Here is a 144,179-nt window from a genome sequence, read left to right as displayed (position 1 = left end):
TTTGTATTTGTTACTTATTATTATCTTTTATAAATTATGCATGGTTAAAATAGAATCTCTCTGGGTACTTGTCACGTTGATATTTGTCAACGTAATTGGGTTAACTCGTTCCACTTGAGATTAATTAAGTTTATTGTTTTTCTTTTCGGACATTTTGGATCAGCTCTTTGGACGAATAAGGCATGTCCTAATTCGCTCCACTTTTAACATTGATTGGCAAGCCTAAAGACCAAAAACATGTAGTCTGCGTTGTAAATACGTTTGTAGATTAGTGTAGTTGTAGTGCTACATGTGTAGATGTATTTATATGTAGTTTTTGTTATTGTGCTCTGTTGATATTGACCACATTATGTAATTGTTTTCGTTTGTCCTGAAGAAGGGACGGGTCGTCCCGAAAATTTGACAATCTCGTTGTTCGTGTCGTTGGTCATTTTAGTGCTTTGTATAATTTTTTGTATTTGACCTTGTATCCATGTTGTGGATCCGACACTTTGAGGTATCGGGTGTTGTTGGAACTTTAGTGCTTTTATTATATTTTTAATGTGATATAAAAAATGCTTGATGTTACATGTATAGTGAATTAACATGTCATTCCCAGTCAACAACTCTCGATCGGAAGCGGAATACGAAATAAAATTTCTTATATCCGGTTGCAAAGTGAAACTGCTTCATTGAATTATATACTAATTGCACATTACACCTTAGAGAACTGTTCCTTTTAATAAAGAAAGTCACAAAATAGATACGAAATGAGTGTACCTTACTGATTACTATTACCGAAATTTCATCGGTGAAAATATCGAAATGGCGTGCTTCACTGCGATTGTTGACGGTAAAGTCCACATTTTCTACGCGAGTGTTTTGATATTTGCTTATGAATTTTTTAACGCATATATGACATATCTCTGCTAGGAATAATGGAAACTGTCTCACCTATGTATGTAAAGACATATTCTATTGATTTTTATTTTTAAAAATGTAGAACACTTCTATCAAATGTGTATGAAAACGCTTAGACCCCAGATGTCAGAATTTCCTTTTCCTAGACATCAATATGTCAAATTCATAATCCTTTTCGAATAGTATGTACCACATATTGTACCAATTTGAATCCCCTATTACAATGGGATTTAGTTGCACTGTTGTGTTTGAGTGGATGAATGTGTAATTTTAAATTTGCATCAGTCTCTCATAGATATGCTTCATGATTCCTTTTTCACAAATTTGCATTCCAATGTATCTTTGAATATTATTAATTCTAACATACATACCAGTCCCAAACATTGCTATATCAAATACAGATGTCACTTTCCTCTAATAACCCTCAGCAGGGCCCCTGCTGACCGTGTCAGTTTTCTAGTTCATCATTTAGGATATGCAGGACTCTGAGTACGTGATTGCAATATATCATGTCAGAGTCAGAGGCTGTCTTCGCTTTATACTAGCTATGACATCATAGCCTACTAAACTACGTTACGTCTCGTTGCAGGCATTGGCTATTTTTAATGTCACAATCAATAAGGCGAATTAGAATATTGTTGAAATGTAATTGTTTGGATTTTTTTTATTTTCCTGTGATTTTGATGTGTTCAGAATGAATTTGATTTGTTTAGTCCTTTGGAATGATCAGCTATTGATAAGGCTTGAAGGTATCTTTGAAGTGTGAATGATGTTAAAATTAGTAACATAGTAGTGAGAGTACACATAGTTCAATGTCGTCCCAGTTCAACACTTCATATTCCCAAATCAAACGGCCTCTCACCTCTGGTCGGCGCGGGTTCGAATCCCGCTCGCACCGTTAAGTGCGAAAATTTCCCCAGTTTACTTGCGGAAGGTCGGTGGTCTCTTCCCAGGTATTTTGTATCTGGGGTCTCTCTTCCACCAATAAAAGCTGGGCGCCACCAGATAACTGAAAAACTGTTGAGTTTGGCGGAAAACAGCTAAAAACAATCAAACAAACATATTCCCAAGTACATAAGAATATTTTAGTTAATGTGTTTAAAAAATCGACACCTTTACCCTCATACAACTTGACAAATATGTCAAAACAAGAATGAAAACGAGGACAGGTATTTAGTCAATTCTTTCATGTATTATAATACTCGCGCTTTCTAAAAAGGGTTAGAGTCTAATCGTTGTTATCCATGTCCGTCCGTCCGTCCGTTACACTCTCTTGTCAATGAAACTCCTCTTACATTTCAAGAGGTAGCAAATTATTTTTGTATAGGATTGGACAGACTTAATAGATGCGCAACAAAGTTTTAGAATTTCCATTTAGATTCAGGGGTTCATATAGGGTCATAAAGGGACAGATTCCTATGAATGTTTGCTAATGAAACTCCTTCTACAGTTACGGATGTAGGATTATATCTTTGTAACTTTGAATGTCTGTAAATGTGCAATATGGTTTCGTGTCCTGCGATTGAACTGTATGTTCACATTATGAACAACGAGATTCAAAAACTCTATAACATCGCACACACAAAATTTTACACAAATATGACTACGGAGCGCCAAATTAATTCAACTGATGCCCGAGATAATTCTTTTAGAAAAAGGAACCATCTAATTATAAAAATCTTCAATTCCACATATCTATAATTGAATTATTGATAACTTTAATTGAATTGTTGCCCTTTTTTAAAGAAAACAAATTGGTGTGTAATCAATACCCCTCCTTCCTGCTCATTTTCACGATGTCTCGTACGTAGACAATTTGACCTGTCATCAAACATCAAGTGAGAAACGAAGTTTGTTTTTAGATTACCAAAAGAAAATACGCAATGTGTCCTAAAAATGAAATAAAACAGATTTATTTACGAAATGGTATGTGTTCAAACTGGTCTAAAATGATTTGAGTTTCCGTGGTTTAGTTGTTGCTGTTACTTAAATTAATTAGATATATCTCCAATTACATTAAAGAGGTCATCAAATCATTTATACCGAGCTCTACATTAATTTTCGCGAGCAATATTTCCATACAAATATTGTCACTCCACGCACTCACGCACTCCTAGTCGTATTCTATGAGGTGCATGTAAGCTCACGGTTATACTACTAAGTACATTCAGATGTCACACCACACAATATCACGTACATGAATCGGCAAAAATCTTTTCAACTACCCTCTAGCTGCCCTGAGTGCATAAGAAAAACTACGGTAGATATAACACTTCTTTCTTAAAGGGACTGATTCACGATTTTCCCCAAAATTTTGTTTTTCACTTTTGATTTTCAGAATTTACTTGTCTAATGTGTTTAAAAGATTTCACACAAAAATTAAGGTTATACATTATCACAGAAGCTCATTTTAGAGAGTTCATTTTTTTGTTTTGTAAACAAAGATTGCGGTATGTTTTTGTTTACGAAATTTTCAAAAGAAAGGGTTATCGATCTAAGTTTATTATATCTTTCACAGTTCAAGCATTCTTCAGGTAAAATGTGTCATCTAAAAGTTAAAATTTGTGACTGTGCAAAATTTAGATGCTTTATGTTACAAAATTAACATTTCACTGGTGTGTTTGTATACATGAAAAGACTCGAGTCTTTGTTTACATAACACAGATTTAAGGCTAAAATATTGCTTTTATTTTTGCATTCAGAAGGTCAGAATGTTGGCTGTCAACATTAAATGAGGTATATTCTTAATGTTTCACATAAAAAATAAAAAATATTTTGTTCAAAAATCGTGAAGCAGTCCCTTTAAATAAGGAAAGTAATCTTTCATTGGAGACGAACAAATTTGCAATATTTGGGTATATAACAGTCGACCAAATGGCTTTCATTCTGTATGCCTTGGTAAATTTTATATTTAATTTTCAATAGTCATTGATTTTTTCTCTCTTGTATTATCTAGCACTATTTGTACTGAATGTACGTAATAGCCAAGTGCTAAACACATTATCTCAGGGCACCACTCCAGGAGCTATTTATAGCGTGACTGAAAGGAAATGGAACGCTAAAGGAACAGTTGTCATATTGCGTAATGTACTTTATCTGCAAGACTGTCATTTTCAAAATAGCAACTTGATAAAATTTCTGAGGTTCAATAAGTATGAATGGGACATTTAGGAGACATTTCGTCATCTAATTCACAACCCAGCCTAGCTTAAAACACAGTCGACTTTTTTTTAATTATTCAAACACAATACACGAGACATTTTGGTCTTCTTGTGTATCTTTTATAGCGTATTCGTGAAGGTCATATAGCTATACACCATGATATCCACGAAGCTTTTCTATCATGTACATGTACCTTCATATAAAAATATTCATGAAGTTTGTCATAGAACTAAACATCATACTATCTACGAAGCCTCTCTGTCCTATAACTACACACAATAATATATTTAAAGCTTCTCTGTCCTATAGCTACACACAACGATACACTTAAAGCTTCCCTGTCCTATAGCTACACACAATGATATACTTAAAGCTTTCCTGTCCTATAGCTACACACAATGGTATACTTAAAGCTTTACTGTCCTATAGCTAAAACAAAGATATACCTAAAGATTTCCTGTCCTATAGCTACCCACAATGATATACTTAAAGCTTCCCTGTCCTATAGCTACACACAATGATATACTTAAAGCTTCTCTGTCCTACAGCTAAAACAAAGATATACTTAAAGCTTTCCTGTCCTATAGCTACACACAATGATATACTTAAATCTTCCCTGTCCTATAGCTACACACAATGATATACTTAAAGCTTTCCTGTCCTATAGCTACATTTAATGACATACTTAAAGCTTCCCTGTCCTATAGCTACACACAATGATATACTTAAAGCTTCCCTGTCCTATAGCTACACACAATGATATACTTGAAGCTTTCCTGTGCTATAGCTACACACAATGATATACTTAAAGCTTTCCTGTCCTATAGCTAAAACAAAGATATACCTAAAGATTTCCTGTCCTATAGCTACCCACAATGATATACTTAAAGCTTCCCTGTCATATAGCTACACACAATGATATACTTAAAGCTTCTCCTGTCCTATAGCTACACACAATGATATACTTAAAGCTTTCCTGTCCTATAGCTACATTTAATGACATACTTAAAGCTTCCCTGTCCTATAGCTACACACAATGATATACTTAAAGCTTCCCTGTCCTATAGCTACACACAATGATATACTTAAATCTTTCATGTCCTATAGCTACACACAATGATATACTTAAAGCTTCCCTGTCATATAGCTACATTTAATGATATATATACTTAAAGCTGACTGGGAGTGGTGGCGTGCTCCTGTAATCTAGCTACTTGGAGGTCAAAGTTGGTTATTTTTCAAAATGTGTGCATCTGCGAAAAATGGTCCATTAACACTAATGATATAACCATCAGTGCTAGTAATCATCATAGGTTTTAGAAGTGGACAATCTTTGTGAAAGGCGAAGATAACGAATAGTGATCAATCTTATAACTCTTAAAAGGAATACAAAATAGAGTTTGGAAAATACGGACCCCTGGATATACCAGAGGTGGGATCAGGTGCCTAGGAGGAGTAGGCATCCCTGTCGACCGGTCACACCCGCAGTGAGCTCTTTATCTTGATCAAGTATATAGAGTAATCCGTAATCAAATCAGCGTGCCAAGAACGGCCTAACAATCGGTATGAAATACTTCAAACAGCTTTTGACCCAATGATAGGTTGTATTGGCAAACCAGATCGTTATAACGACCATAGAATGTGCGAAATGCTGACTTTAAACGAGACTGTTGAAACCTCTGTAACATCAACTTGTTTGTCAGTAGCCTGCCTCGTTGCAGTTGAGAGATATAAACACCATATGCAGGTAATAATGGAATATTGCTACATATATATGGGAAGTTGACGCTGGAGAAGCTGAAATCATCCCGTTTGTCACAAGGTGGAGTTGTTAGTTTGCCGTTAATATTTATTTTCAATAAGATATACAAGTACGAAGCAGATGTGGAGGATCTTGTGGTGTCTTATATTTCGAGTTCACAGGGATATATCGAATTGACATATGAATGAAAAGGAATGTTGCTAATAGATGAAGATAACGAACAGTGACTAATCTCATAACTCCAATAACAATACAAAATAAAGAGTTAGGCAAACATGTACCCCTGGATATCAGCATCCCCTGTCGACCGGTCATACCCGCTGTGAGCGAAATGCTGACTTTAAACGAGACTGTTCCTTGTCAGAATTTCGCACATTCTATAGTCGTTATAACGATCTAGTTTGCCAATACCTGTCATTGGGTCAAATTCTGTCTGACGTGTTTCATACCGATTGTTAGGCCGTTCTTAGCAGACTGATTTTGATTACGAATAACTCCGTTTACCTGATAAAAATGTATAGGGCCTACGGCTGGTGTGACCGGTCGACAGTTGATGCTACACTAGGCACCATATCCCACTTCTGGTATATCCAGGAGTCCGTGTTTGCCCAACTCTTCATTTTGTATTGCTTAGGAGTTTTGAGATTGATCACTTGTTCGTTATCTTCGCCTTACATATCCAACAAAATATCTTCAATTCAAATCTTTGTTTACATGTTGAATGCATCAGTGGAATGTCATCGAAAACAAAATCACATGGTCTTTAGACACACGTGCATTCAAGAGAGCGTTGTTAACCGACGTGTCATGCCGTTTCTGAAATCACTGTCATGTAAACACAAGACATGAATAACAAATTCATCTAATCCTTAGACTTACTAAATTATTAAAATGATAATAACTATTGTTAATGAATGTTGAAAACATATGCATTAATGTATGTATTTGTGGTCCAGTTTGATGTAGGAGATTCTATAAGATAAAAACGATAGTTATGGTGTACCGGGGTGTATTGTCATTATTTTAAAATGATACATGTATGTTCGTCTCAAATGGATATACCAACAACAAAAAATTGTATAAGTAATAACCAACCATTCGGGTTACATAGATTTGATAACGTGATAGTCCCACTTCATATCCCAATTGCAGTTTTAAAAGTTGTTATATTTTGCTTGCATTTCATTTCTAAAATCACAAAACAAAGCACACAAATTATTCCTGTTTATTGATGGACACTGTACATGTTAGTTTATTCTTTGTACAGGGTACTTTGTGGCGGTCTAGCGTGTTCATTACAGTTGGAAGCGGTACAACAAAAAACACATTCCAGCCGCATGTTGTCATGGATGTTCTCATCAAAGACGGAACACAGCAAATTATTCCGGGTGCCCTCGTAATACTGACTGTGGCATTCTTGTTTAGCGCCACACCTGCTGGTAAAAGCAAACGTTCATATAGTCAACGTTTATCAAAAGCGTTTTGCTAGTATGTTTACTTGACAATAGTGCAATAGGATGTATTTTCAAAGTAAACAAAGATTAAAAAGCTTATACTATGCATGTATATATTCCAAAGCTGTGTATTTTTCAGAGTTCTAATGTCTCTTTACTATATATTAACTGTACTGGCCTTTTCGTGATGTGCGTCACGCCCCACTGAGAGCTGCTGTAGTGATTCAAGCAATAGGGAGTATTTCCGGAACAAGTTGACAAGGTTCCAGCGTCATGGCAGTCATCACAAGTATAACACTCCGCTGAGAAAAAGAACACTCAATGAAAGGGAATGAATTTCAAAATGGAGTTAATTTCTTATATAATATCTTATACGATAATCACAGATCACAATTAATCCGAAAAGATAATTAAAAACCTTTATCTTCTCAATGAAAAAACATTCCTTACTTATGGGAAATACAGCAACGCAATAAAGAATGCCTTTTTGTGTATGAAGTCATTACTCCGCCTTACGACACGGTGATTGATTGTATAGTGTTTAACCAATCTAATTAAAATTAATTTTAATAAGATTGATTGTTTAACGTCCCTCTCGACACTGTGTACGTAATATCCAGATCTATTGAAAAGGAAAGCTTTTTTTATGTGGTGTTCTTGATGTCGATAAGCGAAGAAATAAAAAAACAAATTTACTGGATTTTAGAGGAGAATGGGTTATTGGGTTGGGTGGAATCACGGTTGGGTTGAAGGGTGTGTTCGGAGAGGCAACGGTGTCCTGATTACACAATTCTCCAGTACAGCAGGAGGAACACATGAAGTCGGCGAAGTACGTGTGGGCGGAGCTATATATATCACAGTAGACGGAGGAATCATCCCGCGGTATCCAGTAGCACTGGGAGGCGGTGGCACAGCTACACGAAAAAGAAAATTGTTATACTAATATAGGAAAAGGCTTTGAATGTTTAAGACGATACAAATAGGAATTTCCAATTTTTAAAGAAACAATATTTAGATCGTTATCAAAACACATTTTTCCTTTAATACACTATATACCCTTTGGAGACTTCAATTTTTCCACTGGCGTAATTTGTTAAGTTGTTTAAACAATATGGCGCCTCATCCGGGCAACCAATGACAGTCTGAATGTTTGAATCTTTGTTGCTGCTATAACATCCTACATGGAGAAGAAGGAAAATAGATGAAAAAGTCATGCTTGCATACACAAATTTGACTTTTCAACAACTGGAAAAACTTGAAAAACGATTTTTACTATTATTCACTGACCATGATCAACATCAATAAGCAGGAAAGAAAACATCAAAAGGAAATATAGAACATGTTTTGTTTTTGTAATATAATTTAAAGTAGAAAAATAAGAAGATCTGGATATGTTGAACAATCAGTTTGCGAGTGGTCCAGGTTGTAGGTTTACGACGAACTTGTTTCATGACTGAATCACAATATTAAAGATATCATCCAGATGTAATTTATCATCCTTTGTGAGTTTGTTATAGTGATCTTTAACCATTTGATCTCACAAACAGAAAATTCACTGCTAGATAGTATTTAAGAATTCCACAATATTTTTTTTATCATAAACACACAATGACCAGGCTATTTTCATCTAAAACACAATGCAGATCTTCCGTCGGGCATGGAAACTATTCATGATGTTTCGTTCTTAAAGTCGAGACATCCCAAAACCATTTCTTACCACATGTGTTCTATTTACCTTCACCTTTGACCCCTAAAACAAAAGAGTTCATCCTCAAGTAATTTAATTTCTTCAAGGGCATCTTTATCATTAAACAATCTCCTCGAAAGCTATTACAGATTTCTTGCCATGTATTAACCGGTTACAATGACCTATATACCAGGGTCATTCTTGAGTCATGGAGACTCCTCATTTGAAAATTAACGAACTATGATCCCCAGCAAGGTACGGTAACTCGCGTTGCATGTGTGAAAAGCTGACTTCAGGATTCTGTTTCAGCTGGAAAAAGAAAAGAGGTTCTGGTTTATTTACAGATACTTTTCAGGGGAAGCCAGAGATTACGAGCGACACTCATGGCTGATGTCTCCAACTTCTTGGAAGACAGTTAACAGTTGATACTGAAGTTTATATCAAATGTTTTTCATACATTATCTTTGTTATTACTGGATACAAATTTGTTTTTTATTTTTACAATCATTTCAGCCTAAAATTTTCATTATGCAGCAAACAAGTCAACATACACTGTATGGAATATAAACTAATGAAACCTGGAGATTCACTGTTTCGGTAATGATAAATAATCTCATAAGGTCATCTGGATACAATGGTATGTAATGTTTAATCTTATCATAATAACATATACTACAGAAAAACTGCACAATAAAAGGAAATGCATTTTCATTTTTTGTCGACCCTCAGACATCAATTTGAGACATCATCCGGAAATTATTCTTAATAACGCATGATCTGGTGACCTTCAACTTTGACTTAAATGATATTCGGATCACCATCTAAGTCGTGGATACTTTCATGACTGAAGCTCAAATTGTATTTCTCTTATTAATTCGATATTTCATATGATGGACGGACAGACCCATATCTTCGTCATTCGGTAAAGCACGGGTCCGTAAGCTGGCCCTGACAACAATGCTTAATTGAATACACGAATTACCTTAGGGAGAGGAGAGGACCCACTTCTTCGAGGTAGAACTATTAAGGGATTGTATTGCACTCAAGCTTATTATCTCATTTCATTGTAATAATACAATTAAATATTACCAAAGATTGCTTTGATACGGCATACTAAATTTTCCAAAAGTGCTGCCACAATTTTAACCTTAGTCTTTTAATTACTAAAATTTAAATTGAACTCGCGATCGCCTAATCTGTCGCCAACCAAGGGTGTGACCGATCGACAGGGGTTGCTTACTCCTCCTAGGCACCTGATTCCACCTTTGGTATATCCAGGGGTCCGTGTTTGCCCAACTCTCTATTTTGTATTGCTTATGGGAGTTATGAGATTGATCACTGTTCCTTATCTTCACCTTTCATAGAGAATACTGAGATGTGAAAAATACCTTAAACAACAACTTAACAAAACGAAAAAATGAGATGAAAATAATGAGATTTGTAACTTCACTAAACAAATTACCAAACAAACATGACAAAGTAAACAAAAGTTTCTCAAGAGCTTGAATCCCTCAGCTGATATAAATGAATAGACAAATTTTAAGTGGTAATTTTGAAGACCTCCAGAGATTTTTAGAATGATAATTCATTTATTTATTAGATAGGACAAACACTTTTTAATTACACATTTGATATAGGATAGCAAGTTTTATTTTGTATTTTTAGAAGATAGGACATAGGGATTTTTAAAAATGGAAATATGGAATGCACCGGTCCCCCCAACCCCAAATAAATATTGACCGGTCCCAACCCCCAATAAATATTGACCGGTCCCTGAAGAAGAATGGAGGAATGAAGAATTGATGAATACAATTCCTATTTGTCGGGAACCTTATCTAAGCGGAGACAGAAATGGAATATAGAATATGGAAAACAGTTTTATTTCCGTCTCTAAAGAAAAATAAAGATTTCGCATATAATCACTGTTGAATTCATTGTACATCAACAATACTACTTATATTAGTTTATAAGTTTAGGCATATTATTAAAAGTACGCCATTGTTTTGACCTCGGCCTTGTTATCAGTCTAAAGAGGTATCGGATCTTCGCCCTCCAGCCTTGTGCCGATACTTCCAACTTGCGCTGATACCTGAACCGAGACCAAAACAACAATGTGACATTCTACTAGTATGTTCCACATGGATACTCATGATCGTAGCCAAAACGCTATGCAAAGGGAACTTCAAATAGCTTTGCCCGTGGACTCAGTGAAAGTTCAAGTAGACCCGAGGACCCACTGTCTTTTTTAATTTGATAAATTGTTAACTTGAATGATATCAAGAATTACATTTGTTCTATCATTTTGAAAATCTAAGACCCCATTGTGGAGCCAATCCTGGTTCCAGGGCAATATTTCTAAATGAATTTGAACCTGCATATGTCACTATGACATCGCATGGCTTTAAATTTTCTAAAGAAAACATTTTGAAAGATGTGTATCATTATTCAATACAGTGACATTCTATTGAGTTTCGATGGACAGGGGAAGATTGATCGATAACGAATTTACTCTTCAACAATAGAGATGTACTTGCTGTTAGCTGGGGGCTCCGTGGATGTTGTTGGTAATGTTGTAGTAGTAGTCGAAGTTGTGGTCGCAGTTGTCGGTTGTGTTGTGATAGCCGTAGGAGTGCGTTGGGTCGAGACACGTGATGGTGGTGTATTTGCTGCATGGTTTAATGTAGGTATATGTTGAGTAGAAGTTGTGCCCATGAAAGTTGTAACCTGTGGAACTTGTGTTGTAGTTTGTGTGTTTGGAAGGGTAGGAGTATGCTGCACATACGTTGATCCGGGAGGATTAGTTAGAGTAACCAAAGTTTTCGAAGGTGCGGGTTTTTGTGTTGTTTTGGGATTTGTTATGGGGATAAAATGAATTCTTGTTGTTGTTGCGGTAGTGGGAAGTGTAACGAAAGTTTGTGACGAAGTTGTCGTTTTCTGTGTCGTTGATGACGGTGTTTTTGTCGTTGTGGTTGCTGCTGTCGTGGTGGATGGTGTTGTCTGTCGGGTTGTGTGAGCATTTGTAGGGAATGAAGACGTCTGATCTTCAAGTATAATACTAAGCATGACAATTTTATCAATCTTTGATAGGATAACTAAGACATCAATTATGGACTGCTCTTGAAACGAAACTATGACGATATATATACCAATCACATGTAGAATTTCTTAGAATCTGACATACACTGAATAAAGTTATGGTTGCTTTACAATAATCATGTTGATCGTTAAATCATTTGTATCAAAACAAGCTGAAACAAGAAAGTGGCACATCACATCCATGAATTGGTTACAAATTGGTTTATCAGTTCGACAGACTGTTGCAATTTGTGTCTTGATTATTCACTTTCCACCATGTTTGGGATGGCCTCAGAATGTGACCTTAATGATCGGATGATTGGATTAGTTTTGTGTTCCTCATAGCCTTTTAAGGCACTTTCTGATCAAGATCAAGTCACCGGCGATAGTATTTTGAAATCATGACTAGGCTATAACTTTGCTTTTTTTTTTTGCTTCGAGTGACTTCAAAACTCATTGCCCATGACTCTTGGGTGTATCATGACTTAAAATTAAGTTCATGTCACCAAAATCAATGTCACTTGGCAATTTTGAAACCATGTCTCGGATATAGCTTTAATTCCCTTGCTTGGAGTAACTTCAAACTCTTGCATGCTATTGTCCATGACCTAACGGTTCATGTGTATGACATATTGTCATTACCTTGATTCCAAATTAAGTCATGGAAAATGAGATGCCATTGGGTTAAATACTGTCTGACGTGTTTTACACTTATTGTTAGGTCGTTCTTTACACACTGATTTTGACTACAAAATACACCTTTTACCTCATCAAGATACAGGGCACACGGCGGGTGTGACTGGTCGACAGGGGTTGCTTACTTTTCCTAGGCATCTGATCCCACTTATGCTATATCCGGGGGTCCGTGTTTGCCCAACTCTTGATTTCGTATTATTTGTGGGCGTTACGAGATTGATCACTGTTCGTTGTCTTCGTCTTTTCATGTTGATATCATGTACATGTATTGACTATTAACACGAATGCTAGGTAGAAGGCAACCATTACTATGTTGTTCATAACATCAAAATGAATCATAATCTTGATTCATTATCAATGAACCAGTAAAGATAACCAACTTTGTTCAATCTCATAAATCTTACAAAATTCAGAGAAAGGAAAACACGAACTCCTGTACATACCAGAAGTGGGATGCGGTAAAACACGAACTCCTGTACATACCAGAAGTGGGATGCGGTAAAACACGAACTCCTGTACATACCAGAAGTGGGATGCGGTAAAACACGAACTCCTGTACATACCAGAAGTGGGATGCGGTAAAACACGAACTCCTGTACATACCAGAAGTGGGATGCGGTGCCTTGGAATTGTAAATATTACCCGTTAACCAGTCACATCCGCCGTAAGTCCTATATACTGATCAGGTAAACGGAGTAATTCGTAGCCAAAATCAGTATGTAGAGAACATTCCAACAATTAGTTTGAAACACGTCAGACAAAAATCGACCCAGTGATAGGTTGCATGGGCAAATTAGATCCCTATAACGACTATAGAATTTGCAAAATGTTGACTTCAGAGAATACTGTTGAAACTCCTGAAACATCAACTCTTTTGTCAGCCTGTCTCGAATTGAAAATTGATAGGCAGAACAAGTTCTTGCGTATCGAACCAGTTAAGAGACAAACACCACATGCAGGTGATAATGGAATATTCCTACACAAATATGAGAAGTTGACGATGGAGAAACTGAAGTCATCTCATTTCTTATGAAGTTGTGTGAGGGTGACTTATGACCGAGTTGTAATGAATTACAACACTACTTTATTTAATTGTCAGTATCACACTAATATATGTGTATATGTTAACTACTTCAGTACTTTTATTGTCAGAGACATGTCTTACAAATCTCCCCGAACAGGTGATCTGAATTAAAATCATAAATAAATCTTGCTCAGCATGGCAAAATGACATTGCATATCAATGACAAAGTTATTGCATATATATAACATTATTCTTTGATATTGTTCTCAGGTGTGCAGTATATATCACTTACCTGTGCCGCCACGAGGTAAAACGTATGTTGTAAGTCACCAAATGACATTATCAGAGACACAATCCGCAGATCTACATTTGGGTTTGGATTTGGAACTTGTATGTACATATATCATTTGTTTTGTAGTGCCTTAATTGATTATGCAACATGGAAAGCGTCTAGAATAATACAACAAACGAAGAAAACCATGGAAAATATATGATAGTTAAGTTGATAAAACAACGGCGCATTCTAACATATCTCAGATTATTAAATGATCGAATAATTTCGGGCTTTTCGATTGGCTGATTGGATTTCGACCATCACAGGCTCTTCAAACCACCGTGGGTAACGGATGATAATTCTTCCGAATCACACCGCCAGTTCCTTAAACTTAGATTTTCTAACAAAGGAATAGATGCTGTCATCTTAAGTAACATTCTTGGTCATAAAAAAAAGTTCAGTCTTGTATTCCAGCATATTTCAAGTTCGCATCCTATATTTCCTACAAATATTACATCCAATCTTTAATTACAAACTTTACAGTGCCTAGGTATTGATAATCTCATACAAAACCCTCCGACCTACATGTCCGTCTTCTTCATCTTCTCTCAACTATAATCCAGCTAGACATGTTGTTACTGGTGATATCGATATAGTAGAAAATGGCGACCTGCTGTCAATCATTTTAAACGGTCTGAAATTCAAAGAACCTCGATTTTTCAATTGGTGACAGAACTTCATCTCTATTATGAATTCTTTCGAAGATTGTGCCAGACGATGGGTTAAATATGAAAAGGAAGAAATGACATTCTGTCAGAATGGATTAAAAGTGTTAGAGGGATATTAAAATCTTACCTTCTATGTTTGCTAAACCAGAAGTGATGAAAGAATTAGGTTGCATAAGGAATATATATTGGTTCCAGCGGACAAATCTTGTGACAACATTGTCTTTGTTTGTAAAGATTATTAATACAACTATATTTTAAACTAGCTTCAAGTTTCCTTTAAATTTTTTTCTTCAAAATCATTTAATAACACAATGGCGAATGAATATGAGTTACCATACCTATACTGGATTTCAAAACTTCACAAAAACTCTTGCAGAGATACATTACAGGATTCAGTAAATGTTCTACCAAGCTCCTATCTTTACTACTCGGTGAAATATAATCTGCTGTGAAGGAGAAACTTGGATGTATTGTGTCACAGCATATGCGAGAAGGGGCATAATGCAAATGTGGATACCCAAAACTTTCAAAGACATTTTAGTAAATTCAAGATCACAAAATTTTTCCAGAGTCAACAAAATCAAAACGTACAACTTTCCAACATTTTACACCACCGTTCCTTATGATAAATTAAGGACTAAGTATTCCAACATCATAGCCAGCTTCTTCCATAAAACCCCAAAAGATCAGTCATTCAAAAACTTACTTTCTTATATACAGCTCTGATTCTACGCACAAGTATTCTGAAGACATAAAAAAGATGCTGGGATTCCTCATTGACAATATATACGTATTCTTAGTAATCAGGTAGTGTATATGTCTTTCAACTGATTTGATACGCAAGATAATATTCTGCGTATGATCAATATTTAAACTGAAACAGGCTACTGACAAATAAGTTGATGTTACAGGGGTTTCAAAATTGTCGTTTACAATCAACATTTCGCAAAATTCATGGTCGTTATAATGACTAAAATTTGCATGATACATCTTGTCATTACGTCGAATGCTTACTGACTTGTTTTCATACCAATTATTAGGCTTTCTTTGCATACTATTTTCGTTTGCCTGATCAAGATATGGTACTCACGGTGGGTATAACTGGTCAACAGGGGATACTTACTCCTCCTAGGCACCTTATCCCACCTCTGGTGTGTCCAGGGGTCAGTGTTTGCCCCATCTCAATTTTGCATTCTTTGTAGCCAGTTCGAGGTTTTGAATTATTCAAGCATATGGCAAAATAATTATTGACATTTTCTCAGACAATACGATGCTTTAGCTATCCCATTGGGTACAATACTCGCCCTTCGGGGGTTTAGTGAATATTGCACTTTAATTAAGGGTAGATAAAGCATCGTATTAACCTAAGAAATAACAAAAATTGTATATTTTGTATATCATAACGTGATGGTTTTGAGAGACAGCAATATCGTTTCCAGGTTTACACCACAACACCTACCTCCATCGGAACCAGGTAAAATATTTATGTTGAAGCAAATTAATATTTTCCTTTTGATTTCGTGAATTTTTTTTTAGTAATTCATGTATACAGTATATGGAATTTAAGTGTCCGGGTTGATGACTTAACTTGGAAGTGTCTGGAATGACAAATCACATCGAGACAAAGCATGAGAAATTTTTAACGATATCGATTTCATAAACAGGAATTTGAATCTATATCATGTTCTACAAGACACACATGCAGTTTGATATCTGAGATTAATTTGATATTTTTCTATTGTTGTCATACTTAATTTATTTTACTGCAGTAGCACTATTCTGATATTGATCTGTTTCCCTACAGATCATGTTTGGTCTTGTATTTCAGTAGACACATGTAACGGGATAACTGCTGATGATTTCAATTGACTTACCGACACATTACATGTCCAAGTAAAATTATATTCAGTGTATTTTTAGCATGTATTTTAAGCTACTGACGAACACATTGATGTTACAGGGGTTTCAACAATTTCGTTTAAAGTCAGCATATCGCAAATTCTGTTGTCGTTATAACGATCTAGTTTGCCAATACAACCTGTAGTTGGGTCAAATGCTATCTGACGTGTTGCCAATTGATAGGTCGTTCTTTACACGCTGATTTAACTACGAATTACTCCATTTACTTATCAAGACTCCATTTACTTGATCAAGATATAGGGCTCACGGCGGGTGTGACCGGTCGACAGGGGATGCTTACTCCTCCTAGGCACTTGATCCCACCTCTGGTATATCCAAGGGTCCATGTTTACCCAATTCTTAATTTTTTATTCCTTACAGGGGTTATGAGATTGATCACTGATCGTTATCTTCACCTTTTCATACAAATTGCAATTTACCTACCCCAAAATACGTTGCAATAATCTGTTTTGCAACAATGTTTTTTCATTGCTAATTCATCTCGTTTGCCAAAGACCAGCGTAGACTGACTCCTTAGAATCTCACAGACCTGTGAAAGAGTAGTTTATACAGAATTGTTACGCGCTCTTACACTTTTCAATTATCTAAAAAAGATTATACATGAATACAAATGAAAACGTAAATTTGGCACCCAAAAATTATCAAATGATGAAAATAATTACATATTTAGTTAAGAGGGAGAAATTACAAGTACAATTCCAATCTTAAGTATTGAAAGTCCTACTGTAAACTGCATAGAGCCCGAGATAATTTTGTTTAAGCTAACCCCTATTCCTACATTGTTTTTCTGAAACAAAGCTCATGAATATTTTATCAAGTAACGTGTGAATAAAAAAGAAAATTTTTGTGTCGATAAATCATGAATGATTTTTATCAAAGTATCCCTTCCTGATACAGTGATTGTTATACCTCTTGGTTGACACAGCTCAGGTGTATTCTTTTTTGGTAGGTGTTGGTGTCGAGAAATTGGTAGAACATGCATTCCTGCAGGTAGACAATATTCCGTATAAAACTAGGGTATCTATGCTCTGCCAATGCTGTGTTTTAATTGAATGTGTAAGGTTTGGTGATATAGCTATTAGAATGAGTAGAAACCAACCTTCCTACCTGCTGCGGATTGCACAGGACAGCGTGTTGGCACTGAGTTGGGTATTTCTCGTACTCGGAACAGCTCATGCAAGCTGTTCTGTTATTCAAACCTACCGATAGAAATGATCTGTATTACAATGAATCAAATTATTATTATGCGTTCATTTCACATACTCATATGATTATATTTATTCTTATACAAAGTGTCTCTTTCCTTTTGACCCGAAATGAAAACCAATCATTTTAACTTTTTTTTATTTATTGAAAAGTGTCTTGCAATATCTTTGCTATGTAAGATTAATTGATTGTATATTGTTTAACGTTCCTTTCGAGAATTTTTCACTCATATAGATACGTCACCATTGCCGGTGAAAGATCCGGTATTCATTTGTATACAAATTGTTATAAATAGACGAAAACATTAATATTATTGGATTTTATTGAAAAATACAACTATTGGCTTAACTCGTATTCATAGTCACAAACCAACACTCGCTGCAAAGGTCTTGCTTATGAAAGCAAATTGGGGTATATATTGTATCAAGGGTCCACTGCAAGAAATGCATGTTTTATGACTCTTACCCTGTAACCCGTTACAACCATCTCTACTGCAGCATTTCTGTTCTATGACGACACTTCCGGGGGGAAGGTCCGCAGACTGGTCGATCTGTTGAGAGCCAAGGGTTGAACAGTCCTGTGAAATAAACGACAATCTAATAGTCTCAGAATTCACCACAGGCATCGCTGTATTCAGCAAGGATCCAAAATAGTAACGTTTTTATTCAAAATTGTAAGTATACCATGAAAATTAAGCAACTTGAAAATGATATTTGGATGATTTATTAAATATTCACAGATCAGCTCTATTTCTCTCAATGTGATGGATTGCAACTGCAATCAATGCACAGTCATACGTGGAGTGTTGCATTTCAACAATTAATTATAGAACAATTTAAAACTATGAAACTACAGTGCTCACCGTATCAGGCATACATCCGGTGTACAATAGTGCTTGTCCGTTTATGGTATATGTGGTCATAAAACAGAACTGTAACAGTTATAAGTTTATTTTTTATTATGCAAAAGAATGCTTTGTAATCCTTTGATAATTCTTTCCGGAAAGATTCGGCATATACTTTGTTCCGAGAAAGGATTGGACACGCAAATATTAGAAAAAGAAAGGATGACGTACCTACCTCTCCTGGCTCACAAAGCTGGAAGTTGTGGCACTGTTGTTTGTTTGTATGTCCGTGACAGTGGGAACACAACATTCGGCCTAATTCGAAACGATTAAGTCAAAGTCTGAAATTTCTTTTTAAATAATTTCTCAAAATAAGATACTTCATTTCCATGGGATAGGTATTAAGAATACTTAGCAGCGATCGTTTTTGTTTGAGAGCTATTTGTGCATACATGGAAAAAAAAGATGTTTACCATTATAAAGTCCGTAAACTGTCGATATGAATACCAGCACTGTAAAAGATACTCTTTAAATTGAGTGGTTACAAATCAGTCAGTAAATTATCATTTTCTCCAAATTATTCCGGTATTTTGTTTAAAAATATTCCTGAAAATTTGATGCATGGTAAAGTAATAAATCTAAAAGTACAAACCAAGACACACAAGATTATGAACTGTCATCGTAGGTTTGGTTGTACAGACGAAAGCAGGAGATAAGGGTTGACCTTAATGTTGCCGACAGAAGAAATTATCGAATGAAAATCGCAAAGCATTAATTTATTAATATAACTATAGAGTGTATATCTTTAAGATTTTGAAATTATTTTGCTCTAGGAATACTTGATTTTGACGTTTCGAAACATTTAAATTATTAAGCATAAAACAGAGATATAAGTCGTGCACAATGTACATGAGTATTGTTCTCATTGAACTATAGTACTCATGTCGCGGATTTCATTTCTAAAAATAGGTGTAGGCTGGAAAGTAGAACTATTGTGGGAAAAGAGCAGCAATTCAATGCAAATTTTTGGGCCGGGTTGTTTTCACTGACCTCAAGCTCTGGAACAAAGATCCAGAAAATAAATTCTCTAAATATATGTAAAATGAAAGCTAAACAATTTGAAAATACTCTATAATACATTAAATATGCCTACAATTAGGAAAGGGCTTCAACTTAGGGATTTATACATTTAAAAGTTTGCATTGCTGTAATCATGAAAATAATTAAATGTTGGCTTGGCGTATTATAAACATGTCATGGAGTTGGGTTTTGTGCTAACTCAAACCCATGAAAGTTCAAAGATTACCGGATTACTACCTAAGATAACAAAACACTGAATTAAAAAAAAAAATAATTATAGATGCTTACAAGATAAGCGAAAAACGTGGAAAAACTTCCAGAGAAGACTTTAACCTATATTTTGAATTATCGATTTAAAATCAAACAGGTTACACTAATTACTGTTAAGAAAAATGAAACAATTTCAGAATAGCAGTTATCAATAACCTTAATAATTCATACATATATAAATCGATTTTGTTTCTTTTAAAAAACTGTAACAGTTCCTCGTTTTCCTCTTGGTTGGGTATAGACCTTGGTATATTTTTGTCTTTCTTTATGGTAGAGCACCCAGATTGACACAAATACAAGTCATATTAAGTTTCATTCGACGTGAACACTACAAACACACCACGTGGACACTACAAACACACCACGTGGACACTACAAACATACCACGTGGACACTACAAACACACCACGTGAACACCACAAACATAACACGTGGACACTACAAACACACCACGTGAACACCACAAACATACCACGTGGACACTACAAACACACCACGTGAACACCACAAACATACCACGTGGACACTACAAACACACCACGTGAACACTACAAAAAGTGTTCGTCATACGACTGTTAGTCACCATCATACATGCACTCTTGTTCTTCCCAGGTACATATATACAAATATTACAAACCTTTTTAAGGTGGTTTATTACACTAAAACTCGTTTAAGCACCTCGTATGAAGCATGATTTCACCATCGAAAAAGTAATACAAGCTCTTAATTATTTCATATAATTTTTTGGTATTACGTGAATTTCTGGATTAAGTTTTTTTTTTTGGGGGGGGGGGGGGTCTTCAATATATGCTTAAACCATTGAAACACACTGGCAAACGCATAGCTGGTTGAACATATACTTTTAATAAAGTAAATAAGGACAGAAGTACAGTGTGCATACATTACTACCTTGAAATTGGTGTAACCGTCCCGTATCATTGGAAAAAACCCAAGGTGGTTGTGTAGGTTCACTAGTTTATTTGATTCCATCCAGTTTCTGGAGGATGGCTGTAATTGAACGACTCAAAACTATGTTGTAAAACTAAATTTTCTTAAGTTGCATTTTATACTCTGTTTTCCCCTATAATAGCTCTAGCAAGTTTATCGTTATTTCGGATTTCAAACATTTCGGTTGAGCATCACTGAAGAGACATTAATTGTCGAAATGCGCATCTGGTGCATCAAAATTGGTACCGTATAAGTTTTACATATGCAATTTTCAAATCATTGTCCGGGTAGGTTGATTGATTGATTGAATATTGTTTTACGTCCCTCTCGAGAATATTTCACTCATATGGAGACGTCACCACTGCCAATGAAGGGCTGCAAAATTTAGGCCTATACTCGGCGCTTATGGCCATTAAGCAGGGAGGGATCTTTATCGTGCCACACCTGCTGTGACACGGGACCTCGGTTTTTGCGGTCTCATCCGAAGGACCGCCCCATTTAGTCGCCTCTTACGACAAGCAAGGGGTTACTGAGGACCTGTTCTAACCCGGATCCCCATGGGTAGGAGTATCGGATGTTACTTTGGGTTTGGCACAGATCATGCCTATATAGCACCAAAACCGGTAATACTACTCACATGTAATGTAACTCACAATTACTAACCAATCACACCTCTCGAAACTAGCACAGCCAAACAAAAGCTAAACTGACCTTTTGCACTCTTCTCTATTCCAATCAGCATTCATGCTGTTGAATATGAATGAAATGTCCCACGATTCAATTTGAGAAATATAATAATGAAATTAGATTAAACATGAAATAATTCATTCTGTGACATTTTATAATACTTTCTAAAAATACATGGACAGGGTACGCTTACCAATGGTGTCGAAGATCACAAGATGTGTCATTCCACCTTAAATAGTCGCACAAGGGAGTTGCTAAACAGGTAAATTATTGAAGCACAGTTGCAAAGAAATAACCGGGACCTTCAAAATGATAAAGTCGTAAAAATAACGTTTGTTTCAAAGTAATTCTGGAAATAATCTCATTCCTGGTATGATTCCCAGATGTCAGTCAGAATTGCATTGTAAGGCATTCAAACTAAGAGAAGATAATGCCCTGGGCTTTTAAAGTACTGGACTTATCAATAAATTATGAACGTGTGTTTATGCTGTCGACTATTTCAGGCATCTTCAGTATGTGCGAGTATTGTTACTACCATTATAGTTGTAACTCTTAATTGGTTCATTCTACAGCTTCATGGACTTTTTATTCCATAAAGGGAACACATGTTTGAAATTACGATTGTACAGCTAAATATTCCCCCCACCCCCTAAAATTGAAATAAACATATGCACGATTCAAACTGAAAAAAAGTAGTGTATGCATTACAACCAGCTACGAATTTTAAGGAGGTATACCAAATCGTTTTAATGGTTTCCTTTCAAACATGAATGAATATCTAAATATCTGTACATTCCTTTCCTTGATTGCTCAGTCGGTTAACGTGTCCATTGCTGATCTGTAGATTGTAGGCTCTAGTCCAGCAGAGGTTTTAAATTTATTTGTCAGCTACCTTCTAAAACTACATGTTTTATGAATAAAGTGATTTTGAAAGTTTTCAATTTCAAAATATTATTGAACATATCTTCTAGGTTAGAATAGGTCCTCAGTATCCCTTCTTTGTCGTTAGAGGCGACTAAATGGGGCGGTCCTTCGGATGAGACCGCAAAAACCGAGACCCCTTGTTACAGCAGGTGTGGCATGATAAAGATCCTCTCTCCTCAAAGCCGTAAGCGTCGAGCATAGGCCTAAATTTTGCAGCCCTTCACCGGCAATGGCGACATCTCCATATGAGTAAAATTCTCGAGAGACGTTAAACAATACACAACCAATTAATCAATATACATCCTTAATCAAATTGGCCTTTACCAACGCCAAACAGTGTTTATCCGTGCTATCCTATTTATTTCACTTCGTGTCAATCGATCGATGTAGCTCAGTGGTAGAACGTTCGTAACCGGAAGGTCGTGAGTTCGAGACCCGCTCTTACTTAGCAGCGTCAAACCTAAGACGTTAAAATAGGTAGTGATTGCTCTTTCGCCAAACGCTCGGCATTTTGAAGCGAGAATCACGGGTCTTTCGGATATTACCTAAAAACGGAGGTCCCATGTCACGGCGTTGGCCCTGAGCGCTATAGGTCAATTTGTGGTACTTCATCTACAGCTGGTGACGTCTCATTATGAGTGAAAAATTCTCACAATCAATCAATCAATAATCAACAAAATGAAAATTTATAAACATGAGTTGGATATAAAGGTTTTAGTTGATTGTTCCATCATCCCAGTAAGTTGTGTCAGTAGATATGTTAAACATCTGAGTGGGTCCATTGAGATTTGTGTAAAGGATTGCTTAATTAGATCAATGTTATTGCGGAGTCTGGACTTGTATCCTACATCTGTATGCAATGTCACAGAAAATTACTATCAGTCATAGAGCTGATTATATTGGGTTTTGTTTCAGTCTGCATACAACTTCGATATTCATAGCAACGACAGCTATCTGAAATTCACAAGTGTCTAGGTATATTGAAGGATGGGGATTTTATTAATTCACCATCCTAAGAAAATAAAACTTTCATTAGTTTGAGCATAAAAAGATGGAAAAGTGTGATTTTTAGATATCGATCAACTGGTTTTAACTTTTAAACAGGTTTTAACTTTTAAATAATGTTGAATTCTACTTACCCGATTAAAATAAGAAATGGCGTATTTGAAGTATATAAACCGTGAATACAAATCGTTAATGCCGGTCAGTGCTATGTTTAGACATTTATATCGTGAATATAAATAATTCTCGGCAGACACCATGCTTGACAATTTTTAAAATCGTGAATATGAATCGTTAATGCCGACTGATGCAATGTTTAGATATTTATATCATGAATAAACAAGATTTTATTCAACAAATAATTGAATGGAATTAGGCAACAGACATATCCTATAAATACCCTCTCCTTACAATGTCAAGGCAATGTTATAAATGATAATATCATAAAGTATTGATGCGGAAGTACTTTTTGAATAATCGGAATCGGTAAGTCCTTTCGGTTCTCTGGAGTGTTTGAGACAAGACTTCCTGTGTTTTATCCCGTATTGTTCTCCAAGTCTTTTGTCACGTGACAAAAGGGTATATAAGCGGAGACAAACACGCTGAGAAGAGATTCTTGGAGTTGAAGTCGACCAGAGAGGAAGGTAGAAACACAAGGTAATTGGTTAAGCTAGGTCTTACGTGCCTGAATAAGGCTTTCGAGACCTGTTAATAAAGCTTGTATTGTGTCTGGTTGGCTTGGGGAGATTAATAAGATTTTATTAGTGGACACTGCGCTTCCGCAGTGTTAGTAAACAGACAAGTTTGATAGGAAGCGCTTGCGCTCTAGAGAAAAGAAAGAATAAATGTAAATATTATTGATTTAAATTTGTGATTGGGAAAATTTATTAATTCTTGATTGCTCAAGTAGAGCAGCCGAATCAAAAAGAACTCAAAAACGTTACATAAAATTTGGTGGCAGCGGTGGGATTCGGCGAATTAATATTTGATTGAAATTTTGAATTTTTTTTAATATTCATTTGTTATGGATAGATTAATAGATGAGGAAATTTCTTATCTTGAAAGGAGTTGCGAACAACTGCGCTTACAAATAGAAAAACAGTCAACTCCTGTTACGAATAATAGAGTGCGCGATTCGGGTATTGAGACAATGGCAAGCGCAAGCGCCGAGTACGACCATTCGCGATCGCCAGCTGCTGAGGATACGGTAGTTTTGCTAGGCACGAGGCAGTCTGATAGTCCAGCGTTTAATATGAATGATGATGGAGTAACTCAGAGGAAAGCGGGAGCGCAAAACAAGTATAAAACTCCAATGTCTTCGTTAAATGCGCAATTTTCAGAAACTGCTTTAAAGCATTATGCACAGTCACCGATGCCGATGGATCTTACAACCGCGGATGCGCTGCATCAAGCAACAGCGGATGCGCGGCATCAAACACCGGCGGATGCGCTGTATCAAACACCACCGCGTGCGCACAGTCGACATGAAAATTCCGACAGGAATAAGGTAATCACGGGGATAGATAGCGCATTTCCTCGACAGATAGGAAACATCGTGGTTAAAGAAAAGGAAGAAAAAGATAAGACTACAGCCAGGTGTAACATTAAGCCTGCAACTTTTGATGGGACTCATTCTTGGCTAGATTATAAATCCCATTTTGATGCGTGCGCTGCTATCAATAATTGGAATTCTAAGGGAAAGGGGTTGTACTTAGCAGTGTCATTGCGCGGAGCTGCACAAGGGATATTAGAAAACGTTTCGTCAGAAACAGGACAACAATATGACCTGTTAGTGAAAGCGCTTGAAGAGAGATTTGCCCCACCTAATCAAACTGAGTTGTACCGTGCTCAGCTAAACGAAAGGCGTCAACGGGCATCAGAAACATTATCTGAGCTAAGCCAAGCTGTGCGTAGATTAACTTATTTAGCATATCCATCTGCACCAGCAGAAGTAAGAGAAACTCTGGGTAAGGAGGCTTTTATTGATGGATTGATAGATTCTGATATGAGACTGCGCATAAAACAGAGTCGACCACAGAATCTTAATGAGGCTATACGCTTAGCAGTAGAACTTGATGCCTACTACAAAACAGAAAAAAGGAGCCACATGCGCGCATTCGATACTCACGGACAGGCGCCAACTCCAGCTGCAAATTCTGTAGAATTAAAAGCGATGATGCAGGAAATGCAGAGTAAAATAGATAATTTGGAGAGACAGGTTAAGACAAATGCAAGATTTAGCAGAAACCCTTTTCAGAAAGAGCGCAAATGTAACAGTGTTACTACTGCTCGGAAGAAGGACACATACGGAAGAATTGCCCAAAGTTGAAGAGCAGAGACAAAGAAAAGGATAGACGGAGCCATGTAGAAAAGTCAGATGGTGGAAGAGCATGTCAGGTTCGCAGCAGACGTAAAAGAAGGAGAAAACCTATAAAAGATGGCAATGTTGGTGCAAGCAGTTTATGTGAGGAGGCAGGTATCTTTATTCAGGGAAATGTGAATGGGAGTAGCACAAAACTCTTGATTGACACTGGAGCATCCCTTACTCTTATTTCAAAGAGATTGTATGATAGATTGCAGGAGAAAAGGCCTGAGCTGAAGGAGAGTGCACAGCGAATATTCAATGCTAGTGGTTCTGTTCTGTCCCACTATGGCAAAGGAGCATTTTCTTTAAAGATTGGTAAGTCAGATAGATTTAATGATGCGGTTGTTGCAGATATTTCTGTAGACGGAATTATTGGACTTGATTTTCTCAAGAAATACAATGGGGTGATAGATCTTCAAGAGAGCTCACTGCGAATGGATAATGAAAAATGCGCATTTTCCTGGGAAGGTACATTAGGTTGTTACAGAGTCACTGCAGCAAGTGAGATTTGCATTCCACCAAGAAGTGAATTAATTATTTCTGCCAAGGTTACAGGGAATAATACCTATGGAGGAGCAGGTTACTTAGTGGAACCAGAACGTAAATTTATTGAGACAGGGCGTGCACTGGTAGGACGTACTCTCGTTAAAGGTAGCGATAAGATACCAGTTTGTCTAATGATGTACAACAGATTTTTCGAGGAACTCTGATTGGAAAAATGACAGCAGTTGAGGAGAAGCCAAAATCGACACCTTATCATCAGGAGGTAACTAAAGACCTACGAAGTGATCTGAAAGATTTGTTAGACAGATGTAGGGACAACCTTCTTCCCGATCAAGTGACGAAAGTTGGGGACTTTCTACGTAAAAATCAGTTTTTGTTTGCAACATCTAATTATGATTTAGGGCAGACAAATGTGGTGCGCCATAAGATGCACACGAATCAGGTAAAACAACCTATTAAGCAAGGTCCTAGGCGAATTCCGATTCATTTATCTCCAGAGGTAGAGGCACAAGTAAAGGAAATGCTCAAAAAGGGTGTGATAGAACCTTCAAACAGCCCTTGGGCATCGCCAGTAGTTCTTGTACGCAAGAAAGACGGCACAATGCGCTTTTGTGTAGACTATCGTCGACTAAATGAGGTGATCACAAAGGACGCTTATCCTCTTCCGAAAATTGATGAGGCCTTTGACCATTTGTCAGGACACAAGATGCTTTCTACGCTTGATCTTAACAGTGGTTACTGGCAGGTTAGTATTGAAGAGAACGATATGCCCAAAACTGCATTTGTAACGCGACAAGGGTTGTACCAATTCAAGGTAATGCCTTTTGGCTTATGCTGTGCGCCTGCGACGTTTGAGAGACTTATGGAAACTGTGCCTGCAGGACTCCAGTGGGATAAATGTTTAGTATACCTTGATGACATTATCGTTGTGGGAAAATCATTTGAAAATATGCTTAAAAACCTACATGTTTTTCAGAGATTGCATCAGGCCGGCCTAAAATTAAAGGCCAATAAATGTAATTTATTTGCTACCAAGGTATCCTATCTGGGACATATCATTTCCAAAGATGGTATTGCGACCGACCCAGGGAAAGTAAAAGCTGTAGCTGAGTGGCCAGTTCCAAGTACATGTACTGTGACTGAAATAAGATCTTTTCTAGGTCTTTGCAGTTATTACCGGCGTTTCATTAAGAATTTTGCCTCAATTGCCAAACCACTGCATCGACTTACAGAAAAAGGAAGAAAGTTTTTATGGAGTGAAGAGGCACAAGAAGCGTTCGAAGTGCTGCGCAATAAATTGACAACTGCGCCAGTATTAGCCCTACCCGATATTACAACGCAATTTATTTTGGATACCGACGCTAGCAACGAAGCGATTGGTGCGGTATTATCTGAAAATATTGACGGTAAAGAACGTGTTATAGCATATGCTAGCCGTACATTGTCCAAGTATGAGAGGAGGTATTGTGTGACACGGAAAGAACTTTTGGCCGTTGTCCATTTTATTAAGCATTACCGTCACTATCTTTATGGTAAACATTTTCTTCTTAGAACGGACCATGGGTTATTAAGATGGCTGTTAAGGTTAAAAAATCCAGAGGGCCAGTTGGCTAGGTGGCTAGAAGTAATCAGTACCTACGATATGAAAATAGAACACAGACCCGGTAAAAGGCATGGTAATGCGGATGCTTTGAGCAGAATACCATGCGCTCAGTGCGGTCTTGATCCTTCATGGGAAGATGAGCCGAAAGTTGAATCAGCGGTCAGAACTTTGCAGCCGTCGGAGATAGAAAGTGACAACATGGATTACAGTCTTCAAGAGGCTCAAGAGCAAAGTAGACACATTAAACTTGTAAAAACATGGGTTGAGGAAGGAAAGCGACCAAGTTTTAGCCACATTTCTATGAATGGGTACGTAGTGAAGTCTTTGTGGAATCAGTTTCCTAGACTTACTATAGCGAACGGACTGCTAATGCGCAAGTGGTCTCTGCTCCCTTCCAACAAAGAAGCACATCAAGCTATCATACCTGACCAAGAACGAAGACGCGTCCTAGAAATGTTTCATGATAATCGGACATCAGGACACTTGGGAATAAACAAAACTATAGCTAAAATACGACAAAGATATTATTGGCCTGGACTTCAGAAAGATGTTTACCAGTATGTTATAGGTTGTGACAAATGTACGAGGCGTAAACATCCGAATCCTAAACAAAGGGCCCCGATGCAGATAACTGGATCAGGTATGCCAATGGAAAGGATTGCAACAGATATACTTTGTGAGCTACCTGAAACTGATAGAGGAAATCGCCATATCTTGGTGGTGTCAGACTATTTCACCAAGTGGACAGAGGCATTTGCGCTGCCGAATATGGAGGCCGATACGATTGGTCGAACTATGGTAGAACAGGTATTTGTCAGATTTGGTATTCCCTTCACTATTCATTCGGACCAAGGTCGGCAATATGAGAGCAAGCTCTTTTTGGAGATGTGTAGGCTACTTGGAATTAAAAAGACCCGTACAACATCCTATCACCCGAAATTAGACGGAATGGTAGAGTATTTTAACCGCACATTGCTCTCTATGCTAAGCACTTACGTACAGGATAGCCAGCATGACTGGGATTTGCATCTTCTCTATATACTTATGGCATACCGTTCTACTGCACATGACACTACCAATTTCTCGCCAAACATGCTGATGTTGGGACGTGAAGCGACTACACCATTAGATTTGCCTCCAGATATTAAAAATATTCCAACAAGTCAGTGGGTTTGGGTATTACGTGAAAGATTAGTCAACACATAAATTGGTCAGGGAAAACATGCAAGGCGAAATGCAGCGCCAGAAAAAATACCATGATACCAAACTAGCATGGTCATCATTTAAACCCGGAGAAAGAGTTTATGTATTTTTCCCTACAAGAAAGAGTGGTTGTTCTCCGAAGTTAACATCGTTTTGGAGAGGACCTTTCTTAGTTGAAGACAAATTGTCTGATGTTTTATATAAGGTTGCATGCGGAACAAAAAGTAAAAGCACAATTATTCATTGTGATCGCATGCGGAAGTGTAAATCACAGACGCTTCAAAGAGAAAATTATATCGGTAATTTAGAAGGTTGAAACAATGCGCAAGATGATATTCAAGAAAGTCTTGTAGAAGAAAATGAACAGTATGATATCAGTGAAAAGTCAAGCAATTGTGTTTTAGATAGGCCCAGGCGCACTAGAAATGCACCTGCGTGGCATGATGACTTTATTGTTGAATACAAATTATAAGCTGTCAACACCATCACAGTTTAGTGTAGAGCATAGGTTCATTATTTTGTTTGGTTTATCATAATCGTTTGTACTCAGAATTTTTTTTTAAAATTTTTTGCAGATCATGGCAAACACCAAGACCACTAAAAGAAAAGAGGGCCACCTTTGCCCTATGTGTTCTCAGAGAATCAGTGAAGAATCAGAATGGGGAAAACATGTGCTCGAGTGTGGGAGAAAACGCAGGCAGAAACGGTTTGAATGCAGTCATTGTGACTATGCTACAAATAAGAAGAGCGACATGGACAGACATTGTAGAACGCGCCATGGTGGATTCGCTAAAGTTGACAGCGAGAGTGAGGACAACTGGGAGCAGTTGGATCCCGGGAATCTATCAGATGTTGTTGGTGATGCACGTTCGCCTGGAACATCCCCTCCTTCTTCAAAAGTGACGCAGAGGAAACCAACGAAACCGGCTCCCATATACACTCCAAGAGTCAGGAAGTTGTTAATCAAATGTTCTGTAATTCCTGTTGCCCCTGCTAAATTTCAGCACCCCATGACGACTCTGAAAGAACATACATCTCCTTCATCGACTAAATCAGCGGCTACGTCGACTGATGACCAGGATTGTAGTGTTCAGGCTTCCCTCCATTCAGTTGGAGTGGACAAATACACCCAGACTCTTCCCTTAGAACAAGTAACACAGGCCACTCAGACAGAAGTTTCTAAGAGGAGGCGCTTGGATCGGGTGCAGGAAACTTATCAAAAGGATGGCAAGACTGTGGTAGAGATCCATGAGGACGAACTTTGGTTTTAGTTATTAAATTTGTAGTTAAGGCAAATAGAATTGTAAATCTAAGCAGAGGGCTTAGTATTTTTAAATGTTTATCGGATGCACACATGTTTAGTCAGGAAGACTATTGTATGATGTAAATAATGAACATTCACAGATCTTGTATGCCTCTAGTTTTCTTTATTGAGGAATGCGAGACGCATTTCCTGGAGGCGTGGGTAATGAAGCGGAAGTACTTTTTGAATAATCGGAATCGGTAAGTCCTTTCGGTTCTCTGGAGTGTTTGAGATAAGACTTCCTGTGTTTTATCCCGTATTGTTCTCCAAGTCTTTTGTCACGTGACAAAAGGGTATATAAGCGGAGACAAACACGTTGAGAGGAGATTCTTGGAGTTGAAGTCGACCAGAGAGGAAGGTAGAAACACAAAGTAATTGGTTAAGCTAGGTCTTACGTGCCTGAATAAGGCTTTCGAGACCTGTTAATAAAGCTTGTATTGTGTCTGGTTGGCTTGGGGAGACTAATAAGATTTTATTAGTGGACACTGCGCTTCCGCAGTGTTAGTAAACAGACAAGTTTGATAGGAAGCGCTTGCGCTCTAGAGAAAAGAAAGAATAAATATAAATATTATTGATTTAAATTTGTGATTGGGAAAATTGATTAATTCTCAATTGCTCAAGTAGAGCAGCCGAATCAAAAAGAACTCAAAAACGTTACAGTATGATATCATACCAGTACATTTATGAGTCAAAGAAATAAGAAAGAAAAATGAAAGAAAGAAAAGAAAAAAAATAGCAAGAAAGTTAATTAGGTTATTTAGTACTGATTGGTAAGAGAGAGAGAAAGAATCTAGATCATTGAAAGAGTAATTCAACAAGAAATAAGTGTATGCAAAAATACCAGTATGTTGTGCCATAATCGATGTCATGCTTGGCTATATAAAACATGAATATGAATCATTAATGTCGACAGAAGCAATGTTTAGACATTCAAATCGTGAATATGGATCATTAATGGTGACCAGTACCTTGCTCAGACCGTTATGAACCGTGAATATACCGACTGATCCAATGCTTAAATAGACATACGTCACAGATGACGATGATTCATCTGAATCATGAAATGAATTTGGACATTTCTTGTATTTTATTCGTTAAGTCAAAATCAAACATGACATATTTAATTCTTCAGTGAGTTCATTCTGTTACCTGTGCTTACCATACATGACATATTTAATTCTTCAGTGAGTTCATTCTGTTACCTGTGCTTACCATACATGACATATTTAATTCTTCAGTGAGTTTATTCTGTTACCTGTGCTTACCATATATGGATTATCACCTCGAGTATATCAACCCTCGAAAATTTGCATACAAAATCCAAATGCAACTTCTCAAATTATATGTATATATGTAATCTTACAAAATCCAAATGCAACTTCTCAAATTATATGTATATATGTAATCTTACAAAATCCAAATGCAACTTCTCAAATTATATGTATATATGTAATCTTACAAATAAAACATGTCTTTGATATTATTACATTTAAAATAAATGATGTTTTCCACTTTTCATGGGCTTCTTTTGCCTTCATCGTAGCCAGTCCATCCCCGTGATAAAGAGAAGTATGCACCAACGTGAGAATGTGATTGGAGCCATGATGCTGTCAGAGTTTTCAAATATGCAGAATATATGTACATGTATTGTGCCGTGTTTAATGAATAGACAACACTGAGATCGCACTTTGATGATATTCAGTAAAAGATATTACAGGTGCCTTTGTAGAAAAATTCATAGAACGTTTAATAGAACTATAACGTATAAAATTTCAAAATAGTGGATGTTAAAGCCTTTGCTGAGGACCTAAAGGACTAAGACCATGTTTATCAAAATTCGGCCTAACGTCCAAAGTGAATAATTTTTTGTTAGAAATATTCTCTAACATGTTCTTTTCCTATAATGTACTGGTTTTTATATGTAGAGTTCGTGAAAGAACACTATTTTTAGGTTTACATTACTAGTATAAATCCTATAATTTGCTCTACTTTGTAAGATTGCGTCATACAACGTCGCTATATATTATTAGAAGTGGTAACGTATTGTAAAACATAATTATGCAATGAGCTGTTTAATATATAATAAAATCTTGAAAAAGAAATTTTCTTTCAAAATACGCAATAAGGTTATTTTACTTATAGCCCGAATGGCACACCATATTTTTCAATCCTGCCTTCATTCGGCCATTTTCACACGCCGCGCCGTTAGCCTGTTTGTGCTGTTCGTGGAAGTTGCAGAGGATGTACTCATCGCATTTCAACGTAAGTTTTAGAAATATGAATATACTTCACCTCTACTCGTTAAACTGTATAACCAAATAGGTGTACCAATTGCTCTTAAAAATAATAAACAAGTCGCATGGAACGAATAGTATGGTGCGCCTGTGGTGTGTTGACAAACACATAATATTCACGCATTGGGCTGTTGGAAATCCCACAACAAATCTGTTAACTGTTGTCAACATATATTTATTGTTTATCTATTATAATTATATATTGTTAAGATTTAAAATTGTATGTATATCAGCTGATCAGAAAAATCAGCTGTTTCACGATCATGCCATTTTCAATTCCAAGTGCATGACCTTCTCGGGTCTATTTGAATTTTCTTACATGATGTTTGACTCACTTCACACTTTGAACTTTCCATGTATCATTGTATGGTCTAAAAAGTATTTGTATAGGTTAAAGAGACATATAATTGTATATAGATGTATATTTCCATAATGGTATATATGTCTCTGGGGTAACATGTAGGCCTGTGGGGGGTTATAGGTTGAATAATTTTCGAATGAGTATTCTACTATGTTTAAACTTAACTTAGTGATTATTTAGTAATCAAATAAAAGTTATATGATGAATCGATACATTTTTTCAATTTACTGTAAACAAAAACTGTTTCTGTGGTTTGGAATCTGTCTGGTATTAGTGCATAATAAATAACTTCATATTAGTCAATAAATATATTCTTGTTGTAGTGATGACATTTGCAAAATCTGTGAGAATAGAAAAAATTGTGTTAGGGTCAACAGAAATTTTTAATTAGGGTAGTCGGGAAAGTGGAAACCAATTAACATATATATATTTTGGCCTTACGCAGAAACATGGATTAGAAAAGTCGGAATGATTTTTACATTCAATAATTTTTAAATACTTAAAAGCACCATTAAGCCAGGAAAATCATAAGAACAGTTTGGTTTTATAATTTAAATATGCCTTATTTCAAGATAAATTGTAAACATGTCAAACTTAATTTCAACAATTACACTTACAACTTACATGCCTGCATTGGGATTAGATATAGAATCACTCAGAGAATGTTGAATTTCATGGGTACTACCATGATTTAAGCATATATTTTTTTGTTAGCTTATCTCCTTTATATTATTGAATATTAAATTTTTCCATACATCTACCACAAGAAAGAGCATGAAAGATAAAAATATTTTGTGAATTTGCTGATAATTGTGAAGTAAGATACATGTAATATATCAACATTAGCTACAACAAAAATTATTAGATGGGGAATCAAATTCAAATGAAATGTTTGTGTATATAATTATTTATGCAGAAATGTACATGTAACTAAACTGTCCTCTATTGTTTAGTTGGAGACATGTCAATCTCCCACCGAATACATAAATGTAATTTTTCTGAATTCTGTATCAATGAAAATACATGAGGGCATGAAAGTACAACTTTTATATGAATATTATAATACAGGGGTTCGTGTTTGCCCAACTATCTATTTTGTATTGCTTGTAGGAGTTATGAGATTGATCACTGTTTGTTATCTTCACCTTTCATTTATGATATAGTTTTGATAATGATATAATACTGGAGTAATTTGAATTTCAGGATGATATAATATGTACAGCAAAAATTTATGGCAAGGGTGACATGAATCAGATTGACAAGAATCCATATTCCTACTCATCAATGATAGTGGCATCAGTGACACATGCGGATAAGTGTTGGACATCACTGAAGGAATAGCTTCCTTGTTGTGCCTGCCAATAGCAAGGTACCAGATTATACAACAGTTATGTGGAAACAGATTCCCACAATAGGGGGACCAGATTGACACCTACATTGTACAGTATCAGGCAGTTATATCAGAACTGGAAAAACTGGATCCAAACAAGACTATATTGCTTGGAAGAAACATGTCGACTCTAAAGTTTAACCCTTATTAACCCATGGCACTTCTATGTCATTTGAAATATACCTGTGGAGGTTTTTAAAGTGGGTTTTTTTTTGGGGGGGGGGGGGTTGGGTTATTATTTGGAAGAATTCATATTTGATGATTCAAATGAAAATCTGCAGGTTGAATTATGAATGTCATAATGTACTTTTTGAATGATGAAAAGTGTAGAGTCAAAAGTTATCAAATTGTCAAAAACACTGGTCAGGTCTGAATTCATCATCTTGGACACCTTGCAGTTGAAATTATGATCTCTATGAAGAAATGCTGAAAATCTTGCAAAAGAGGAAATGACAATTTGGGTCCAAGGCACTTGCATATATGCATGAGAAGGTGTTCTATCCAGGCTTGAGGTCAATTACATAGCAATGTAACGCCTTACATTACCTAGAAAATTTCACATTACCATTACTCCTATTTTGAAATATAATGTATTACATTACTTGAGAGTGAATTTACATTACACATTTACATAACATACTGTCAGGTATTAAAGAAATGGCAGAAAAATTATTTCTGTATTATGATTTTTAATTAGACATTAACATAAGAACACAAAATATTCAGCAATGTTAGGAAACATATCTATTAAGTTATTCATTGCATTTGATTGTCATCAATGTTTCAAATGCTTCAGTCAATCACTAATAAAATGAATTATTCTAAATCTTCGAAATATCATCAAATATTTGAAGTAGTGTAAATGTAATGAAAAATAATGTACAGTACAGTATGCATTACATTACCATTACTTGTAATGCAAAAATGGTCCATTACACCCCCATTACATTGAAACTGGTTGTCATTTAATTACCATTACCCCAGGCCTGGTTCTGTCGAGAGGTATTGAAATTCTCTGTAGAGACTTTGTCTCAGGAAGTGGCCGAGATTGATTGTGACAATTTTGTTGGATGTGAATTTACTGACACACATGTCTACACTTGCTACACAATATAGCATGTGGTGGTTTCAACAAGAAAGTTCTTACTCTGCAGGAAATGACGAATAGCTAATGGATTCACATTTTTTCTGACTTTTCTTCTGTACATTAGATGCATTGGAAAAACTTTCCTTTCCATTATCTTCTGCTGGTTCATTCTTTGAAATAAAATCAAGTCCGAAAATAAAGTATTTTGGTTTGGTTTTTTTCAATGAATTTTAAAAATGTAATCTGTAATCCTTGCATATTTCCTTGGTGTTCTGTGATTGTTATTTTTATTTGTATTCAGGTGTAATTTCATCTTCAGTGTCTTGAAAGAAATTAATTTTTCAATAACGCCAAGAAAAATGTAGTTAACAGTATGAATTAAAAAAAAAATAAAATATTGACACGGGTAGGAATTGAACCCGGATCTCCCGATTGAAGGACGGGCTCTCTACCACTAAGCCACGACATCTATGACGTCACACCCTTAAAAATCTTTTATATGTTTACTTGCCCTAGTTAACGTTATACTTTCGATATATCGGCAATAGTTTTAGTTATATCAATGCATGTTCTATAAATTCTTTTCATTTTGATCTTAGTAATTCTGTTGGTGTCGTCTAAATAAAAACGTTCTATAGCATTGAAGGTCCGATTTGTCGGACAGCAGATTCGTTTGTTTACGCATCAAAATTCTATAGCTTTTGATAAAAACACCACATAGGGGTGTATTCTGCATGGAAATGATGTAGACTCCACATAAGTATGTTGTTTTAATTTTTCAAAGCAACATAATTAATAAAATACCCACAACTCTCACAAAAATAAATAATTCCGGATTGCTCTCGATTTAATTCAAAGTTGATATTCATCAACAGCACACCTTTCGATCCAAAAAATCGTTCGTGCAAAATTTATTTGTATTGATAGATTTTGATAGACTACAGTCAGTTTCTGGATCGAAGGTCGTGTTTTATAGGAATTATATGACTAAATTTGAAAAAAGTGGAGATTTCTGCAGAAAACCAGACCGATACCGGTTTTGTCTTGTATAGAATTCCACAAGCTGACGTTTTGGCGGGGAAATCTTGGCACGTCGCGATGGTATAAAGATTATATTATCAAATGATAACAATTTTATTTCAATTAATTCTGCTTTATTTTTTAACACACCACAGGGCCGATATAGCTAAACATGGTCTTAGTCCTTTAATAGAACGTTAAATAGAACTAGAAAGTATAAAATTTCAAAAGTGTGGGCGAAAATGCCTTTGTTGAGGACCTAATACATTATAGTACAGCTTATTGATTAATTAATTGTAAAATCTATAAACTGGTAGTTAATACCATTCAACTTGATACAAACGTCACACACACACACACACACACACACACACACACACACACACACACAGAGAGAGAGAGTTTATTAGAAGCTAGCGCTATTTGTTTGTTTTCCCTTAAATGGTCAGAGAATGTATTTCATCAGATTTCATCTGCTGATCCACATTGTTGGGGGGTAGACTATGATAGAAGCTCGTTCACCGAGAGTTCTCTTGGGAATTAAAGTGTCCTTTGTCTTTTACACGGCATAAGCATGTATTGCCCACCAGGTCAATTGATTAGGCAATACTTTCAAAGTGCATGATTTTTTCTTCAAATATTTTCTGAAAAATCATATTCTAATGTTGATGCCCATTAATGGAAAACTATAGAACTTTCCTTTGATGGTTTGGTCTGATTAAATCATGTATCGGATATTTTAAACCATTCGTCTGACTCACCCAACAATTTTGAATTACAACATGAAATAGTTCCTTTCCAGAAATATTTCATGATATTATAAGAAGTGTAAAGAATTGAATTATTTTAATTTGATACAATTATGTGGTTTCGGAAAGTCTGAATTAAATATATATAGTCTGGGGTACACTGCAAATGGTATGTTTACCACTGCCTTGATGTCTTTCTTGTGATTAGAAGATTTTGATACGTCCAAAGTAGAAACGTAGAAAAGGAGGGAGTGATTTCCCGTTATTTTTACATGTTAGTGATTTTCACCTACAAAGTAAGATATATGGGCTGATTGTCTCTCTTTTGTGATAGTAGTGGTTAGACACAGTTCGTAAAAGAATGGTACGTACCTGCAGAGAAATTGTCACCAAATACCAAAAAATAAACAAGTAAATAAAAATTCAAAACATTACAAAACTCAACCAAGAGATATAACTCTGAATATACCCAATGGCGTTCATGATTTTTCTTACTTCAAAAGAAAATGAAATTTGAATAGGTGTATAGATATAATCAAGAAGAATAAGAGAATTATTTCAGCAATGAATGATTTTCCTATGAATCACAACACATATATCTCTGCATTCAAAGACGTCCTTCACATATGTTTTGTTTACAAAATCATTTGTTTAAACAAAATCGTACATAATACATTAAGAAGTTCTTATTCTAAGCTGCAATATTAGCATTCAGAGATGTGCGAAACAACTTTCGCAGGTCTTGTACTTTGTTTATCAGATTTTCATTTTCATACCGAATACAAATGTTGTATTCCATTTCCATATCATTTCAAATAAAAAAGCACTCACCATTTTGCCCTATATACCATATCTGGAAGGGATTTCAATCGATGGATTTATATAGAGCAAATGTTGGAAATCTGTATAATTTTGTCTCGCATAGTACTTTTGATTTGCAATAAAAATGTCACATCCAAAATTTCTAAAACATGTCATATCAGTTTTAGATGTAGAAGAAAAAACGTACTATGCGAAAGAAATTTGTACTGATTTCCAACAATAAAAATAAAAATCAATAAAAATCCATCGTCTTTCCCGATAAGTTAAAAGTATGTCTACTGTGAAGAACGGTTTCATTGTACTAAGTAAAGTAATTTTGAAAAATCTTGGTAATTTGCGCCAAAAATCAATTTCTTTCTCTCTCAATAATTTTAAAATAAACTTCCATATTTTTTTAAATTTGAAATCTCAGGATATAAAGAGGTCAAATCAAAATTGATAGATTAGATCTTGACTTCGAAAAGTCGTACGGTGAGGAAAATCTTACGTAACAGTTGAAGTACACAAATATCACAGTTGATATGGAAAGAGTAGGAATTACAACTGAAAACAGAATTGTCAACCGATTAACCGGTTCATTGTATCAAAATACATATTTTCGCGACACATCAATTGGTTTTATTTTCTCAAGTAAGCTATCCTCATATATACAAGACTAAAAAAGACGTCAGTAATATTTTAATAGTTTATCCAATTAATTCAAATTTGGGCGATACAGCCCATCAGCAATTTTATGTAACAATAAGATAAGTAAATGCATAGTTATCAAATAATTTAGACTCTTAAAAGGAGTCTGAAGGGTGGTGGGGTGGTGGTGGTGTTGAAACCGCTGGTCAAGTGTTCCACAGGTTCATTTTGTTAATGCTCAATAAGAACTCTATATGGATTTTATTTTAATTCAATAAAGCAAACAGTGAAACAAGCTGAAGATATCAAATCAAATATATAGATAGTTTCTTAGACTAGATGTCACAAGTTCTTTCTTCTTTTTTAATTTTTTGGCCTTTTCTATCTCTACAAATTGTATAATTCATCGTGTGGGGGATGAAGAAGGGCTGATTTAAATCTTCCCTTCTATTGTAATTGAATGGGATTTGTGTGCATATCTATAAAGAGCATAAAGCTGTACACAAAAGACTCCAGAATGAGACTTAAATACAAATATGACAGGTGACCGTTAAGGCCTGTGGGTCTCTTGTTTCTTGTACTTTGTTTTACGTTTGCGTATTGTCATTGATTTTGTAATCAATCGCAGGCCAGTATTTAACTGCTGTGTATACAAAACATACGTGCCAAAGAAAAATACAAAGTTATGTAAAACACAATTTCCCTATTCAATTCAGGCAAGTCTTGGGTGACGCAGTAACTCACATACTGAATACAGCATGTTTCCTGGCTTTATGGCCCTTTTTGTGACCACCGTTTTGCTATAATTAGTATTTTTTAGCATTTGTACATGTTTTATTGACTGGGCTACTTTGTGTCATGTGACTAGTCAGCCTGTTTTAAACTCTGCTAGTCAATTTGAAGTTATTAGTCAATTTTCTGATTTAAGCACAGCCAATTAATTGTTATGTAAGATTGTGTAATGTGCAATTTTAGTTTCTAGTCATTTGTTAGTCTGATAAAAGGTGAAGATAACGAATAGTGATAAATCTCACAACTCCTATAAGGAGTTTAATAAATAACATATTCACACAATGGAATTCTTTTTTTTATGCCCCCCCCCCCCCCTTTAAAGACAAAGGGGAATACTGTTTTGTTGTCCGCTCAACATCTGGAGAATCATTCACTTGATCGTAATGATATTTCATATGTGGGTTGGTTATGAGTAGAAAAGGATCCCTTTTGATTTTTAGGTCAAAAGGTCAAGGGTCGATTTACTCTGGACATAAAAAGATACTGTACGCTCAATATCTTCAGAACCCTTTTCTTGACAGACATCAAACTTGGTACACTGGTACATCCTATTATAGAAATAAATCATCCCATTTGATTTTGAGGTCACATGGTCAAAGGTCAAACTGAACATAAGAAGATACTGTCCTTTCAATATATTGAAAACCTTTTGCTTAGTAGACATCAAACTTAGTGCACTGGTACATACGGAGGAGTAGATTGCCCCTATTGACATGATTAAAGGTCAATCCACTCTGGGCTTAGGGATATTCTGTCTGCTCAGTACCTTGAGAACTCTTTGCTTTACAGACATCAAACTTGGTACATCAAAAGGAGTAGATGGCCCCTATGAAATTTGGGTTCACATGGTCAAAGGTCAAACAGGACATAGTACTATATTGTCTCCTATATTTTAAGAATCGTTTGCTTGGTTGACACCAAACTTGGTACACTGGTACATTCTAAGGCGTAGATTATCCCTATTGATTTCTAGGTCAGATGGTCAAAGTTTCAAGGGTCAATCCACTCTAGACATAGGAAGATATTGTCCGCTCAATATCTTGAATTGTTTTGGCACTACCGTACTATCAATTAAACGAAGCATATGTATAACCCTTTTCAATTTTGCACCACGGGAGGCATACAGGTTTTACAAACATTTCTTGTTTATTCTTTCATACATGTATGTAAAGTACAGCAAAAATAAGCTGCGAATTATCAGAATTGTTTTTTCTTACATTCTTTGGACAAAATTGTGAATATAAATAAGATTCTTCTCAAAGTTTAATGGACAAACTTTATGCAGTTTCGTTAAATAAAGGAGTTAGTCTTTCCTATTCCAATTATCCATAGATCAACTTTCCACTACTTTCGCCTCCATTTTCTAATACTAACTATTTGGAAAGGATTTATTTTACAACGGTTTGGGTTAAGTTTATTAGACTTTGTATCTTCAAGTAATGCTACAATTTAAAGTGTATGAAAAGAAATTTGTTAAAGAAACATCGTTCAAAGCCCAGCGTGATGAAATACTTTAATAGCTAACGGACAAGGGACATACATTACACACCATACAATCAAATCATGTAGCCATATCAATTATGAACTTAAATATCAATACCCATGATGTATTTCTCTATCACAAAGTATTTACTAGCACAAAGAATATAAGAATAAGCAGAGCATTTATGGTTATTACAACACAGCCAAAAACGTTGTCCAGTCCAGTTGCTAGTTTCTGCCAATCTTCAGGTTCTTCTCTCTCAGCCTCGACTTCATTTTTATTGCCAGCGTGGTTGTTCTGATGTCTAGCCTCTTTGTTCCACCACAGTGTTGAACCATTCGTAATCTGCACTAACACTTCCCCAATTATTGATGCCTTCTCTTTCACAATTGTTTTCTTCTCCTGATTGCATAGTTTTTTAAACAACCAGATGTACATAGCTTTCATTTTCGTATCTTTGGGTTTGTGATAGATATTCAAAACGATAACTTCAAGGAGAATAGTTAATCCACTCATAAGAAGATGCACGACCATAAATACTCCGAAAATAAATACGTTTTCTCCTGACCTCGGAGCCATTTCACTTATCAGGGTAATGAAGACGGCAAAAGAAAGGAAAATCGCCAATGTCATTCCAATTTTTTCTCCAGACTCTATGGGAACCATAAAACAGACCATATTTAAAATAGATAAAATTAGAATTGGAAGAACAGTGCTGTAAAGGTGAAATAATGGTTTTCTGACCAAAACAAATGTAAACTCCAGCTCAGTAAAGTTTTTATCGAAGGTCAGATGTTTCTTTCTGACAAAACTTTTAATCATTTTCCATTCTTCGTTGTGGACATAGTTGCGTAGATCTACTATGTCATATAATGGCAGCAAAGAGAGCTTTTCGTCCTCAGAATAAAACGTTCCGATTCTAATCGAACACGTCTGTTGATCGAATGGAAAGAGAGTAATGTCTACATTACAAATAGTGTGAATGTCTCTATACCTCCAAAGAGTAACCTTTCCAGAGTACTCCAAAAGCACCTGACCAAATTCCGACCCGAGCAAGCATTTGTCATTCGTGACAGCATTGGTGATGCAGATATCTGGAATCCATATTCGTTTCATGGGAACCAAGATAGACTTCACATCCGTAAACTCTGTTTTATTCCATGCGAAATGTTGATCCTGCCAGGAGAGGTCGATCCAAGCAGCCGAGCTGAATGTCTGTCTTCTCTCGTTCAGTGAATAAAGTGTAACCAGGTTTACGGAAACATGAACCTTAATTGGTTCGTGGTATCCCAGCGTTGGTCGGACATTCCGATTATAACCCCGCTTATCATTAAATAATTTTTCTATTAGTTTGTACTCTGGCTGGTCTGTGTAAAGAGTTTTCGCTGTTCTGATTTCAAAACGTAAAAGAAATACATATATCAACAATCCTATGGCCATTTTAGTTCATTCCTGAATGTGCAGGTTAGTTAAGGTTCTTGAGAATGCGTGTGGCGAGCCCGTTGTCAGGAAATTTTAACCATTTTATTTCTCTGCAAGGGAAATAATTTACATATTTAAAAATGCATTCCGAATGTTAACATTAATTTTGATAAAGTATGAAGTGCGAGTTCGATGCTAATCTGTTCTTATAATTTCTGAAGGTTCTTAGAGAAAATAACTTGACAATTTTATATCACATACACATGGTGTATATCACCTCTATGATATACCGTGTGTAAACCATACTAAACCATACAATGAAAAAGTGAAGATAACGAACATGATTCCTATAAAGAATATAAAATTAAGAGTAGGGCAAACACGGAACCCTGGATATACCAGAGGTGGGATCAGTTGCCTAGGAGGAGTAAGCATCCCCTTTCGACTGGTCACACCCGCAATGAGCCTAATATGTTGATCAGGTAAATGGATCAATCTGCAGTCAAATCCGGTTAGTAAAGAACAGCCTAACAATTGGTATGAAACACGTCTGACGGCATTCTACCTAATAACAGGTTGTTTTGTAAATTAGATCATTATAACGACCATAGAATTTGTGATGTGTGAAGTATACAATGTATATAATTGAGAGCATGGCAAACACAGATCACTCTCTGTGGACCGGGTACATCCATTGTGATCCCTCTATTTTCATCAGGTAAACAGAGTAATCCGTAGTCAAACTCAGTGTGCAAAAAATAGCTTAACAATTGTTATGAAACACATCAGATAACATTCGAACTAATGGCAGGTCAAATTTACAAATTAAATCATTATAACGATCATAGAATTTGCGAAATGCTGACTTTGAACGAGACCGTTGAAACCCCTGTAACATCAATTTGTTTCTCAGTAGCCTGCATTAGCTCAACCTGTTCTCACATATTGAATCAGTTGAAATACATGAACAACATATGCTGTCGATATGGAATATTGCTATATAGATATGGGAAGTTGACGATGGAGAAGCTGAATTTTGTCATAAAGTTGAGTTGTTAGTTTGCCGTTCATGTCTATGTCTATGTTTAATAAAATATCCAAATATGAAACGGATATGGAAGACTTTGTGCTGTCTTTTATTTAAGAAATGAAACTTATAATTCTTTATTTAATGCATGTATGTATTGTAAGTTTTATTTCTTATCATTTAATTTATTCTTAAAATAGAAAAACAAAGTTTCTCTCATCAAAAAGCTTGAATTAACGTTTTTAAAACGGCGCGTAGGAATACCTATACGTAACAATGAAAACAACAACAAAACTGGCTGTGCGTTCGGGTGAGGTAGAGTTACTGTGTAGAATTAGATGGATTATACGCCGAATTAAAGGTGCAATGGTTAAAAGCTGAAAGATATAAAGGAAGAGAACAAGTGGTGACTGGATGTATGCTGCATTGCATTCGAGACGTTGAACACTGGAATTGTATCGTAGGAACGGTGGAATGCGGGCTCCATTTCAATATCAAGTAAAACGCTCCACACCTCTTCATCTAAATTGCCCTCGTTGACCGAGCCCCATATAACGCAGTTCAATTTCATTAATATTTACCAGATCAAAAGTCGCTGTTTACTCTGTCATGTTATCGAACTCGTAAAGCAGACGATACATTGTACATACCGTAATCTGCATGTCTACTTCTACCAGTCAGTGCCCTATGTCATCAAGTTGACTATTCTGCAACGTCATCACGAGGCCTATGTGTGTTGTTTCTTTAAATCTTTGGTTGTGTTTATTTTTGGTAGCATGAAACGAATACATTTCGTTTACAATGCATGTGTGGAAATTCCCGTTCTATAAATAGCGCTAAAATGAGAACGGCCGTTAATCAATCTCTACTCAGAGTTATCGTTCCTTACACTCACAACTACAATCTCTACTCAGAGTTATCGTTCCTTACACTCACAAATACCTCTGTTAACGCCTCAAAATAAGCGGTGTTATTCCACATGTAAATCCACTTTTTATTTTTACGGCTAATAAAACTAAACACTACTTTATAAAATATTGGGAAAATGTAGGACTAGAAACTATTTGTAGATTTTTTTCCATTACTATATATTCTTCATGTACCTGTATGTATAGGCCTGGTGCAATAGAATAACCCAATATCCACGTTTCAATCCAAATCAATGCTTCTTGTGTCACAAAAAGACATGACATCTGCTCAGTATTTATTTATTTACGTATATTTTTGATACTGATACTGATGTAAACCATACTTTATTTGAGCATACGTGCCATTTTACAAAAATCTTGTAAAACCCTAGAGACGTTGACAGAGGTGTAAGTGAGAGCAAGGAACGACAACTCTGGGTAGAGATTGGCCGTTAATAGGGAGGACGCATTCCAGAGAAAATTAGTCCCGCGTGCTTAGTGCAGATGAACTCTGGACGAATTTTTTTGGACACAGAAATCAAACGACTTTTTCATCCAATCAGCATCGTTGTTAAGTCATCACTTTAAAAGTTATTAAATGATTTCGAATTTACTGTTATACATTTATAGATGAAAATGAGTATTCTTAATAGATAAAACGTCGTCGGGGTATCTTGATGTCGAGCTGAAGGCAACAACAATTTTTTTTTCAATTTTACACAAGACCTGCCTCATAGAAAAATATAAACAGATCAGCTATTAAAGGAGTACAATTCGTGCAGTCAGCTTTTGAATATCTTCTGTTCGTCTACCACACCAGCCATTTACAATTGAATGGCGGAGCGCGTTTTCCAGAGGCGTTGCTGTATATTGTCGGGTAGTCCTGATTTTATACAGATCAATTTCATCAATGTTGAGCTTGTTCAATATTCCTTTTTATTATATAGCTAATAAATAGTCTATTATAAAATCTGCGTAAAATCTAGAGAATGTTAGCGTTCAATATCCTAAGAATTTATTGAACACTAACTTTGCATTGCGTAAATTGTGTGCGCCCGAAACATTCCGAGTATGAGCGTTCAATATTGACCTTACCGTAACGACGAAAACAAGCCAAAATGGAAGACGACGACGGGTTTAATATTGAACAGTTAAGAAATGCATGCTGATATTGCACACTTTCACCTTAGATGCCAATATTGATGAATTCTCGTCTATTTTGGAGTATTTTGAGTGAAAAGGGATATAATTTAACAACTAAATACTTTAGCTATATAATAAAAGGGTTATTGAACTTATATTGATGAATACTGGCACTCGTTCGCTGTCAAAATGCACTCTCAAGCTCGTACATTTTCACAGCCAACTCGAGCCAATATTCACCAATATATGTTCAATAACCCTATATTACTACATTCTCTCCTCGTCCAGTAGCAGGATTGATTCAACTTATCAAACAGAAGTACCAAATCTCGCTGTCTAAAATTTTTCGAAATTGAGCAAATTTATTCATCATTGTCCAGCACATTCTTGTCAAACATGTATTTATCAGGAAGATGACGCAAAAGTCCACAGGTTATGCGATAAAGAGATCTGGAAGGATATTCCGCGCCATCTTTTTTTTTTTTTAGTCTTCAAATAAAATCGTCCAAAAAGTTAATTTGCCCTGTTGTTATGAGATGCAGCTCGGGGATTTCCTTATCAAAATGACCTAGTCGTTTACTCCATTCTTCAAAGACTCTCAAAACCATGCAGTTGTTTTTTAGTGTTGGCATTTTCCGTAGAAGCGATAACTTTATATATGTCAGCATCTGTTAATGACTTTCCAAAGCGCTTATCTTTGTCAAGGGGTTTGTTTTTCATCAGATTTTCGATAAAATCCCACCTGTATTATACAAACTGGCTCAACTGAGTCCGATTCAACATTTAAGGACACCAAACCACGGATCCCTTTCGGAAATATGGTAGTATTGTTTTATTTCTACACATACTTCTGATAACTGAATGTCATTCAGCGCATTAAAAAAATCCAAATCGTACACGTCAAATTCACTGCGTTCATCTCGTATATGTACCTCTCCGACTAATCAGGAAGTTACACAATGCACAAGATTCTAACCACGGTATTTACCGAAATGTATATTGTGTTATCAAAATTAGCTACTGGGGCGGAAAGATTTGTCGGAATCAATGGAATGCGTCCGAAACTTCCCCCGATATTTTCCGGTAGTTATCAAGTTCAGAAGTATCTCTCGAAACATGCTGATCATTTCGAGGTCGATTTTTTTCGAAAAATAATGAGAGAAGTTGATTTGTCCCTGATACAAGTGTAATATTCCGGAAATTTATAGCGTGAGCATTCGGGTTCAGCCATAAAGTTATAGTCACGTGACAAAAGGGTATACAACGGCTGTATTCCGGTGTTGAATTTCATTCTAGTGCAGAATGTCGTACAAACAAGACGTGTTTAAATTACAGCGGTAACTGAGACAATAAAGTCAGCTTACAGAAGTGGTCGACCTTATGGTAAATTCTATGGTCGTTATAACGATCTAGTTTGCAAATGCAACCTATCATTGGGTAAAATTCTGCCTGACGTGTTTAATACCGATTGTTAGTCCGTTCTTGGTACACTGATTTTGACTACAGATAACTCCGTTTACTTGATCAAAATATAGGGCTCACGGCGGATGTGACGGGTCGACAGGGGATACTTACACCTCCTAGGCACCTGATCCCACCTCTGGTGTGTCCAGGGGTCCGTGTTTGCTCAACTCTCTATTTTGTTTTACTTATAGGAGTTATGAGATTGATCACTGTTTGTTATCGTCACCTTTCATTCGTAAAATCACCATCTAATTTTCAATACGGAGAGAGATCATTTATGTTACAGGGACATTTTATTTGGAGCTCCAAGTGAATTTCTAATAATCAAGTTTATTTATAATTACTGTATATGATATCAATAAATATAACATAACTAATGCACGCAATTATTAAAAAAATTGTTCTTAAAGTCATTTGAATTAAAGATCATTCAATTCATGTGCGCAACAATTCAAACACTCATTAAAAAACTCCTTCTGTGCAATATTCTTTAATTGTGATTTCTTGTGCTTGCGCGGGGTTTCACCTAGTTTGTATATATTTGCAAACCTTCGTTTTCAATCATTTTTGCTTATCATTTATTTAGGGAAATTGTCATATTAAAGTCATTCCCCAAACCCTTAAATTGACAAGGTAGGAGCCCTTGTAGGCGCTGACGTTGTCAACATGTTGAATAAGTCAGTTAACGTACAATTTATCTCGAGAATCACGGATACTTGTCACAACCCCCTTTGGTGTCCATGATACACTCGATAAACGTACTTTAACATATTCAATATATCTTTCCCATACAACAACAATTTTGAGAGATAACGTTTATAATGTCAAGCTTGAAAATAATTTCATTCAAAATCCGAGATAATTTATCCATTTTGCCACACACAATCCGATGCCAGAAACCAACCATCTTGTATAGAAACATACATGTACATTGGTACTCTACAAAGCTGAGGAAAAGTGATATCGTAAAGCCTTCGGGGTTTTTTTTTCTCGCGAAACTCAAATTTGGCAGGTTTGGGTCTACAAGGTTTACCATTAATTATGGTGGTTAAAAATTTGGTGAATCTATTTTTATTTATTTATACAATGTATAGTATATACTAATGTACTCGTATTTAGTAATTTCTGTTTTGACGAATCTTTGGATTCTTTGAATAACCAGAGTAGACTCGAATTATATACCTGCCAATCCCCAATCCCCAACCCCCAACCCAGGCTATACGGTACCATACTAGGTAGGAAAATTTGGAAATTATTTTCGCAAACTGTTACAGTAGCCTCGCGATTGTTGGGAGGATATCTTTTTTATTTGTATCGTGTGACTTGGCGGCCGTTGTTCGTCTGTCGTAGGTGGCGGTAGCTCAGTGGTAGAGCGTTCGCTTCGTAACCGAGAGGTCGTGAATTCGAACCCCGCTCGTGCCATGACCTCGTCAAACTTAAAATAGGTAACAACCTTTTCTTCCCAAATGCTCCTGTGTAGAAGTTCCAACCTTTTTATGGCCCATCATTAATTACACAAGCTGTAATCTGCAGTTGATGATGCTTGCCCATTATTTTCAGAAAACTTTGTATATGGGAAGAGAATTTGTAATGTTTTCTAATATATTCCTGTTCCATCGAAATTCCATAACCAAAGAAATTTGTATTTACACCTTATAAAGAGTCCATCGCATAAATTTTCCAGTTTACGGACTCAGTGAAATATTAGAATTTTAAAACTGGACGTGGATTTTTATTTGAACAAACTTGTTCACTTCTCGCTTTTGGTAGCAATACAGACTGTTGGTGGTCATCAGGAAAGCTCACTGATGTTTTTAATTTATTCAGATAAGCTAACATGTGGGATGTCTTACTCTTATATCTATAATTATATTTCAGCCTTCAAGCATTTTCTCAATGTAGATTACTAATACATATAGAAGTATATCTTAATATCTAATAATAGTAACTTCTGATTCAAAAAATCATACAATAAATCGCACCTACCTGATATCATTTTTACACATCCTTTTGAAATTAGTTTGTATTAGTCTACCGTTGTCGCAAGTTAATTCTGCTCATTGTAAAGTTGGTTGCAATTCAACTGCAGAGCTAAAATTAGCATCGCATTGCAGCTATCATATCCAACGAAAACGGGGAAGTAGAAAAAAAAATCAATAGAGATGAATTTCTATCGAAAATGTAAATGTTTTATGAACAAATAGTAAGCGGTGGCCTGTCGCTTTGTTTAATTAGTTTCATATCATTATCATATGACATTTGAGTTTGTGCTAATAACAGCATATAGAAGAAGGTGTAATCAGCTGTTAACAAAGGTGTAATCAGCTTTTAACAAAGATGTAATCAGCTGTTAACAAAGGTGTAATCAGCTGTTAACAAAGGTGTAATCAGCTGTTAACAAAGGTGTAATCAGCTGTTAACAAAGGTGTAATCAGCTGTTAACAAAGACGACAGACCAGACATTGTTTGGCTAGCTTTCATCATTATCTACTCATTATCAATTTATTCATTTCAGAAATAAATTTCATTTTTGAAAAATACATGAGGGTATGGACTGGGATGCTTTACGCCAGTATACTTCAGGAGGCGCCTAGCGCTTCATGATAAGTATGCTGGCGTGAAGCGATTTTTTTTTATTAAAAAAAATTTGATTTTATATTTGCATTTTACTTTCATTTATGTTGGAATACACTGTGCCAAGTTTTAACCCACAAAAGCCAAGTCTTGCAAATTGCTGAGGGACACATCATTACTATCGCATTTAGATTAATGACATCTACAATACTCCTTACCTGCAGCACGGACTTACCTGCAACACTGTTGACGGGGGAACGGTATCTCCCATTGCTTCCTCAGGTGGAAATACCTCCACTTTAATCGTGGAAGTATTAGGGAACTAATCAAAAAATAATATTGGGGTACTCATTAATTAATTGCAGATGGTTCAGATAATTGTAAAAAATGTGATTGATTAATGTCGTTTTGGCATTTTAGTCAATTTACAGCCGAAAATAATGCGTGCAGTGGAATGCTTCACTTCAATACCAGTGTGCCACTGTGAATCCAAATTCATCAAGAATGTAAACGTTTTCTTTTTCAATTTCACGAATTTCAAACCAGGGTATACCAGCCACCTGATCTACATGCACAATCCTTAACTCAAATTGGTTCCACTTAGCCTAGACTGAGAAACTGCGAAAGCTTAGTCAAAGATGTATAAACCAACTCACCTTACAACAACATTACAGGTATCTTAATTCTGCATTACTTAAGGCATGAGAGAAACAAGCAACTAAACTAATATGCAAATTCATGCCATAACAATTAGACTGGTTCCCCAACACAAGGCACAATCACACAATCTTTTCTAAGTTGTCCCGACATACTGGGGCAGTTATTGGACCTACATGTAACAACTTACTCAAAACTTAAACATCGTAATGTCGTACATGGCTTAGACTTGGATTTCATAAAAAAAAAATTCATCATGGGGTTTCATATGCATTGAAGCACACTACTGTTGGACACGAAACATTAAGTTTTGGATACGTGATGGGTATCCGTGAAATATGGGCTTCTTCAACCTTCAAGGACCGTGTCAATGTTAAAACTGAGCACCTCATTCCAATTTTGAATTTTACACTGGAAACTGATAGTAGTAACATATGACCTAGCCCAACAATAAGAGCAATCTAACTTGACACGCAAGTCATAAACAGCATTGCATGAGGTTTACTCTGTTAGCCAGAGTTGCAAATGTGAGATAACCAAACTATGTACAATATTTTTTGAAAATGAACTGAACCTTGCTTATACGATATTGAGTATTGCTAGCAACTGAGACATCCATTTATTTATTTGAATATGTGAATCATGTTGACCGACTCCTGCGAATTGAGGATGACACTCTCTGTAGTTGGTGTCAAAGACCCGAGGCTTTCAAAAAAGATGACAATGTTAAACAGAAATTTCAACACAAAATGCCCCACCAATTCATTATAATACCAAATTAAATTTGTAGTAGTTATGAGATTGATCACTGTTCGTTATCTTCACCTTTCATTTGTAGCTCTGTTTATAAAAAAAACCCAAAAACAACAACAACAACAACAAAAACAAAAAACAAAACAAAAACAACAACAACAACAACAAAAAACACCACTATCCAAAGAAAGATGTCGACAAACTAGGACGTTCTTTTCTTCAACATTGGCCCTCATACTGTGCACTATGAAAAATAGCTTGAAAAAGGTCATGTTCTACATTAACATGATTATCCAATATTTGGGCAATGGACGAAAACACCAATGTCCCAGAAAATAGGCCTCGCATCCTTGTTATTAATAGATCATTATGCATCTACATGTAATATCAATCCAACTAAATTTTGGACTGATGGCATAAGACAGTGGCAATTCACAAAATGATATTCCTCAAATTATTTCTTTGACTGCTCTGAATGGGCGCACTTGTTTCAACACCCGAGTCAAGCCGGTTGATACTTCCGGAAGCGGGTAAGTAACTTGTTTCAAGTATTTTCCGGAAAGTACATGTAACCCGGATCGCCCGATGAATCTAGAGCGGGTACATGGAGAACAATATGGCGGAAAATAGAGATAAACATTTCCTTGCTCATGATTTATCCATTTTTCATTCATTAAAAAAGTTTAAATTTCAATTAACATAAAGTAGTGAGGTAAGAGGTAAGTTTTCTCGCATTTTTGTTTCCGTGTGCTCGATGATACGATCAACACTGCTTCTTTGTGGAAGTTACAGCTCAGTATGCAATTTTTGTGAACAAAATATTAGAATAGAAAACTGATTATCAATTATGATTTATAAACTGACATGGGTTACATTTTATGAAATCTGTTTTGCAGGTACACATTTTTTATTTTACATTTTGATAGAAATTCGGCTAATTTCTGACTCGTTTCGCAAGACAAACCGGGTCAAAAAGTAATGTGATAAAAGTGAACCGGGTCGTCGCTCGGATGTTGAAACAAGTGCGCCCAATGAGGAGGTATTTATAGTCCCAGTTAACGGGATTTAACTGAACTGAAAAAGTCCCGATTATTGGTCGTAAATATGCAATAAGGCAATGACGGCAGCATCAAAAAAAGGAGGCTGATCCCGATTCGATTAACATTTATACTCAATCTCTCACTAGAGGGCGTTACGCTACGCTCCACAACAGTGAAGCTTGCGTAGCGCGCCCTCTGGTGAGAGAATGATTTATACTTAGGGACCTCAATATCCCGCACCCGATTTTAAACTAAGCATTTCTGGTAAAATAAAGGTATCTATTTTATATGAAAATAGACGATAATATATATCAAAATTTATGTGCACAATGTTCACATTCATGAAGTAATAGCTATCACTTTAATTGGTAAATATATCGAAGACAAAAACATTCGAATTGTAGATATATGATATTAATTATTACAATTCTGATTTACTGTTAGTGATTATAACATACATTCATAATAGTATCGATAATACTCACTTCGCAAACTTGACAGATAATACTGAAATATGTTTAGCTATGTAATAGGTGAGTTATTGAGCGTACATTGGTAAGTATTGGCACACGTAGGGTGAAGAATGCCCTCAGAACCTAACTCATGGAATTGTTAACTAACATATATCCAATGACCCTACGATATACTTTAGGGATAAACATATTCAACATCTGAAGATATTTAAAATGATAGGAATAACCTTTTGTAGAAATAAGACCTCCAAAGATAGGTTATATACTTTTATTTACCAAAAGGTTCAATATCGGACACTACATCAAACATATGATTTTTAACAGTGAACTCCTGGTACATATAAAAGTGTAAATGCAACAACAATGCAGTTTCATAGTCAATAAACATGTAGTATAACATTGCGGATTAATTTAAAGGAAATTTTCGGAGACATTTGCAGAACAAATATCACAACCATTATAATTTCGTCTCCGATTCGTTGTTGTTTTGACATTTAGTATATCCATCGAGATTTCGTTTTCTGCGTTGACTCGTGCAACTTTTCATTCAACAAGTACAGGTAAATAATTGTGAGTTCATCCACTTCGTGTCATTTTTTGAAAGTGGAAGGGTGGGGGTAAACGGAGAAAAAGGTTGTCTTCATGTTTGTCTGAAATTTCTTGGTTTAGCAAGAAAAATAGTTCTGTCCAAACCCCAAAATCGTAGAAAGGGGGAGGGGGTTATTGTTCAGTGCATTCCGTACATCAGATCAGTACAACTCATCGGCTCAGCCTTCTATTTCTGCTACCATTCATCATCACTATAGAAAGTTACCACCTAATAAAACCCATCTTTGTAAAAATAGCGAACTTTGTACGTGATAATAACGGGTTAAGTACATCACAGGTCATCAAAAGTGGGGGAAGGGCGTTGTTATGTGCCTGGAGATTGATACATAAAATGTGATTATTTGTTTCATAATTGCATAGCGGTCGTTTATTAAAATGACGCAAGAAAATCTAAGTAAGCATCCACATACGTCATAAAGGATACACAGTACTGCTATTTTTTGTGTGTAGTCTTCCGCTACGAAACATCACAACTTAAATCTAATAACTGGATATTCGCTTGCAACATGAAAAACAATCTTCAAATCATGCAGATACTTTTGCATCAGAAACGAATCATCTTTATCCATCACTAATTTGCCTAAGTGACGCATAATGTTCGTAATTTCTATTTCTGAAGAGTTCCAATCTTTAATGGTTCTGATATAGATGGCAGAAATGGAACTATTGATGCAAATAGTAACGAGTTTAATATTTGAGATAAAATTCACAAATTTGTCTTATCTTCTCAATTCATCAACCACAGAAACTGGTTATCCCAGGACATCAAAGTTTTCCTCAAGGACACATTTCTTAAATGATTAAGAATCAAAATCAGTAAGCATCTAGCGAAAGGAAAAATTGAGCGTTTGTTATATTTTAAAAATGGGTAAAACCATTCTGAAACTAAATCAAGTAGACAAAATAACATAGAAAATTTACTTACAGGAAATATATCCCCTAAGATAGCTAATAATCATGGATTTTCACAAGAATTTGGGACCCGTTGCTAAGGAAACGAATGTCCTTGGATACCTGGCCCGTAAAGCGTTCAAATTCATCTTAAAGTTTGTTTTTGTATTAAGTGGGATAAAATCAAATATATATCAGCGGCTTTTGAAAAAAAATGTTGACTTTCCATGAAATGCTTGATGCTTTCTGATTTTGACTCTTAAGAATTAAAATGTGTCTCTTTTTCAACATCAATTGATAAGCAGTAGGAACAAATCTTTTATCACGTAAATTCCAGAATATTTCCCTTTCTCAATTATGAGATCATGGGGGTGGGGATCAAAATTTATTTAGAATTCTTCTATGATTGAGAATTTTAAAAACTGATTTAAACAATGTTCCAGACAAAAAAATGTTTTATTTAATAATATGTACGAGCTAACTCTCTAGTAAGAGACAAATAATTCTTCTCTCTGTACCAACTGTCCAAAACGTAGGATCCCAAACATTTATACAATTGTATTCAAATTAGGATGCAGATGTATATCAATTTCTTAGATAAAGTTTTTTGCCATATTCATGGAGCCAAACCAAGCTGGTTTGTCTTTTCATAGTTAGATATTGAATCAGAAAATGCACCCTTTCAGGATAATATATGCCAATACTTAAGAATCTGTTGCAAGACACTAAGGTACAAAGGAAATTATCCCAATTCGGAAAGTAAAGCTTTAGTACTTTTGCTATGAATTCTAGCAGAAAATCGACAAAATTTGATAATTTTCGAAACGTGATTTTTTGTCAATCTTTTTCAAATTGGTCCATTTCTAAACATGCACGAAGAGTATCAAAGGATTTACAATCTCACAGTCACAGATTACTAAGGGTGTAAGGGTGTAATGGTATGATCAAAAAGTCTTTACATCAGGTTCAAAGATAAGAACTTTTTTAAAAGTAAATTTCTATGGCTTTTTTGTAAAGTTCATTCTGTGCAAGAGAAAAAGGTACCAGATGAAATGAAATGAATACCTAGGTATTTATAAGAAATATCACATTTAAGAATAACACCATTCCTTCTGAAGTTATAATTCTAGTGTCTACCTGTTTTATTGAAAATCAATCCTTATATAGTCTTTGTAACATTCATATCCAGGCACCATTCCTTATATACATATACCAATCATATCATAAAATTAACAACGAACAATAAAATCTAATTGGAAAGCATTTATTATATTTCATATCGATTTTTGACAGAGAGAAAAATGGCGTTACTCATAAACAGATATAGAAATAAAATATCTAAAAACTTTTCTTAATGCAGAAGATGATGAAATAATTGATTCGGACATCTAAACAGAGAAAGTATTTTATCCATAAAATTGAATGATGAATATGCAAGAACTTGATAAAAGAAAATAGGAAAACAATAATAACAACAACAACAAAAGGAAATAAAAACACCTCCGTCAACTATGCAACGAAAAGCAACTCTAGCATTATTACGTATGCTTGTGAAAACGTTAAACATTTACTGAGTGTTTACAGCTACAAAGAAGGCAATTATTGTCACGCTATTGATAACAGCAACCGTATAACCAAAGACCCTATCGAGCTCTGTCGCCAGCCTCTTCCAAGAATCCATTTGCTTTTCTTCCGTTTCTAATATGGAATCAATCTCCTTAGCAATGTCGTCCTTAACGGCCAAAATTTTCAACATCCATAGATGCAAGACATTCATTTTTGTGTTTCCAGGTGTGTGATAAATGTTAATTACAAAGACTTCTAGTACAATGGTAATTCCGCTAATTAGTAAATGCATTGTCATACATATTCCAAATACAAATATTTTTTCGCCAGACTTTGGGACAGTCTCACTGATTATTGTCATCAAAACGGCAAAAGTTAGAAATATTGCCATGGTCATGTTTATTTTTTCACCGGACTCTATTGGAACAAGGAAACAGACCATATTAAGAACAGACAGCATGAGGATAGGTAAAATCGTATTGCAAATATGGAAAAATGGTTGTCTTTTCATGACAATAGTGAACTCTATCTCCGTGAAACTTTTTTCATGCTCCAATTTTTTCTTTTTAGTAAAACTGTGTATTATTTTCCATTCTTCATTATGCGCGTAGTTACTTAAATCTACTGTTTCTGACAATTGTCCTAATAGCAAATTTTCGTCCTCAGAATAAAGAGTTCCGATTCGAATCGAACACTTCTGGTTATCAAATGGATACATGCTAATGTCCAGATCACATCTAGTTTGAATTTCTTTATTCCACCATATTGTAACCATTCCTCTATATTCAACCAATACTTTACCAAACCGAGATCCAATACTGCATTTGTTATCGGAGACTTCGTTCGCCACACAGATGTCTGGAATCCAAACATTTTTCTGTGGAACAATAATGGAACTTATGTTTCCGAATTCAGTTTTGTTCCAAGCAAGCTTAAGGTCTAGCCACTGAAGGTCAATCCACACAGTGGAGCGCAGCGTCTGTCTGGTTTCCATAAGAGAGTGAATGGCAATTAAGTTGACGGACACATTGACCAAGACGGGTTCTTTGTTTCCGATCTTCGGCCTCACGACAGAGTTGTAATCATTTTCCTCGGGGAAAAGCTTTTCAAAAAGGCTGTATTCGGAATGGTTTGAATGGGGTATGATATTTGCTTGGCAACAAAGGTGTTGCAAAAATACAATGATGACAGTCTGGATTAGCCTCATAATTGCAAAGTTTCGGCTTTTTCAATCAAGTCCAGCAATGCTCATCTTCTTTGAAAATCATTTTTTTAAAAAACAATGCTTCAGTATACTCAGCTCCACTTAGCGATATTGCATGGTATGATATTCCAAGAAGCGTCTTATCAGCACATGTATCACACGCGGAGGATGTATTGGCTGAGAAACGCAACAAACTTCATCCTTTTTCTCTGGATCAGATGAAAAACCTATTAGAAGAATGTTTAACAACCGGTGGTGGGCTACATCTATCTTATATTAAATATAAATTTATACACTGGATTCCATATTGTAGAGGTTCGTTAATGATGATATTTTTCAGAATTCCTCACGACCTAGCATGTCATCATTCTCAAGAGAACATTGTTATCAAGATGCTCTTCATCATTCAGAATTTATTTTCCAGGGACAAATCTAACACATGTTAATTTCCAAATGCATATTGAAAATATTCAACATGGGGTTTAAATAATTAATTTGCCTCTTGATATGATTAAAATCTATTTTGTGGGGAGATGATATAAAATCTGATGACCTTGCTGCATCGCTGAAGTAATCCACACAAATTCATCTGATTTATAAAGTATTCATAAATGAATACAGGTTATTTCATAACTATTATTAACTTTTGGTTTCGATCTTGTGGGATTTTTTTAAATTTTTTTTTTTTAAATATTTGAACAAACTTTTGAAGAGGTAAAGTCTCCAAATCAAAAGAAAATAAAAAATTAAAGGTATTTCAAAATAAACATTGAGAGAAAGGGGAGAAAGTTAAAAAGGAAAAACTCGAGAGATTTAAAACAGAACCGACTCGGTTCGAGAATAGTCAGGACGAGACAGCTCATCGATTGAGCAAATTAAATTCGATTCGATTCGATTCTTTATATCATTTTCATTTTTATGAAAATTCGATGCTTCATTTAAACACACATATTTTGATCTATTCTCATGATTGACTATTTACAGTATCTACTTGAATAAATAATGTTCCTTCATAAACTTATGTTCGAACAAAGAATCAATTTATCCGAACGCAAAACTTATTACGTACGAAAACATAACCAATTTGTTCGAAAGAAGAAGAATTTCAAACGGAAAATTAAATAATTTGCTTGAACGAAGAATAAATTCGTCTGAACGAAAAACCGAATTGTCTTGATGAAAGATTAAAACACTAAGTTCGAATGAAATCTGAATTGTCAGAACGAATTGATCTGTCCGAATGAAAAATTTAGTCGATGGAACGAGAGAGAGAAAAATCGTTCAAACGAAACGTTCATTCGTCTGAATAACGAACTACATCCTCCTAACGAAGAATTTATTTGTCCGAACGATTAGATATATTTTCTTGTGACCCTTATACGCCACCGCACTAATCTTACTTAAAAGTTAGAGAAATGAATGGTAATTGTGGAATATTCGCGTGTAACAAAATTTGCTGACAACACCATTTTTAGGTCACCTGAATCATTCAGGTGACCTATTGCTATCTGTTTTTGTCCGTCGTCGTGCGTTAACATTTGAACATTTTCAGCTTTTTCTCTGAAACCCCTGAACCAATTTCAACCAATTTTGGCATATAGCATCTGTGGGTGGAGGGGAACAAAAATAGTGAAATTCGTGGTCCCTGCCCCCCTGGGGCCTGAGGGGTGGGGCAAAAACCATCAAAATGAGTGTAATTTTAAAAAATCTTCTTCTTTACTCCTGGACATCAAGAAGCCAAACTGTGGGCATAATTATAATGAGCGTTGAGCCCTCTACCAAAATTGTGAAATTCATGGCCCCTGGGGCAGGGGTTCTTGTGTTAGGGTGGGGCTCTATTGGTCATATAGTGAAAATGTAGAAATTCTTTGAAAATCTTCTTCTCTGTCTCTGGGTATTAAGTAGACAAACTAATAGCATGGTAATGATGAGCAAGGATGCCTCTTCAAAAATTGTGAAATTCATGACCCCTGGATCAGGGGTTCTGGTGCTAGGGTGGGGCTCTATAAGTCATATAGTGAAAATGAATTATTTCTTTGAAAATCTTCTTCTCTGTCCTTGGGTATTAAGTAGACAAACCAATAGCATGGTTATGATGAGCAAGGATGCCTCTTTCAAAATTGTGAAATTCATGGCCCCTGGGTCAGGGGTTCTGGTGCAAAGGCGGGGCTGATTGATTATAAAGTGAAAATGCAATATTTTTTTGAAAATCTTCTGTTTTTGTCCGTCGTCGTTCGTCGTGCGTTAACATTTGAACATTTTCAGCTTTTTCTCTGAAACCCCTGAACCAATTTCAACCAATTTTGGCATATAGCATATGTGGGTGGAGGGGAACAAAAATAGTGAAATTCGTGGTCCCTGCCCCCCTGGGGCCTGAGGGGTGGGGCAAAAACCATCAAAATGAGTGTAATTTAAAAAAAGCTTTCTTCTTTACTCCTGGACATCAAGAAGCCAAACTGTGGGCATAATTATAATGAGCGTTGAGCCCTCTACCAAAATTGTGAAATTTATGGCCCCTGGGGCAGGGGTTCTTGTGTTAGGGTGGGGCTCTATTGGTCATATAGTGAAAATGTAGAAATTCTTTGAAAATCTTCTTATATTGGTTTTATCTAAGGAGTAAATAACCCTTTTCTGTATGATGTCTCAGACTAGGTTTTTTAAAAAGGATTATTGATTGAACATAAAAATGACACATGTACTTCATGACCACATAGCTATTCAATGTTTCTTCCATCCAAAAGTAAAATTCTTATATTTAAACACAAACCTAATTCAAACATTGGAAGGTTGTTACATGATACTCAGGTGACCTATAAGGCCCCCGGGCCTCTTGTCTATATAACCATTTAGTCTGTAGAAGAAAATTTAAAAGTGTAAGACTTGAATATGCACTCAGCATTGAACTTTAAAAATCATAGAAAATGTAGCGATATGACTGCTTTATTGAATGCAAATAATATAACATTATTATTTATTGAATGCAAATGATTTATTGAGTGCACAAAATATAACAGAATTATTTATTGAATGCAGATAATGTAACACCAGAATAGTGCTGAATATTAAGGATGAATGTTTAATGGATATATGATTCAATGACGCATACTGATTTCAAATGTTCTTCTTCAACTGGTCTCTTGGGTTGAGAAATGATAAATAAATTTTTGAGTCTTCTGTGAATTGGGCAATAGAATAATTGATCATCTCAGAATATCAGTAAATCACGGCTCCACCAAATTACTTGAAAATTAACTTCTTCAAATTAAACACTAGGTTGTCTGATGTAACTGACAAAACGTATACCATTACTAAAGAACACCGAAATCTCAAGAGATATTTTACCAAGCGCTGTAAGGTTATTGTCTCCTGTGCGTCATGAAATCAACTTTTGGCAGACAATGAAAATGAAGCAACATTCCCGCTAATATATTATAGAGATGACACTAGATGTTTGTATATGATGTCCTGGACTGCTCTCGTATTGATCGGAGTTAAATCAACCAGCAGTCCATTACTGTATTGCAAAAAAAGCATGCCTCAACCATGTCAAATTGTTTATCTTATACCCACAGGGCCAGTTAACCGATGAATAGACTGAAATTAAGGGAACGTTTAGTTATCACCCGAAGCACATATCTGTCAATTTTGCATATTTTTTTCTTCAAACATAGACCTTTTTAATGATGCTTGTATCATATCCAGTCTTTTCACAATCTCACTCCTCCAGTCAATTGAGTAGATAATCTATATCACTGATTTTTTTCATAATTTAATCACACGCAAATCTAAACTATCAGACATATTAAATCACACCATTGACATATCTATTTTAGAATCTCCGAATATGTGGGCTACAGAATCATAATAAGATGACTTTTTCCTTGAATCATATATATATTTTTTTTATCAATTTCAGTCAAACCTCGTTATCTCGAACTCGATGGGACCAAGAAAAAAACTTTGTGATATCCGAGGATTCAAGATATCGAAGGTAAAATACTTAAAGAATAAGTGGTTAGACTTCCAAATCACTTCGACATATCCATGATATTCGAGATAACGGTGTTCGAGATACCGAAGTTCAACTGTATTATCATATTTATTTACAAACACTCACCGTTCTTACGTTTAATTCACAAAATCAATCTACATTTACTGTAACGAAGAACAGAAATATCAGCAAAGTGTTTATTATAGACACGGCATAACCAAACAGTCTGTCCAGTCCCATTGCTAACTTTTGCCAAGGGTCTGTCTCATAAGCGGTAGACACAATTTGTTCACTATCGTTTGCTGACAGGGTATTGGGTTTTTCGTTGTCATTTTTGTCATTTCGAACAAAATGTTTGAGCATCCACTTGTACATCTTGTTCATTTTCGTGTCTCTTGGTTTATAGTAAATGTTACTAACAAGAACTCCTACGATGATAGTTGTCCCACTCATCAAAAGATGCATGGTCATAAAAATTCCAAACTTAAAAACGTGTTCAGAAGACCGAGGAACTGTTGAACTTATCAAGGTCATGAAAACAGCAAAGGTGAGAAATATGGCCATTGTCATACCTATTTTTTCACCGGACTCAATTGGAACTAGAAAGCACACCATATTTAAGACAGACAGCAGAAGAATGGGAAGCACAGTACTGTACAAATAGAACAACGGTTTCCTGTCAATAACAATGGAGAATTGCAGCTCCGTGAAATTTTTATCGTTATCTATTAGAATTTTCCCAATGGTTCTGTTGAAGATATCCCATTCTTCACTGTATACATAATTACTTAAATCTATCTTTTCAAATTTATTTTTGAGTTTAATCTTTTCGTCTTCAGAATACCAGGTTCCAATGGTAATGGAGCACGTCTGTCTATCAAACGGATATTGACTAATATCTACGTCACATCTTGTATGTACTTCTTTGTTCCACCATAGTGTCACCTTTCCAGTATTTTCAAGCAATGCTTTTCCTTCCTCTGATTTAAGCAAACACTTATCATTACTGACTTCATTCGCGACACAGATGTCAGGGATCCATATTTTATCCTGTGGAACTACAATTGAATTAATGTGATCATATTCGCTTTCATTCCAGGCCAGATGTACGTCTGTCCACTCCAGGTCGATCCATACTGTGGTCCGCAGTGTCTGAGACCTCTCGATCAACGAATGCAGTGCCACCAAATTAATGGAGACATTAACAAGAATTGCGTTTCTGTATTCCAGTGTTGGTCGCACATTGGGATTGTAAATGCTCGTATTCCCGTTAAATAGTTTTTCAAACAGCATATACTCTGGATGATCATGATGTTCAGTGGTTATTTCAACAGCATTATTAATTATACAATGATAGAATATACCGATCAAGAGTTCCGCTCTCATCATATTGCTTAGCAGATGTAGTTATCAGAGCTTCGGTGTTCCCTTTATGTATCCTAATGCTGCATAACTCTGGCTTCCTTATCTGTGCAAGAGGAGTAATACATTTTTTCTTAGAATTTCGACCGATATTAAATCTTTCTTTGAAAAAACAGTCACTTTTGGAAACTACATCTAAAGATAAAACGAAATTTAATAAATTCTTTAAATTATAGTATGGGTTTTAAAAATTAAATTGATGAAGATATACTGAGTACTAGTAATTTTGATATTTTCTCAAGTTATCGAAAATAACTGATATAAAAAAGAGCAAGTATATTCTATACTGTACGTTGGAGTAAAATTAAGAATTAATGGTGTTAAATCAAAAGAAAATTTAAAATCCTTTGAAATCAATTAATTATCCATGTTATCATCAAAAAATAATTACAAGAAACAAACCAATGCATACAGTAATGTATCAGTTGATTGATACGAATAAAAAGTAGAAGACTCACACTTACCCCAAATCAGTAAAAAACAAATCAGTCATCCATATGCTATTTTCCCTCATTTTAGGAGCAAAAAATGCGATACTTTTAAGCCGCCGAGTAATACAGCAGTTTTATTCTCAGAGGAATGTAATATTGAAACACTGTTCAAGTCTCTGCTGTGCGACCACTGGGTGATGCTGGCTTGTCTTACCATGACTTTACAGACAAACCTCTACTTTGCGTTCATTAGTGTTACTATTTGGACTGTAAGCGGAAATTCACAAGAACCTTCTATCCATCGTGCAGTGTTTAAAGATTACAACACTTGCATCAGACCGGTCAAAAATCCTACCACTCCTATTACAGTTGAGATCAATTTGGTACTACAAAGTGTGTATGGTTTGGAAGAAAAGCGTCAGATATTACATTCGTCGGTTGGAATCCAAATGAGCTGGGTTGACGAATTTCTGTCATGGAATGCTAAGGACTTTGATAACATATACAGTATTCTTGTTCCGTCTAAGAAAATCTGGACGCCTGACATCTGCATAGAAAATGATTTATCAAATGATAAATGTATGAGTGGAAATTCAATTGTTCAAGTGAACGCAAACGGCAAGATACATTGGTGGATTAATAAAGAACTGGAAACGAAATGTGATATAGACATAACTAAGTACCCGTTTGATCACCAAACCTGTGAAATACGGATCGGGACATTGTATTCATCCGACCAGCAAATTCTGATTGAATCCAAACTCAATTTCACATCTCTATGTCACTTTGATGAAAATGGTGAATGGAAGCTACTTGGGAAAGTCAATGAAAGAGTTCAAACTGCATACGGTCGAAGGAATTTCACACATATTGGATTTAGATACAACTTTAAACGCAGTGTGTCATTCCATGTAAATAACATAATAATACCATTGATAATCCTAACGTGTCTAAATTTAGCTTGCTATTATATTCCGTTTGACTGTGGATCGAAACTATCGGCTTCTATAGACGTGTTTCTTGCCTTTGCTTTGCTCCTGGTCGCAATAAATGATAATATTCCGTCATCTTCGGGACATAACTTCATTTTAGGATTGTTCATGACATCACAGTTAGTTTTTAGTGCGTTTACGGTCATTGTGGAGGCTTTCCTGTCCTTTCTATATTGTTACAACTCGGATATCTCTGTGTCTCCGATTCTCCCTCGACTATATTCTGTCATTCATGGAAATAAAATTTCAAAACAACGGCGGGAACCCAAAGAACAAGAAGACTCCGTAATGTGTGAAAATTCAGAAATACATCCCATACATTCTGACAGAGGAAGCAGAAGGTACCGGAAAAGGAATTCTACAACAACGTCATCAGTACGTTCTAAGTGCTCCCCCCAATCTGATTGTTCTCCTCCATCATCTATTAACTGGACTTCGTTCACTATTGATCTTGAGAGTAAAGCCTTTATTGTAATGTTAGGTTTGAATTTTTTAAGTTATACAATTTCTTTGAGCTTCTTTCTTGTTTAAATCATCGTAAATTTATTATATGATGTGATATTTTTCACTATATATTTCATTTAGTGTAGATAGTATGACGGATTTTCAGTGCAACTTTTTAATGGCACTGAAAATCAGCGATTCAGCAATTCATGGTGCCATTTTAAGTTCTGCTGCAATTTTGACAGGACACATCCAATATTGAAAGCTAAACAGCGATAATTCATACATTTATATTTCTAAAATCTTTAAGAGTGCTCTTACATAAATGATAGACTAAGTATCAATGCTCTTTTATAAGTGAATATTCATATTGTTTCTGAATTTTGTTTCCATTTTTCAATAAAGTTCCGTGTGTTTCTTTGGAAATAGTTTAGAACATTTAAAATTTTAGCGGCCGGTTTGATGCTTTGCATGAAAATTATCTTGTATATCACTTATATTTACATTTTGGGTTTCCCTATGACCCCTATGTGCGTCCATGATATTGAATATACAGTATCTTTCAAATTGAATTATAATCTTTTAATGCATCTCCTAGAACATCACGTGGCGGTATTGTAACTGAAGGCAGAACACTAATCACAATTTGTAAAACATTTCAGTTGCATGAAATATAAAGTGAAGAGTATTAATATATGTATGCGGCTGTTTTTCCTCCTTCTATGGAATTAATTTCCAATTTCAACTGCTCTTTAGAATGCAAAATTTGGAAAGTAGAATGACTGAAAACAATATAGATCTGGTATTGTAATATTCAATTAGAAAGAAAAAGGGTGAAGTTTTATTGAGCACACTACGATATCTTCAGATAGGTACATGTAGGAATATCATAATGAATCATGTTGTCAATGAAAACGAAGTGATCAATGCTGGGATACAGATTGTGACGAATCAAAAGCAAGGAAGAGTCAAACACTTTACGGACATTGAATAAGACAGAGTCAAACACTTTACGGACATTGAATAAGACAGAGTCAAACACTTTACGGATATTGAATAAAACAGAGGGTGACTTGAGTGAAAAGCAGAAAAGAAGTTCATGCAAAAGGTTGTATATTTCAAGGTCAACTCCTTGTGAAAATAAAAATACGATAGTAAGAGTATATGGCAGATTAGTGAGAAGCTGAATAGAGATTCATGAAAAATTACCAGTGGTTTATTTTAGTAACATGTTAGAGAAGCTAATAGATTGATTGACTTTACAATGGCAGACATCACCGTGGGGGAAGAAATAGACACCATCCATTGTACAAAAGGACATCACTGTGGCAGGTTACAAACAATAACATTGCTGTACATGATCAGTCTGAATTAGCTGTCTTTATCATGTTCAGTTGTTTAATGTAATACTAGAAACAGGTGTTTTTCCAAGTGAACAGATTATCAAATCTTTAGCGGGATGTTTACTACTTACATTATATGACGGTTCCTACTAATGCACCTATACATTCTAAATTTTTATTCATTGGTTTGATAAATTGGACGTCTTGATCTAAGTTTATTTTATTCCTATCAAAACTTTGAAATCGAATTAAACGAGTTTTGAAGTGGTTTGATAATCAACAAATATAATATTAGCAAAAAAGTTGACAAATCGTAAAAATATTTCCGATATCATCTGCGATTTGGCTGCGTATGGTTTAAATGTGTCGCCCTCTGAATATCATCTGAAAATATCTGGAATGTTTTGAACTTGATTGATTTCTCCAGAGATATAAATTGTCAGAGATTAGCAACTTCTCCAAGTCTTTTCGGGGAAAATGCACACCCTGAGTTAGATCAGGATCCGTCTATGCTAGCAGATAGGATTACTCAACTAATGATACATTGCGCATCGACGTTGAACACTCATTGGCATGTATATAGGTTTATCATATGAAATGTTTTTCATCCATTTGGTAAGGTTAAGCGAATTATTTTCATACCAAGTGATACAGTATTTCTCGACCATTTCTTCTTATATAGCATTTCTTGTTTTCAGTTTTAAAAACCCGCGTTCGTCTTTTCTCGTGAGGATTCTGGTTAGAATAGGTCCTCGATACCCATTGCTTGTCGTAAGAGACGACTAAATGGGGCGGTCCTTCTGATGAGTCCGTAAAATCCGAGACCCCGTGTCACAGAAGGCGTGGCACGATAAAGAACCCTCACTGCTCGAAGGCCATAAGCGCTGAGCATAGGCCTAAACTTTGCAGCCCTTCACCACAATGGTGACGTCTCCGGCTCCATTCGAGTGAAAAATTCTTGAGAGGAAAGATGTACAATTAATCAATCAATCAATGTTCTCTCGGATAAAGCGGTATTTATCTCTTCACGTTAGGTAACATACCGAGAGTTCCGAATAGGTGGACAACGTCGATGCGAGATGTACTTTCGTTTCACGGTACATCATTTGTCCTTTCTATGGGTTATGGTAAATAAATCGTGTGGAAAACGGATTCCTGGTGTACATTAGTGATATTTTTTTTCATGACTTAGTACTTAGAATAGGAACCATTTCAAAGACCTGAGGCAGTAAGTAAGCGAAATACGGGAAATTAACAGGAAAACGATATTCGAAGTGAGGGGGGCGTTCGACATCATGTCCACCCTTGTTCAAATACATCTTCTGTTTACATTTTTTTAATGGGATCAGAGTCATTTCTGGCTACTAACAGTTTTCTTTTCGAGTATTACGGAGGTTATTACTTCATGACCGCTCTGAAAGATTTCCCAGCAGTCGTCACATGGAAATTCAACAGAATGTTTTGTGCTCCTAACGCTATTCACAGGAACCGGTGATTTTGTCTGCAATAATAATAGTTAGGGGTCTATATATGCTAATTATATACCGCACCCAAATAAAACCACAAGGAATGACACGGATTTTTACTCAAACTTCGATTCAAAATATCTCTAAAATTCTGCTTTTATCTACACCCACCCCAAAGTTCTTTCTGGTCCAGTAATTTCAATATTTATGTCATTGATCCACCATAAAAATAATCCTCTTCGACGCGTATTTAACTCACAGTATTTGATAGCTTTGGGCGACCACTTTTTGACTCATTCCCTTGTTTGTCCTGGTGGGCATGAACAACTTGTTTTCCATGATCCCGTTTAGGCATATAACTCTCAAGTTTGAAAGTAGAATGTATTATATTTGAATAATGAAAAACGACTGATCTCTTTAAATACAGTGATGCAGTTATATCAAACACAAATGTATCAACACATTAAAAAGTTCATATAATTTTATTCGATCATTTGAGGTTATGTCATTGAACCCAGTCTTATGAATAATTCAATAAATATTCGACCAATAGCTTGACAAAGAATCAAAGACCAATTAGAAGTAATTTTACTGAAGCGTATACGGATTGTAAGTTCACAAAAATGGCGTCGATCCATGAAAAGATTATACGAATTCCAAATATCACCGTTAAAAGAAGAGCAAAGGATCAGGATCTCTCTCTCTCTCTCTCTCTCTCTCTCTCTCTCTCTCTCTGTGTGTGTGTGTGTGTGTGTGCGCGTGCGCTTGTGTGTGTGTGTGATTAATACCAAGTAGGTTCCGATATCACAGCAAACTTGTCATGTTAGTGAAAACTGACGCAATGCTGTCAGATCTTTCTCCAGTGCACCGGTTAGAGAAGATATGATTTTAATTAGATTGCGTGAATATGTTTTTCAATTTCAGTATATGGCGTTTGCTAGCGTTGACCAGGAATTGTGGTTGCACATACAAGCCCCCTTAGCACTCCCAGTAACAATAAATTCGATTTCCGGGGGAATTGTCAAAAAAGCTCTGCCGATACAAGTATCTATGTATGCGTTGTTCAAGTGTTTCTCATCAAACCCCTTTCAAATCATGTCAGCTCTGAACCCAACACTCCACAGCCATCTGGACGTGTCACACAGTCAACACCCAACAACAACCCAATATAAGACATTTACTTAGACATCAGTAGCATAGCAACTACCTATACAAATTGAGCATTTATAAGTTATTTTTAAATGAAATATTACACAGCAATGAATAGCAATGTTACCCAGACAAAACTACAGCAGTAGAATTATTACAAGGGTTTCATGTGGGGTTCGACACTCATACAATGCTCCAATGTATGCGACAGTTTGCATAATCTTCGATCATTAGAGGGGCTGGAGAATCAAGACAGTATGACACTATAAATTAATTAATTGATAATGAAATACATCTATGCAGGGTGGCGGTACCACTTCCTACACCTCCTTTCTAGCCTGAGGTTATCCTAACAGTCATTTGACGTTACTTTAAGGGGATCATACACGATACACACTGCATTTGAAATATTTTATAAACAAAAAGATTGCAATGAACTCTTGAATAAACATAACTGCCCTAAGTGAAGAAGTACTTAATATAAAGCACAGAGAAATTAACTATTTTATGGATTCCCACTCCCGCCCCTGCCCGGGGTTGAACTCACGACCTGCGGAACTAAATCTCCTAGCAGCGTGTAACTAGCGTTTCTGTGAAGTATGCAGACGGAAAGCGTCGTACCCTCATGTATATTTAAATATCTCTCTCTCTCTCTCTCTCTCTCTCTCTCTCTCAATATATGCTTTTTACAAGTATCAGAGAATAGAACATTTCTAATGCAAAAGTAGGTTTCAATATCATTACTGTCATTTAGGGCAAGAACTTAAGAACTTAACTTCATGGGGAAACTACTAAACGAGAGGTTTAATGAACAAAAACGCCTCTTCATTCCATGTACTTCTATTAAATTTTTCGTGTAGATGCCAGTTTAACCATTCTGTTCCTATGGAACTCTTCAAACTGACAAATCCTATATCTATTTTCCTTATTCTTGAGGCGCTGGGTAAATTGATGCACGTTTGCAATCACATCGCGAGATTTATCCATTTGTTTTGACGTAAGAGCAGTCCACGCATTCACTGAAGTTGGTTACAAGTACAAGTATACATAAAGATGATTCATCATACCTTGGGAAACAAAAGCCACGCCCAAGAACATGCAATTTAATCAAAAAGTGAACAGATTAGCATCCAAATAACCCATTCTTTGGTAAAATAAAAAACAAAAAATAGTTCTGACTGTTTGTTTCGGCTGTTTTTCCATCATCGAGAAGTATTGATAAGATGTTAGTTTTAAGAAGACCTTGTTAAACTTTAAGCATCAAATTGAAGGAAAAGTATGATTTGAGATTTAAAAAAAATATTACTTTTCAAAATGCACGTGTCACCAATACCATGGGGAACATGTACACCATGTTTGACGATTCTAGCCTATTACTACTTCATGAACACCCATAAAGGAATGATCTTGAGAAATAACAGGCATATTTTTCTCACTACGATATATATGTACTCCACCTAACGTTAGATGTCAATTGAATGAAAGTTGCAACGTTTCATTTGACAACTAGCATCATGTTATGAATGAGGCACTATGTTGTTAGGTTTATCACTCATCTAGATAAATATGTGTTTATTTCAATTCCTACACACATGATATATCAGCTCTTCTATTGAACGCTTGGGTGTGTACAAGAGGTATACATAATTACATATATTATAAACCGGCTTTGTAGATAGCAATAAAAATTACGAAAACGTAAAAAAAAAATTAAATCAGTCGTTCGTATACATTAAACTGACTTATCAAGGATAACGTCTTTGAATTAGGCCATCGAATTAAATATGAAATTCTTATTTATTTCCTCCTCTTCGACAAGAGAGTGATACTTTCATCGAAGAAAGATGATATAAAACAAAGAATTAGTAACTATTTACGGGTTTCATGTTCCATTAAAAGTTTACAAACGAATTATATAACTTGATGAAGCATATAACACACACACACACACAAACACACACACACGCGCGCGCACACACACACCTTTTGTATAATTTTCTTATAAATTTAGAAATGGGGGTGGGGGGGGGGTGCGTGCAAACTCTATTTAAATCACACACTAGGTCTGAGTTATCGACGCAGGCACCGCGGTGGACTCGACACATTTTCCCGCTTTTTTCGATCACAATTGTCATCCTAAAGTTTTGCGTTAAAATCATTAGATATTATAGTTTTCAAGAGAAAGTGTGTATTACGAATGTTGTATCTGAAAACCACATGGGATAACTTTATTTTTTGGGCATTGATTTCTTTTATAGTTAACAATTTAAAAATTGGTAGCTAAACATCAGCTGTGATTGTGAATGTATTATTCATGAAGTTCAGCACATGGACCATTTATAAGAGAAATTGGGGGGTTGTTAAGTGGTTGGAAAACAAGTTTGAGCATTTGATATCTGTGTTGACTTGCATTGTCATACTGTCATTTCATACACTGCCTTTTCCATTAAGATCATAACAGTGTAATACTGAGCCCAGGCTATTGAGCGCACTGATATTTCAATTGATAACTGATCTTTTCCGCGGTACGATGATTAACGGAAAATCATTGTCTTTTAGATTCAAAAATAAACTGTACAGGATGACGTTCTGCATGCGTTCTGGACAGTTCAGCAAACATACTTTCTTGTTATTTTGTAAGAATAGAGAAACCACATTCTTGTTTTACATGCAGGTACACATTATGAAGCTACACATTGCCTGGCTATCTGTCACGGGATCTTGAGTATGAAGTAAATATTATAAAAAGAGATTTTTTTTTTTTTATCAAAGTAAGGTTTCATCGACAAGAGAGGTATTTTTGACAAATAGCTGAGTTTAATATAAAAAAGTAGTCCAAAAACTACGGGTCATGAGTTTGATACCATACAGGAATATTTAGTCATTTTGTTGGTATTCAGAAATGAAATAAGAAATCAATTACTTGTTATTTCTTCATGTATATAATGAACGTGGACACCTTCCTGCGATAAAAGCCTCCGCAAAATATTTCGTAGAAAGGTTCTACTTGATCATAAAATACTCGAAACTAGATGTTTGTTGGGTTTTTTTTTTTTTACAATAAATCGGAAAACTATTCTAGGTAATGACTTTTTTATTGTTTCTTTGTGTTTGGTGTGGTGTTCTCTAAGAAATGTTGTTGTAGACGGACTGAAAAAGAGAATAGAAATATGTTAAAAACTAAATGTTAAAAGGAAATTCAAATTACATTGATTGTTCAAAATATATACTAGTATATGTCGTAACCATTTAGTTCCATATCAGTTTCCTTTTATAATGGAATTTATCAAAACTGTATTCATTGATATTTCATTATTAAATTTTTTTTTGATTTCCCTCATAATTGTTTATGATATACTTTCGGTACATATAAATTTTCGGTATAATGAATAATAAAAATGTTTTTCCTTTTTATTTTCGCCGATGCTTAGCACTTTCTTGTGGCAAGTTCCATATGCATTCTTGGGTAACCTTCCTTTCAGGGGTACAGTGTATTATCTACTCATACAAACCTTATCGGGTTCAAACCTCTATTTTTTTCATCAGTCATAACAAGAAGTTAGAAGTGTAAACCCGGGTCATTAATGAACAGTTTTTTGAGACTTAGTTCAACTTCAAAGAACCATTTTTTGGCAGGACATCGGGTCACATGAGAACAGTTTTGAGAAATGTTTGATGAAGGTTTTTCTACACAAGTAATAATCATATAGAAAATATGTGGAAACTCACTGCTCTCATGAATATGTCGAATTCGTTAAAATCAATGACTCCGTCTGAAATAAACAAATACACATGTAATATTGTGTTATCACAAATGCCAAAGACAGTAGATGTCAGACTAAGATACAAATTACAAATAACCTTTTTTTCAGTTTCTAGGTGGTGGTGATGGTGTGTGTGTGTGTGAGCGCGCGCGCGTATGATTTCTCGCGCGTATTGGTTTATATTAAGAATATTTGAATTCTTATCTAAGAATGTCATTACGATAAAATATCCATGAGAAAAAAGCAGAACGCCCTGTCTTGTGAATGTTAAACGAATTTTCAGAAGAGAAGCAGATGTACACATCTAGATAATGCAAAACCGAGACGAAATGTTTTGATATCATGAAAAAGTCGCATTTTCTGCAGAGTTATCCCAACTTGATGGAACTTATTTCATAATAAGACCCGTCTAGGCATTAGAAAAAATGTTGCATTAACAGTATATGATGACAGTAAATGATATTTGCTGATACCCATTAACCTTTGCATGAAAATAAATGAATACATATTCCTACATTGCCGTGGATAACTACCGAAGACAAATATTTTCAGATTAAGTAGAAATGAAGCATTAACCTACATGTAGCTCTTAATCAATGACTCCGGGATTACATGATATGGAAGTAAAGAATGGTTTCTGATGATCAGGAGATGCTGAGAATGTTGTACTTGACTTCAATCCAAGTGCTGGAACTCTTCATTATTTCCTTAGTATGTTAACTTCGATTTCATTGTGCAAGACTTTATTTTCGCCGCAGTTTTATTTTCACTATTTTTGCTTTGGGATATTGTGGATTATAAAACTGTCGTGAAAATAACTTTACAATAGCCTTTAGACAATACTTAAATACAAGAGAACCTTGGGCCACATCACTTACCTGAACATTCAACTTTCCATTTGCTGAATTTTAAAACTTGTTGTAGCTCCATATATATTCACAGGGGTAACGATTAGAATAAAAACAAATAAACAATTCATGACAATTCTTACAGATCAAGGTGTAAATCATACATCTATGGTTCTTGAGACAAAGATCTTAAAGAGCTATAAACCCTATAACTTGACTGTGCACTCTAGTGGTTCGGTTCTATAACTTGACTGTGCACTCTGGTGGTTCTATAACTTGACGTGTCACACTCTAGTGGTTCTGTAACTTGACATGGCGCACTCTAGTGGTTCTATAACTTGACATATCGCACTCTAGTGGTTCTGTAACTTGACATGGCGCACTTTAGTGATCTATAACTTGACATGACGCACTCTAGTGTTCTATAACTTGACATGTCGCGCTCTAGTGGTTCTGTAATTTGACATGTCACACTCTAGTGGTTCTATAACTTGACATGGCGCACTCTAGTGGTTCTGTAACTTGACATGTCACACTCTAGTGGTTCTATAACTTGACATGTCGCGCTCTAGTGGTTCTGTAACTTGACATGTCACACTCTAGTGGTTCTATAACTTGACATGTCGCGCTCTAGTGGTTCTGTAACTTGACATGTCACACTCTAGTGGTTCTATAACTTGACATGTCACACTTTAGTGGTTCTGTAACTTGACATGGCGCACTCTAGTGGTTCTATAACTTGACATATCGCTCTTTAGTGATCTATTAACTTGACATATCGCGCTCTAGTGTTCTATAACTTGACATGTTGCACTTTAGTGATCTATAACTTGACATGGCGCACTCTAGTGGTTCTATAACTTGACATATCGCTCTTTAGTGATCTATTAACTTGACATATCGCGCTCTAGTGTTCTATAACTTGACATGTTGCACTTTAGTGATCTATAACTTGACATGTCACACTCTAGTGGTTCTATAACTTGACTGTGCACTCTAGTGGTTCTGTAACTTGACATGTCACACTCTAGTGGTTCTATAACTTGACATGTCGCGCTCTAGTGGTTCTGTAACTTGACATGTCACACTCTAGTGGTTCTATAACTTGACATGTCGTGCTCTAGTGGTTCTGTAACTTGACATGTCACACTCTAGTGGTTCTATAACTTGACATGTCGCGCTCTAGTGGTTCTGTAACTTGACATGTCACACTCTAGTGGTTCTATAACTTGACATGTCACACTTTAGTGGTTCTGTAACTTGACATGGCGCACTCTAGTGGTTCTATAACTTGACATATCGCTCTTTAGTGATCTATTAACTTGACATATCGCGCTCTAGTGTTCTATAACTTGACATGTCGCACTTTAGTGATCTATAACTTGACATGACACACTCTATAGCTAATGGTTCTGTAACTTGACATGGCGCACTTTAGTGATTTATAACTTGACATGGCTCACTCTATAGCTAGTGCTTCTGTAACTTGATATGGCGCACTCCAGTGATTCTTGAAAAGAATCTAAAAGTTTTTCCTGGATGTTCCTGTGTAAAACTTCAACCCACCATTGGGGCCTCCCCTTGGTCCCCGAGTCATGTTTTAATAAACCCGAATCTACATTGCTGGATATCTGTATTCTAACAAAATTTGACAAAATTTACTCTTTCTGGTTCTTGAGGAGATTTTTCTACACATTCCCATTTAAAACTTAAACCACCAGTGTACTTGATATAAACAAAGAATTTGAATCTATACTATATAATGATGCACGTATATCTATTTAGCCTACAGTGTCCATTTGCTCTTTAAATACGAACATTTTAAAAGAATTCTTACATACAAATGCATAATCTTACGTAAAAAATATCCAACCCATAGATCTATTGTGTAAAGAGCCAGGTTTACGAAGGCGAATCACGTGACTTTGACATGATCAATTACAAAGAAAAATGACAACGAAAGTCAACACAAGGGAAGATCCAAACGAGTACGCAACACCTTTATCAATAACGAATTGTCAGGTAACTTATATCAACATTTGAAGAATTTCCCCAGGAACAAATCTATACTAAAATGGTAGTTCTACGTCCGACAGATGAAAGAACATTGACACTTTTTGTTTTAAGTCAAAAAACTTTCCGACTGCCAAAACAACTGTGTCAGTGTTCTAAGATTTCTTAGAAATATTATTCGCGGGTCTTTCGAATGAGACCTTTACAATTTTGGTCCCGTGTCATGGAAGGGTGACACGATAGATGACCCTAAGTGCTCTAAATTTCTGGCACTTTACCTACAGCTGGTGACGATCCTACGTGAGTGGAAAATTCTCGAAGGGGTGAAAAAATCAAAACAAGCAATCAAACATTTAACAAAAGCACTCCATATACGGATTATTGATATATACTAAGCCAAAAAATTAAAAGAGGGGTAGGGGTGGTGGGATTAAGTAAATGTTTTGCAGATCTATTATAAGAAACAATTGTTTAATTTCTAACACATTATAACTAAGAAGTTGTGTACACCCTCAGTGACAAAGTGATTTTGTGTGTGACGTAAAAAAAATTAATTGGCAAGTAAAATCAGACAAAAATTCTCTCAATATCCTGTAATGTTTCCCAAAAAATAGAAACCAACTTTATGTTGGCTTCTCGTGCCCGTTTTCAGTCAGACATTGCTCGCCTTTGGTTCCCTTTTCCATCCTCTCCCATTGTCGTCAGTAGCTAGTTTTTTTTCCGTTTCTGAAGAGACACGGGACCTGGAAACGCAACTTAAAACTCTAGCGGTGGGTTTAATGTCGGATATAAACAATACGCGCGACGACTTCGTTCTCCATATATTCCTTATATCATGGACAGGAATCATCGTCTATGAGATTAGGCAATTCCCTACAACCAGTGTTAATAGCCTCGTCCTGATATGGGACATGGAGTGATTTGCTATTGGTCCTCGTGGTCAAGACTTATTCATCCCTAAATCATTAGGGATCTACCGCTTGTTTTGGTCAAGCTCAGAATTACAGCAACTAGCTTTCCCTTGGCACTTGAAACAACTCTTCAGTAATTAAGTTTATACACTTAGCGAGAGTATGAATGTTTACCATTTTTGGACTGTGTTGCCAGACGAAGTCTTGTTCTGCAGAGTTCTGAATACGGAATGAATTGCGCTATGGGTCGGCATACCTAATACTGGATTAACCATGTCTATTCCCGACTGTTTGTGCAAAAATGAGAATTGTGTAAACTTCCTGGTCGTGGTCCTTCATTGGTGTATTAATTCCAGAAATGAATGATATGATTATGGAATGGCGCAGATGGCTTTCCCAGTAAAATGGCGTTGGAACCACAGGCGAGCGTTGAAGAGCTGAATGAAGGGCATGGAAAGCTAACATGAAGCCGTTTTTCACTCTCTTGGAAGTCGGTCAAGCTATTTATACACGAGTTTCCAAAAGTAACACCTAATATAAAAATTTCTGTTTTATTGTCATATACAGTACACAATTATAAGGGATGTACATGATTTTATGGTTACATCGTGGTAAATTAAATGAATGAAACTGTTAATGTTGTCAAGATTATTCCTATGATTTTTGGTCGGGTTACACAACATGCAAACGGCTTATAGAATGGCGGATGGGCGTCCCTGTAATAGGGTACCTATTTTGTAGTCGAACGTAGTCATTTTTACGCATTTCTTGAATAAACAGTACCTATTTTGTGTAATCAACTCCTCTCACACCTCTTACTTGAAGTTCCTCAAACAGTTGTTATGGATATATTGCAGATGTGCACGCGCCTTTTTAAAAGTGATTACACATTTTTCGAAAATTTGCGTGTAGTTGAACTTGAATAGACGGTACCTATTTTTGTAATCAACTCCTTTTACAGCATTTATTTGACATCATTCAGTCCTTGCACAAATTTTGTACAGCACTGAAGACGTGTATGTGTCTTTTTGGAAGTGATCGGACCTCCTTTGAAAAATTTACATGTACATGAGGTAGCTGAACTTTGTCATTTTTAAGCATGGTACCTACTTTTTGTAACCAACTCCTCTCACAGCTTTTACGCAACATTTTCAGACCTTGTACACTATAGATGTTATAAAAACAATGAAGATAAACATGCGACATTTTAAAAGTGATTCCATGTTTTTGAAAAATTCTACATTTGATATATCCTTTTCTCACATTATCACCAGTGTGAGATCGACTTTACCCATGTGAGACAGCCATGTGAGATTTTTCTGTCTCACACTGCTGCGACGTCATTTGATTGTGACGTCATATATTTTCTATGATTTACGTTACACGGTGAAGCAAAAATATTTTGCATTGTTATCTTTAAATTTTAATGTAGTATAGCTTTCTGGTGGACAACCTTGGGTTTTTTAGTTTACACTTTTAGTGTAAACCATTTTCGGATACGCTCTTTCTGCCTATCTAATTAGTTTTTGCATCGAAGTTCAAATGAGGATTTTGATAATTTAGAATTTTCTCAAAGCTCCTAAATTTATGCACTAAACTGTAGGTAAAATGTGAGAAAAATAATCCTTCATTATTAACTGGTGTGGAGTAGGGAAATTCCACCTCTGGAACAAGATTCGCTGTCTAGGACTCGGCAAAGCCTCGTCCTAGACTGCGAATCTTGTCCCCTCGGTGGAATTTCCCTATCCCACACTCGTACTAATGAAGGATTCTATTATTCCCAGTATCTTTTGCACTGCTGTCTCTATATGATAGATAGATAACATATTTCAAAGCAACCCAGCCATTTCTGTTCTTGAATCGATTTGTTTTCTTAAAACATATTCTATAGATTTATATATCATCATAAAGCCATATCATCAGAACCCCTACTCTAGGGATCATCAAATTTACAATTTTGGTAAAAGACTATCTGTTCTTTCTAAATATCCATTTAGTTTCAATTTAGTATCAATAACACGAAAGAAGATGTTATTTAAGTGTTTTCACATAGACACTATAGAGTAAGTTTGGCCCCGCCCTGGGGTCAGAACCCCTTCCCCGGGGATTATGAAATTTACAATTTTGGTAGAGGCGTTCCTGCTCTACATCATTATGCATTTAGTTTTTCTTAAACGTGCAGTTCTAGAGAAGAAGATTTTTGAAAATAGGTCAATTTTGGGCAGTGTTTGTCCCGCTCCTAAGGCCCTAGGGTTGCAGGAATCCTGAAATTTACAATTTATGTCCCCCTTGTTCCAAAAATGCTTCATACCAAATTTGAAAACAATTGGAATCATAGTTATCAAGAAGAAGTTAAAAATATATATTGTCCACACATTTAATAACTGACCATTTTGGCTTCACCCTAATACCAAATCCCCAAATCATCAAATTCACAATTTGGGTAAAGGACTACCTGTGCTTTCTAAATATCTATTTAGTTTCAATTTAGTATCAATAGCACTAAAGAAGATGTTATTCAAGTGCTTTACACATAGCCACTATATAGTACGTTTGGTCCAACTCTGGGGTCAAAACCCCTACCCCGGGGATAATAAAATTAACAAGTCTGGTAGAGGCCTATCTGCTCTACATCACTATGCATACTAGTTTTTCGTACATGGTGTGCGGTTCTTGAGAAGATTTTTGAAAATAGGTCAATTTTGGACAGTTTTTGCCCCGCCCCTAGGGCCCTAAGAGGTGCTGGAGTCATGAAATTTACAATCTATGTCCCTCTTGTCCCAAAGATGCTTCATACCAAATTTGAAAAGAATTGGACTGGTAGTTATCAAGAAGTTAAAAATGTTCAATTGTTAACGCACGACGCCGGACGACAACCAATTGCAATAGGTCACCTGAATAAACTCAGGTGACCTAAAAATAAGTTTGGTATGCTGTCGCAGGTACTGACATCACCAGTGAAGTCATCGTCACTACATCGACCCGTAAAACGGGGTTGATTAGCAGCAGCAACACCACAACATACCTTGGTTTGTATCGGCAGTTAAAAAGATTAACGCAAGGTCATAATCAGTCAGGACACCGTCAGCGTTTTTATCCATCTGATTGAAATTGTGCTCCTTTTGTGAATCGGTGTCCTTGTAGTCCCACGACTGCTTGAATTCGCTGAGATCAATGCCTGAAACACGATTACGTAAAGGAATTTTGACAGAGTGTCATTCAAATTTATTCACAATGTAAAAACTTGCTCTGATGTGGAATTTTAAACATATTCATTTGAGCATATGACTAACTTCTGTATCCATTATAAATTTTTCGGAAAGTTCAGTATGAAAGAAAAAACAATCTGTTCACGCATGTTTTGCGAGTCAATACCCAGTAAGAACTCTTTGCAACTAGCACATACTCTTTACAATGCATTGAAAATACTATCTGAATTAGAAATCAAAGACTAAATGGGGTAGTGTAGATGCATGATGTGTAATCACACTGGTAGCTCGATCACCGCTGCTATGGTACCAAGGTGCCTCGCATCACCGTGTCATCACATCACTGTGTCATCGTATCATAGTTATCGTGTCATCGTTAGTGGAGTGATCATCGTACCACTGGCGGATCCAGAGGGGGAGGTTCCGGGGGTGGGAACTTCCTTTGGTCATAAAATGTTAAAACATGTAAAGATAATCATTTTGAGGGTGGATTCCCCTTTTGAATACCCAAATTAATGGTAGACCCCCCCCCTTCAAAAATTCCTGAATCCGGTCCTGCGTACTATTGTGTCATAGCTTCGTCGGCATCCCACCATCTTGACATCACTTCATCGTCATCACATCACTGTGTCATCGCCTAATCGAACCATTGACCTTCAAATGAATGTAAAGCAGTCATCATGACTCTTTATAAAGATGCGAACCTTTGGTTCACAATATGGCCCAGGTCTATTTCCTCAGATTGTATCCGATGTCGGCCCGTCTCTTTAACAGTTACACCTGCTTCGCTTTTTATTATTCTCTACTCCAGTGGCGTAGCTTCCATTGAGGCAACCGAGGCAGCTGCCTCGGTAAAAAAAACACCTTTTACGTTGTTAAAATGTCGATAGCTTCTGGGGGGCTGCGGCCCCCAGACCCCCTGCCTCGGCAATATTCGAACCCAAGCTACGCCTATGTACTCTCGTCCTTTGTGTGTATGCAGAAAAACGTCTTGGGCGTATTGGCGTATTTTGCTTATACTTACGTGGAGCCGAATCAAGGTGCGCTGGATCAGCCTCTAACTGGTAGTGAACCTTGCCCAATGCATTTTCTAAATGCATAGACATTAACATTGAAAGATGATCGACACGTTTTTTCCTCAACCAGAGGGAAAGTGACAATTAGTTAGTTTATTTTCATTCCTCATGTATTCTATGAAAGAACTAATCTGGTTTATTTGGACATTTGACCGAAGAGGATACGTATCGAAATTCCCCTCGGAAGATAAAATATTCTGGGAGAATAAAGCATCGTATGGGCCTCATTATTAGGTAAAAATATGCAAGGCTCCAAATCTAGAAATGTAGACTGATGATACACACAGAAAAACAAAAAAGATTACGTTGTTAACTTACTCTCTAGATAAATTATTAAAATCTTAGTCCTGAATACATCATACATACATGTAACAATGATATCCAGATCGCCCACAGAGCTAAGTAATATAAACACACTGGTGCAGCACGAATCAGCACGGGCGTGGCGTACATCCGGTTCCGTTGATTATGGACATCAAATATCCAACCCAACAGCATGTTCAGAAATAAGAAGTGATCTTTGTCATTAAAGCATACAGTTTAGGTCAGCTTTACGAGGATAGAGTGTATCAATAGAAGTGGGAGACGAAGAAAATTGCAAAGCCAACCGCAATGAAGAGGTCGAGTAAAGTTCAGCCGGACTCTGATAGAAGTACTGAAGTATCAAATTTCAGCACAAAAAGTATGGAAGCTGTTCCCTTCTTCATGAACACGCAGTTCATCGGAAATTGTCGTATTCAATTAAATTCTACGAAACTGCCCGGAAAGTCGAGTATGATGTCTTGACCATTCTTTAGAATTCTGATTATCTAAGTCAAAGACATTGTATAGCTTTCCATTGTTAAATTCTTATCTAGATTCTGATTCTCTATGTCATTGACAGCGAAATCGTCAAAGATTTATCTTGTAGAATTCTAACTATTCAGATTAGGTAGAATGTAGCGAAGACACTGAAGATTTATCTAGTGAAATTCTTACCTGGGTTCCTAATCAGATACAGCGAAGACACTGAATATTTATCTAGTGAAATTCTTACCTGGGTTCCTAATCAGATACAGCGAAGGCACTGAAGATTTATCTAGTGAAATTCTTACCTGGGTTTTTAATCAGATACAGCGAAGGCACTGAAGACATTCTTACCATTCATATCTTGGTCATAGCCAGTGAAGAAGAGGGAGATTTCATCTTTGGAGATGAAGAAGTCTCCATTAACGTCCATGTCGTGAAAGATTTGGCCGATTTTGGTAACTAATTCCATAGGAACTGGCTGTCCGTGCTGATTGATGCTATTTATATGAGGAAGATAAGAAGAAATATGTATACATACACGTATGTTGTGGAGATAAAATTATTGATAATAACAGAGACATATATGTCTGATGATAACTAAGCATACCATCAAATAACTTTAATAATTATTTTTTTCTATTATTTTTGCTTTAATTGCTTATAGGTCATTGTCCATATTATCTAAATTTATCACCCAATCAAACGTTTGGCATCTAATCTTAGTACCGACTATGGCACACCATCCCCCTAAAGGGACATTTAGCAGCATCATTTAGGGGTGAGGTGGGCTTCTCAACCAGTCATATTTATTAATCAGTTAATTTTAAAGCATAATAACTTAATTAACCAATCAATGCTCAACAAAATTTATATTTTGAATTCTAGGATTGGGTCTCATATGAATTCTTCAAGGACAAAGACTAAGCTGTTTTATTCAGAAATTATTTTGTACTTTTAGGCATGTTTGATCCTAAAACAGAGGAAATAGTAAAATTTTGACAATGTTAAATATCATATTTGTTTCTTTTTTAATATTTGTCAATATGTGGAAGGAGGTTAACCAGGTTTTCTCAATATGTAATTATTTATTGCCTGTACATGCTTTTGACTTGCAGTAGGTCAGTGGTAGACCGTTCGTAACCGTGAGGTCGGGAGTTTGAGCCCCGCTCGTGCCATGGCCACGTCAAACCTAAGACATTAAAATAGACCATGATTGCTTCTTCACCAAACGCTCGGCATTTAGAAGTGAGAATCACGGGTCTTTCGGATATAACATCAAAAACGGAGATCCCGTGTTGCACCAGGCGTTGGCACGATAAAGAACCCTCACTGCTATGGCCCTGAGCGCTAAGCATAGGTCTGAATTTGTGGTACTTCACCTCTAGCAGGTGACGTCTCAATATGAGTGAAAATTCTTGACGGGACGGGGAAAAACACTTAACAAACCATGGTTATCTGCCCATACTGGTTCCTGTTTTACCTGTAGACGCTTGCCTAGTGATGGAAGGAAACAATTGATAATTGTTACATGATGCGTTACGAAATACTCTCAAACGAACACCAATTGAATCTCTACCCCCATCCCCCACTCAACATTAAAAAAATACAAATTGTTTCTACACTTAACACTCCTCTTGCAAAACTTGGAAAGTTAATGCCCCTGAGATCCCTTAAAATGGAAGCAAATTCATTTAGCACAAGTGTAATTCGTGTAACAAAGTAGAAACTAGCTTTAAAGATGTACTCTCATCTATACAAAAGGTAACATATATTTCAATAATATGTTTGAAAAAATTAGTAATATATTGTGAATGTAATTATATATGTAAGGGCAAATTGAAATCTGAATAAACTACATGTATCAAAAACAGTAGAACTAGCTTCACGGAAAGCTTGAAATTGAAGGATACATTGTACGTGTAACTCCATCAAATGGTATCAGTAAATGATTTCTGTAAGCGTGATATCTGAAACATGAGGCCAGATTCAGATGTATAAAAGTCTGAATGTAACATGTTTATAAAGCAAACACCCAGTTACTTAAGATTTTCAAAGAAACCATTTCCATGATGGCATATTCTGATATCAACATTATTCCTCGTCATGGGTATAACTCATAAAGGAAATTTGAAAGTCAAGGTTTTTTCCCATCAAAATTGATGAATGTCTGAAATCACAAGGTATGATATCTGAAATGTGATAGCATATTGCGAAATTAAATTAAATCACTCGAGCTTCCCTTCATTTATATAACACTGGATTAATTATTTCATTAATGTAAACAAAATTCCCATCTTTCAAACTATTAAGAAGATGCGTAAGTTAATGATTTTCTCCGTAAGAACGTATAAGCCCACTTTCAAATTTAAAGTTTGCCCCTCTTCATGCATTAAAAAAACAAAACAACCCTGAATTGAATATTTCTATATAGTACATGTAAATACACACCTACTTAAAGATTTACACTCCGCTTGAAAGTTTATTTGTATTTTGCACTGCGAAAGTTAAACAGCTGGCACAATAAAGATTGATATTTGGAATTTCAAACCATACACTTATACTTATCTTCACCTTTTTCATAAAAATGTAAGTAGACCCGATAGATAAGCTGGTTATCGACTGTTACAGCCTTAATTCCTTGTACAAGCTGGCCAGCTTTTCTCACTTTAAGAAGGGAATTAAATTACAGAATTGCATTGGTTGATCCAAAATTTTGATGGTTTTCCTTTCTTTTTTAAGTACAATGTACTAGTATTTTTGAAACTTGTCTCCACACGGGTCAGGGAATATGTGAAATTATAGCATAAGATAGCCTTCCGGATCAGGCCACACTCAGGAACACATAGCAGTAGCAATTTCTAAAACTTAAATTAAACGAGTTTTGCAGTTTTGCATTTGCTAGGCAATACTAACAGATGGATTGATATAAATCACTCTAATACAAATATCAGGATGTCATATTTCATCAGATTATCTTTTTTTCGAAGCAAAAAAGAAAAATTAACGTCTTGCAGCAGACAAGTAAAAATAAAAAAGCACAGCAGGGGGTAGAGGAGGGAGGCTCAAAATTAAGAATAGCTCTGACTTGCCTGGCAGCACCAACAACTGAAATCAGTGCAAAAACCGCAATCATTGTTGAAAGTCTGCAAAGAAAAAGTATTTTTAAAAAAGTAACTGTGTAACTAGCTTAGCTTTAGGAACACACGTAAATCTAGCCATACCTTGTGTCTCCAGTGACTTTTAGGACAAGATAAGGTGCGGAACCGCCTGCTTATCTTGATAAACGAATTGTGCAAGTTTAATGTGATGTATGTTCTTGTGTTTCAAACCAGAAAAGGGCTTCGTCTCGATATCGAAACAAGAGTTTATATATTTCGGGGTTTACAATAAAAATATATTTTTATCACAAAATGGTGTCAAATATTGGGTTCTATTTCTAGACGCAATCAATAAAGTGTTGTAGAATAACTATTTTCGTGGGGTTAGATTCTGGAAGTTTGAGAAAAATACCAACATACATGTATGCTCTTGAGGATTTAATTTCGTGGTTAAGAAAGTTCTTGTCTATTCTACAGTAAAGAATTTTCATGTTCGTGGGGATTTGAATTCATATGCTCAAAACCATGACACACACACCCAATCAGGAACGAATCTATAATGTTCAGGACTGATCCCAACAACATAACACAACTTTTATTTAGAAAAATAAAAGAATATGGAAATCTAGTTTCAGGATATAATGTATTAGAACACAAACTTCAGATAATGCCTAAGGTCTAAAAATACTCAACGTCTATAAATATACACATAATGACATAAAAGTACATGCATTTCTGTCGTAGAATATTCACAAAGTTGTTGGGGATTTTGTAAGATGGGAAAATCCGTTCTATCGTACATATGTTTTACGTCTCTCTCACATATAAAAAGTAAATGCATACATGAATATATGTATGAGGAAAGTATATACTTTAATTTTTCTCAATAAATGATATACACATGTACATGTAGCACTATGAATTATGTAACAGTAAACTGGTCGAAATCAATCCAGACAGACGAATAGAGCACGATCTTTCCCGTATTTCTAAAACTGTCTCAATAAAGCTATGGATACCTTTCGACAGCCTCGTCTTTGATTTACAAAAAGGCGCCTGTACTTTGAATCTCGCATTTGTCCATCCGCCTGTCAGTGATGATAAACAAGTCACAAGTTAACCTGACCGGTCATCTGAAAAGCATTAACCCTACCAATCAAATGAAAATACGAGAAATTCACATTGGCAACCAATGCCAAGGTGGTCCGCCTCTCCTATCACCCATCACATCCCGAGGCGAGAGACCAGAATTGTTTGAATTTGTTTTTGTTTAATCAGATGCTTATGTGAGGATTGAAGACTATATCGAGATAAGTTCTGATAGCTTTTTGCAACATGCATCATCCTGGAAAGTTATATAATACCACCAAAATAAAATTCAATATGAGATGCGTCCTGTTGATTCACAGATCAAAATATCGGCGGTGGAGGGTGCGCTACAGACATTTATGATTGGAATGGCTGTGTCCGTCTCTTCAAGTGCACCTGCTGAAACAACTAATAAGAGCTTGCATATGTTATGTATAATCATATCAAATTTAACTCTAAATAATGAAACACGTAACATATATAATTTCTTTCTACCTTCTGCCAACAACAAATTAAATATCTGGCATTCTATATCAAGTTCACAAATTTTAGAGATAGTTTTAAAGAGTTTACACGGATATACACACATATTTCAAATCGGATGTAACTAGAAGTCTCTGTCGAGACTACATCTCTACTGGTATGGTCTTGTATTTGCTGAACAGAATTGTACAAAATGGCTCAAGTCGGACAACGACTGTCAATTGAAGGAGTAGCGTTTTGTTTTTAGGTCGCCGGGACGACTGTCCGGAGAGCTATTGTCATGACCCCAGAATTTAGGCCTATGCTCGGCGCTTATGGCCATTGAACAGTGGTATGCCCCACACTATGGTAATTTGGTAATTTTCCATTTTTATCTGTTCAGGAGTTATTGTTCTTTTCAATTATTGCAAAGTTTTATTTAGAGTAATCTCCCTTTAACGTATATTGCCGCCATCTTTTGTTTTCCAACATCTCTATAATTTGTGGCCTACTACAATGTAAGTAGCTATGCATTATATTTGTGCATTTGTAGAATTGTTTTTTTTACAATATTTAAATGTTGTTCCCATCGTTGGTTTCATTGAGATATTTTATATAACTTTAAATTTAACAGACATTTCTACGACACGTGTCTTGGGTAGATCTTGTAGTCCCTATGAGCTTGAACAATTTATTTTAGGCTTTGTGCAGTTAATTTATAGTAATGTTTGCAATCTATGTGAATTATATATGTAGTTAATGACATATTTCCTGCAATTTTGTTGATAAGTACTTATATAAAGTAAACCCCTATTTGTCAGAAAAAGTTATGAAAAGCACTTGGTGTCATTAAGTATTTTTCTTGAATTTTTCTAATGTATGGTGTGCCATTATAGATATTATTCCAAAATGTAATTTCATTCTTTGTACTTTTACAGCCTTTTACCACACTCACACACACATCTACTCAGCCTCATCTTCATGTATTATGGAATACATCACTTGGGAGAAATAAATATATTATTCAGAATTTGTATTGGAGTAACTGTGTACGATTGGTTATACTACTGCCTCCGGGCAGAACAAACTGGGAGGGATCTTAATCATGCCACAACTGCTTTCTTTCAATTTTCTATTAAAAGAAATTAAGCTTGTTAATATTCCAGTTACATTCCTGATAATGTATTTTTCACATGGGTAAATGTGTATGACATGATTTGTAAATATCGATCAAATATGGAAGATCCGGGCAAAAAAAAATGTTTTTGAAAGAATTAATGAAATATTAATGGAAAGACTGTTGTCAATGAATGAATAAATAATAGCTCACATTTATTCTTTTTGTGCACAAATCGGGTCAAAATTCGCACATTGTCGGCAATAATTGGTAATGGTAGGTTACAAAAACATTGTTTAACGTAGCTAGTTCTTAATTCCACGGTTAAAACTAAACAGAATTAACTTTCATTTTCTAGACTTCTTTCTATTCCGTTTAGGATTGGATATTTTGAAGTAGTTTTCTTGCTTTCTATGACGATCCCGTAGGGATCCGGGTTAGAATAGTTCCTCAGTACCCCTTGCTTGTCGTAAGAGGCGACTAAATGGGGCGGTCTTTCGGATGAAACCGCAAAAATTGAGGTTCCGTGTGACAGCAGGTGTGGCACAATAAAGATCCCTCCCTGCTCAAAGGCCGTAAGCGCCGAGCATAGGCCTAAATTTTGCAGCCCTTCACCGGCAGTGGTGACGTCTCCATATGAGTGAAATATTCTCGAGAGGGACATTAAACAATATATATTCAATCAATCAATCTTTAAAAGACGTTGTTCATAAACGTCGACGTCATGACGCTATTTGCGGTTTTCTGTAAGAAAGAATGCTACATACAAGAAAACGTCATGAGACAAAGAAAAATTAATGTGTTCTGACAATGCCATATTGTGGACATCTTATGTATTTAACTTGATAAAATTTGTAGACAGGGCCGATTTTGCTACATTTAAACAAAGAAGGCGCTGGGTAACGGTAGCGATAATGTATACAATTTAATTAGTGGCACCGGTCAAAATGGCTGTGATAAGTAAAAATGCAGACAGGTTTACAATTTTCACTTGGAGCTTTTACGGACTTCACTTTATGAATGAGGTAAGAAATTCAACAGAGAAATGATATATAATGCTGCACATTCTATGTAACAACTTGTTGCAATGCTCAAACATTCTGTTTAGTTGTGTAGTGCCAGGACCCAGCTAAATGTCGACCAAAAAAATAATAGGCATTTTCCGAATTTATTTCTCCATATTTTGGGAAGTATACGGAATTTTGGGATGAACTTTGCCAGTAATGTAGATTGGCTATGTATGAATATATTAGAATACAGAGCAGAATTTTATACCATTTGGTTTATTGTTTTTACATCGCCTAATTTGGGTAGTGGGTACCCTATATTTAGAGTCCTATACCTTTACTCTTTAATTGTAAATTCGAACACAAGCGATACAATTGCCTATGCTCTTATACTTTTACTCCACTCTGACAAGGTATCAAGTTCTTTTTTTTCCCCATATTTACCTCATCGTCTGACATAGCCTTTACAACTTCCCGTGGGGATCCGGGTTAGAATAGGTCCTCAGTATCCCTTGCTTGTCGTAAGAAGCGACTAAATGGGGCGGTCCTTCGGATGAGACCGCAAAAACCGAGGTTCCGTGTCACAGCAGGTGTAGCACGATAAAGAACCCTCCCTGCTCAAAGGCCGTTAGCGCCGAGCATATGCCTAAATTTTGCAGCCCTTCACCGGCAATGGTGACGTCTCCATATGAGTGAAATATTCTCGAGGTGGACGTTAAACAATCAATAGTCTTCACAACAGAGATGAAGTTCTGTCCTAAAAGCGAAAGGTTCTGTGAATTTAGGACCTTTTAAAAGAAGTGATTTCAAGTCCTCATTTTCAACTTTATCAACACCACCTGTTATGACATATCCAGCTGGACTATAGTTGAAAGAAGACGAAGAACAATAGCACGTAGGTGAATTAAGTATATGATCTATATCTAGGCACTGCAAAGTTTGGTTGTAATTAAAAAAGTTGGATGCAACAGTAGAAGTATATTTGTAGGAAATACAGGGTGTAGACTTGTATTTGAAATATGGTGGAATACAAGACTGATTTTTTTATGACGAATAATGTTGCTTGTCTTGACGGCATCTATTCGTTTGTTAGTAAATTTGAGTTTAAGGAACTGGCGGCATGATTCAGAAGGGATATAATCCATAACCCGTGGTGGTTTAAAGAGTCTGTGATAGGCAATATCCATAATCATAGAATTCAGTCTATATTCTGGTGTTGAAAAATCCAAGTATGGACTAGCTTTGACTTTTTCAAATAACGTATTCTTTGTTAGCTGATCCGTTTTTATTAGCTCACCTGAGTCGAAGGCTCAAGTGTACTTTTCTGATCAAACCTTTCCGTTCTCGTCGTCGTAGACTTTTCACATTTTCATCTTCCTCTCCAGAGCCATTGGGCCAATTTCAATCAAACTTGGTACACATCATTCATGGGTGAAGGGGATTCACATTTGTTAAAATGAAAGGCCATGCTCCTTCAAATGGAAGACAATCATACGATGGGTCATTTTAAAATCTTCTCAAGAACCACTGGGTCAGAAAAGTTTAAATTTACATGAAAGCTTCCTGACATAGTGCAGATTCAGATAGTTCAAATCATTGCCCCCCCCCCCCCGGGGGGGTGGGGGTGGAGCCACAATAGGGAATCAAAGTTTTGCATGCGAATATATAGGGAAAATCTTTAAATATGGGGCAAGGTAACTCGGGTGAGCGATATGACCCATGGGCTTCTAGCATTCTTATGAAGCAGAATTTATTCAGAACTTCTACGCGAGAAGAAAAAAGCTCTTGCTGTAGCCTTCAATACGACATTTAGATATATCGATGACGTTTTATCTATTAACAATAATCATTTTCATGTCAATTCAATATATCCCAATGAACTCGAAATAAAGACACCACAGAGTCGTCCACTTTTGCTTCATACTTAGATATTTATTAACGGCAAACTAACAACTGAACTTTATGATAAACGGGATAATTTCAGCTTCTCCATCGTCAGCTTCCCATGTTTATGTAGCAATATTCCATTATAACCTGCATATGGTGTTTATATATCTCAACTGATACACAAGAGCAAGTTCTGTGTATGATCAGTTTTTAAAACAAGGCAGAAGCAAGTTCATGGTGCAGAGGTTTCAACAGTCTCATTTAAAGTCAGAATTTCGAAAATTCTGTGATCGTTATAATGATCTAGTTTGCGAATACAACCTATCATTGGGTCAAATGTTGTCAAATGTGTTTCACATCGATTGTTAGGCCGTTCTTGGCACACTCATTTTGACTACGGATATCTCAGTTTACCTGAACAAAATATAGGACTCACGGTGGGTGTGAACGGTCGACAGGGGATGCATACTCCTCCTAGACACTCGATCCTACCTCTCGTATATCCAGGGGTCCGTATTTGTCCAACTCTCCATTTTGTATTGTTTATAGGAGGTATGAGATTTATCACTGTTCGTTATCTTCACCGTTCATGACTGTACTTTATAATCAAGCTCAGTTAAAATTCTCAATGGAATAAATTTAGTGCGAGATGATTTTCACCTAATTATCTGTCGACGTAAGGATAAAAGTGAATCAAGCGTGGCATCGTGTATATTTGGTCTTTTATATGACAGTGTATGAACAATGTCATTGACTGCGTGTCTTTGTGTATTTGGAAAAAATAACATGTGTACCAAGTTTCATTATCCTAGCCTTATACGTACTATTTTGATCCACTTGGTGCTGACTGACGGACAAAATGCAGTGTGAAATGACATGACGGGCGAATAGAAACAACTAAGTTGTAAAAGAAGTGACGAGTTTGCAGTTTTTTAACAACTCCTAAAATTCTCTCAAAGAATTATTTCATATTAGCATTTCGCAAATTCTATGGTCGTTATAACGATCTAGTTCGTCAATACTACCTATCATTGGGTCAAATGCTGTCTGACGTGTTTCATACCGATCGTTAGGTCGTTCTTGGCACACTGATTTTGACTGGCGGATGTGACCGGTCGACAGGGGGTACTTACTCCTCATAGGCACCTGATCCAACCTCTGGTCTGTCCAGAGGCCCGTGTTTGCCCAACTATCTATTCTGTATTGCTTATGGGAGTTATGAGATTGATCACTGTTCGTTATCTTCACCTTTCATTATGTCCACATCATCGTGTCAGAATTCTGAGGAGGATATGCATGGATAATTAAACATGATTAATTCAACTATGATTCAGTTGAATAATGATATGACTACATATGACATATATCAATGAGTATATTTTTCATTTCTTGACAAAGAGTGTATGGTATGCGATCAGATAACTTTTCCTTTTTCAGACGACGTCATATATATGTGCTAGTTGTTATTTGGGAAGATATAAATCTCGCGAAAACTAGGAAAAAAAACCTTAAAATTTCTTCCAGTTTTCATGCATGGAATCCAAACAGTAGATATTATGCATCTTTGTAACAGTCTACCCGAGTTCTCATTGTATAATGGATAAAACTTTGAATGGTAGGAGAATTCAGAGTACTCTACCTAGAGATATATGTTAATTGAATGAAAGTTACAACGTTTCATTTGACGACTAGCATCATGTTATGAAAGAGGCACCGTGTTGTTGGGTTTATTTATGTAGGTGACATATGATATGCAATATCCGAGACATCAGCTCTTCTTTGATGGAGGTAGGTTCGGTATTCTATTGAACGCTTGGGTGGGTACAGACTGTATACTCATAGACTGGCTATGTAGATTGTTATAAAAGTTACGAAAGCGTAAATTTTGTTTATACCGGCCGTTGGTATGCATCAAACATGTTTGCTATTTTATAACAGAGAAACCACATTCTTGTTTTACATGCAGGTACACACTATGAAGCTGCACAGTGTCTGGCTACCTAGCGTGATCTTGGGTTTGAAGTAAACATTATAAAGAGATTTTTACATCAAGCTAGAGTTTTATCGACAAGAGAGCTATTTAAGATAATCATATAGCAGACAACCAATATACACCCGTTGAGTTTGATACAATAAAGTAGTCAAAACTTCCGGGTCAAGAATTTGATATCCTACAGGAATATTAAGTCATTTTATTGGTATTCAAAAATGAAATAAGTTATTGCTTTTGTAAATAATGAGCGTAGGCATCTCCTATCTCCGCATGATCTTTTGTATAAAAGGTTTTACTTGATCATAAATACTGTTATGTCAAATCAGTTCATGAGTATTATATCATGCATACGTTAGAACTTGATTGTTTGAACAACGAATTTTGTAATTAACTTTACACACGGGTACCAATCGACCTACTGCACAACCAAAAGTTACAAAAGAAAAATCGCGTTATCGTCAATCGCTTTCGCAGTAGATCCTCTTACATTCAGTTGCGTCGGGAGTAAGTTGACCAGTGCAAATTGCTTGGTCCCTGCGGTTTACATGCTATCGACAATAGTGACATGGAATGCAGTCCTAAAACCCTCTTGAAATTGTTCTTCCCCTTGGAACAGTTACAATGTGCGTCGTATATATCTTGTAATAGATAATGAAGTTCTATATTCAAATTTTATAAACATAACGCCAGATGGCACCACAAGACATCGATAAAATCATGCATCGTTGCAAATTGTCAATATATTAGGAATGGTTGTATCCTACGTTATACTTTCTTAGAATGATTGTATCCATTATATTATTATATTTTTATTATCATCAATAATCGTCTTAATCGCAAAGTTTTCTTCCTGACGTTTACAGTATACATATGTAATGATGTCTTTTCACTGATGTAATTGAATTTTAGGTGGGATTTTCTATTTTAAAAAAAATACAACGTATAAGGAAAACGAACGACTGAGACCAATTTACACGGAATTTTCTAACTGTGTTGAAGTATTTGAACAAGTGGTAGGGGATCTCACCGAATACTATATATCATTTGAACCAGAATTCATTGCGGCACCTGATAAGCTATATAATTCTTAAGAATTATCTGTATAAAGAAAACTATGGTCCACTTTCTAACCCCTCCTCACGGACATCTCCACTCTCCATAGTAAATTGCCGTAAGAGGTGGTTGTACTCTGCGTTAAAAGCACATCCTGCGTAGGAATGGTTGTATCCAAATGACGTTTGACCACGATGAAGATATAGAATATACATCACGAGATATTGAACATACATCTCAAGATATTGAACATACATCTCAAAATATTGAACATACATCACAAGATATTGAATAAACGTCACAGGATATTGAACATACATCACAAGATAATCGAATATAGCAGCATTTTACACGCCATAGCCCACCAGTTTGCCATCATTAGTAAAAATTGATATTCAATAATAAAGTAATACATATTTTCAAAACAAAGCAAAAAATTCAACAACAAAAATCAAGTATATGCATTACCTTTCATGAAGACATTATTTACTGAAGTCTGCTTTTTTTTTGTAAATATTCGCGTTTCTAATTTTTTTTTTTTTTTTTTTTTTAATATATATAAATGTCTTTTTTTTATGCAGTTTTCGTAAGTTTTTAAAGATATTAATATCTTGATCGTCTGAAATAAAGAATGACACGACACGAAACGGCGTGTTCTGGTACTTTGTGTAAAACATTTCATCTATAAAAGTATCAAATATTACATTTGTGAAAGTTAGAATTAAACTTAAACACTGGAAAGTCGACACTAATCAGATTTGTCATAATACAACAATGAGGGAAGTGTGATGACTGGATGAGATACATGTATGAAACTCAAACGACGTTTAATTTATTCTTTAGACCATATCGTGTCCTTTGTTGAATTTGAACTTTAAGGTCCAAGGATGATTTTTTATAGGTTAAAGATTAAAGCTACAAATACTTCACATCCATTAGGCCTAAATGCATGTATATCAGCACAGCTCTAGCAATGAGACTTGTAATGAAATATTTGCATGTTTCAAGATTTAAAAAAAAATCTGTTTAAAACACATTTGATTTCACTCTAGGGTCTGTTAAAAACACATTTGATTTCACTCTAGGGTCTGTTAGAAACACATTTGATTTCACTCTAGGGTCTGTTAGAAACACATTTGATTTCACTCTAGGGTCTGTTAGAAACACATTTGATTTCACTCTAGGGTCTGTTAGAAACACATTTGATTTCACTCTAGGGTCTGTTAGAAACACATTTGATTTCACTCTAGGGTCTGTTAGAAACACATTTGATTTCACTCTAGGGTCTGTTAGAAACACATTTGATTTCACTCTAGGGTCTGTTAGAAACACATTTGATTTCACTCTAGGGTCTGTTAGAAACACATTTGATTTCACTCTAGGGTCTGTTAGAAACACGTGCCTTGAGTTCACTTATTGCAGTCCTTTTTAAAAAAGACAACAACTTCTTTTTCCACATTACATTTAATGTGTTCGATTTACTGTACAACTCAAAATCTCCCTTTGCAAACGGGCGATCTCCTGCACAATCATTTCATTTTTTTTTTTAAAACGAGTGAACATTTCTGTCATTCTTTACAGGACATGATAGCAAAGGGCGGTGTTAAGTGCATTTTATTTGTAATTACATTTATGGATATAAAGAATAAGACAGATTTTTTTTCGTTCAAAAGTTCATCTTGATTGGTAAACATTCACTACCGACTCTCGTGTCAAATTCCAGCGTCAAACGAGCCATCATAATGTACTGCTTAGTACATAATCATGTTATATTAAATTGCCCAGAGCACCACATTCTAATTTTTTTTCGATTTTAGGCCCGATTTCATTTGCACGGGTCAACTTACCCCCATAGCCGCAGAATCTAGGGGGACCTAGAGCACAATCGGATGTCGATTATGCGATTTTTCTTTTACAGCTTTTGGTTGTACAGTAGATCGATCGGTGCCCGTGTTACACTGCATTCTCTCTCTCTCTCTCTCTCTCTCTCTCTCTCTCTCTCTCTCATATATACTCGAAACTAGATTTTGATTTTACAATAAATAGGAAAATTATTCTAGGTAATGACCGTTTTATTGTTTCTAAGTGTTTAGTGTGGTGTTCTCTAAGAAATGATGTTGTAGATGAACTGAAAAAGAGAAAAAGAAATGTTAGAAACGAAATGTTAATAGGAAATTCAAATTACATTCATTGTTTAAAATGTAATGTCGTAGACATTTAGTGCCATCTCAGTCTCCTTTTATTATTTCTAATGTCAACTGTCGTATTTGTTTTTTATATACTTTAGTACTTATTGATAAAATAAATAAAACACCATTCGCAAAACGTGTTTCATCTTTATTTTCTTCGATCTCAACTCTTTCCGTGTGAATATTTCCACTTTTTTCCAAACCTTTATCCTTTCATTACGGGAATTTGGAGGTGTAAGCCAGACTCATTAATAAAAAAATTGAGACTTCGATCAACATCAAATGATCATTTTGGTAAGACATTGGACCACATGAAAACAGTTTTGATAGGTGTTTGATGAAGTTTTTCTACATTGTACATATGTGATACTCATATTGAAAAAAAAATGTCAAAACTCACTGTTCTCATGTATTTGTCGAATTCGGCAAAATCAATGACTCTGTCTGAAATAAACAAATAGTATTGTGTTATCACCAATGTCAAAGACAGTAGATATCAGACTATGAGACAAATTACAAATAATCTTTTCCCGTTTTTCTCGGAAATTTTGGTATGTGTTTGTCATATTTCTCGCGCGTAACGTTTTATTTTATGAACACTTGAATTCGTATCTAATAAAATCATTAAGATAATATATCCATGAGAAAAAAGCAGAACGCCCTGTCTTGTTAATGTGACAGAGGAGGGGTTTTTTTTGGGGGGGGGGGGGGCTGAAACATGTGAATAGGGGTATATATCAAAGTCAGAAAATGACAGACTAATGGAAAATCATATTTCCTTTTAAGTCAATACTTGTATTTCATATTGGTAAAGTTAATAAAATATGACACTAAATTACATGTAATCCATACATACTGGTGCTTGTGCACATAACATGCTCTGAGCAGGTGCCCCTTTCTCGCTTTGATTTTCTCTCATTTGGGCTAAATCCGCACCACCCAAAGCCCATCAGAGTACCGTGCGATATTTCGACACTGGCACAATCAAGAACTCTGTCTGCCCTTCTTAAAAATCTACCTTTCATTTAAGGTCATCCACCTTCCCTCTCAACTATAGACCTTTTGCTGAACCATGTAAGTTTCACTTCAATTTCTTCAGAAACTGACATGATCGAGTGTCTTAGTTTCGTATTTCCACCCATCTATATTACACTCAAAGTCAATAAAAGCGTGCAATCGATGTCGCCGGCACTTTATTAGAAAATAAGCTATACCAAATCATATATTTTGTGTGCTATACATTCATGGACCCATAGCCTCCCTAGGCATGGTATACTTTTTATTTCCCCTTTACTTATAAACTTGGTAGGAAGCGTAGCTACCCTAATTTTGTAACGTACGTGACTGTCGCCGACTCAATTTTTAAAATTGAACAAGCAAATATAAAAATCTGAGAGCGTGTTTTTAAATTTTCTTTGCGTTAATATCATTTGTATTTCCTAAATTTTCATTCAATAAAAGTTTAACAACTTTTGCGTATGATTTTAAGCAGTGGTGTATATATTACTCCATGTCGCCAGATTATATTATGTGATCATAGGGTCAATTAAACACCCAATGTATGGACAAAGATTTCGTATTATCTTTATGTTTTTGATCTATTTTGGCGCTAAAATATTCAAAAACTGTGTGAAAATATTCATCAAGCGATATTTGGATGTGGCATTGAGAAAAAGTCATCATATTCTCAAAATTTTGCATTCTGATTTTAGAAATGTAACATACGATACAATAAACTTTTTATGAAAACGTATTTGCAGAGCAAATGTTACCCCTTTTATGAAAATCTCGTAGTGTACAGAGAATGAAAATATAAACATTTCTTTTGCAGAAGTCATTGGTTGGTCTGAAATTTGACAAACGTGTCAAGATGTAACATTCGTGATGTAACATTCGTTACCGAGAAATTAATTAAAGGGAATGATAGAACAATTTCCGGCTTATTTTTGCTCTCTCTCTGCATGATGTGGTATACGACATGAACGTCTACTATGAACATTTGAGTTTGAAAGTCAATACGTGTTAAACTTTGAGAATTAGGATTAATTTTCTCTTACGGTAAGTACTGTTACAACAACTGCAATGTTTGATATACAATATTGATTAAGCAGATGGAATTTTTTGGTCTGAATTTGTTCTTCTGATATCAAAGAATGTATATCGTATTCCAAATATCTCGAAATTCTTCTGGTGTAAGAATTACATTGAGTAGAACGCTGGTAATATACGTAACTCAAAGTAACGTATGCTACTTAATGAAATGCTTGATTAGACATCAAATATTGAACTACATATTGACAAAATATCATCTTTAATGATATGTTTGTTGAATATCAACTATGTTATGAAGAAACAAATGTGTTATTGTTCCCGTATTCACTAACATATACAGATATCCTCTGCAAGAAATACAGGCCATGTTTTCCTCTGCTACTGTCCTATTTATGATACATGTAACTATGCAACTCTACATTTATCAATTTGCTAGAATTCAGCATCTTTTCATAATATATCTTAGAAATGAAGGGACTAATCTCTGATGATTGTTCTATGCAATCTTATAGAGAAATCATTCAAAAATATTTTATCTGAGTGTAACGTATGTTACCAGAAATTCCAATACGTAATATTATTCTACTTGTTTTTAATTTTTTCTTTTTTTTTCTTTCAGAAATGGCGCTTGTGAGAGTAGAAGTACAGAATAACTACCATGAAAAAAATGTATTAAAACATAAGAACAACCATGAAAAAATGTTTTAGAAATAATATTATATGCTCCCCTTGTGGCAATACTGAAAAGGTAGAATGTCTGTATAGACAGTGAAAATAAAGGTTTAACTACCGGTCAAAGGCTACCATAATGATACATGTAAGTTTTGTCTCTCAAAATACTTATAAGCAACTGGTCATTTGAGTAATTTTGTATGACCTTTGACCTTGTGACTTGGAATCCAATGGGGGTCATCTATTCATAAGGGGCACCAGTGTTTCAAGTTTGATGTCTATCAAGGAAAGATTTCTCAACGGACAATAGCGTATGTCCAGAGTAGTTTAACCGTTGTCCTTTTGACCTCAAAATTAATAGGGGACATCTATGTCTTAAGGTTCACGTTAAATATTCATTCATAACACCGCGTGGTGGATTATACTGACAGTTTCTATGGAAAGGTATTCCAAAATAAGCAACAAAAACATAAGATTCGGTATACATTTAATCAAAATGTTGGGAAATTAAACATTTTCTTTATATTATTATTGTAAACAGATTGTTAGAAATGGGTACATATGATTCTTTCCATTTTTTTAATAGAAATGATGTGTTTATAGTAATGAAAGGAAAAATAAGAAACATACGTTACTTTCATTGTTTATTATAACAATGAGCAATCCAGGTTTCAAAATATGTGTCTGTTATTTCTATAAGAATCATAAGCATTTATATAGCGAAACATCAATCTATCACGTTTGTTTTAATCGCACATTTATTGCAAATTAACAAATTCAGAAGAAAAGACACATTTGGTAAAAAATTTTGCTTGTCTACGTTATATTTCTATTAAAATTGGTATTTCCATTGAATTAAGTGATGTCGTTATGATTTTGCAACATCAATCGTAAAGAATAACTGATGGTGACATCGTTTTGGCATAATATTTTCATGGATGTACTGTTGTGTAAGTGTTGAAACATACGTTACATAATTATAGCGCAACTTCATTTACATACAAAAAAGCTATCGTTCTATATATATTGCTAGTCTTTTGTTTTCATGTTTCATACATATTGAACTGTTCGAGAATATTTGTTAATCAATTTTATTTTTTGCCATTTCAAAGATATTGAAAGTGATATCTAGTCGTTTATTTTGCGCTCTTAAAATCTTATTGCTGACTTTTACAGCAGATAATTTCTTGTTGTGTTGATTAAATATTTTCTTTGAAAACCTGTATTTATTGTCTTTCGCAAATTAGAAAAATATATGCTCAGTCAATTCCAATACAAGTTATGGAATAATACATGGAAAATTAATGTTTATCTTACATATTATCATGTCAAGGACTCAGTAACGAAGGTTACATGTGAGAAAAATCTAAAAAAAAATATACCATACTTTGACCTACTGTAAAAATAAATCTGTCATACTTAACTTGAAACAATTTGAGGTGAGTGTTCAACAGATATTTACCATTAATAAACGCATGTTACCATATATATTTTGAATGGTCGATAAACTATGATTTTGAAACCCTCAATTGCACGCTTTTATTGACTTTGGGTGATTATAGAAATCAGGGTGACATCTACATGTTGCATATCAATGTTTTTCTACACTTGACATATATATCCTATTATTATTTTACACATGTTTACACATGTAATATCATTTCATATACGAAGTATTTCCATTTTCTTTAAGTACTCGCGTAAATTGAGGATTCTACAGTATATCCCCAGGGGTAATGGTTGGAATAAAAACAAACTCTACATGACAATTCTTGGAAATGTGCTATAAATCTCACCCTTATGGCTCTGGAAAATAAGGTCTACTGGGTGGTATATAGCTAAATCCTATAACTTGACATGGTGCACTCTAGTGGTTCTTGAGAAGATTTTAAAAGAACTTTCCAGAATGCTTCTGTGTGCATCTTTAACCCAACCCCGGTTCCTGACTCATGGTTTCACAAAACCGGAATGTACGCGGCAGGATATCTGCATTTTGATTTGACATAATTCACTCTTTTTTGGTTCTTGGGGAGAAGATTTTAAAGATCTACACATTCCCATTGAAAATGAAAACCACCAGTGATCATGGCGTAAACATTAAATTTAAATCTATACTACATTATGATGCTTGTATATCGATATGACCTACAGACATTTTAAAACAATTCTTATATATACATACATAATCTTAGGTAAATATCCGACCCCTATTGTGCACAGAACCAGGTCATGGTGTAAGAAAAACTTGAAAGTACACTACGTGAAGATGTTTACATACTGATTTGGTTAATAGAGTCTTTATCAACTGTTCATGGTTCTTGAAGAGATATGAAGATTCATCCTATATATTGAGAGATGTAAAACCGTGTTGCGACCTCTCTCAGACATTTATGGTTTTGATCATTGCATTTTATACATATAACAAAGCTACCCTTCATGTTTTGGATCTTCTGCTTTGGTGGCTTTTGGGAGATTTTATTTAAGTGATTCTTTTCATCTCCTATTTTAAGGGATGAGTTTTCATTCAAAGAATTTGAATCCTATGCACCCGAAAATCCAAAACTTTGTGGCAAGTTTTGTTGAATTTGGTCTAGTGATTCTTGAAATGTCAAAAATGTGAATAGACAGACAACCTTCAAGCAGAAATTTTCACTCGAGGTTCGGCTTAGCTGCGCATAAAAAGTGTGTATTTGAAGCAATGACCAAGAGTGCACAAAAGAAACAAGAGGCCCATGGGCCACATTGCTCACCTGAGTCACCTTGATCCATATCTAAAGATTTTCTCTATATATTCGCATGTAAACTTTGATTCCTATTGTGGCCCCAACCTACTGCCAGGGGCTATGGCTTTTACAAAGTTGAATCTGCTCTATGTCAGGAAACTTTCATGTAAATGTAAACTTCTTTGGCCTAATGGTTTTCGAGAAGACGATTTTTAAAGATGTTCTCTATATATTTGTATGTAAAACTTTGATCCCTATTGCGGTCCCATCCTACCTTTGTGGGTCATGATTTTAACAAACTTGAGTCTGCACTATGTCAAGAAGCTCTCATGTAATTTTGTACTTTCCTGGCCCAGTGGTTTTTAAGAAGATTTTTAAATGACCCCATCATATTTTTGCATTTCTGTGATTATCTCCCCTTTGAGGGGGACATGGCCCTTCATTTGAACTAAATTGAAAGCCTTTCACCCATTTTCCCTATATATTTGTATGTAAAACTTTGACTCCTATTGTGGCCCCACCATATCCCCGGGGGTCATGATTTGAACCATCTGGAGTCTGCACTATGTCAGGAAGGTTTCATGTAGATTTCAGCTTTTCTGGCCCAGTTGTTCTTGAGAAGATTTTTAAATGACCCAACCCTATTTTTGTGATTATCTTCCCTTTGAAGGGGACATGACCCTTCATTTGACGAAATTTGAAGCCCTTCACCCAAGAATGAGTTTTGCCAAGTTTGATTGAAATTGGTCCTGTGATTTTGGTGAAGAAGTATATAAAAAGTATATAAAAGTATCGAAAATTTAAAAAGTTTACAGACGGACAGACGACGGATAACGGGCGATCAGAAAAGCTCACTTGAGCTTTCAGCTCAGGTGAGCTAAAATGTGTCTTACAATATACAAAATAAACCAAAGTTATATGTATGGCACAGCTGCAATAACCGATTTATTCCATTTGTATTATATAATTTTCAATTTGTACTGTACATTTCACAATTTGTGTTGTATATCTATAAATATTTACATTCATTGAATCTTTTCTCTTATATTTCTAATGAAATCAATATTGGTTTAATCTGCGACAATGAATGCATGTTCGTTACAAACTAGTTCAATCTGGTTTTAGTACCACCTGGTTGTGCAATTTTAACCAAATATGGAGCGTCATCAAGGTCAAAGGGTGCATTGGCTGGAACAGTTTAACGTAACGAATGGGTCAACCACATGAAATTTTAGTACTTAAATCTAGTTTATATTTTAAAACAATGCATAAAAATATGAATATATACAATAAAGTGTCGTTCTTCGTTGTTTCATTGGGTAATGAAGATAGCAATCACTGCAGAAAAAATATGCACAACCCGCTTACACGGATTATGATTTTTGTTTTGCAATGCTAGCTACATGTACCTTCATCACCCGATGAAACAATGAAGAAAGCATTTTATTGTTTAGTTGTGAATTTGTGTTATTTGATTTTTATAATTTTCCATTTGTACTAATTAAATGTTTATTGTGTAATTTCCATCTGTATGCTATATTCCATATTTATATTGTATAATTTCTTCTTGTATTTCATAATGCACCCTTATATTCCGTAATGGTTTTATTTATTTTCTTGTTCTGGTACTTTCTTTGTGTTCAATGAATTGTGGTCTATAATTTTTTTTCCATGTCATTAACGATTTCATTGGTCGAGAATTTTCAGGCGTTTCATAGTAATGACGACTTCCCACGTGCTTGTGGTAAATCATCAAATTAAATCAAAATCATTTCCCAAAATAGACATTAACAATGGTGATTGGATTCGGCGAAGGAGGCTGTGACTTTGAGGGGGTGTTGATTTGAGCTCGCTCGAACATGTAGGTCACCTTAACCCTAAGACGTTGAAACAAGTTTTGACTGCTCCTATATTTAGAAATTTGACCTTTATAATTGATGTTCTGTGCGATGGCAGGGTGGCACGATAAATAGCCCCCACTACTCTAAATTTGAGACACTTTACCTACAGCTGGTGACGACCTATTTGAGTGAAAAATTCTCGAAGGAATGCAAAACAAACCAAACAAACATTTAACAAAAATCACTCTATGTAGAAAATTATTATCGTAAATTGCAAACACAGGAGGGGGTTGGGACCAAGAAAATGTTTTAAAGATTTATTATAAGAAACAAATTTAATAACATTGGCTTTATTCGTTTCATTTCTAGCACGTAATAACGAAGAAGTAACGTAATAACGAAGACGTAACGTAATAACAAAGAAGTAACGTAATAACGAAGAAGTAACGTAATAACGAAGAAGTAACGTAAAACCTCAGTGACAAAACGGTTATTTTGTGTGAGGAGTAAAAATTGAATTGGCCGGTAAATATCAGACATGTTTTCAAGGTCTTTTAATGTCGCCCAAAAGAATCCAAACCAGCTTTACGTTCGCTTCTGATGCCCATTTTCAGTCAGACATTGCTCGCCTTTGGTTCCCTTTTCCACCCCTCTCCTATCGTCATCAGAAGGTTCCTCCGTTTCTGATCGAGAGACACGGGATATGGAAACGCGTCGATTCGTAAAATACTGCCATAAGCACTGACCATGGGTTTGATGTCAGATAAACAGGATGGTCACACAATACTTTGCTCCCCATGTAGTCCTTCATATATTCCTTCAAGAACTATCGTCTATGAGATTAGGCATTTCCCTACAACCACTGCTAATAATAGTGTAAATAGTATCGTCCTGGTATCTTAATCCATTATATAGGATATGGAGTGATTTGCTATTGGTCCTCGTGATCAAGACTTACCATAAGGAATCTAACCCTTCTTTGATCAAGCTCAGAATTTGCAGGGAGATGCAGTTGACATTACCAGTAAAATGGCGATGAGCTGAATAAAGGCATGGAAAGCTAACATGAAGCCGGTTTTTTTATTTTTTGGAAGTCGGTCAAGCTATATATATATATATATATATATATATATATATATATATATTGTTCAAGATATTGATACACGTGTTTAAAAAATCAACTTGATAATTTCAAATTTTGTTTTACTTTTATATACAAAATACGGTTACAAGGGATGTACACAGTATGTTAGTAACATCGTGGTAAAATGAAAAGAATGAAATTTTCCTCACTATGAAAGGTGAAGATAACGAACAGTGTAATCAATCTCATAACTCCTATAAGGAATACAAAAAAAAAAGAGTTGTGCAAATATGGACATACCAGAGGTGGGAGCAGGTACTATCAAGAGTATTCTTATGGTTTGTTTTAAACCATTTTCTATAAATTCATGTATGATCATAAAGCCATAATTGTTTAATGTAACATATTTCCTTAATCTTCAAAATTTTGTTCAGTATGTAACATTCCCAGTTTGTATAGAGAAAGTATACTTTTACAAATTATTTAAAAATAAGTTTGGTATATTGTCACTGCTAGTGACATCACCAGTGACGTCACTACATCAACCAGTAAAACGGGGTCGATCAGCAGCACCAAAAACAACATACCAAAGTCCGTGTCAGCAGTTGCAAAAAATCCCGCCAGGTCCACATCAGTCAGAGAACCATCTTTGTTGGCGTCCATCTGATTGAAATTGAGCGCCTTTTGGGAATCGGTATCTCTGTAGCTCCATGATTGCTTGAATTCGCTTAGGTCAATGCTTGTAGGATTGATACCTGAAACACGATTAGGAAGACGAATTTGGACAGAGTTTCATTCAAATCTATTCACTATTTTAAAAAGTTGCTCTGAAGAGTTTTTATTTGAGCAAATGAATACCTTTCATACCCATTATAGATTTTTGGTAAGCTCTGTAAGAAACGGGAAAATGATTTGCTCACGTATTGTTTGCGAGATAATAACGTAACTGCCCAGTAAGAACTCATTTTGTAACTATCAACTATCACACAATATTTGCAATGCATCAAATCACACTGGTAGGTCTATCACCACTGCTGTGGTACCACAGTGCTATAGGGCATCGTGACATCGCCTTATCATCGTATTGACACCAGTGTCATCGCAACATTGTGCCATCGTCATCGCACCATGGTCATCGTTATTGGATCATCATTTCATCGCACCATTGTGTCATAGCTTCGTCAGCATCTTGATATCCCTTCATCGTCATCACCCCCTCCCCCCCTCGTACAATGGACCTTCAAATTGACTGTAAAATAGTAAGGATGGCTTTCTAGACTGTGATGATCCCATGGTTTACTATGGGCCAGGTCCGTTTCCTCAAAATCTTGGTCTAGCTGCTTTGTGTCCGATGTGGACCCGTCTCTTCAAAAAGCAACGTGAACAGTTACATCTGGTTTGCTTTTTAATCTCTACACAGAACTGTCGTCTCATGTATATGCTGAAAAGACTTCTTGGGCGTATTGCTTATGCTAACGTGAAGCCAAATCAAGGTTCCTTTTATCAGCTTCTAACTGGTAGTAAACCCTGCGCAATGCATTTTCTAAATGCATAGGCATTAGCAGTGAAAGATGATTGACACATTTTCCCTCAACCGGAGGGAAAGAGACTATCAATTTATCTATTATCATACCTGGTGTATACGAGTTTATCAAGGAACCAATCTGGTTTATTCGGACATTTGACTAAAGAGGATGAGTATGTACATGTATTTTCAAAATTATGCCCCACCTTTGCAGAACTTTTACAGCATTTCCATTCAAATACCATTGGAACTATTCAATCATATATCTAAGAGATTTAAACAAGCCCACTATTCCGTTGCAAATGAAACATAACTGTGGATTCGATATGATAAACAATAAATTGCATGAATTTTCAGACCAAGTGCAGCTGTATTCACCCTCGAAAAATTGAAATTTCCCTCGGGAGATACATTTTAAGATTATTTGGGAGAATAAGGCATCATAAACCCCTCATTATCAGGCAAAAATGTACAAGGCTTTAAACCTAGAAATGCAGACTGGTCAAAAATACAGATGTACAACAATTACGTTGTTAATTTACTCTCTATTTAAGTTACTAAAATCTTTATCCTGGCTCCATCATAACAATGTCATTCAGAGAGTCTACAGCGCTAAATAGGAAAGGCACAGTTGTGTAGCATCACTCAGCACAGACGTGACGCCACCTACATCCAGTTCCTTCGATTTTCAACGTCAAACATCCATCTCAAGCATAAAGATTATATCAGCTTTACGAGGAAAGAATGTATCAATAGAAGAGGAATGAAAAAAAAACCCTGCAACGTCAACTACAGTGAAGAGGTCGTGTACTTTGACAAAAGTACTACTATTGTATATTTCAGCACAAAAATATGGAGACTGTTCTCTTCTTAATAAAAATGCAGTTCATCGGAAATTGCCAATTAAATACAGATATTCAACTCAACAAAACTGCCCGGAAAGTTTAGCATGATGATCATTTTATAGAATTCCGATTATCTAAGTCGCATACAATAAAAACAAAAGATTTCTTTTGTGGAATTCGTAATTAGAATCTGATCAATTAGGTCATTGACAACGATATTGCTAAAGATTTATCTTGTGAAGTTCTAACTGTTCAGTTTGTATAAGTCAAATATAGTGAAGACACTGTAGATTTATCTTGTAAAATTCTTACCTGGATTCCTAATCAGATACAACAAAGGCACTAGAGACAGTCTTACCATTCGGATTGTCTAGGTCATAGACGGCGAAGAAGTTCAAGATTTCTGTTATGGAAATGAAGTAGTCGTGGTCCTTGTCCATGTCATGAAAGATATGGCTGATTTTGGCCTCCATTATCAAAGGAACCGCATGTACGCCACCTCCATGCTGATTGATACTATGAAAAAGACAGGAAGAAAATTATCTTTTTTATGCATGCACACACCAGGTATGCTTTGGAGATGATGTCCATACATACCAGTAGCAAGATTTCATCAAATTTTAAAAAAAAACGTACCATCAAACAATTTTATGATTATTCTACATTTCTATACTGTCAAAATCCATCACAAACGTTTAAGCGACTAAATAAATATTCATATCGACTATACATATAGCACGTACGCCTTGACCTCATTATGACCCCTATAGGGACATTTAACAGCACTGTTTAAGGAATGGGGTGTGGCTTCTCAATCAATCATCTTTATCAATTTCTTAATTTTAAAGCAAAATAATCAAATTAACAATCAATGCTCAACAAATTCATATTTCGGTTTTTTAATTCTGGGATTGGGTCACTATCATTTTATGTATTTTTAGCCACATTTGATCCTAAAACAGAAATTCCAAACAATCGGTATGAAACACATCAGACAGTATTTGACCCAATGATAGGTTGCATTTGCAAACTAGATCGTTATAACGACCATAGATTTTGCGAAATGCTGACTTTAAACGAGACTGCCGAAACTCCTATAACATCTACTTTTGTTTTGTCAATAGCAAGGTGAAGATAAAGAACAGTGATCAATCTCATAACTCCTACAAGCAATACAAAATAGAGAGTTGGGGAAACACGGACCCTGGACACACCAGAGGTGGGATCAGGTGCCTAGGAGGAGTAAGCATCCCCTGTTGACCGGTCACACCCGCCGTGAGCCCTATATCCTCATCAGGTAACGGAGTTATCCGCAGTTAAAATCAGTGCGCCAAGAACGGCTTAACAATCGGTATGAAACACGTCAGACAGCATTTGACCCAATGCTAGGTTGTATTGACGAACTATATCGTTATAACGACCATATAATTTGCGAAATGCTGACTTCAATCGAGACTGTTGAAACCCCTGTACCACCAACTTGTTTGTCAGTGGCTTACCTCGATTTAAAAACTGACTATACGCAGAACAAGCTCTTACATATCGAATCAGTTGAGATATATAAACACCATTTGCAGGTGATAATGGAATATTGCTACATAAATATGGGAAGTTGACGATGGAGAAGCTGAAATCATCCCATTTGTCATACAGTTGAGTTGTCAGTTTGCCGTTAATGTCTACTTTCAATAAAATATCTAAGTATGAAGCAAAAGTGGACGACTCTGTGGTGTCTTTATTACGAGTTCATTGGGATGTATCGAATCGACATATGAATGAAAACTATTATTGTTAATAGATAAAACGTCGTCGATATATCTAAATGTCGAATTGAAGGCTACAGCAAGAGCTTTTTTCTTCGCACGTAGAAGTTTTTGAATAAATTCTACTTCATGAGAACATAAAAATAGGTGAGCTAACAAGGGAACACAATTGGTGCCCATGGGGATTCCAACAGACTGTTGGTAGAACTGATCACCAAAGACCACGAAGATATTGTCAATGAGAAATTCCAGCATATGTACATGTAGTTTTACGTGGAATCGGAGTGGCGTTTAACAAATTTTTTGGACGACTGATCACTAGATAGGAATATTTCGTTCTCTATTTTTGTTGAAGAGGCAAGTGCCTATGATGTCAAAAAGTCTAGTCTTTAATTTATCGTGAGAAATGGTCATGTAAAGTGTTGAAAAGTCATTCGTTTTGATGTTGATTTGAGCATTTTTTTTAAACTACGGATTCCGTTTACCTGATCAAGATATAGGGTTCACGGTGGGTGTGACCGGTCGACAGGGGATGCTTACCCTTCCTAGGCAACTGATCCCACCTCTGGTGTGCCCAGGGGTCCATGTTTGCCCAACTATCTATTTTGTATTGCTCATAGGAGTTATGAGATTGATAACTGTTCGTTATCTTCTCCTTTCATCTGTACCTTAAAGCTGTATGATCCGATGTTCATGAATTATTTTTCCTTAATTACATGCTTGAAAACATTTACATGTAAAAGAAACTGTCTAATTTTAAGGCTGAAATAACGTAAACCAACGAATTACTAAGAGGTATTTGATATTTGTATTACGGTACTGTTCAGTGTTGTAACCAAATACACAGATAAGATCACCGATGATCTGAAAGTTTGAACTGTTCACGTGACTGTCACTTGAAATGGCAGTGACGTGGTTGTTTCTAAACACCGATTTAAAATCAAATAATTTTGGTTAAAACAGGTGAAATAATGTATGACATGTCATACAACCTCATAACTACATACAGCGTTTTTACAAGATGGAAAACAATTGTCGTAATTCGGACCATACACCTTTAAATCTCAAAGCTCAATTCTTTTGGGTTCAAAACCATAGTCCTGGTTAAAGTTTTGAAAGGTAGGTCAAAAGTTCAAATTCAATGTTAAAAGTTTGGGTATGAAAAAAGTCTCTTAATGAGGCATTTATATGTGAAATATCAAAACCCTATCCCCTTTGGTTCAAAAGTTATAACCCTGGTTAAAAGTTTTGGAAAGTCTGTCAAATTCTAAGATCAAGGTCGCAAGGTCAAAAGTCTTGGTATAAAAACAAAGGTCTCTTCATGAGGCAAATCATGAAAAATCAAAACCCTATATCCTTTGGTTCAAAAGATATATCCGAGGTAAAAGTATTTTTCCTTAAGTGTGGCACCGACACGGGAGTCATGACAAAAGATCTCTGGACAGTCGTCCTGGTGAGCTAAAAAGCACGGCAGAGGGTAAAGGTGGGAACCTAAACACTATTAATAGTTCTGACTTGCCTGAAAGCACCAACAATCGAGATCAGTGTAAAAACCGCAATCATTGTTGAAAGTCTGCAAAGAAAAGGTATTTTAAAAAAGGAACTGTGTAACTAGCTTAGCTTTAGGAACACACGTAAATCTAGCCATACCTTGTGTCTCCAGTGACTTTTAGGACAAGATAAGGTGCGGAACCGCCTGCTTATCTTGATAAAAGAATTGTGCAAGTTTAGTGTGATGCATGTTCTTGTGTTTTAAACTAGATCAAAAGTACCGCCCTTTAGACCTTCACTGTAATATCTGTAGCGATGAAGAGAAAAGCCCAGAAAACTATTCGACCTATTTTTACCCATAAGGTATGTCATGGTGCACAATCAAGTGAAATGTGAAATGATTATGTATTTTGATGAGAGCGAGATTGTGACAAAATTTCAGGGTAATACCTGTATCCATAACGGAAAAAATCTGGAAAAAGAAAAAGGTTTTCTACTAAATAATACAGTGTACTGTGACCTTGACCTTTGACATAGAAAAAACAATAGGCATCTTCCGCTTGGCACAGAGTGTACGTGTACCAGTGCGACAGCCCAACGGTTCGGTCTGTATCTTGCCTACAAGGTGTTCCTTCTAAGTTTACCTATGATCTCGAAGAACAACAGGCGTCTTTCACTTGACATGATGACTATGTGTACCAAGTTTGACGATCCTAACCTCAATAGTTCGGTCTGTATTCTGCCTACAAAGTTTTTCTATTAACCGATACTGCAACCTTGACTTTTGACCTTGAAAAACAATAAGCATCTTTCTCTTATCATGGAGATTACAGTGGCGTAGCTAGGTTTTAAATACTTGTAAGCAGGGGTTCTGGGGGCGACAGCCCCCGAGAAGCTGAGGCATTTTTTTTTTGTAATATGTAATAAAAATTTAACGAAAATATTTGTAAGCACGTGCTTACAGTGTTACAATGTAGCTACGCCACTGGATTACTAAGTTGTAAGATCTTAGCCTAAATAGTTCGGTCTGTATTCTGTCTACAAGGTTTTCTTATTCACCGATACTACGGCGTTAATCTTTGCCCTCTGCCCTTGAAAAACAATATATTGCATCTTCTTCTCATCACGGTGATCAAATATATGTTGCAAGATCCTAGAGCTTACGGTTCATTTTGCATACAAGGTCCGACAGGCGGGTAGACAGATGGACGGACAATGTTATACCATAATACGTCCCCTTTTCTCAAGAAATGATATATCACTGTGAAGATAACGAACAGTGCTCAATCTGTAAACTAAGAGTTGGGTAAACACAGACCTCTGGATATACATGTACCAAAGGTGTAATCAAGTGCCTAGGAGGAATAACCATCCCCTGTCGCCCGGTCACACCCGCCGTGAGCCCTATATCTTAATCAGGTTAACGGAGTTATCCGTAGTCAAAATCAGTGCATGTGTAAAGAACGACTTAACATGGTATGAAACACGTCAGACTATGAACTAATAGTAAACACGGTCGAATTAAACACAATCTTTCCCGTTGTTCCAAAACTGCCTCAAAAACATTCCAACAAAAATTGATATGGGAAAATTCAGACAAATCTTGTCAATGTTGTCAAGTACAAGGCTGGAAGGGGAAGATAACGAACTGTGATCAATCTCATAACTCCTATGAGCAATACAAAATAGAGAGTTGGGCAAACACGGACCCCTAGACACACCAGAGGTGGGATCAGATGCCTAGGATGAGTAAGCATCCCCTGTCGACCGGTTACACCTACCGTAAGCCCTATATCTTGATCAGGTAAACGGAGTTATCCGTAATCAAAATTAGTGTGCCAAGAACGGCCTGACAATCGGTATGAAATAAGTCACACAGCATTTGAGCCAATGATGGGTTGTATTGGCAAAAATAGATTGTTATAATGACCATAGAATTTGCGAAATGCTGACTTTAAACGAAACTGTTAAAACCCCTGCATCATCAACTTCTTTGTCAGTAGCCTGCGCTGTAGATCGAAAGTTAGTCAGGATTAAGACTTTGACTATCTTTCGACAGCCTCGTCTTTAATTTACAAAAGGCGCCGGTATATTAAATCTCGCGTTTGTCTATCCGCCAGTCAGTGATGACGACCTTAAATCAATGTCACAGCAAATCAACCTTACCAGTCATCTAAAAATAACCCTACCAATCATCTGAATATTATAATAATGATGAACTTAAATCAATGTCACAAGTTAACCTGACCAGTCATCTAAAAATAACCCTACCATTCATCTGAACAAATATTAATCTTAACAAATAAATGAAAATATAAGAAATTCATTTTTGCATCTACACCTCTGGATCAATGCCGAAATTCTCCGACTCTCCTACCACCTACATATTAATGTATCACATCCCGAGGCGAGAGACCAGAATTCTTTGAATTTGTTTACGTTCAATCAGATGCTCTTATAAGGATTGAAGACTAAATCGAGATAAGTTCTAATAGCTTTCTGCAACATACATCATCCTGGAAAGTTATATAATACCATTCAAATAAAAATTCAATGACATGCGTCCTGTTGATTCACAGATCAAAATACCGGCGGTGGAGGGTGCTCTACAGACATTTATGATTGGAATTGCGGTGTCTTTATCTTCAAGTGCACCTGCTGAAACAACTAATAAGAGATATTTTCATATTTTCCTGAAATTTAATTCAAAATAATGCAATATTGCACATAACAGATATTTTTTCTAGCTTCTACCAACAAGAAATTCAATGTCTGACAGTTTTTATCAAATTCACAAATTTTAGGGATAGTTTTAAAGATTTTACAGATATACATACATATTTCAAATCGGATGTAACTAGAAGTCTCTGTCGAGACTTCATCTCTACTGGTATGGCCTTATATTGCTAAACAGAATTGTACAAAATGGCTCAAGTCGGACAACGATTGTTAATTGACGGAGTAGCGTTTTTAAATACATGTACTTTTACTAATTAATGTTTTAGCAACAGTAGCCATTTTTTCATCGATGTAAGAAACCTTATTGCACTATCGCAGGACACCACCAATCATCTTCCAAAATATGGTTTGGCTAGTACAGAAAACAAAAGTTCTTGTAGGAACACATTGTGTTTTGAAGCTCCGCCACCGCACCCCCCCCCCCTCCGGGGTGGAAATGAAACGTTCAATTTAACCTCTTATGGCGTCGGTAGCCTAGTGGTTAAGCTGTCAGACTCTCGACCGAAAGGTCGTGGGTTCGAGTTCTGGCCGTGGCAGGGCCGACGTTGTGTCCTTGGGAAAGGCACTTTACATGGATTTCCTCACTCCACCCAAGTGTAAAAGGGGTACCTGGCTATAGACAGTGAAAGATATTGTTAGAATGTTAGTGCTTTAGCGCCTGTAACGACAGCTTGCACTGTATGCTTCCTAGGAAGCTGAGAAAGTTCTAGATTGATATAAGGTCTGCCGGGGTAATAATGTATTGTAAAGCGCTTTGAGCAGCATGGAAAAGGCGCCATATAATATCAATAATTATTATTATCATTATTATTATACATTTGGAGGACAGCCCTTTCACCTGATGATTTGGCTATTGCGTATAATGTCTGAGGAGTTTAGGCATCAATTGTGCCTCCAGGGTAAAATGTAAAACCCCGAAACCTCATTGCACACCTACAGGACACCACCAACCATATTCAAAACAATAAATTGGTTACTGCTTCATAATATAAGAGGAAGAAAAAAGTGTAACAGACGGACGGACGGACCAGGGTAACAATGTACCTGAATTTTCTTTAGAAAGTGCGGGTATAAAAATCGTGGTATGAAATGTAAGATCTTGCCATAAGGAATTTATATGGAAAATCTTGAACAGTTCAAAAGATACTGCCTGGGTGAACTTTAAAGTAGATGAAAATACAAGGTCAAAATTTTTGGTGCCATAGAGAAGTTCTTGTCACAAGGAATGCATACATGAAATATGAAAGATGTATCGCTGACCAGTCAAAGGTTACCCGGTATGAGCAATGTTAAAGTTTCGGTAAAAGTTTAGATATTTTGGTCAAACTCCAAGGCCAAGGTCACAAGGTGAAACATCGTGGCTTTAAATAAAATTCATATATATATATACATAATCCCTAATCTAAATAGTTCAGAAGGTATTGCCTATGTTATGTTTTCTTAAAAGTTGGTCAAAGTCAAAGGTCAAGGTCAGAAGATAAAAACTTTGGTACCAAAGAAATGATCTTGTTACAAGAAATACACATATGAAATATGAGAGTTAAATCACTCACCATTCAAATGTTAAGAGCAACGTTCAAGTTTCAAACATGCAGGACAACAACAATCTGCACCGACTTTAAAAACAATATTTTATTCACAAATAACTGAATGGGATCGGACAGCAGCATAGCCCATCTTAGCCCTTTCCCTGTTCACCTACTTTAGTCACGGAGGCATAAAAACCCTCAATCTACACAACTTAAGAAAGTTTGCATTTGAATATTATTTAGTGTGACGTGCTAATTTTGAAAAAAAAATCTCTATATCGATTTTTTGTATATGATTTTGGATTTTGATTTCAAATTATGGCTCCACCGTACCTGTGGGACACCTGAATTAAACAAACTGGAATTTGCACGACCTGACGATGCTTGCATATTATTGATATGACTAGTCATGTTCCTGTTGTTCTTGAGAAGATTATATATATTACCATGTAAAACTTTGAACCACTATTGTGGCCTAATTCTACCCTTGAAATTTAAATCTGCACTACCAGGGAATGCTTGCATATTAATATGACCCTGTTGTTATGGAGAGGGTATTTCCTATACATTCCCATGTAAAACTTTAATCTCCTATTGTGACCAAAACCTACCCGGAGACCACAATTTAAAAAACTTGAATCTACACTACCCGGGAATGCTTGCATATTAATACCGGAATCATGGCTCTGTTGTTCTTGGGGAAAATACTTTTTTAAAGTTTTATTTTAATCTAATGTACAAATCATAGCATTATTGCTCTTGGGAAGATTTTTTAACTTAAGTTTGAGATTTTTTCAGATATCCAAGCCTGAACTGAAAGCCCAAGTGAGCTTTTCTGATCACCCGTTGTCTGACTGTCTGCCTGTAAACTTTTCACATTTTCGACTTCTCCAGAACCACTGAGCCAATTTCAACCAAACTTAGCACAAAGCATCCTTGGGTGAAGGGGATTCAAGTTAATTGAATTGAAAGGTCATGTCCCTTCAATGGGGAAATAATCACAAAATTTAATTTGAGTAAAATATCAGACTTAAGTCCAAATTTCGACTTAAGTTCTGTACAAGAAATGCAGGCCAGGTTAGCTAAAAATGGAACATGGAAATACTCTTATCTTGTGATCAGTCATCCAAATTACTTTCTTAATACCATTCTGATTTTACGCACTCTACTAGTACTCTGAAATTGATATTGAAAAGAAAATCCATGGGCACGAATTGTGCTACTTTATTAGCTGATTTGTATTTTCTTACCAGACAGAATTTATTCAAAAGCTTCTACATGAGAAGATAAACCTCTTGTTGTGGTCTTCAACTCAAGAAGAAAAGGAAGAGTCAAACTGGTCTCACCACTTGACTAATGACTAAGGGATCGGGTCTGCATAGAATTAGACAGAAGGGATAATAAGATCTAAACTAATACACAGATACACACAACGTATCTATAGACAAGAGTCCCACATCGCTAACCTGAGTCACCCTGGCCCAATGGTTCTTGAGAAGAAGATTTTTAAAGATTTTCCCTATATACATGTATTCGCATGTAAAACCTTGATCCCTATTGTGGTCCCATCCTACCCCGGAGGCCATGATTTTAATAAATTTGAATCTGCCTTATATCAGGAAGCTGTCATGTAAGTTTCAACTTTTCTGGCCCAGTGGTTCTTGAGAAGATTTTTAAATATTTCCCCTATATATTCGCATGCAAAACTTTGATCCCCTATTGTGATCTCACCCTAACCCCGGGGCCATGATTTTAACAAACTTAGGTAATTCCACCCCTCTAGAATTATAGGATCATCTTATATTTGACTGTTGATTCTTTAAATAATGTACATATCTAATAGTAACAAATAAAAATGATGAAATATTTATGTTGCGTTATTAATTTTTTTTTTATCAATTAGCACGCATATACTTGTTATCAACGTCAGAATATCGCAATTTTCCGTGAACAACATTACCAAATTTCACAAAAACTGGTTATAACGATATAATAGTATTCATAACAATTTCACGAAACTGTTTCTTTAAAAAATATACAAAGTGTTTGTGAAAAAATAAAGGAAATCTATCGCATAATGGATTTGATAAATAATTTAATGAAAACAGAGTTATTGCCCTTGGATTTAATATTTTGAAACATATAATTGATTATTCATACATAACCTAGACTTTTGAAATATTTTATGATTAACAAGATTTTTTTTTTACAATAACTCAAAGAAAATTTATGTTCCTGTCAAGCACGAATCTTATTAAATCATTGACGTTGCAAAATCTTATGACGTCACAGGAAGGTGGAACTAATGACCCCACCTTATTTTTGCATTTTCGTGATTACTTCCCCTTTGAAGGGGGCATGGTCTTTCATTTGAACAAACTTGAATCCCCTTTATCCATGAATGATGTGCACCAAGCTTGGCTCAGTGGTTCTAGAGAAGAAGATTAAAATGTGAAAGTTTACAGACAGACGGCGGACAACCGGTGATGAGAATAGTTCACTTAAGTTTTCAGCTCAGGTGAACTAAAATGTATACATCACACATGCTAAGTCAAGGATGATAGCAGGACAAAAACAAAAATAACCAATGCTCCACAGTACAAACAGAAATATCAGTCAAGAAAAAGAGTTCTACACTTTCTTAAAACAGTAAAGCGACAGTCTATAACCACAAATGTTTTATCTTTGATAGATGGTGAGGAATGGTGGTGTCAAGTGTTGAAAAGTCGTACGTTTTGATGCTGTTGATATTGACGATTTCAAATTTATTAAAAGTTCTTAGAAATTTTTGAGAATCCACATTTGATTTACACCACTTCTCGCGCATGCTGAGACACAGTACGTTTGAAGATTTTCCCTCACATCAATTACTATTTTTGTGAGAAGTAAAGATAGGGGCTCGCCAGAACATCTAAGAGATCCTGCAATGCATCTCTGTAAGTTTTTTTTTTCAGTTTTGATTTCCAGCATACGTACGGTGAGTCATTCATTCATCCCATTGTCTGGGATATCGATTGTGTTTAAATCTGAGACGTGCACGTGAGTTTGAAAAAAAATCGTCTTTTGAAAGGGAACTTGAAGTTTGTTAAAAATACAGTTGCAATAATACGAAATCAGATTAAGATCACTTAAAAAACAAAAGAATATTTCTAGAAGCACAATAATGCGAATCAAAGGCGTTATAACGTAAAAGGTATAGTAACGTGAAGCAAAGCACAGGCACCTGAATTTCTATAAATAAGTTGCCCAATAAAGCCAAAGATTGAAAACTCCTACCCCATCTATTGTATTTATATATAGAGGGGGGGGGAGAGAGAAATTTCCAATCTTTGGCTTTATTGAGCGACTTATTGATAGAAATTCAGGTGCCTGTGAGCAAAGGCGTAATAACACAAATGAAAGGCGTAATAACACAAATGAAAGGCGTCATAACGCAAATGAAAGACGTTATAGCGCAAATGAAAGACGTAATAACGCAAATGAAAGACGTTATAGCGCAAATGAAAGGCGTAATAACGCAAATGAAAGGCGTAATAACGCAAATAAAAGACGTTATAGCGCAAATGAAAGGCGTAATAACGCAAATAAAAGACGTTATAGCGCAAATGAAAGGCGTAATAACGGAAATGAAAGACGTAATAACGCAAATGAAAGGCGTAATAACGCAAATGAAAGGCGTAATAACGCAAATGAAAGACTTTATATAGCGGAAAAGGCGTAATAATGCACAACAAAGGCGTGATAATGCACAACAAAGGCGTAATAATGCACGACAAAGGCGTGATAATGCACAACAAAGGCGTAATAATGCACAACAAAGGCGTAATAATGCACAACAAAGGCATAATAATGCACATCAAAGGCGTGATAATGCACAACAAAGGCATAATAATGCACAACAAAGGCGTGATAATAAGGCATAATAATGCACAACAAAGGCGTGATAATGCACAACAAAGGCGTAATAATACACAACAAAAGCGTGATAATGCACAACAAAGGCATAATAATGCACAACAAAAGCGTAATAATGCACAACAAAGGCGTAATAATGCACAACAAAGGCGTAATAATGCACAACAAAGGCATAATAATGCACATCAAAGGCGTGATAATGCACAACAAAGGCGCAATAATGCACAACAAAGGCGTGATAATAAGGCATAATAATGCACAACAAAGGCGTGATAATGCACAACAAAGGCGTAATAATGCACAACAAAGGCGTAATAATACACAACAAAAGCGTGATAATGCACAACAAAGGCGTAATAATGCACAACAAAGGCATAATAATGCACAACAAAGGCATAATAATGCACAACAAAGGCGTAATAATGCACAACAAAGGCGTTATGATGTGTAACAAAGGCGTAATAATGCACAACAAAGGCGTAATAATGCACAACAAGGCGTGATAATGCACAACAAAGGCGTAATAATGCACAACAAAGGCGTAATAATACACAACAAAAGCGTGATAATGCACAACAAAGGCGTAATAATAAGGCATACTAATGCACAACAAAGGCGTGATAATGCACAACAAAGGCGTAATAATGCACAACAAAGGCGTAATAATAAGGCATAATAATGCACAACAAAGGCGTGATAATGCACAACAAAGGCGTAATAATGCACAACAAAGGCGTAATAATAAGGCATAATAATGCACAACAAAGGCGTGATAATGCACAACAAAGGCGTAATAATGCACAACAAAGGCGTAATAATAAGGCATAATAATGCACAACAAAGGCGTGATAATGCACAACAAAGGCGTAATAATAAGGCATACTAATGCACAACAAAGGCGTGATAATGCACAACAAAGGCGTAATAATGCACAACAAAGGCGTAATAATAAGGCATAATAATGCACAACAAAGGCGTGATAATGCACAACAAAGGCGTAATAATGCACAACAAAGGCGTAATAATAAGGCATAATAATGCACAACAAAGGCGTGATAATGCACAACAAAGGCGTAATAATGCACAACAAAGGCGTAATAATGCACAACAAAGGCGTAATAATGCACAACAAAGGCGTAATAATGCACAACAAAGGCATAATAATGCACAACAAAGGCGTAATAATGCACAACAAAGGCGTTATAATGTGTAACAAAGGCGTAATAACACGAAAGAGAGTCGTATTATAACACATTTGATTCGCATTATTACGCATCTAGAATTTTGTTTTATTTTCAAGTGATCCTAAACGGCTTTCGAACAAAAATAAACCTTACAAAGACAAGCTTTGTCCGCTGGAACCAATACATATTCCTCATGTAACCATCTAATTATTTCATCACTTCTGGTTTACTACGGTAATCACAAAAGGACTGTCAGAATAGATCAAATCACAGACAATGATATCGCTTAGGTTTGAATTTATTGGCATAATCTTCGACAGAATTCATAGTAATTCAAACTGTTGAATAATAATTTTAAAAAACCTCCCTGATACTATAAGAGATATCGCTTTCAGTTATGGTGATCCGTAACTAGAAAACATCACTATACCTTAACAAAGCGTTTACATTTACAATTTTAGTTAGAGATGTCTCGTTTTACGATTGAAAATTTCAAACGGTCGGTTAGTGATGTCTGAAGCTCAACTGTATCCCCATACTAGCTGTATAATTATATAGTAGACTATGCTGTGCGCAACAGCTGACCACGGCATTAGAGGATGTGTGTGTGTGGTATGATGACATTAATCGAACTTTTATCTATCAAAATATTCACAGAAATTAAGATAAATTGTATCTCTTTTGTCTCTATGTCATCACCGATTCCTCTGTATAATGAAATGATTAAAATCTTAACATGACTAAAAACTTCAAATCTCCAAACTTGCTTTCAACAGGACCCGGTGCTCTAAATCATCCGATTAGATTTTGCAATGCAACTAGAATTTTTTGCCAACAAGGTTACAACAGTGAAATTTCAGATGCTGTTTCTTGTTGATTTATTTGATAAGATACCTTTCAAGACTAAGGGGCACTGTTAAAAGCAGACGGTTGTGATTGAATTACAAGGAAAAAGGCCATGCAGGTGGCATATCTATTATAATTTTTATAAGAATTCAAATGATGCACGTGTTGGATAAAATACGTACTACCCATTGCTATCTCAGATTTTCCACCAAATGGGAAATGAAAACTGGACTCTATACAAATGATGCATCTCAAAGCGATATACTTGCAAAATCTAAATGTTTATCCCATCGTAAACACATTCTCTCACCAGAGGGCGTGTTACGCAAGCTTCCCTTACACCTCTGTCAACGCTTGGAATCACGTGACAATATAATCACATAATATGTTTTACGGTGTGACCGGTGAGTCGAGCGAAGACCCGTTACATCTTGTAAAAACGACTTTCGACAGAGGTGTAGCACGAGTATGCATCGTAACCGAGTCGCGGAGGGACTTGCATGTATGTAGTTCCTTGGATGTCCGTTAGTAGTGTTCATTTATTCAGCCTTGTGTACTTTTCCCGATTTTTATCAAATTTTCAGGAATCATACTTTGCATAAAGACATGGTTCCTGTTAGTTTTAAGGTTATTGGAGGTCAGGATCACAGGAAGTTATACTATAGTTATAAAGACAGATTATCGGTTTCCTAGCCTACACGTGAGAGGTCAAGGTTACTGAAAGGAAAATTCCACCAGAATTTGTATGAAAGATTAATTAAGCTAACATTTTATTTCAATTTTTCTCCCAGGAATTTCGGAATACCTTTTTAAAAAGTTCTTGATTCCTTTTGGTTCCAGAAAGTATAGCATGTTGACAGTGAAGGTCGAGTCGACCCCCCCCCCCCCCCCCCCCCTTAAATCTGAAATACAGATGCATCATTTGGAAGTCACTTCATTTGAGGATTATTTCACATAATTCGAATAATTATAGGCTTTACAGAAATTCCCGTAAATCAAAAATATTGAATAATGATATCATCATCGAAAGTTTAAGCGGCCTCTTTCGAAAGGACAGATACATGTAAGTGAAAAAATTGTTGAGTGTGGTGGAAAACATCAATCAATCAATCGAAAGGATATAATCTCATGTGGGGTTGGGTTCACACAGTATGTGCTAGACTCATCCAGGGTTATACGTAGAGATCTAGAATCCCAATACAGAATGCATTTATGTGGAAGTATCAAACAGATGTCTGATGCAATTATCAGCCACAGAACTCTGAAAATGTATTTTGGCAAAAATTACCACTGTCAATGGAGAAAACCAGCTATATATCCAATAACACCATAGTGGTTTTTAGTGTACAGCTCAGTCATTTAAACATAGCTATCGATAAATATCGCTTCCCGTGAGGCAACAAATTTTGCACTCACTAGTGTATGTATCTTGCGCAACTTTTAATTAAGATGTAAATCAGGCGTTATTAGACACGTCGGGAACGTTCAATTCTAGTGACCTACATACACGTACACTGGATGACTTTCAAAAAGTTCATGGTTTCTGAAGCGCATCAAAGATACGGATAAATGTTATCTCAATGTTTCTATATATTACAACAGTCATCAAAAAGACATCATTTTGTAAAATAAATGGTTTATTACGAACAAGGGAAGCAGGAATATAGAGAGAACGGGAAGTCATCCTCGGAATCCATAATTTCCTATACTTTATACTTAATGCATTTGTATTTTAAAACCATTATAACTTATTAGGAAAATATTAAGTAAGCGCCTGTCTCCCCTGGCTTTGTCATTTTCTGACACACAAAACACACTTCCATTTATATAAATAATTCATTCCGTGCTACATAGACCCTGTACAGTATACAAATAATGTAGATGTGAAAGTAGCAATATAAAGTAGGATATCAGAAACAAGAAAAAGAAAAGATCAAAGAGTGCACATTTTTCAAGTCTGATAATAATTTTTTATTTCAAACATACACTGTATTCTAACAATGATTTAGCTGCATAACTGTAGCTCTCTAGTAAAAAAATAAAAAAGGGATATAATCCAAGTATCTCAATTTTTAACATTAGAGAACTGCAGTTTTGCAGCTTACCATATATAGTTTAAATTTAAAGTTTCGGCTTCCTATTTGACAGCAATGTCCTTTTGCAAATTACACATCAACATTAATAAAACTTAACTCTTTTAAGTCTATATAATAAACATTCCACGTATTTATATTACATTTGAATTACATATTTGTGGAGTCAAATATGAACAACCTGAGCATTTTCTATATTTTATAAGAAGGAAATGAATTTTGACATCAATAATGGTTTGAACAACACAATGTCTCTGATAATGACGAGTCTTACTTTCCCATTCATCCTGTTTTCACCAGAAAAATTCATAGATATTTCATAGATATACATTGATAAAGGGAAACTTACAGGTGTACTTTTTATTGATTTAAGCAAAGCATTTGACACAGTTAATCAGGATGTATTGATGCACAAACTTTTATCTTATGGTATCTGTGAAAAAACTTTTAAATGGTTTCATTCTTATCTATATGAAAGATCGCAATGTGTCAAATGGAAAGGGACCGTCTCAAAGGAAAAAAATGTTACCATCGGAGTCCCTCAGGGTTCTATATTGGGTCCTCTGTTTTTTATTCTGTTTGTAAATGACTACCCAACATGTCTCAAGCACTCTACAGTCAATATATATGCAGATGATACCACGCAAGATGTTTCTGATAAATCCTTAGATGTAATTGAAAAATAAATAAAGGATGATCTTATAAATTCTATGGAATGGATGCATAAGAACAAATTGACAATAAATTTAAAGAAAACACAATGTATTTTAATAGGAACGTCACAGAAATTATCGAAATGTAGAAACCTTTGTATTAATGTTGGTGAAATTTTTATAGAAAATGTCAAATGTGCCAAACTTTTAGGTGTTTACATCGATGAATGTCTTACGTGGTCTTATCACACAGATGCCTTATGTAAAAAAAACTTAGTCAGAAACTAGGTGTTTTAAGGAGATTGAGTACTTTTATGTCAAAGGAGGCACTACTCAAAATTTACAATACTATTGTTTTTCCTCATTTTAATTATTGTTGTACAGTATGGCAGGATACAAAGAACAAGACAAATATTGATAGGCTTTTTAAATTACAAAAGAGGGCAGCAAGAATCATTTTACATATCAAAGTACCTCATTCAGTGTCAACTTCTTGCATGCTATCAAATTTGAGATGGATGTCTTTGATTGACTATTTTATTTATCGAAAAATTATTCTTATGTTTAAAGTTTTACATCATATGACTCCAGAGTATTTACATGTTTTTAGATTTGTGAATGAGGTAAACACAAGAAATACAAGACAGAGCTCTACAAATTTTATCTATGTTACAAGAGCCAAAACAGAATATTTTAAAAGATCTTTTATCATTTCAGCAGCAATTTTATGGAACTCGTTACCAGATTTTATAAGAAAATGTACAACTACCACGTCTTTTAAATCAGCCTATCTAAAACATTATTTTGACACTCAATGATACTCGTGTGTTTATTGTCTCTTTTCATTTAGTTCTTATCTGTATGTATATAAATTGTGATATTTCCATGCTTTGTGATATATTATGTTCTCGATATGTATATATGTTATAGACAGGACCACAACGTAAACTAGTTTATACAACTAATTGTGCAATCCTGTATAAATAAAGGATATTATTATTATTATCCTGGCTTGAGGTGTCAACATTTAAACAATTACAAAACAAAACTAGTAAACTGACAAGTCATAAAGGACCCTGCAATAAATCTGAAAATCGAAAGGGCTCTTCCTCTGCCTAATTCAAGTTTCTGAAAACATTTTTAGGAAAACTTAGAAACTATCATTGCGTGTTGTAGAAAGTACTAGAGGATTCTGAGAATTACCTTTAAATTCTACGAAAATCTTTTCAAGTAATCTAAGTTATTGTATATCATAGCAAGTGTTAATATCTCTAATACAATGTATATATCGAAAAATTATAAGTCCCATTAGTCTGTAAAGACAAAGCTGATAAATTTGAAAATTAAAAGTTTTTCTCTGCCTAATCCAAGTAATAAGTAAAAACTTGGTTATCGTGCGCCATAGAAAGTGCTGATGGACGGACTGAGATTGAATAATATAGGGCACCTGCCATATGGCGGGGCCTAACTATTATAGTTATACCATGGCCACAGGAGCCATGGTATGAAAAGACTTGCATCTTTGAAGTACACATGGAATATTTCATACACGTTTTCGCTTTCCTGCTTTGTTTGGCCGAGAGGAGATTTTCAAACTCCTTAATGGAAGGTGAAGATAACGAACCGTGATCAATCTCATAACTCCTATAAACAATACAAAATAGATAAATTAGGCAAACACGGACCCCTGGACATACCATAGGTGGGATCAGGTGCCTAGGAGGAGTAAGCATCCCCTGTCGACCGGTCACACCCGCCGTGCGCACAAAATCTTGATCAGGTAAACGGAGTTATCCGTAGTCAAAATCAGTATGCCAAGAACGATCTATCAATCGGTATGAAACACGTCAGACAGCATTTGACCCAATGATAGGTTGTATTGGCAAACTAGATCGTTATACTAGTATTTGCGAAATGCTGACTTTAAACGATACTTTTGAAAGCCCTGTACCATTAACTTGTTTGTCAGTAGCTTGCCTCGATTTAAAAACTGACCATACGCAGAACAAGCTCTTGCGTATCGAATCAGTTGAGAGATATAAACACCATATGCAGGTGATAATGGAATATTGCTACATAAATATGGGAAGTTGACGATGGAGAAGCTGAAATCATTCCGTTTGTCCTAAAGTTGAGTTGTTAGTTTGTCGTTAATATCTACTTTCAATAAAATATCTAAGTATGAGGCAGAAGTGGTCGACTCTGTGGTGTTTTTTATTTCGAGTTCACAGGAATATATCGAATCGAGATATGAAAGTTATTATTAATAGATAAAACATCGTCGATATATCTAAATGTTTAATTGAAGGCCACAGCAAGAGATGTTTTCTTCTCAGGTAGAAGTTTTTGAATTAATTCTGCTTCATAAAATCAGGTCAGCTAACAAAGGAGCACAATTCGTGCCCATTGAAATTCCAATTTAACAGACCATTGGAAGACCGCATCACTAAAGACCACGAAGATATTTTCAATGAGGAACTCTAACATACCTTTTATTTCAACTTCAGAGTACTTGTGCGTGGAATCAGAGTGGTGTTTAACAAGGTAATTTTTTTTTTTGGATGACTGATCACTAGATATGAATGTTTCCGTTTTCCATTTTTGTTGAAGAAGCAACTGTCTATGATGTCAAAAAGTCTAGTCTTTAATTTATCGTGAAGAATGGCCCATGTAAAGTGTTGAAAAGTCATACGTTTTGATGTTTTTGATTTGACAAAAGTTTTGCAAATTTCAAGTTTACTAAAGATTCTTATAATTTTTAGAATCCACATTTAAATTACACCACTTCTGGCACATGAAGTCGCACAGTAAGTTTGAAGTTTCTCCTTCAGAGCTGTTAATATTTTCATGAGGAGCAAAGATAGGGGCTTGGTAGAGCACTTACTGGGTCCAGCAATGCATCTTTGTAAAGATTTTTATGTAGTTTAGGAATCCAGTATAGGTGCAGTAACTCATATTCATTCGACCCATTGACTGGGATATTTAATGTGTATAAAATTGAAGCATAGTTTGAAGAATTTCATCTTTTGAAGAGGCAGTTGGAGTATAAGTACAATTACCAAAAGTGGAATTAATGCCAACTTCGTTTAAAAGAAAGTTGTAATGAGCCTTACAAAGACAGTTGTTACTAGCTTTGTCAGCTGGAACCAAAACATATTCCTCATGTAACCTATCTAATTCTTTGATCACTTCTCATTTACTAAACACAGAAGGATAGATGGTACATACTTTAGTTTTAATATGTTTAATGCGGGGATTTTAATATTCCTCTTAAACTTTTAATCCATTCTGACAATGTATCAAGTTCTTCTTTTTCATATTTAGCCCATTGTCTGGCATAATCTTCCGACATAATTCATAATAGAGATGAAGTTCTGTTGCCAATTAAAAGACCGGAGGTTCTCTGTATTTAGGACCTTCAAGAATAAGTGATTTGAGGTCTTCATTTTCAACTACTAGAATATCAACATCACCAGTAATGACATGTCCAGCTGAACTATAGCTGAATGAAGATGAAGAACAAGAACACGTAAGTGGATTAAGTATAAGATGGTCTATATCAAGGCACTGCAAAGTTTGTTTATAATTAAAAAGTTTGGATGCAATCTTACATTTGTAGGAAATACTGGGTGTAGACTTGAACTTGATGCAAGTTGGAATACACAACTGAACTCTTTTAATCCTTAACCATTTTAATATCTCACCCAGAAATTAAGCACTGCTCATCTTTTTAAATAAACTTCCCCTCCACAAAGGATGCTTTGTGGCAAATTTGGTTGTAAGGCCACAATTTTTTTATTTCATGGTTTACGGATCCGCCGACCCCAATTTCTGAGGAATCAGAAACAAAATAAAATGCAAATTTCTTTTCTTTTTTTTTTTAATTCCGCACTGGGTCAGTGGTTCTTGAGATTGAAGATTTTTCTTATTTTCATCAGAAAAGCTAAGTGAGCCTTCATGTGAGCTAAAAATATTTGCTTATACTAAAGAACGTTTACAAATCTGTAATTTAAGATAGTGGGAATGTTATGCTCTGTTTCTGACTTAAAGGGATGAAACTCTTCACAAATCGATAGATGGTCTGTGAGTGTCTGCTGCTCTCTTTGATTAGGAGTTGTGCTGTTTCCTGTATTGGTGTTGTCTGGGAAGTAAATACACGACAAATATCCTCAACATAAAGAATGACAGACACATAAATTTATTTGCCATCATGATTATAGCACAATGTGATATATGAAGGCATTTGTAAGATTTGTTGGACAATGAATTTCAAAAAAAATATATATATTTCACATACATAGGTGTAAAAGTATGTAAAGTAACCTGAGTTTAAAAATTGAATTCTGAACACATTAATCTAGAACAATGATATCATCATCATCATCCTCTTCAGCAGTTTTAACAACTCTCAGTGCTGTTCTCGCAGGAACATATTTTCGTTCTACACTATCTCCTGGATGTGACAAACTTCCAACAGTACACGTGGAATTGTTTCCCCTTTTAAAGCTGGTTGTACAAGTTGAGAGAGTGTCACATGAGGTTGGGCTCCTTGGGGTGGATCTAAATAGTGTTTGTGGTTTTGCATTAATGTTTTTCAATGGTATAAACTTTATGTCTTTCTTATGTTTATTCTCTAACACGTCTGGCTTCAAATGTTCATTCCATGGCCTGGTTTGTTTCACTGAGGTGGATCTCAAAATATTGCTACTCACTATTTCCACATCATCACCACTTTCATTTCTCTTTCCTCGCGTCGGTGTGCGTGACTCTCCAGGATAACCAGGATTAGATCCTTTAACAAAGCTTTTTGCTTGGTAACCTGGAAGATTTTTTCCTTTACCAGTAAAATCCACAACAACTGTTCCAAAGTTTTTGCCTGGCAATTTCTTTGCAGTAGATAGATTTTTTCTTGTAGGATGCATGCTGGCAGCAATGGAATTGCATTGAGACATTATTTCAGAATGAAGAGTTTTTATGAATTCCGGAATTTCTTCTGGTTTCTCCTCTGTAAATCTAACTATAAAAGGACAGAAATATCAATTTTAATACAACATCAATGTAATTCCTTACAAAGAAACTGAGTTTACTAGAATACTGACCATTCATCAGCCCAAACCCCTCCCCCACAACCAAGTGTTACAAAACAGTGGTAGAGTTTTGATATTCAAATCAAGAATTTCAATTTCTGTCAACCAATGACAGTTAAATTTGTGTAAACAAGAAATGCTTAAACACATATGTGCCCTCCTCCATCTGTAGCAATATTGAATAGGATCAACATAAATTTAGAATGTCTGTAATGATGGTGAAAAATTTGAGTTATTTATTGGTCAGGGGCAGTATGACTTCTAACAGGCAAAGAGTTTTAAAGAGCAGACAATATGTTCTTGTGTCCAGAGTAGTATGACCCTTTACAAGGGATCAAACGATTGGTCGCCGACAATCGATTGTCGATCGTTTTCAGCTCTTCGATTCCGATTATATTTTTCATAATCGATTGTCGCCCATACACTAGTTGATAACTAATCCGAGATTTTTCTGACTGTTAACCCCGATTTTATATCGTGTAATCTGCGGGGCCGAGTCAGAGTGGACTCCATATAGAAAAGTGGGAATTCAGCGACACCAGCTATTGTCGCTGCTTTGTCTACCTTTTACAGCTTTATTTCGCGGGTTTACTTTCCAAGAAGCGAGGGTTCATTTATCGGATGATTATTCTACAAGTTAAGCATGACTAATACGATACGATGCGATGCTATTGCCATGTAAAAAGCTCTAACACTGACAAATGAAGCATAACTTTGACTTAGGGCTCCTACTTGTTATTTGATTTCTTTGCGCATGACGTCAGCACACAAATACACAAAATTCAAATCGGCGTCAAAGTAGTCTGACATGATACTCAACCAATAACTGAATCCTACCGCATCTAGACCCGTGAAATAAAGTTGTAAAAGGTAGGCAAAGCAGCTACATTAGCTGAATTCCCACTTTTCAATATGGAGTCCGCTCTAAATCTCGCACGCACGTCTCGATACGAAAGTCATAGGAATCTCGGATTAGTTGATATATACATATATATATATATATATATACACACACACACACGTATATCCTAACCCAGGGAAACCCAAGTCAGACATCTGGATTTTTTTCCTTAAAAGAAAAGCCAAATTTGATTTGTAGCTAGAGAAAACACATTTCATTCCTCGTTAGGCCTAATATAATATAATGTGTATATTCAATATAATGTTGCACACATATCCGAACATAAAACTAAAGAGAAATAACCCCAAAATGTAAATACCAATTATATCGATCATTGATCGATAATTATATCGATCATTGATTGATACAGTTCTTCCGATTATGGATTATGAATTTTTCCCGATTATTCAACACTACCCTTTACCCTGTGACCTCAAAATCAATTCTATGCAATAGGAGAATTTGAGTTGATAACAGACAGGGCGACGCTGGTATCACTCCCTTGAACTTTAAGTTGCAGTTGTGATTTTTTTCTGGAATATACCCTTGTCAAATAATCTGGACATCATATTGAAAACTAATTTTATGACTGCAAAGTTAAAGGAATTGTGTGGAAAAGGTACAACCATATATCAAAAGACTGTCCAGGTTCACATTATCATTTTTTTAAAGAGAAATATAATAATTATGAAAGGAATAATGCCAAGGGGAGGTTATGATATACATGTACAGACCATACACAGCGACACCAAATATATATATCATAGTTTGTAGTTTCAAAAGATTATTGGCACCCCCCCCCCCCCCCCCCCCTCCAAAGCCTCCTAATTTGTGTTCTCAAACTTCTTTTTCAGATTTAGCCAATCAATGTCTGCACCTTACATTTGTATTTGTAGGCTTGGTGAGCATTTTTCAGGAAAGGAAAACCCAAACAAGGATTGCTGGTATCATTGCAATATGAAAAGGTAGCCAAAGTTGAATCTGCAATTTGTAATGAAACTTGCTCATAAGTTTTGAAATGCCACCAAGAAAAAGATTTTTTTTTTATAATGGAAGCTCTGGTATGCGACTAATTTCAGACAGCTTCTCCTTGAAAGATGACACAGTCCAATTGAATTCCCTTTATCCAAGGAATCTTTGCCTCACATTTAATCAAAAGTTACCCAGTAGTTCTGGAGAAAAAGTTGAAAATGTGAAAAATTCACAGAAAGACAGATGGCGTACAAAAGATATCAGCTCTAATTAGCTAAATAACAGGCACGCAATATACTAATACCTGGTTGCTTATTACTGTTTCTGGTGTCCTCTTTAACTGCCTTGGAGTTGCAGTCAATATCGTCATTGTCATCATCATCATCATCGATATACACAACATCCTCCTCCTCCAATGGTTTGTGGGGGACAGGGGTATCTTTTCTTCTGTTCTTCTCTCCCATCATTATATCATCTTCTGTTTCTGGCTCCGAAACTTCTGTTGAATAAATTTTAAAAGATTGTTCTCGACATAACGTATGTACAATATTGACGATGGCATAACAACATTGTCAATCTCTACTCACAAATGACTATAAACCCACACATTATTCGCAATGATTTTATTCTGAGATTTACTAGCAATAAAAAATTTTTGTGATGAGTATGACAGAGATAAAGTGTGTCACAATTTTTACTCCTCTAGCTATTTTCTATCATTTTCTATTCACTTTTATTATACCTCAGTATGAGAATTCTATGCAACGCGTAATCTGATTGGTCTAGACAGTCACGTGCCAGGGATGACAAAACTTCATATCTCCCTCCCAAACATCATATCTCCCCACCATATTTACCTCTTGGGCAACCTCATTCATTTTTCATATATTTTACAACAAGGTAGACGTAGTTTATTGTGACGTCACAATGAGTCTGAGACATTGTACTTTCATAGTTCATAAGGCACAAAATATGCGGGTCTCTTGTACACAGTTAAATTGCCTGGTATTTGTTGATACAAAGACAAGCAAGTAAATCAGCATTCAAGGAGAATTGAACTACAAAAAACTTGTTATCAGATCACTGTATTTTGTTGTTTGTACCTTCTACCGTAATACGTTAACGGCACCGTGTTACTGTTAGGGCGATCTCAGCTACAGGCAATGTATACTTGTGCAGACTCCAATTTCAAATGCACATTTATAGTCTTGCTTTGTTTCGGTATAATAAACAATTTATTGCATGAATGTTCGAAAGATATGAAGATTTATTCACCCAAGAAAAATCATATTCCCCTCTGGCGTTGCCCTTAGGGAATATGATTTTTCTTGGATGAATAAATCTTCATATCTCCCTCACTATCATGCAATAAATGTATATTATTATATAGCTAATAAATAGTCTATTATAAAATCTGCGTAAAATCTAGAGAATGTTAGCGTTCAATATCCTGATAATTTATTGAACGCTAACTTTGCATTTCGTAAATTGTATGCACCCGAAACATTCCGAGTATGAGCGTTCAAAATTGACGTTACCGTAACGACGTAAACAAGCAAAAATGGCAGACGACGGTCCTCCGAATCTGACAGAGCCGGTATTTAATATTTACTTAAGCAAAATGTTTTACTGTACATAAATTATGATGTCCCCATTTACAAAATCAGTTTGCTTCATGTATTAATGACGGGTTAAATATTGAACAGTTAAGAAATGCATGCTGTTATTGCACACCTTCACCTTAGATGCCAATTGATGAATTCTCGTCTATTTTGGAGTAGTTTAGAGTGAAAAGGGATATAATTTAACAACTAAATACTTTAGCTATATAATAAAAGGGTTATTGAACTTATATAGGTGAATATTGGCACTCGTTGGCTGTCAAAATGCACTCGCAAGCTCGTGCATTTTGACAGCCAACGAGTGCCAATATTCACCAAGATAAGTTCAATAACCCTATAATATACACTTGTACTATTGGTATTCTTTGTGCCATGAATGCCTATATAATATCAATGTCAAAAGGATCTATACCTATGCAATGTACCTTTTCAGGTTTGCTACATATTTTGGAAGGTCTTAAGAGTTACTTGGAATGTAATCAAGTAAAAACTTTAACCTGTTCCAAAAAACATAGGTCACACTAAAAATCTGAAACAGTCATGATGGTTATCCATCCCTAGATGTCAATTCCATGCAAATTTTGTTCAAAAAGAGAATGTGACCAAGTTTAAAAACCCTTTCCAACACCAATGGATGAAATTCAACATCTGAAACTAGAATGGGTAAAGTACATACATAAATATTTAGTATAGATAGGTCATGTGAGCTAAGAACACTTTGTAATCTGGATGTTGTTTAACATTTTGTCTGGTACCAAGCATGCCTGAATTATGCAAGTTTTTATTTTCATCACTTTCATCAGCTGATGTCTCTATTCTAAAATGGGATGTATAACATACAAGCAAACAAAACAAAGCTGTAACTACAGGTCGTGCATCAGTGTCTGATTCAACTGCAAAAGATGCAGGGTAGCACCTTCTGCAAGTGAAAATGACATGAATTACATATAACCTTAAGTCAAGAGAGGTAAGTGCATGATGATAAAGTTGATTTTATATATTTTGCAGTCCATTGTAGTGATGTGCAGTCCTCCTCGTTACCGCAGGGAATCATGAAGACTACATACAAGCAATGGCTTTTGTCCCGTCACATGCAAAATGTTAGGACATCATTTTCCCACTTTGTGTTCACCTTTTCTAACTTAATCAATCAATCGATTTTAAGGTCTAGCAAAATTACAAAGAAAATAATTTGTGCTTAACAGAAATTGATGAAACCAAACTGATTCCTCTGATAAAGAAGTGCTTCAGCAGATCTAGAATTACTCAGGTAGATGGTAATATTACTGATTATGTGGTGGTACAAGTCCATAACAACTCTCGACCTATATTTCTAGTGCTGATTTCCTTTGCCTGTAGAAACTTGAAAACAATCCATATATCTCAGCCATAGTCCAAACAATGATACCCTGTATATCTCATCCATAGTCCAAATAATGATACCCCATATATCTCAGCCATAGTCCAAATAATGATACCCTGTATATCTCAGCCATAGTCCAAATGATACCCTATATATCTCAGCCATAGTCCAAATAATGATACCCTGTATATCTCAGCCATAGTCCAAATGATACCCTATATATCTCAGCCATAGTCCAAATGATACCCTATATATCTCAGCCATAGTCCAAATGATACCCTATATATCTCAGCCATAGTCCAAATAATGATACCCTATATATCTCAGCCATAGTCCAAATAATGATACCCTATATATCTCAGCCATAGTTCATATATTGATACCCTATGTTGGTACCTTATCACCAAGCTTTGGCAGGTATACAATGCCTGAAACCCAAACATTGACCATGCTGAATCTATGGCAATGTTCTCATAAGTTAGTACTGTTACATAAAGTTTCTTTTAAAGTTTACATTGAGGAATGTGAGAAACAATCTCATTTTCCAAAGGCTGCTGCTGTCATGTTATACCGATGGATGTATATCTAGATCTGAGAAACCTACTTGTATATCATGACATGACTTTTCCAATGATGAGAAGAAAAGCCAATTTTAATGTTGTCAATAACTCCTGGGTAAGCAACCTCATAGTTCTCTCTCCAAAAATTATCTAAACAAGATTGCTACGCATAGCCATATGTCCCCCACCACAACAAAAAAAGTTGAAGCACAAAAGTCCCATCATTCCTGTAACGTTTGTAGAATTAAAATTGTGGTGGAATAAGATCAACTACAAATGTACATATTATGACTAACAATCCTGCAAAATTTGAACAAAATATGTACAACGGTCTCTGAGGAGTTGCGTCCACAAAGTGTTCCTATAGTGTAACATGTAAAAATTCGAAAGTCCCACAACTCCTGTAAAATTTGTCCAATCAAAATGGCAACGCAATATTATCAACTACATATGGTGAGTAACAATCCTGAGGACTTGCATCCACAAAGTGTTTATAAAGTGTAGAATGTACAAATTCAACAAAGTTCGGGAGTCCCATAACTCTTGTAAAATTTGTCCAATCAAAATGGCAATGCAATATGATCAACTACATATGGTGAGTAACAATCCTGAGGACTTGCATCCACAAAGTGTTCATAAAGTGTAGAATGTACAAATTCAACAAAGTCCCATAACTCTTGTAAAATTTGTCCAATCAAAATGGTGGTACAATATTATCAACTAAATATGGTGACTAACAATCTTACAAAATTTGAACAAAATCCATTGAGCGGTTTCGGAGTACTTGCGTCCACAAAGTGTTCATAAAGTGTAGAATGTACAAATTCAACAAAGTCCCATAACCCTTGTAAAATTTGTCCAATCAAAATGGTGGTACAATATTATCAACTGAATATGGTGACTAACAATCTTACAAAATTTGAACAAAATCCATTGAGCGGTTTCGGAGTACTTGCGTCCACAAAGTGTTCATAAAGTGTAGAATGTACAAATTCAACAAAGTCCCATAACCCTTGTAAAATTTGTCCAATCAAAATGGTGGTACAATATTATCAACTAAATATGGTGACTAACAATCTTACAAAATTTGAACAAAATCCATTGAGCAGTTTCGGAGTACTTGTGTCCACAAAGTGTTCATAAAGTGTAGAATGTACAAATTCAACAAAGTCCCATAACTCCTGTAAAATTTGTCCAATCAAAATGGCAGCGCAATATGACCAACCATAGGAGTCTGAAGTTTTATCAATTAAATCAAAATAAAAATCTGGGAAAAAAATATCCATCGTCTTCTAATAAAATATTATTAGAAGAGGTGGATATTTTTTTCCCCGGATTGGATGTTTTTTCCCCGGATTTTTATTTTGATTTAATTGATAAAACTTCAGACTCCTGTGGACCAACAACATATGGTGACTAACAATCCTACAAAATTTAAACAAAATCCATTGAGCCCTTTTGGAGGAGTTGCGTCCACAAAGTCAATTTGTTTTAAATCATCAATTACTTAATCATTACATGTAACTGTCAAGGATTATTTTCTTCATAATTACCTTTCGTAGTCATTTCTACATTTCTTTCTGCATTTTCTGTAGAAGTTTCCAGTTTTTCGTCGTTTGATTCAGAACCTGAAAGTATAGTTTTTTCAAAGTCAATTAGTACTAGAAGACCGGGGATATTGTTGCATTCAGTGTAGGACATATCATATATAAATCGAGTGTTCTCCAGAGATGGGGCGATTACATTGTAAATGTAATTGATTACGATTACGATTACTTTGAAAATCTATGATTACGATTACGATTACACATATTTTGAAAGTAATTGATTACAATTATGATTACTGTGAAAAGTAATCATGATTACATGCTTTTGAACAAGAAAAACAACAAATATTTACTGGTTTTATTAATAAGATACATTGTATAATACACTTTATATATTTATGTACAGTCTTTCATAAGTATTGGTAACATGATAACTGGTAAACCATTCAGTGACACTTAAAATGTTTTTAAGAAATGTTTGTTGCACTTTATGAACATAAGTCTCTCAAACTGTGCATCCGTTAATCTACATCTATCAGGGCGAAACACTTTCCCAGCAACACTAAACAGTCTCTCAACTGGTGCTGATGTGGCAGGAACAGTTAGATATTATCATAGATACACATAACATACATAAGCTCTAACTGTTATCTATTAAATAATTATTCTAATATAAATATAAAGTAATCATTGTAATCATTATTGTAATCATAAATTACGATTACTTTGCCAAAGTAATTGATTACGATTACGATTACTTTGCTTTAAAAACAAATGTAATCAATTACGATTACTTAAAAAAATGTAATCGATTGTAATCAATTACGATTACTGATTACGATTACCCCATCTCTGGTATTCTCCCCTACATATCTCCCTTTAAAAAAACCAGACTGTGTATCAGATATTATATAATCCAATATTTGTTTCATTCTGAAGCTAAGACAACGTGATATGAGTTTGAATAGTACATTTGAGAGAGTAATTGATCACCAATTTTTTAAGATTTGTCTCGGTTTATCACCTTTAGGTAAACATGAAATAATTCCAAGTCTTTGTGAAATAGGAAGTTCCTTCTTTCTTAAGGAATATACAATTGATGGCTCTTACAACATAGCTTTTAATATCACTCCAAAAAATTTGAAAGAATTCAGCCATGTATCCATCACTTCCAGGAGATTTATTATTTTTCATAGTTTTTAATATATGTACATTAAGAACCTCTTCTACAATGTTAATCTCCAAATTTTCGGCAATATGTGTTTCTAACTTCGAAGGAGTTGCGTCCACAAAGTCAATTTGTTTTAAATCATCTATTACTTAATCATTACATGTAACTGTCAAGGATTATTTTCTTCATAATTACCTTTCGTAGTCATTTCTATATTTCTTTCTGCATTTTCTGTAGAAGCTTCCAGTTTTTCGTCATTTGATTCAGAACCTGAAAGTATAATTTTGTCTAAATTTAGGATTTGATAAGCCATTCTTTTCCTTCCCAATTTTACTTTAATCTGTGTTTTAATCAACTTTTAACATGTTGTTTTTTGTTTCTTTGTTCAGATTGGGGGGGGGGGGGGGGGGGGGGGGGGGTTTAATAAGAAATGTTGTAGAAACATTCAGTCCACCCTTGTGGCTATATTGCAAAGGAACAACTTTAAATTTAGAATGTCTAATGATAGTGAAAAATAAGGGTAACTAGCAAAAATTGTTTTAGCACACTAAAACTGATGTCTTCCTTTTTACAGACCATCTTTAAAGTGGAAAATTAAGACTTAAGGTACACAACATTCGCCTATATATATATATATATATATATATATATATATATGTTCAACTGACAAGTGCAAACAAATATGCCCCCTTTCTCAAAGGGGAAGTATAAAAACACCTATTCAGAATAACTTGCAAGTTCCTTTTTCAGATTCTGAAAAATTTGAGTTGCAACAAAAAAAAAAAAAACAAAAAAAAAAAACCAACAGAAAAAAAACAACCAACAAAAAACCTACTAGATCTGGATAAGTGTGAGTTTGAATCTTCCACCTCTTGGCTGATTTCAGTACTGTCAAGATTGTCATCCTGAGATTCGTCATTAATAACTGCAAGAACAAAATTGAAAATAAATATTCATTCTTATAAATATAAACCAAATTAAATACTATTAGAGATCTAGAAGTACCTCTTCCTCTGCATTCATCTCTCTACTATAATTCCAACAAACAAGGTAGGCAGTTATTTTTTAATTCATATTTTGTTATTAACAAGTTTCCATTCAAACCTCATTGATGGGACGAGGAAAAATCTGCCTTACAACAAAGGCTGCCAAAATGTAATGGTTTGCCTTTAATTCCATATTCATAAATTGCAAAAAGCAAATTAGCAATACATGCTCAATCCAAGAAATTCCAAGAGCCATGTGTCATATAAAAAATAATTGTGTCCTGACTGTTTGATAAAATATGCATGCCTAGAGACTTCTCTCTTTCATTGAGAGAGAGACAAACTACAAAAGATTTCTCTTTCATTGAGAGAGAGAGACAAACTACAAGAGATTTCTCTTTCATTGAGAGAGAGACAAACTGTAAGAGATTTCTCTCCTTCATTGAGAGAGACAAACTATAAGAGATTTCTCTCCTTCATTGAGAGAGACAAACTATAAGAGATTTCTCTCCTTCATTGAGAGAGACAAACTATAAAAGATTTCTCTCTTTCATTGAGAGAGACAAACTACAAGATATTTCTCTTTCATTGAGAGAGAGAGACAAACTACAAGAGATTTCTCTTTCATTGAGAGAGAGAGAGACAAACTATAAGAGATTTCTCTCCTTCATTGAGAGAGAGACAAACTATAAGAGACTTCTCTCTTTCATTGAGAGACAAACTACAAGAGATTTCTCTCCTTCATTGAGAGAGAGACAAACTATAAGAGATTTCTCTCCTTCATTGAGAGAGAGAGACAAACTACAAGAGATTTCTCTTTCATTGAGAGAGACAAACTACAAGAGATTTCTCTCCTTCATTGAGAGAAAAAAGATAAGAGATTTCTCTCTTGCATTGAAAGACAAACTATAGCTAGAACTGGTTGAGGGTGGTCTAGCAAAATGATAATAGGGTGTCAATTTCATAAGCCTTACCTGCAATATATCACATTGCAGTGTCAAATTGAATACTGACAGAAAAAGAAATTTGAAATACCAAACAAGAGGCCAATGGGCCACATTGCTCACCTTGGCCCATATCTGAAGAGTTTCCATATATATTTGCATGTAAAACCTTGGTCCCTATTATGGCCCCAACCTACCCATGGAGGCCATGAATTTTGCAAACTTGAATCTCCACTATGTCAGAAAGCTTTCATGTAAATGTCAACTTCTTTGGCCCAATGGTTCTTGAGAAGATTTTTAAAGATTGTCCCTATATATTTGTATGCAAAACTTTGATCCCCCTTGTGGCCCCATCCTACCCCCGGGGACCATGATTTGAACAAACTTGAATCTGCACTATGTCAGAAAGCTTTCATGTAAATATGAGCTTTTCTGGCTCAGTGGTTCTTGAGAAGATTTTTAAAGATTTTCCCTATATATTTGTATGTAAAACTTTGATTCCCTATTGAGCCCCATCCAACCCCCGGGGGCCATGATTTGAACAAACTTGAATCTGCATTATATCAGGAAGCTTTCACATAAATCTCAGCTCTTCTGGCTCAGTGGTTCTTGAGAAGAAGATTTTTAAAGATTTTTCCTATATATTTATATGTAAAAGTTTGTTCCCTATTCTGGCCCCATCCAACCCCCAGGGGCCATGATTTTGACAAACTTGAAGCTGCACTATGTCAGGAAGCTTGCATGTAAATTTCAGCTCTTATGGCCCAGTGGTTCTTGAGAAGAAGACTTTTAAATGACCTCACCCTATTTTTGCATTTTGTGATTATCTCCCCTTTGAAAGGGACATGGCCCTTCATTTGAACAAACCTGAAACCCCTTCACACAAAGATGCTTTTGGCCAAGTTTGGTTGAAATTGGCCCAGTGGTTCTGGAGAAGAAGTCGAAAATGTAAAAAGTTTAGACAGACAGACAGACGATGGACAACCGGCGATCAGAAAAGCTCACTTGAGCTTTCAGCTCAGGTGAGCTAAAAACTTTATTTTCAAAATTTATAAGTAAATATAAAAAAAAATATTACCACACAATTTTCAGAGGATTACTTCCACTTATCATCTTCATGAAATTACACATGAATTTGAAGTGAAAGAGTTTATTCAACAGGGAACATAAAGAAATCTGTTTACTATTCATGAGGTAAGATCAGGCCTATATGCTGTTCTTAACCAGTAACTGAATAACAAAATATACATGTAGGTCAGATGCAGCACCTGACCATGCACTATTCTTGTGTCTACAGATATACAAACAGATGGACAGACAAGGTGATTCCAGCATACATCCCTCCCACTCCAACTCTGTTTCAGACGAAAACAGATACAGCAAAATACATGCTAAAATTGATCATTTCCTTAGTTGAGTTTATAACATATACGTATGAGGAAAACCCACCTGATTTATGATGTCATAAATACAAAATGCATATGAGATGTTTAATTCATCATTGTTATACATTTTGCAATTTATGTGATTTCACATAATAGGGAAAAGTGTATCTCGATTTGAAAAGGTATTGTTTCCATACATGAAGTGGCTTTCAAACTGATTTTAAATTTCACAGATCACATAACAGGCAAAAGAAGCAGGTACAGTTTCTACAGTCATCTGGCCCAGAAAATTGATGATTTAAATAGGAGTCCCAAAATCTGCCATTCCAATAAAGAATATATAAGCAAACCCAAACTACATTTAATTTGATCCAAAATTCCTTCTTGCTGTAATGACAAGAGCGTGAAGTTGGCATAAAATTGCCAAAAATGCGAAAATCAATGAAAAAATTCATAAATTCAGGGGGTTTTCCTTTCAGAAAACATGCAGCCCATGCGTCGAGTAAATTCATATTCAAATACATTTTTCATCATCTATTAATAAACAATATATATTAATTTCATTTTGCTCGACAGATGGGCACACCTTTTCCTAAGCAATAATCTGGATGAAATTCAACAGTTATTAAGCTCTTTTTGAAAAAAGGCGTGAGAAAGTCTTATTCATGATGTAATAATGCTATCAAATAAGCAATAACTTTGATTTAAGTTGAGATAGTATTCTTTGCATATATTTAACTTACTTAATACACAGATCAAGCTTAATTCAAGACACATTTAAAACAGAATTTTTTGGGGCCTTTTTATATACACAATCGTACCTTGTTCTTTTCAAAATAAGAATCACTTTGAATGTTTTTGCAGTAAGCTAGATATCAATAAATGCCATGGGACACATATCTACAGCCTTTTTGACTGGTTTTGGTGAATTAAAGGAAAATCTTAAACATAGAGTAAATGTTCTAGTATATATGGAGCTTTTAACACAGCATCGTAAACATTATCTCCTTTTGCAGTGATAAAAAATATCATATATTAGTTATATACACGTACATCATGTACTTCCAAGACAAGACTAGTTTCTTCACTTTTTTTGATACTCCTGAGGAAGTAAAGAAAATGGTCAAGTATACTCAATGGGTTTTGTGATATTTTCATCATACTACAACATATACTAGGGTAGATTTGTTTACATCTAATCTGGGTTATGTATATGTGTGTGTGTGTGTGCAGAGGGTGAAGGGGAGATGGACATAATACTCACAGTGATTGGGATAAGCATGCACCCTGTGCCATAGTCGCATTAAATTAAAAAATGGAGCATATAATATTGAAAACAATGTGCCGCTAAGGCGCATATCATCTATACCTAGTTTGAGCTTTCCCCAGACTGACTTTGTAGATCTACGAACTTTTCAACTTTTGAGCTGATCCTCCACTGAATCTATATCAATTTAGTGCTTGAAAAATATTTATTGCTGTAGAGCTTTTGTAATAGTACAACTTTACTTTCTTTTAAGCGCAAGTATGACTTCGATTTCCTCAGTATCTAATCACACAGTAAAAGTTTATCTGATTGGTTAATACCGTTAAATTGTAATTTTAATGTGCACGGACTGAAGATGCCACCGAAAAAAATTCCTAAGCATGACAAAGGGCAAACTTTCCTTAATTTTCGTCTGAATGATAAGCCGGAAGTAGACACTGTAGGAGCAGAAAATTATTACGCTAAAACGTCAAAATAGACAATCGCGATGAGATTGATCAATCCTAAAGTAAACGTTACTTTAACACAAATAATAAAACTAATGTTATGGCAATACAGTCTGTCAGTATAGTGTTTAGATTATAATTTACTGGTCTCTCGGATTCATCATTTCAAAATTTCACATAAAAATTTCAATATGGCGCATTCATTTTAAAAATGTCACATTGATACTAGCTGGTAACGTGCCATTGCCACATTTAGCAATTTGCTTATCCCAATCACTGTACTCATAGATATTATTGGGCACACCTAATTCAGTCAACAAATAATTTTCATAAAGTTCTTACTCTGGTCCATCTCTGGAACATCCACATCCTCGATGTCATCCTCTTGTGTGTCATCTTCTTCCTCTTCTTCCTCCTCCTCATCTTCTCCTCTTTTGTCCTGCTTCATCACAAATTTCTCTATTACCTCGTTCATACGACTTCTTGAAATTTTCTTGTTTTCTTCCAGCCTAATTTGTAGAGATTTGTTATCATAGGCAGGGTCGTCTTCATTCCTGTTGTTTTAAAGTTGTATAAAGGTTACACAAATATCATGTACATTGCATTTTTTCATGAAATTCCTAATCCTTTCTTTACAATATGTTAATACCTTACATGTAAGATACATGTTTTGATATTCACTATGAAAGAGAAATCCTATAAATAGAATCAATTCAGGATGGTCGTGATTGGTCTGAACCACGGACTCACTGAATTTCACATCTGATAAAATGCAACACAATAGCCGACATGTCAATTAATTCAGTAAACTGCTGCACAAAGTGTGGGAATATACATGTCTGTCTGCATGTAACTAGTGTATGTAAATATGAACAAACAAAAAATTCCATGGTTGATTGCTTAAAATGATGCATCGATTATTGTCATGAATTAAAGTTGTGAATTCTGTGAGCCACAGGTTTAGTTAAATCAATGTGATCCTTGATGGTTTCTCCGAAATCCTGAGGAAAACATTCACTGCATTTCTGTCTGGTTTCATTAACTTAACCATACCTGACAATTTTTGTCTCTGATGGGAGATGTCCAAGAAATGTGTATTTAAAGTCTCTCTCCCTTCTCTTCTGGAGCTGATCCCCAACATCAGCAAATGCCTCCCTGGCTAATCGATCGATCGCTGTTCCCCTGAACAAATGTAGATACACAATTAAACACTGCAGACTTTTTACATGTCACACCCACTTCTCTAGACTCTTTTTAAAAAAACCAATACCAAATTTTATTGTCAGCAAAACCATGTTTGAAATCTTAGAGGGACTGACTCATGACTTCCCCCCAAATTTTGTTTTCCACTTTTAATGATCAAAATCTGCTGTCTAATGTGTTCCAAAGGTTTCACAAAACAAAATTAAGGTTATACATTATAACAGAAGCTCATTATAGAAAGTTTATTTGTTGTGTCAACAAAGATTGAGGTATTGTTATTATTTGCAAAGTTTTGAAAATGTACCTGGTTATTAATGATTCTTGTTTCACCTAACATAGAGTTAAAGCTAAAATTTTGCCCTTTTCCTTGCATTAAGAAGGTCCAATTTTTGGTTGTCAACTTTAAATGAGTTATATTTTTAATATTTAACATCAAAAATGAAAAACATGGGCATCAACTTTACCTGAGTATCACAAAACAAAACTCTACTTAATAGAATTGTTGCATGTAGAGTGTATCTATTGATCACAGAACTGGATAATACTGATCATTATTGATCAAAAGCAATAACCACTACTTCTAACGTATACTTTGAGTAAAGTTTGTAAAAATTTATGATGGTTAATTTCCACAATATTTTGATGCTTACAGAAAATGTCTTAGAACTTTTCTCCATTACAAAATTGTGGCTTAAAACAAATCGAACTTGCCCTCTTTAAGGAGTGGCATTAGCCAGAAGAGCTTGTCAGAGTAGTGTCACCTAGTTGTAAGCAACCTCTGTGACAAGAATGAGCTTGTAATGTTTTTTTTATTACAATTTATGGTTCAGACACATAGTGCGATGGAAGAGAGGAGACTGTCAGACTTTTTCTCCTTTTAGTTTTTAACAAAACCAATTAATCAATGAATCTACAACACTTTTTATCAGGTTTTTGTCGTGTGATACTCAGACCATTAAAACCCAGGAGTCTCTAGTTTATCATGACATCAGTACTGTGCACAAACAACATGAAAAATTAGGTTTAAAACTGACAGATATACATACTGCATATGTTCTTACTTGTATTGGCGCGCATTCAATATTTGGCGTAATTGGATATGATGCACTATTTGGCGTAATAATCAATTAGTGCTTGTTCTGTGTTTGATATCAAATGGATGTTTTAGTGCAACCATAAATTAGCACTCTTGCTAGACTGCCAAAAGTGCTGCAATATAAATCCCACTAAAATAAGTACGCACACAGTATATTTTCATCATCCCATAAAATGCATCTTCGCAAGCCAAGTGTCTGATACCCTTAGTGAGTCGGCAGAGCGAATCAGACTCTTGGCTTCCGAAGATGGATAATATGTCTCATACCAAATGTGGTAACAAATGTATACATAGTTCTGAGAAGTTTAACATGTTCTCATCTTAACAATGCAGGACGAAGGACCTGCACATATACGTCACCTGAATGACTCTGGTGACCTAAATAAGTCTTTTACCATTTTGAAATATTGTAATTATATTCTTCTATCACATATTTTGGAGCAAACTGCAACTTTATAGTTCAAAAGTTGACCAAGGTTTCCAAGAAGATGGACAACCAGAATGAGTGATCAAAAACAATTTGCTCCCTATCTTCAGTCTTTGGGGGCATAAAAATATTCTGCACAGAATTAATACATACAAAATATAACATCAGTCCACTTTAAAATACCCATAGATAGCTCTCTTTGGACAAGTCATTTCTACAATCAAACACAGACAGTTAGTTGTACTGTCTTACTTGATGTTGAGTGTCTTTCTGCTATTGACATTGGTGATTATTTGTCGAATATCATGATAGTCAGGAAAACATTTCTGCTTGTTCACAAATTTTTCAATCTTCCTGTTGATGTCTGGATAGCGAGTACCTTAAAATGAAAAAAAATATCCAACTGTATTGTTAAATCATAGATACTATATAAATCTCAAACTCCTACTTGAACCAAATTATTACCCAATTAATAAATTGTACAGATTTAACAAACCTTTTCCTATCTTCTTGTAACATGTAATTTTATCAAGCATTGTAAATCATTCATTTTCAGGTCTAATAACTACCACATAAAATATCAACTCTTCACTCCCGAAATTAAGTTCCCATGAACATGCTATTTTTTCTCAGATCAAAAAATATTTAACATCATGAAAACAAGTGATCCTACAGTTTCTTGTACATGAAATCTACATGTATTTACATAAAATGAAATCTACATGCATTTATTAACCATCAATAATCCGTGTTTTGATGCTGTAAAATTCACTGATTGTAATCCAACTTTCCGGATCATGACACTGTGGTTTTCTGAATCTATATCATGTCTCTCTTATACTGGTGACATTACAATGCATCAACACAACGGGGGTGTTTTTTTTTGGGGGGGGGGGGGGGGGGGATTGTTTGTGTCAAACTGCATACACAAAAAATTATTTCACTATAGGTCTGTCTTTTGATAATTTGGAATACATTTCTTATCTTATAAACATGAATTTAAAAATACATAAGAAGGTATATATAAAATTATTGTTACTACAGTTAAGTTAGGGCTATTCCAGAAATAAATACATGGGGGGGGGGGGGGGGGGGGGGGGGGTCGGGAGGCACCTTTTGTATATACCAAGCACCCATAAAAAAAATAAAAAATTACCCCATGACCCATCAAATTGATAAACTCATTTTACAATGACCCATCTAATTAAAAAAAAAAACTAACCAGACCCACCACAAAAATATTTTTAAAAATGAAAACGGTACAAATCTCGCGAGGTTTTCGGGACAAACATTCTAGTCAATGACGCGGTAATGCCTGTGCGACATTGTATCACAGTAGTTCTGAAGAAACTATGTCACATCAACAATCAAAGGCATCTATGGCGGGTATGTTGGAAAGATTGGGAGTCCAAACGATGCTAGTATCATGAAATGGGTATGGATATGTTTTTCCACGAATCGTTCGTCTTCTAATGGAGCCCGGAGGCCTCTATATCACCATCACACTGACTGATAAATATAACGCAT

At 35.5% G+C, this 144,179-nt stretch overlaps 7 protein-coding genes and 2 long non-coding RNA genes across 21 annotated transcripts in view; 2 read left to right on the top strand and 7 right to left on the bottom strand.

The window, feature by feature from the left end:
- Nucleotides 1-7,035: 7,035 nt before the first annotated feature.
- Nucleotides 7,036-19,433, bottom strand: LOC125680922 (mucin-2-like). Of its 2 annotated transcripts, XM_048920730.2 has the most exons (13): nucleotides 19,385-19,433; nucleotides 19,206-19,244; nucleotides 18,968-19,047; nucleotides 18,751-18,819; nucleotides 18,354-18,465; nucleotides 17,790-17,881; nucleotides 17,592-17,666; nucleotides 17,106-17,211; nucleotides 11,500-12,006; nucleotides 8,335-8,455; nucleotides 7,975-8,192; nucleotides 7,457-7,580; nucleotides 7,036-7,257 (listed from the first exon to the last, which is right to left on the bottom strand). In XM_048920730.2, exons 1-13 carry the CDS (start codon nucleotides 19,410-19,412, stop codon nucleotides 7,077-7,079), a joined length of 1,752 nt encoding a protein of 583 aa, XP_048776687.1. In that variant the 5' UTR covers nucleotides 19,413-19,433; the 3' UTR covers nucleotides 7,036-7,076. The 2 variants fall into 2 exon arrangements, with proteins under 2 accessions (XP_048776687.1, XP_048776688.1); XM_048920731.2 differs by lacking the exon at nucleotides 19,385-19,433 and having other exon boundaries at nucleotides 18,964-19,047; nucleotides 19,206-19,220.
- A 21,830-nt stretch (nucleotides 19,434-41,263) lies between these two features.
- LOC125680927 (neuronal acetylcholine receptor subunit alpha-4-like) lies at nucleotides 41,264-49,435 on the bottom strand. Of its 2 annotated transcripts, none has more exons than XM_048920754.2 (2): nucleotides 49,197-49,435; nucleotides 41,264-42,778 (listed from the first exon to the last, which is right to left on the bottom strand). In XM_048920754.2, the coding sequence occupies exon 2, from the start codon at nucleotides 42,684-42,686 to the stop codon at nucleotides 41,382-41,384; it is 1,305 nt and encodes a 434-aa protein (XP_048776711.2). In that variant the 5' UTR covers nucleotides 42,687-42,778; nucleotides 49,197-49,435; the 3' UTR covers nucleotides 41,264-41,381. The 2 variants fall into 2 exon arrangements, with proteins under 2 accessions (XP_048776711.2, XP_056009786.1); XM_056153811.1 differs by lacking the exon at nucleotides 49,197-49,435 and adding an exon at nucleotides 44,346-44,478.
- Nucleotides 49,436-55,455: 6,020 nt separating this feature from the next.
- LOC130051633 (acetylcholine receptor subunit alpha-like) lies at nucleotides 55,456-59,919 on the bottom strand. The gene has a single exon (XM_056153809.1). The coding sequence runs from the start codon at nucleotides 56,978-56,980 to the stop codon at nucleotides 55,775-55,777; it is 1,206 nt and encodes a 401-aa protein (XP_056009784.1). The 5' UTR covers nucleotides 56,981-59,919; the 3' UTR covers nucleotides 55,456-55,774.
- An 811-nt stretch (nucleotides 59,920-60,730) lies between these two features.
- LOC125680928 (neuronal acetylcholine receptor subunit alpha-2-like) lies at nucleotides 60,731-62,357 on the bottom strand. Its single transcript, XM_048920755.2, has one exon. The coding sequence runs from the start codon at nucleotides 62,355-62,357 to the stop codon at nucleotides 61,119-61,121; it is 1,239 nt and encodes a 412-aa protein (XP_048776712.1). The 3' UTR covers nucleotides 60,731-61,118.
- An 8,934-nt stretch (nucleotides 62,358-71,291) lies between these two features.
- LOC125680930 (uncharacterized) lies at nucleotides 71,292-85,165 on the bottom strand. Of its 2 annotated transcripts, none has more exons than XM_056153810.1 (6): nucleotides 84,943-85,165; nucleotides 83,915-83,968; nucleotides 81,177-81,322; nucleotides 78,777-78,929; nucleotides 71,945-71,988; nucleotides 71,292-71,365 (listed from the first exon to the last, which is right to left on the bottom strand). In XM_056153810.1, exons 2-6 carry the CDS (start codon nucleotides 83,956-83,958, stop codon nucleotides 71,342-71,344), a joined length of 411 nt encoding a protein of 136 aa, XP_056009785.1. In that variant the 5' UTR covers nucleotides 83,959-83,968; nucleotides 84,943-85,165; the 3' UTR covers nucleotides 71,292-71,341. The 2 variants fall into 2 exon arrangements, with proteins under 2 accessions (XP_056009785.1, XP_048776715.1); XM_048920758.2 differs by lacking the exon at nucleotides 84,943-85,165 and adding an exon at nucleotides 84,047-84,168.
- Nucleotides 85,166-85,933: 768 nt separating this feature from the next.
- On the top strand, nucleotides 85,934-86,504 carry LOC130051632 (uncharacterized). Its single transcript, XR_008799899.1, has 2 exons — nucleotides 85,934-85,992; nucleotides 86,413-86,504. It is a non-coding gene; the product is annotated as an uncharacterized LOC130051632 (long non-coding RNA).
- Nucleotides 86,505-94,585: 8,081 nt separating this feature from the next.
- On the bottom strand, nucleotides 94,586-108,947 carry LOC125680929 (uncharacterized). Of its 4 annotated transcripts, XM_048920756.2 has the most exons (7): nucleotides 108,876-108,936; nucleotides 108,745-108,798; nucleotides 105,821-105,978; nucleotides 103,680-103,847; nucleotides 102,967-103,048; nucleotides 95,121-95,164; nucleotides 94,586-94,659 (listed from the first exon to the last, which is right to left on the bottom strand). In XM_048920756.2, coding segments are annotated over exons 2-6 (453 nt in total). In that variant the 5' UTR covers nucleotides 108,789-108,798; nucleotides 108,876-108,936; the 3' UTR covers nucleotides 94,586-94,659; nucleotides 95,121-95,163. The 4 variants fall into 4 exon arrangements, with proteins under 4 accessions (XP_048776713.1, XP_048776714.1, XP_056009783.1 ...); XM_048920757.2 differs by lacking the exon at nucleotides 102,967-103,048 and having other exon boundaries at nucleotides 108,876-108,947; XM_056153808.1 differs by lacking the exon at nucleotides 102,967-103,048 and having other exon boundaries at nucleotides 94,586-95,164; nucleotides 108,876-108,935.
- On the top strand, nucleotides 96,046-98,300 carry LOC130051631 (uncharacterized). The gene is made up of 2 exons (XR_008799898.1): nucleotides 96,046-96,778; nucleotides 97,392-98,300. It is a non-coding gene; the product is annotated as an uncharacterized LOC130051631 (long non-coding RNA).
- A 16,910-nt stretch (nucleotides 108,948-125,857) lies between the features above and the next one.
- The window catches only part of LOC125680921 (transcriptional regulator ATRX-like), a 23,928-nt gene continuing 5,606 nt past the window's right edge, over nucleotides 125,858-144,179 (bottom strand). For all 7 annotated transcript variants that reach the window (XM_048920726.2, XM_056153804.1, XM_056153805.1 and 4 more), the window contains 8 exons: nucleotides 142,905-143,031; nucleotides 140,980-141,108; nucleotides 140,269-140,480; nucleotides 135,734-135,823; nucleotides 135,094-135,168; nucleotides 133,734-133,808; nucleotides 128,940-129,134; nucleotides 125,858-126,692 (listed from right to left, as the gene is read on the bottom strand). In XM_048920726.2, coding sequence (XP_048776683.1) covers nucleotides 126,028-126,692; nucleotides 128,940-129,134; nucleotides 133,734-133,808; nucleotides 135,094-135,168; nucleotides 135,734-135,823; nucleotides 140,269-140,480; nucleotides 140,980-141,108; nucleotides 142,905-143,031 — 1,568 coding nt within the window. In that variant the 3' untranslated portion in view covers nucleotides 125,858-126,027. The remainder of the gene's footprint in view (nucleotides 126,693-128,939; nucleotides 129,135-133,733; nucleotides 133,809-135,093; nucleotides 135,169-135,733; nucleotides 135,824-140,268; nucleotides 140,481-140,979; nucleotides 141,109-142,904; nucleotides 143,032-144,179) is intronic.

The sequence above is a fragment of the Ostrea edulis genome, chromosome 2 (genome assembly GCF_947568905.1).
Source record: "Ostrea edulis chromosome 2, xbOstEdul1.1, whole genome shotgun sequence".
NCBI classification, from domain to species: Eukaryota; Metazoa; Mollusca; class Bivalvia; order Ostreida; family Ostreidae; genus Ostrea; species Ostrea edulis.
The sequence above is the reverse complement of the archived record's forward strand: the minus strand, read 5'-3'. Positions and strand labels throughout refer to the sequence as shown.

Excerpts from the sequence above, each read along its gene's own strand:
- LOC130051633 (XM_056153809.1), bottom strand. The coding sequence starts at position 56,980 with ATGAGGCTAATCCAGACTGTCATCATTGTATTTTTGCAACACCTTTGT.
- LOC125680929 (XM_056153807.1), bottom strand. The coding sequence starts at position 108,788 with ATGATTGCGGTTTTTACACTGATCTCGATTGTTGGTGCTTTCAG. Across the intron at positions 105,979-108,744 it reads TCGATTGTTGGTGCTTTCAG|TATCAATCAGCATGGAGGTG; the intron begins GCAAGTCAGAAC and ends TCTTTTTCATAG. Across the intron at positions 103,848-105,820 it reads TGACCTAGACAATCCGAATG|GTATCAATCCTACAAGCATT; the intron begins GTAAGACTGTCT and ends ATCGTGTTTCAG.
- LOC125680930 (XM_056153810.1), bottom strand. The coding sequence starts at position 83,958 with ATGATTGCGGTTTTTGCACTGATTTCAGTTGTTGGTGCTGCCAG. Across the intron at positions 71,989-78,776 it reads AACTGCCGATACAAACCAAG|ACGGAGTCATTGATTTTAAC; the intron begins GTATGTTGTGGT and ends TGTTTATTTCAG. Across the intron at positions 71,366-71,944 it reads TCGACATATTCATGAGAGCA|TCCGTCTACAACAACATTTC; the intron begins GTGAGTTTCCAC and ends TCTCTTTTTCAG.
- LOC125680928 (XM_048920755.2), bottom strand. The coding sequence starts at position 62,357 with ATGATGAGAGCGGAACTCTTGATCGGTATATTCTATCATTGTATAATT.
- LOC125680927 (XM_048920754.2), bottom strand. The coding sequence starts at position 42,686 with ATGGCCATAGGATTGTTGATATATGTATTTCTTTTACGTTTTGAAATC.
- LOC125680922 (XM_048920730.2), bottom strand. The coding sequence starts at position 19,412 with ATGACAGTTCATAATCTTGTGTGTCTTG. Across the intron at positions 17,882-18,353 it reads TGGTTGTAACGGGTTACAGG|GTTTGAATAACAGAACAGCT; the intron begins GTAAGAGTCATA and ends TTCTATCGGTAG. Across the intron at positions 7,258-7,456 it reads GTGACGCACATCACGAAAAG|GTGTGGCGCTAAACAAGAAT; the intron begins GCCAGTACAGTT and ends TTTTACCAGCAG.